The 144,179-nt window shown below is 43.1% G+C and overlaps 3 protein-coding genes and 1 non-coding gene across 7 annotated transcripts; 2 read left to right on the top strand and 2 right to left on the bottom strand.

The window, feature by feature from the left end:
* The first annotated feature begins 23,941 nt into the window (after nucleotides 1-23,941).
* Nucleotides 23,942-38,411, top strand: LOC139413585 (nuclear receptor subfamily 1 group D member 1-like). Its single transcript, XM_071161111.1, has 6 exons — nucleotides 23,942-25,966; nucleotides 33,542-33,847; nucleotides 33,948-34,181; nucleotides 35,697-36,250; nucleotides 36,370-36,766; nucleotides 36,873-38,411. The coding sequence occupies exons 1-6, from the start codon at nucleotides 25,951-25,953 to the stop codon at nucleotides 37,067-37,069; spliced, it is 1,704 nt and encodes a 567-aa protein (XP_071017212.1). The 5' UTR covers nucleotides 23,942-25,950; the 3' UTR covers nucleotides 37,070-38,411.
* Nucleotides 38,412-55,537: 17,126 nt separating this feature from the next.
* LOC139413584 (Fas apoptotic inhibitory molecule 2b) lies at nucleotides 55,538-62,230 on the top strand. 3 transcript variants are annotated; one of them, XM_071161109.1, is made up of 13 exons: nucleotides 55,678-55,915; nucleotides 56,974-57,012; nucleotides 57,484-57,538; nucleotides 57,819-57,886; nucleotides 58,121-58,185; nucleotides 58,297-58,350; nucleotides 59,930-59,983; nucleotides 60,302-60,341; nucleotides 60,495-60,532; nucleotides 61,000-61,087; nucleotides 61,210-61,305; nucleotides 61,624-61,677; nucleotides 61,915-62,230. In XM_071161109.1, exons 1-13 carry the CDS (start codon nucleotides 55,901-55,903, stop codon nucleotides 62,062-62,064), a joined length of 816 nt encoding a protein of 271 aa, XP_071017210.1. In that variant the 5' UTR covers nucleotides 55,678-55,900; the 3' UTR covers nucleotides 62,065-62,230. The 3 variants fall into 3 exon arrangements, with proteins under 3 accessions (XP_071017211.1, XP_071017210.1, XP_071017209.1); XM_071161108.1 differs by having other exon boundaries at nucleotides 56,971-57,012; XM_071161110.1 differs by lacking the exon at nucleotides 56,974-57,012 and having other exon boundaries at nucleotides 55,538-55,915.
* A 2,373-nt stretch (nucleotides 62,231-64,603) lies between these two features.
* LOC139413583 (RNA-binding motif, single-stranded-interacting protein 2-like) lies at nucleotides 64,604-124,453 on the bottom strand. Of its 2 annotated transcripts, none has more exons than XM_071161105.1 (14): nucleotides 124,252-124,453; nucleotides 103,932-104,098; nucleotides 99,971-100,029; nucleotides 99,482-99,573; nucleotides 92,485-92,642; nucleotides 86,922-87,001; nucleotides 77,424-77,533; nucleotides 71,548-71,591; nucleotides 71,181-71,274; nucleotides 70,832-70,882; nucleotides 70,395-70,505; nucleotides 70,070-70,150; nucleotides 69,813-69,900; nucleotides 64,604-68,707 (listed from the first exon to the last, which is right to left on the bottom strand). In XM_071161105.1, exons 1-13 carry the CDS (start codon nucleotides 124,321-124,323, stop codon nucleotides 69,820-69,822), a joined length of 1,200 nt encoding a protein of 399 aa, XP_071017206.1. In that variant the 5' UTR covers nucleotides 124,324-124,453; the 3' UTR covers nucleotides 64,604-68,707; nucleotides 69,813-69,819. The 2 variants fall into 2 exon arrangements, with proteins under 2 accessions (XP_071017206.1, XP_071017207.1); XM_071161106.1 differs by having other exon boundaries at nucleotides 68,546-68,728; nucleotides 124,252-124,392.
* On the bottom strand, nucleotides 101,197-101,279 carry trnal-cag (transfer RNA leucine (anticodon CAG)). The gene has a single exon. It is a non-coding gene; the product is annotated as a tRNA-Leu (tRNA).
* Nucleotides 124,454-144,179: the final 19,726 nt, after the last annotated feature.

The following is a 144,179-nucleotide window of genomic DNA, read 5'->3' as shown; positions in this document are numbered from 1 at the left end:
GGCCATGCAGTCATGGGTGAACAGGGAGTACAGGAGGGGACTGAGCATGCACCCCTGAGGGGCCCCTGTGTTGAGGATCAGCGTGGCACATGTGTTGTTACCTACCCTTACCACCTGGGGGCAGCCCGTCAGGAAGTCCAGGAACCAGTTGCAGAGGAGATGTTTAGTCCCAGGGTCCTTAGCTTAGTGATGAGCTTTGAGGGCACTATGGTGTTGAACGCTGGGCTGTAGTCAACAAATAGCAGTCTCATGTAGGTGTTCCTTTTGTCCAGGTGGGAAATGGCAGTGTGGAGTGCAATAGAGATTGCATCATCTGTGGATCTGTTGGAGCGGTATGCAAATTGGAGTGGGTCCAGGGCTTCTGGGATATTGGTGTTGATGTGAGTCATGACCAGCCTTTCAAAGCACTTCATGACTACAGACGTCAGACGGCAGTCATTTGGGGAGGTTACCTTGGTGTTCTTGGGCACGGAGACTGTGGTCTGCTTGAAACATGTTGGTATTACAGACTCGGTCGCAAACAAGTTGAAAATGTCAGTGAAGACACTTGCCAGTTGGTCAGCGCATGCTCTGAGTACACTTCCTGGTAATCCGTCTGGCCCTTCGGGCTTGTGAATGTTGACCTGTTTTAAGGTCTTACTCACATCTGCTACGGAGAGCGTGATCACACAGTTGTCAGGAACAGCTGGTGCTCGCATGCATGCTTCAGTGTTGGTTTCCTCGAAGCATGCATAGAAGTAAATTAGCTCATCTGGCAGGCTTGTGTCACTGGGTAGCTCACGGCTGTGCTTCCCTTTGCAGTCCGTAATAGTTTGCAAACCTTGCCACATCCGATGAGAGTCGGACCCGGTGTAGTAAGATTCAATCTTAGTCCTGTATTGACGCTTTGCCTGTTTGAGGTTCGTCGGAGGGCATAGCGGGATTTCTTATAAGCATCCGGGTTAGACTCCTGCTCCTTGAAAGCGGCAGCTCTACCCTTTAGCCCAGTGCAGATGTTGCCTGTAATCCATGGCTTCTGGTTGGAGTATGTACGTACGGTCACTGTGGGGACAACGTCATCAATGTACATATTGATGAAGCCAGTGACTGGTTGTACTCCTCAATGCCATTGGAAGTATCCTGGAACAATTTCCTGTCTGTGCTAGAAAAACGGTCCTGTAGCTTCATATGCAACATGCTGGTAGAAATTATGTAAAACAAATGTAAATTTTCCTGCATTAAAGTCACTGGCCACTTGGAGTGCCGCCTCTGGATGAGCATTTTCTTGTTTGCTTATGGCCTTATACAGCTTGGTGAGTGCGTTCTTAGTGCCAGCATCGGTTTGTGGTGGTAAATAGACAGCTACAAAACATAGATGAAAACTCTCTTGGTAAATAGTGTGGTCTACAGCTTATCATGAGATACTCTAACTCAGGCGAACAAAACCTTGAGACTTAATAATAGATTTCGTGCACCAGCTGTTATTGGCAAATAGACACAGACCGCCACCTCTTGTCTTACAGGAAGCAGCTGTTCTATTTTGCCGAGGCATAGAAATCCCAGCCAGCTATATGTTATCCATGTCGTCATTCAGCCACGACTCGGTGAAACATAAGCTATTACAGTTTTTAATGTCCCAATGGTTTGATAGTCTTGATCGGAGTTCATCCAGTTTATTATCCAATGATTGCACGTTGGCTAATAGGACTGATGGTAGAGACGGGTTACCCACTTGCCATCGGATTCTTACAGGGCACCTCAACCTACGACCTCAATATCTCCATCTCTTCTTCGTGCGAATGATGGGGATTTGGGCCTTGTCTGGTGTCACAAGTAATTCCTTCGTGACCAAATTGTTAAATAAAAAATCCTCTTCCAGTATAAGGTGAGTAATCGCTGTTCTCATATCCAGAAGCTCTTTTCGTTCATAAGAGACGATGACAGAAACATTATGTACAAAATAAGTTAAAATAATGTGAAAAAACACACACAATAGCACAATTGGTTAAGAGCCTGTAAACTGCAGCCATCTCCTCCGGCGCCATTATGTCTCCGTTAAGAAACAATATTTTTCAGTGGGAATTTCAGTACTTTAGTGTAACGTTTTCAACAGGTTTCCTCATGGTTATATTTAAAGTGATTTTGCATCATATGATGCTGCGTTTTGCTGACATGAAAACATTTTTTGACTATATCAACAATGGAATAATGAAACAAATTGTCACGAATATTACCGAAGGTGACTCCCCTTCTTGTTCGGGTGGCGCTCGGCGGTCGTCGTCGCCGGTCTACTAGCTGCCACCGATCCTTTGTTCTGTGTTCGTTTGTTTTTGTCTAATTGGTTTCACTTGTTTCTTGTTTGGTTATTAGGGTGGGGTTATATAAGTTAGTTCAGCCCGCTTCTGTTTGTGCGGGCTTGTTCGTATGTATGTGTTCGAGTGGTTTGTGTTTGCTTTTCGGGTTCTCGCTGTCCGTTATTTTTTCACATTATTTGTTCCTGTGATTTATTTCTGGACATTAAAGCGTGTTTTTCCCGCATCCTTTTGCTCTCTGCGCCTGACTCCACACCTATACACTCATTGAGCGTTGCAGAAGCCCGCACCAAAGATATGGCGTCAGCAGGAGCAGCGGCCACCCCTCTTCCCACGATGGAGGAGAGAGTCCTTCATCACACGTCCATCCTCCATCGCATCGGATCAGCGATGGATCAAATGATGGAGAGGATGGATCGTTGGGAGAGGAGTGGTCTCCCTACTACCCCACCTACCCCCCCACCAGCAACTCTACCATCTCCCCCAGCGGGATCTGGTTCCAGCGCTCTGCGCATTACGCCTCCGAGGGAGTACGATGGAGCAGCGGCGGGGTGCCAGGGATTCCTACTTCAACTGGACCTCTACCTGGCCACCGTTCGGCCGGCGCCCTCGGACGAGGAGAGCGTGAGTGTCCTCGTCACTTGCCTTTCGTGTAAAGTCCTTGAGTCGGCCAATGCTGTCTGGAACGGGCCCGACTCAGCGAGGGGCAACTACCCAGAGTTCACCCGCCGTTTCCGGGCCGTGTTCCATCACCCTCCGGAGGGCCGAGCGGCGGGTGAGAGGTTGTTCCATCTCAGGCAGGGGACGAGGAGCGCGCAGGACTTTGCGCTGGATTTCCGGACCTTGGCCGCTGGAGCAGGGTGGAACTACAGGGCCCTGATAGACCTTTACAGTTGTAGCCCTATAGAGGACGTCCGCAGGCTTGTCGGGACACTACGCTTGGCCTGGATGAACTGATAGACCTGTCGATCCGGTTAGACCATCTGCTAGCTGCTCGCGGACGTTCTGAAAGGGTCCTGTTAGTTCCACCTCCTGACCCTCCCGCTCCTATCCCGATGGAGCTAGGAGGGGCCGCGTCCAGGGAGATCGGAGGAGGGGGCTCCTCCTGTACCAGTTGTGGCCGGAGAGGGCACACTTCAGGTCGGTGCTGGAAGAGTTCATCTGGGAATCGAGAAGGCAGGCAGAACACTCCTCGGTCACCCCAGGTGAGTAAGCACCACACTCTCCCAGAGTTTCCTGTTGGTCACATGTTTTTATTAATTTGTTTCCTTAAATTTTTTCCCTCTCTCCAGCATAAGGCGCTAGTAGATTCAGGCGCAGCTGGGAACTTTATTGATCGCGGACTCGCTCAGAGATTGAGGATTCCGCTAGTAAAAGTAGACCCCCCTTTTCCTGTGCACTCTTTAGATAGTCGACCATTAGGGTCAGGGCTGGTCAGGGAAGCCACAATTCCTTTGGAGATGATTACGCAGGGGAATCATAAGGAGCGAATTAGTCTGTTCCTTATCGATTCACCTGCGTTTCCGGTGGTGCTGGGGGTTCCCTGGCTGGCTATTCACAATCTTACGATTTTGTGGAAACAGAGAACTCTCCAGGGGTGGTCTGATGAGTGTTCAGGCAGGTGTGTAGGGGTTTCCATCGGTGCGACAACGGTGGAAAGTCCAGACCAGGTTTCCACCGTGCGCATTCCCGCTGAGTATGCCGATTTGGCTATCGCTTCCAGTAAAAAGAAGGCGACCCAATTACCACCCCATCGGCAGGGGGATTGCGTGATAAACCTCCAGGTAAACGCTGCACTCCCCAGGAGTCATGTGTATCCTTTATCCCAGGAGGAGACGTTGGCTATGGAGACATATGTAACCGAAGCTCTGGGACAGGGGTACATTCGGCCCTCCATGTCACCCGTCTCCTCAAGTTTATTTTTTGTGAAGAAAAAGGACGGTGGTTTGCGTCTGTGTATTGATTATCGAGGTCTAAAATCCATCACGGTGGGTTTTAGTTACCCACTACCTATCATTGCTACGGCAGTGGAATCATTTCACAGAGCGCAGTTCTTCACGAAACTGGATCTCAGGAGTGCGTATAATCTGGTGCGTATTCGGGAGGGAGATGAGTGGAAAACTGCATTTAGCACTACATCTGGACATTATGAGTACCTCGTCATGCCATACGGGTTAAAGAATGCTCCAGCTATCTTTCAATCCTTCGTGGATGAGATTCTCAGAGACCTGCACGGACAGGGTGTGGTAGTGTATATTGACGATATTTTGATCTACTCCGCTACACGTACTGCGCATGTGTCTCTGGTGCGCAAGGTTCTGTGTGACCTGTATGTGAAGGCTGAGAAATGTGAGTTTTCCAAACGAGCCGTTTCCTTCTTGGGTTATCGCATTTCCAGCTCGGGGGTGGTAACATGCGACTTCTGGCATTATACCTAAAGCAGGCATTGTGAGTCGCTTTAAGAGAAAATCCATGCAGCCTTGTTTCGAACACTGGAGTGTGAGATGTAATATACTGCACACCTCGATTAGGTTTAATGATTTTGAATTTGAGTATCATTATTTCTATATAGCCTACACTTTCTGGTTCAGAACGTTTAACACGAGTGGGACGGTGTGGCTTTATCACAATGATCAAGAGAAGCTGCTAACCGATTTGACAGCTCCAGCGCATTTCCACCTCCGACACCGACAAAACATCAGCTATGTTGGTGTCGGCTAACGCCGGTTAATGCTTGATCTGATTGAATCCAGACCTAGAATTATTAGCAGCCGACTAATTCCATTCCAATGGATAAAGAACAGAAGCTCATAGGTTTGAATCTGACTGACACCGTGCCACAATAAAAAATGAATGTGTTTGCATGACTAATGCCTAAGCAAATGAATGTGTCCTATCTGTGCAAAACAGTTAACCTAAGCTAGAAGTGTTATTAAAACTCTTACTGAAACATGTTCTCAGGACATTATTTAGCTACCTTCAAATTACCAATAATTTCCGTTCTCAGGACACTCCCCGGAAAACTTTCAGAGAACCATAGTAAAACGTTCTCAGAACCTTCCTGCAACCTAAAAATATACAGGTGTGGAAGGACCACCAGAGGGCAGGCTGGGCTCATGGATAGTAGCCCAACAAGGCATGGGAGACAAGGTAACCAGAGGCAATTAAGCACAGCTGACGGTACTAATGACATACTCTCCTTCCCCTATAAGAGAGAGAATGGAACCAGCAGAAATGGGGGGAAACTATCTCTGGAAGATGGCCACCGAGAGAGAGGAGCTATCCAGAAAGAACCACTAAGACGGTGACAATCCCGTGACTTTTTGTTGTAGTTTAAAGATACTCCTATTATGTTCTTGTTTCATCTGGAGAAGAAGATGTATGTTTTTCCTTGGAAGATTTTCATTGATTATGTTGGAGTGTTTGTGTTGACCAAATGCCCTCAATAGAGAACTGTGTTCAATCAAGAAAACTTACTCCTGACTCGTTTATTCCACCTTCCCGCTTTAGAGTGACGCCCAATTACTTGGTCCGCGCACATTGGTGGAGAATGCGGGCATTAGGTGGACGAGTGACACAAGGATAAGTGAGTAAATCAAGATTCTTCCAGTAGACCCGGAGGAACCATTCAAGAACGATGGATAACGCCCTACTACAACAATTGATCACGGCACAGCAGACAACCATAGAACTCCTGCAACAACAGCCTCAGAGATTCCGGTGCGAGTCGAAGGACAAGATGTGGTAGCTATTCTCGACTCGGGAAGTATGGTTACGTTAGTAGAGGAGCGGATGGTGACCTCTGCAGCACTGCTACCAGACAAAGTAGCCGTGTCCTGTATCCATGGAGACACCCACTATTACCCCACTGTGAATCTGCCTATTCTCACTCCAAAAGGAAGGTGTACAGTCAGGGCAGGGAAAGTGCCCCAGCTGAAGGTGCCATTATTGATCGGGAGAGACTGTCCCCTATATAAGGAGCTTCGGCAGATGACGTTATGTCCTGGAAGAAGAGGGACAGGAAAGAAGAGAAAATCCAAGCCCGAGGTAGTAGTCCTACAAGGAGACGTAGCCGCGTCATCGTCCTCTGCAGCAGAGGAAGAAATAGCAACCCAACGTTTACGACAGATATTCCAGGAAACCACCGATGAAGACACATGTGAAGGGTTATACACAACGCAGGAAGAAAGGAGCAACCAGGCGCTAAGGGATATATTTGAAGCTCCATCCGAGGAGGGAACCTGGAAGGGATTCTCCTCGGTCACCCTTGATGGGGATGTGGAACATCCTCCACATCCCTCTACCGAGGTCGACCTGCCCCAGGAATTAAAGGGACAGTTCGGCACCTCGCAGCATAGAGACCCAGACCTAAGGGAGGCCATGAGGAAGGTGAAGGTGATTGACGGGAGGAACGTCGACGGATCAGGTGAGCCCCCTCTTCCTTACTATGCAATCAGGCGGGGTCTCTTATACTGGGTCGTACGACGAAGGGGGGAAAACCAGGAATTACTAATGGTGCCTAGGCCATACAGGGATACAGTTCTACAGTTAGCCCATTCCCACGTCCTAGGAGGACACCTGGCACGGGACAAGACTATTGACAGAATCATGCAGAGATTCTATTGGCCCCGGGTCACCCGGGATGTGGCCAGGTATTGTAGGACGTGTGATCAATGTCAACGTACAGCCCCACGGCCACACCTACGTAACCCTTTGATTCCTCTCCCCATCATAGAGACTCCCTTTGAACGCATAGCTATGGACCTCGTAGGACCCCTCCCAAAATCCGCCAGAGGACACGAGTACATCCTAGTGGTTATAGATTACGCTACCAAGTTCCCGGAGGCCATACCCCTGCGTAACATGTCGTCAAAGGGAATTGCCAAGGAGTTATTCCTGATGTTCTCTCGGGTGGGTCTCCCCAAGACTATCTTAACCGATCAAGGAACCCCGTTCATGTCCCGGTTGATGAAGGACTTGTGTCGGTTATATCAGGTTCAACAGATACGTACAAGCATATTCCACCCTCAAACAGACGGGTTGTGTGAACGCTTGAACAAAACGATTAAAAGCATGTTGAGAAGAGTGGTGTCCCGAGACGGGAAGAACTGGGACATGCTTCTCCCACACTTAATGTTTGCCCTGCGAGAAGTACCCCAGGCATCCACTGGATTCTCTCCGTTTGAATTGCTCTATGGCAGACCCTGTCGAGGAATCCTCGACTTAGCCAAGGAGACCTGGGAGACCCAACCATGCCCCTTTCGATCCACAATAGAGCACGTTACCCTGATGAGAGACCGCCTGTCAGCAGTGTGGCCCATAGTCAAGGAGCATATGGAGAAGGCCCAAAGGACCCAAGGCCGGGCCTATGATAAGTCCGCGACCCCCCGTGAGTTCACCGTGGGAGAGAAAGTGATGGTGCTTGTGCCCACGGCCGAACATCGCTTGCTGGCGCAGTGGAGGGGGCCCTACGAGGTAATGAAAAGGGTCTCACCGGTTAATTACCTCATCAAGCAACCTGACAGGAGGAAGAAGGTCCAACTCTATCACATAAACCTGCTGAAGACGTACCATGGACGAGAGGAGGAGGTGGCTTTGATGGCCCTGGAGGGCAAAGGAAAAGAGGAGGCTCTACCACAGGTGCGCCGTGGCCAAACTCTCCTACCGGAGCAGTCAAGACAGCTAGACAAGCTGATTATGAACTTCGGTCGAATATTCTCTCCATTCCCAGGACAAACAGATGTCCTGTTCCACCATATCCACACTGAACCCGGCAAGAAGGTGCATATCCGCCCTTACAGGATTCCTGAGGCTCGCCGAGTCATCGCTAAGAAAGAGGTGAGGGAAATGTTGAGGATGGGCGTGATCGAGCCCTCGACGAGTGAGTGGTCCAGTCCCATAGTCCTGGTCCCCAAATCCGATGGTAGTATGAGACTCTGCAACGACTTTAGGGGCGTGAATGCCATCTCTACATTCGATGCGTATCCCATGCCCCGCGTGGATGAACTCTTGGAGCGCTTAGGAAAGGCCAAGTTCATCACTACCCTGGATTTGACGAAGGGATATTGGCAAGTGCCGGTGGCTCCGGAGGATCGTCCAAAGACTGCCTTCGCCACCCCAGAGGGGCTTTTCCAGTATGTGAGGATGCCCTTCGGACTGCACGGTGCCGCTGCAACTTTCCAACGCCTCATGGATGCCATTCTACGGCCCCATCAAGAGTATGCAGCGGCGTACATAGACGATGTGGTCATCCACAGCGAGGACTGGGATAGTCACCTCCTGCGATTACGGGCGGTGCTCGTGAGTTTGGAAGCCACAGGGTTGACAGCCAATCCAAATAAATGCTGCCTGGGCCTGTCCGAAGCGGAATACCTGGGGTACACCGTGGGGAATGGGAAAATACGCCCACAGGCAGAGAAGACAAGGGCCATTCGTGACTGGCCTCGACCCCGGACCAAGCGAGACGTTCGGGCCTTCTTAGGGATAACAGGATATTATCGCCGTTTTATCCCGGGATATGCAACCATTGCCAACCCCCTCACAAACCTCATCAGGAAAAACCTGCCAAACCAGGTAGAGTGGAAAGACGAGACGGAAGAGGCCTTTCAATTGCTAAAAGATGGCCTGTGTTCTGATCCCGTTCTACAGGCTCCGGACTTCTCACAAGAGTTCATTGTGCAGGTCGACGCCTCGGATACAGGGCTTGGGGCCGTACTAGCTCAGGGTAAAGGTGAAGAAGAGAAGCCGATTCTCTTCATTAGTAGGAAGCTCAGCGATCGGGAACAGAGGTATGCGACCGTAGAGAAAGAGGCCTTAGCCATCAAGTGGGCCCTCGATTATCTCCGGTACTACCTACTGGGTCGGAGGTTTGCATTAGTTACTGACCATGCGCCCCTCACGTGGATGGCTGGTAAGAGAAACAATAACAACAGAATAGCCAGATGGTTTTTGTCTTTACAACCGTTCTCTTTCCATGTCATCCACAGGGCCGGATCGAGGAACGGGAATGCAGACGCGCTGTCCCGACGCGACCAAGACGGTGCGTCTGGCGCCCGACCCTCCGGTTCGGTCCTGGGGGGGAAGGTATGTGGAAGGACCACCAGAGGGCAGGCTGGGCTCATGGATAGTAGCCCAACAAGGCATGGGAGACAAGGTAACCAGAGGCAATTAAGCACAGCTGACGGTACTAATGACATACTCTCCTTCCCCTATAAGAGAGAGAATGGAACCAGCAGAAATGGGGGGAAACTATCTCTGGAAGATGGCCACCGAGAGAGAGGAGCTATCCAGAAAGAACCACTAAGACGGTGACAATCCCGTGACTTTTTGTTGTAGTTTAAAGATACTCCTATTATGTTCTTGTTTCATCTGGAGAAGAAGATGTATGTTTTTCCTTGGAAGATTTTCATTGATTATGTTGGAGTGTTTGTGTTGACCAAATGCCCTCAATAGAGAACTGTGTTCAATCAAGAAAACTTACTCCTGACTCGTTTATTCCACCTTCCCGCTTTAGAGTGACGCCCAATTACTTGGTCCGCTCACACAGGTTAAATGTTTTATTCCGTTTAAATAACATTCCATTTTACCGTTCAAGAAACGTATGGATTCGTTCCCAGAAACAAAAACGTATGTTCCCACAACTTCTAAGGAAGCAAATGTGCTTGCTGGGATTCCAGCATCTCAAATAAAGACTGAAACTAACTCTAGCAGACTGCTGGTAACTGATCAGCATATCAAATGAAGACTGTATCATTGTGCCGATGGACCTTATCTTCAATATATATGTAAGAAAGTGTCTCACCATACAATAGATGTGTGTGTGCGTGTGTGTGTGTTTGTGTGTGCGTGTGCGTGTGCGTGTGTGCGTGCATGCGTGAGCATATTACTGTCTGTGGAGCAGTAGCATCAGGGAGGTTAAAGGTTAGTAGTGTTTGTGTTTCAGTGTCAGTGAAGTGTGCGAAGAGCAGGGGGAGTAGATTTATGGGTTGAGTGTCTGTCTGTCTGTCTGCGTGTGTGTGTGTACATGCAGAAAGGGGATAGGAAATAGAGATTTAGCTATTATCTGCCTTTAATACCTAATTCTGTTGACTGCATACACACACCCACACACACTCAACCCATAAATCTACTCCCCCCTGTTCTTTGCACAATTCACTGACACACACACACAACTATTCATCAAATTTCCGTTTCCTTGATCAGGTTGGTTTCTGTCTAATTGTGTGATTGTGTTGTATTGCATTTTGCACTTCATGTGGACTCCAGCGAGATTAGCTGTTGCCAAAGAAACAAACAATAAATAAATAAATTAACCTAAGTGCATTATATACATCTGCTACAGGCTGTGAGAGAAAGAGAGGAACAAAAGGGGGATTTGGTCAGGATGGAACATGAGAAGAATAGGGGGAGGGACTGGATAATGTAAAGGAAATGTGAAAGGCATTACAGCTGTGTTTGTTCCAGGTAAAGGAAGACAGCAGAGAAATAAGAAGAAGAAGGCCGAAGCCGAGATAGAACTGGGAATAAGGCTGAAGCTGAGAGAGAACTGGAAATAAGGCTGAAGCTGAGATAGAACTGGAAATAAGGCTGAAGCTGAGATAGAACTGGAAATAAGGCCGAAGCTGAGAGAGAACTGGAAATAAGGCAGAAGCTGAGAGAGAACTGGAAATAAGGCTGAAGCTGAGATAGAACTGGAAATAAGGCTGAAGCTGAGATAGAACTGGAAATAAGGCTGAAGCTGAGATAGAACTGGAAATAAGGCCGAAGCTGAGAGAAAACTGGAAATAAGGCAGAAGCTGAGAGAGAACTGGAAATAAGGCTGAAGCTGAGAGAGAACTGGAAATAAGGAAAAGCTGAGATAGAACTGGAAAAAAGGCTGAAGCTGAGATAGAACTGGAAAAAGGCTGAAGCTGAGAGAGAACTGGAAATAAGGCTGAAGCTGAGAGGGAACTGGAAATAAGGACGAAGCTAAGAGAGAACAGGGAATACAACAGATGCTGAGAGAGAACTAAATAAGGCCCGAGGCTGAGAGAGAACAGGAAATAAGGCAAAAGCTGAGAGAGAACTGGAAATAAGGAAGAAGCTGAGAGAGAACTGGAAATAAGGAAGAAGTTGAGAGAGAACTGGACATATGGCCGAGGCTGAGAGAGAACTGAAAAAAGACAGAGGCTGAGAGAGACTGAAAATAAGGCCGAGGCTGAAAGAGAACTGGAAATAAGGCAAAAGCTGAGAGAGAACTGGAAATAAGGAAGAAGCTGAGAGAGAACTGGACATACGGCAGACGCTGAGAGAGAACTGGAAATAAGGAAGAAGCTGAGAGAGAACTGGACATATGGCAGACGCTGAGAGAGAACTGTAAATAAGGCAGAGGCTGAGAGAGAACTGGAAATAAGGCAGAGGCTGAGAGAGAACTGAAAAAAGACAGACGCTGAGAGAGAACTGGAAATAAGGAAGAAGCTGAGAGAGAACTGGAAATAAGGCAAAAGCTGAGAGAGAACTGGAAATAAGGAAGAAGCTGAGAGAGAACTGGAAATAAGGAAGAAGCTGAGAGAGAACTGGACATACGGCAGACGCTGAGAGAGAACTGGAAATAAGGCAGAGGCTGAGAGAGAACTGAAAAAAGACAGACGCTGAGAGAGAACTGGAAATAAGGAAGAAGCTGAGAGAGAACTGAAGCTGAGAGAGAACTGGAAATAAGGAAGAAGCTAAGGAAGAAGCTGAGAGAGAACTGGAAATAAGGCCGAGGCTGAGAGAGAACTGGAAATAAGGCAAAAGCTGAGAGAGAACTGGAAATAAGGAAGAAGCTGAGAGAGAAGAGAACTGGACATACGGCAGACGCTGAGAGAGAACTGGAAATAAGGCTGGAAATAAGGAAGAAGCGAGGCTAAGGAAGAAGCTGAGAGAGAACTGGAAAAAAAGACAGACTCTGAGAGAGAACTGGAAATAAGGAAGAAGCTGAGAGAGAACTGGAAATAAGGAAGAAGCTGAGAGAGAACTGGAAATAAGGAAGAAGCTGAGAGAGAACTGGACATACGGCAGACGCTGAGAGAGAACTGGCTGAGAGAGAACTGGAAATAAGGCTGAAGCTGAGAGAGAACTGGAAATAAGGCAGAAGATGAAAGAGAACTGTAAATAAGGCCAAATCTGAGAGAGAACAGATAATAAGGCCAAAGCTGAGAAAGAACTGGAGATAAGGCCGAAGCTGAGAGGGAACTGGAAATAAGGCCGAAGCTGAGAGGGAACTGGAAATAAGGCCGAAGCTAAGATAGAACTGGAAATAAGGCTGAAGCTGAGAGGGAACTGGAAATAAGGACGAAGCTAAGAGAGAACAGGGAATACAACAGATGCTGAGAGAGAACTAAATAAGGCCCGAGGCTGAGAGAGAACAGGAAATAAGGCAAAAGCTGAGAGAGAACTGGAAATAAGGAAGAAGCTGAGAGAGAACTGGAAATAAGGAAGAAGTTGAGAGAGAACTGGACATATGGCCGAGGCTGAGAGAGAACTGAAAAAAGACAGAGGCTGAGAGAGACTGAAAATAAGGCCGAGGCTGAAAGAGAACTGGAAATAAGGCAAAAGCTGAGAGAGAACTGGAAATAAGGAAGAAGCTGAGAGAGAACTGGACATACGGCAGACGCTGAGAGAGAACTGGAAATAAGGAAGAAGCTGAGAGAGAACTGGACATATGGCAGACGCTGAGAGAGAACTGTAAATAAGGCCGAGGCTGAGAGAGAACTGGAAATAAGGCAGAGGCTGAGAGAGAACTGAAAAAAGACAGACGCTGAGAGAGAACTGGAAATAAGGAAGAAAGACGCTGCAAAAGAGAGAACTGGAAATAAGGAGAACTGGAAATAAGGAAGAAGCTGAGAGAACTGGACATACGGAGACGCTGAGAGAGAACTGGAAATAAGGCAGAGGCTGAGAGAGACTAAGGAGAGAGAAGAAGCTGAGAGAGAAAACTGGAAATAAGGCAGACAGACGCTGAGAGAGAACTGGAAATAAGGAAGAAGCTGAGAGAGAACTGGAAATAAGGAAGAAGCTGAGAGAGAACTGGAAATAAGGAAGAAGCTGAGAGAGAACTGGAAATAAGGCCGAGGCTGAGAGAGAACTGGAAATAAGGCAAAAGCTGAGAGAGAACTGGAAATAAGGAAGAAGCTGAGAGAGAACTGGACATACGGCAGACGCTGAGAGAGAACTGCAAATAAGGCCATGGCTGAGAGAGAACTGAAAAAAGACAGACGCTGAGAGAGAACTGGAAATAAGGAAGAAGCTGAGAGAGAACTGGAAATAAGGAAGAAGCTGAGAGAGAACTGGAAATAAGGCCGAGGCTGAGAGAGAACTGAAAAAAAGACAGAGGCTGAGAGAGAACTGAAAATAAGGAAGAAGCTGCGAGAGAACTGGACATACGGCAGATGCTGAGAGAGAACTGGAAATAAGGAAGAAGCTGAGAGAGAACTGGACATACGGCAGACGCTGAGAGAGAACTGGAAATAAGGAAGAAGCTGAGAGAGAACTGGAAATAAGGAAGAAGCTGAGAGAGAACTGGAAATAAGGAAGAAGCTGAGAGAGAACTGGAAATAAGGCCGAGGCTGAGAGAGAACTGGAAATAAGGAAGAAGCTGAGAGAGAACTGGAAATAAGGAAGAAGCTGAGAGAGAACTGGAAATAAGGAAGAAGCTGAGAGAGAACTGGAAATAAGGCCGAGGCTGAGAGAGAACTGGAAATAAGGCCGAGGCTGAGGGAGAACAGAAAAAAGGTAGAGGCTGAGAGAGACCTGGAAAAAGGCAGAGGCTGAGAGAGAACTGGAAAAAGGCAGAGGCTGAGAGAGAACTGAAAAAAAGGCAGAGGCTGAGAGAGAACTGGAAATAAGGCCGAGGCTGAGAGAGAACTGGAAAAAGGCAGAGGCTGAGAGAGAACTGAAAAAAGGCAGAGGCTGAGAGAGAACTGAAAAAAAGGCAGAAGAAGGTAGAAAGAGGGGGAGCGCATGAGTGACTTTTTGGAGAACCTAAAATGGGGCCCCATTTGGACGTGAGCAGTGGAGAAACCACAGAAGGGTGTGAGCCCCAGGCTGGAAAGAGGGAGGGACGGGTAAGAGAGGGAGGGAGGGAGGGAGGGAGGGAGAGGGAGGGAGGGAGGGAGGGAGGGAGGGAGGGAGGGAGGGAGGGAGGGAGGGGGTGTAGACGGCAGGTTTTAATCAGCAGCAGGCTGTTGGTAATGAGATCACTATGCCGCTGCTCTCAGATTGATGTCATGTGAAGCACTGAGAGGCATGCTGAGGACAACAGACATGCGCGCACACACACACACACACACACACACACACCCCCCACACACACACACAAATAAACACATACACACACGAATCGAAAAACCCACGTCCACAGATATACAAACACTCTTGCATCAGTATATACACTCATGCGCGTGCACACACACATTCTAAATACACACACACTTTCACTAACCACTGTTAGCCTTTGTGTTCAACTCTTAGCGGGTATGTTAAGTGTTGGAAACAAGAACAAACACTAACAAATACAAACAAGCACACCCCCACACACAAATACACTTGAACTCCCTCACAGAGATACACACAGCCTCACACACACATACAAAGAACTCACTGTACCAGTGGCAGAGAGTCCGAGAGATTTGGTGAGACAAAAAGAGAGAGAGAGACTTCTACTTCACTTGCTTTGGCAATGTTAACATGTGTTTCCCATGCCAATAAAGCCCCTTGAATTGAATTGAATTGAGAGAGAGAGAGATAGAGAGAGAGAGAGAGAGAGAGAGAGAGAGAGAGAGAGAGAGAGAGACTTAATCAAGGATCGTGCCCTTTTTTCAATTCTTGCCTAAAATGACATACCCAAATCTAACTGCCTGTAGGTCAGGACCTGAAGCAAGGATATGCATATTATTGATACCATTTGAAAGGAAACACTTTGAAGTTCATGGAAATGTGAAATTAATGTAGGAAAATATAACACTTTAGATCTGGTAAAAGAAAATACAAACAAAAAACTACTATTTTTGTATTTTTTGTTCAATCTTCTTTGAAATGCAATAAAAAAGCCATACTTCCAGATAGGAATATAGGTTTAATTTAGATTTTGGCCACCAGATGGCAGCAGAATGTGTGTGCAAAGTTTCAGACTGATCCAGTGAAGGATTACATTACTGCACAACATTTTGTATCAAGTCTGTTAGGAGTTTTCTCAAATGTGCCGAATTGGTCAATTGATACATTTTCAAGTACATAACTATAGATAAAATAGAAAAATGCTATGGTAATAAAAAAAATACATTTACACACACCCAGGAATGTCATACATGATGGATCATTAGCTTATACTAACTTTCACACATCTAGATGGCCAGGCGGGGTGGGTGTGGAGCCAGAGACAGTAGTGGGGTCAAACTACATTTGAACATAAAAATGCATTTTATCAAACAAAAACTATGCTAAATTTTATCTCTGGGACATTCAGGGGGACAAATCAGAGCAAGATTACTGAATGTATAAGTACATTATTTACCTTCAGAGATTAATGTATCAAACCAGTTGCCGTGATAAAAGTTTTGTTCACTCTCCTCAAACAATAACATGGTATTGTTTCACTGTAATAGCTAACTGTTAACTGGACACTGCAGTTAGATTGACAACAATTTAAGCTTTCTGCCCATATATGACATGTCTATGTCCCGGAAAGTTGGCTGTTGTATACAACGTCATTCTAGTCACATTAGTGCACATTAGCAACAACCATCCCGGTTTAGGGACACCAGTCCCATAGCGAATAGAAAGAGAGAGAGAGAGTGTGAGAGAGAGAGAGAGAGAGAGAGAGAGAGAGAGAGAGAGAGACAGCGAGAGAGACAGCGAGAGAGACAGTGAGAGAGCGAGAGAGAGTAGCAGGGGAACAGTTGTCAGTTTTGGGTTATAAAGTTAAACACACATCCTGAGTGATGAAGGAGTTCATTCATTCTACAGCAGCCCAACACTTTGCAACTTGCACACCTACATGCACACACACAGAGAGAAATACTGCTGACGAACACACACATTTAGCTGCAGCCAAGATGCAGTGCAATTTAAACAGCAGAGAAAGGGGTGACCGAGAGAGTGAGTTTATTGATGGATTGAGATACATGACTTTGTGTTGTTTTACATCCAGTATGGGTCAGCATACGGCCAGCGGATTTACAATCTGTGTGTGTGTGTATGTGTGTGTGTGTGTGCGCGTGCGTGCGTGTGTGTGTGTGAGGAGGGAGTGCATATTCTTCTACATGTGTGTCCAATGAGAGGTGAATAGTTTTCCTATATAAACGCTGCTCAGAAATCAGCCATGATGTCACTGTGAACCTGTGCTGAACCCACCTCTGTCAACTACCATTACGGTCTTATTCCAACTCTCTTTCTCTCCATTCTCTGCTATCATTCTCCCTCTCCCCCTCACATCTCTCACTTGACTTGGTCCCTTTTCCTTACTCTCCCTTTGTCCCATACTCTCTACATGTACCTAGCTCCATTTTTCTTTTCAAGTCTCTCTGAAACTATGTTTCTTACATCCAACATTCACCCACCCGATACCCCATCCCTCCCTTACATATCACTCCTTATTTTTTTCTCTCTCTCTCTCTATCTCTCCCTCTCTCTCTCTCTCTGTAACTCCTCGAGATCATTTGGAACTTAATCAGAACAACCTGGCACATTTTGCCAGCGAGCTGCACTTATGGTAATTCAATGAGAGAGAGAGAGAGAGAGAGAGAGAGAAACAGAAAGAGAGCGAGAGAGAGAGAGAGAGAGAGAGAGAGAAGGAAATAGTGGGGATTGGCGGAGAGGGGACATGAGGAGGGTAGTGAGTGTGAGGGGAAAATAAGGGAGGGAGGGAGGGAGGGAGGGAGGGAGGGAGGGAGGGAGGGAGGGAGGGAGGGAGGGAGGGAGGGAGGGAGGGAGGGGCTGAATGGTTGAAAGGCAGTTTGATCCACATGTGGATATGATTGTCTAATTACAGCAGATCTGTGTGAGCACCACGGACTAGTTGGGGGGACGTGATTGGAGTAGACAGTACAAGAGAACAGAGATTGGTAGAGGCCTCATTAGAGGAAGGAAGTGATTGGTAGAGGCCTTGCTAGAGGAAGGAGGTGATTGGTGGGGGAAGTATTGGAGGGGGGATTGGGCACAAATAGAAATGTGTTGTTAGATGTAAAGAACAACAAAATATGCATATGTGCTGAATGACATCACTGCATATACAGTAGCATTGTCGGGTAGGTTACTTCTAAATGTAATCCGTTACTGTTACTATTGTAATTATTATTATTTGTATCCTTTATTTAACTAGGCAAGTCAGTTCTTATTTACAATGACGGCTTACCCCAGCCAAACCCTAACCCGGACGACTGTGCGCCGCCCTATGGGATTCCCAATCATGGCTGGTTGAGATGCAGCCTGGAATCGAACCAGGGTCTGAGGTGACCCCTCAAGCACTGAGATGCAGTGCCCCAGAAATCTGTGCCACTCGGGAGCCCAATAAGTAACGCAAAAATCCATTCTAAATTTTAAAGTAATCCAAGGAGTAATCATCCAGTTTTTAAAAAGTATCTGTAATCTGATTACAATTTTTTTAATTGCCGGTAATGTAATTGATTACAGTAATCTGATTACATGCAACTGATTACATTTAATCAGTTACTCAACAACCCTGTACAGTAGATATATAAAACACAATAACAATGTAACTAACTCTCATTGTGCATTTTCCACAAATAATAGAGAACTTTCTTCTCTAAATAAAGTGGTTTAACGGCAAACGCAAAACACTTTTTACAATAATTAGAATTTTTATATTTTCGACCCCAAACTCCTCATGCCTTTACCTCTTCCAAATCTCTGTCTCTCTCTCTCTTTTCACCACACCAAAACGAAGGTAAACAAATTAAATCGCTAGGGTTCAGTAGGAATGAAGTTGCTCAATCTCCTGTCGCCTCAGGCAAATCTGGCACCTTCACACAAGAGGCCCGCTGTCAACAGATTTTAACAGATCCTAAGCACCCAGAGTAGTCATCTCTGTCTGTCTGTCTGTCTGTCTGTCTGTCTGTCTGTCTGTCTGTCTGTCTGTCTGTCTGTCTGTCTGTCTGTTTGTCTCTACTGAGGGAAAGGAAACAACATTAAACACCATTAACACTCAAAAAACTTACTTTAGCATGTGTGTGAGAGAGAGAGAGAGAGAGAGAGAGAGAGAGAGAGAGAGAGAGAGAGAGAGAGAGAGAGAGAGAGAGAGAGAGAGAGAGAGAGAGAGAGCAAGATAAATAGTGAGAGTGCTGGTTTCTTGCATTTTGTTTTCATGCAAGCATATCTGCATTTGCATAGCCTCGCCTGATCTCATGAGTTTACATGGATGTTCGCTACACAGATATCACCAATCGGGTATTTACGAGGCTAGCATTTGCATGGGTCTCTTCAAATGTAAGTTTCTACATTTTCCATGTGTTTATATTGTGCATTTGTATGGCTGTCTTTTCCATGTCTGCATATGTGAAGTGCATGCCTGTGTGTGTGTGTGTGTGTGTGTGTGTGTGTGTGTGTGTGTGTGTGTGTGTGTGTGTGTGTGTGTGTAGGCAGGGATGGCATGCCGGGAGAGCTAGAGGCTCAGGGTGTTTTGCAGGTGTGTGTGTTGTTTTTCAGGTGTGTGTGTTGTTTTGTATGTGTGTGTGTTGTTTCGCAGGTGTGTGTGTTGTTTTGTATGTGTGTGTGTTGTTTCGCAGGTGTGTGTGTTGTTTTGAAGGTGTGTGCGTTGTTTTCCAGGTATGTGTGTTGTTTTGCAGGTGTGTGTGTTGTTTTGAAGGTATTGGTGTTGTTTTGAAGGTATGTGTGTTGTTTCGCAGGTGTGTGTGTTGTTTTGTATGTGTGTGTGTTGTTTCGCAGGTGTGTGTGTTGTTTTGAAGGTATGTGTGTTGTTTTGCAGGTGTGTGTGTTGTTTTGCAGGTGTGTGTGTTGGTTTGCAGGTGTGTGTGTTGTTTTGAAGGTATTGGTGTTGTTTTGAAGGTATGTGTGTTGTTTTGCAGGTGTGTGTGTTGGTTTGCAGGTGTGTGTGTTGTTTTGAAGGTATGTGTGTTGTTTTGCAGGTGTGTGTGTTGGTTTGCAGGTGTGTGTGTTGTTTTGAAGGTATTGGTGTTGTTTTGAAGGTATGTGTGTTGGTTTGCAGGTGTGTGCGTTGGTTTGCAGGTGTGTGCGTTGGCAGCAGTTTCTGTTGAGTTACAAAATACACAACCCTCTGAAATTATGAGCATACCCTGTCACAGCCTGTTCCGACAAACCCCATACCCAAAGCGTCTCCACAGCACAAACACACATATTCATGCATATATGTACACACACACACACACACACACACACACACACAGGCACTTGCACAGACAGAAAAAAACATGCACATATTAATAAAAACACCCCCAGACACAACACAGAGGCAACTAATCAATCAACATACTGATTAACACACACAAAACACTTACCACCATCTCTCTAAGAACAAAAACATCAATCAATGCATGGAAAACAGCAAACACACTAATACACACAAACACACAAAGTCGAGGAAATCACACTCAGACTCTACAAAGAAGAAACTAAGGCAACAGATTGAGAATAGTAGTACTGCACAGTAGTGCTTATTTCTTCTTTTTATATTCCAACAGGGACCTCTAGTATCAGAAAGATGAACTGCACAATTGAGTAGGAATTGCATCTGGCTTCCCAATGTGAATGGCTAGGGTTAGTTTCTACCATTCTCCCTGAAGTGTGCCCTTATTCACTCCCCCTCGTGGATTCAAAAGGAATGGACTGGTGTAAGAAAGATCATAACACATAGCATTTTTTCCATTGACAATAAACTCCCTCTACATTGCCCTACACCAATCCAACCCATCGAGCCCTACACCAATCCTATGCTTTAAATCTATGAAGGGGAGTAAACAACAATTGCACATGTCAGAGAGAAGAGCAGAGAATCAGTCCACCAGCGAGAGAAGAAGAGAGAGAGAGAGAGAGAGAGAGAGAGAGCAACATGTGTCCATGTACAGCTTTACAAGTAGTACTATATACTGAGTTTACATACTCTGTCCATGAATCATCACCCAGTTAATCAGAAAGTATCAAGTAAGTGACAATATTTTGTGAAAATACATCAGAAGAATTTCCACTCTAGTGCATCATGCCAACTAGGCCCAATAGTTGTTCCTGGCCAGGTAACTATAGGTCAAGAATATTTCTTGGCCTTATCTATAACTAGACCAAAGTAGTCCTGGGCATGTGACGGAAAACTCATGATGACCCTACAAATAAATTGCGATATGTATCCCTCACAATCATAGGCTGTAGTTGGTGAAACAGTAATGTATTGTAGCCTACTTACAGTGTCTGCACACTGAGCTATGAAATCAATGGCTAAAATTGGTTCAATCATTAATGCTGTGACATTCTTGTAAATCGTGATTAACGTTAATTAACATAAATTATTAACTGATTAAAAATAATTACCTTCAATTAATTTAACATTCAAAACATTTCTCGATTCAAATTAACTCTGAAAATCCTAATGAATTACACATCAATAGGCTCAGTTCAGAACTGCTACAATACATAGTGTAGCTTATTATAAAATGTTTTTAACAGTTGTGTTTTATTTAACAGACAATGTAGCCTATATCTTTATTGCTCATATTATATTCAAAATTATCATAAAGAGAGGTCCTATAAAACATTATGGATACCATTTCATTTTGGTCCAGTGTTTCATAATCTAGGTGTAAAACAACTGCGTCACATCATGACTTTTCGTCAAACTTCTATGATGTCCATCAACATGAATGTTATGCCACATACAGTACCAGTCAAAAGTTTAGACACACCTACTCATTCAAGGGTTTTTCTTTATTTGTATTATTTTCTACATTGTAGAATAATAGTGGAGACATCAAAACTATGAAATAACACGTAATAACCAAAAAGGTGTTAAACAAATCAAAATAGATTTTAGATTTGAGATTCTTCAAAATAGCCACCCTTTGCCTTGATGACAGCTTTGCACACTCTTGGCATTCTCTCAACCAGCTTCACCTGGAATGCTTTTCCAACAGTCTTGAAGGAGTTCCCATATATGCTGAGCACTTGTTGGCTGCTTTTCCTTCACTCTGCGGTTCAACTCATCCCAAACAATCTTAATTGGGTTGAGGTTGGGTGATTGTGGAGGCCAGGTCATCTGATGCAGCACTCCATCACTCTCCTTGGTCAAATAGCACTTACACAGCCTGGAGGTGTGTTGGGTCATTGTCCTGTTGAAAAACAAATTATAGTCCTACTAAGTGCAAACCAGATGGGATGGCGTATCTCTGCAGAATGCTGTGATAGTGTCATGTATTGTCATGTTGTGTGTTTCTGTCCTTTCCCTTCACCCTGTCTCCCTCTGCTGGTCGTTGTTAGGTTACCTTTTCTCCTCCTCTTTCCCCCAGCTGTGCCTTGTCTCCTCCTAACTACCCATTCACCCCGTTTCCCACCTGTTCCCTTTTTCCCTCTGATTAGGTCCCTATATCTCTCTCTGTTTTTGTTCCTGTCCTTGTCGGATTCTTGTTTGTTGTGTTTCATGCCTGAGCCAGACTATCGTCATGTTTGCTGTAACCTTGTCCTGTCCTGTCGGAATCTGCCGGTCTATCTGAGCCTACCACAGTTTGGTTATTAAAGAAGCTCTGTTTAAGTTAGTTCGCTTTTGGGTCCTCATTCACTCACCGTAACAGATAGCCATGCTGGTTAAGTGTGCCTTGAATTCTAAATAAATCATAGACAGTGTCACCAGCAAAGCACCCCCACACCATCACACCACCACCTCCATGCTTCACGGTGGGAACCACACATGCGGAGATCATCCGTTCACCTACTCTGCGTCTCATAAAGACACGGCGAATGGAACCAAAAATTGCACATTTGGACTCATCAGACCAAAAGACAGATGTCCACCAGTCCAAAGTCCATTGCTCGTGTTTCTTGGCCCAAGCAAGTCTCTTCTTCTAATTGGTGTCCTTTAGTAGTGGTTTCTTTGCAGCAATTCGACAATGAAGGCCTGATTCACGCCATCTCTTCTGAACAGTTGATGTTGAGATGTGTCTGTTACTTGAACTCTGTGAAGCATTTATTTGGGCTGCAATCTGAGGTGCAGTTAACTCTAATGAATTTATACTCTGCGGCAGAGGTAACTCTGGGTCTTTCTTTCCTGTGGCGGTCCTCATGAGAGCCAGTTTCATCATAGTGCTTGATGTTTTTTGCGACTGCACTTGAAGAAACGGTCAAAGTTTTTGAAATTTTCCAGATTGACTGACCTTCATGTCTTAAAGTAATGATGGACTGTTGTTTCTCATTGCTTATTTGAGCTGTTCTTGCTATAATATGGACTTAGTCTTTTACCTCAAGGCAAAGGGTGGCTACATTGAAGAATATCAAATATAAAATATATTTTGATTTGTTAAACACCTTTTGGTTACTACATGATTTCATATGTGTTATTTCATAGTTTTGATGTCTTCCCTATTATTCTACAATGTAAAAAATACTAACAAAATAAAGAAAAACCCTTGAATGAGTAGGTGTGTCCAAACTTTTGACTGGTACTATATATGTTGTACTTATGAATGTGTAATTTACCCATTCTGAACATGGGTTGAAAAAATAGTTTCTAAATTCTGTAAACTGTAGGAATTAAGTGTAATTCTGCGCAATACACAAAGGGGGCAGTTTCAAGATGAGTTAGTTATATGACCAATGACCAATATCTGAAACATGATAATGACGACTAACTTTACACACGTTTCTTGAATCGGAAACAACTGGTCTGAAGCTTGTGCCATATGATGCATAAATAAATCACCTACTGCCCTGCTAAACCATGACGGTTGACCAGAAGGAGTGAGCCGCGGCACAATGAATTCCACCAGCGAGTGGCGCTGCTTCATTACAAAAAACACGTGAGGACATGGATCTGACTGTCGTGTCAAAGGCTACCCGTGCCAGGGTAGAGAAGTCCACTAGAGAGAGCAGGACCATGTATCCATTTAAAGACGATGTACAAATACTATGACCCTACAAATAAAACCCGATAATTAATCCCTCGCAACTACGGTTGGTGAAACAGTCAATATATTGTGGCCTACTTACAGTAGCCTATACACACACTGAGCTATGAAATCAGTGGCTAAGTGTGATTACGTGTGTCATAATAACCAAGCAACTTTGGTCAAGTTTGTCATAACCAATCAACTCTGGTAAAGTGTTTCATAACCAATCAACTTTGTCACCACTTGTTTATTCAAAATCCTACAAACTTCTTTGATGTTCCATTAAAAATAATGTTATGCCACATTTATGTTGTGCTTAATAAAGTGTCAGTTACCGATTCTAAATATGAGTTGATATAAATAATTTTTGTATTTCTGTAAACTGAAGTACTTTCGTGTCATTCTGTGCGTAATTACACATTAATACTAGTCTAGAAAACCGCCTATAATAGTGAAAAAAATCCGAGGACTATTGCCGCGTTCAAAACAACTGGGAACTCGGAAATCTCCGACTTCAGTGCGTTAAAAACAAGCGGAAACTGGGGAAATAACGAGCTCCGACTGGAAAACTCGATTTTAACGGTCATCCAACTCGGGAACTCGGGCCTATTTATAGAGCTCCGACTTTCCGAACTGAAGATCACTGAAGTCATGAAAAACAACTGGGAAAACAACTGGGAACTCGGAAAAATACGAGGTCAAGTTTGAACCTTTGCGATGGTTTTAGTTAAGGGAGTTGATGCAAACGAGACACTTGCGAAATGCATACATTAAAAATGACATCGGCAATCTCCATCTTGCTAGGTACTATTTTGTATTTTATTAAAGCGGATAAAGTAGTAATGTGGGCAGTATAGTAGTTCCTGTGTTGCCTGGGATCAGGTTTTCGAGACTACAGTAATACCCAGAGGGCATATGACCAACAATGAGCAATGTCTGAAACATGATAATGACGAATGACTCTAGGCTATAAACTTTTCTTGAATCAGAAGCAACGTGGTCTAAAGCTTGTGCCATATGACGCATATATAATTCACATACTGCCCCTGCAAACCACAACGTTTGGCCAGCAGGAGTGAGCCGCGGCACAGTGAACTCCACCACGGAGTGGCGCTGCTTCATTACGGATAACACGTGAGGACGTTCTCTGGCTATAGGCTATTATAGGCCTACAATGGTTTAAAAGTGATGACGTCTAGCAGCCTATCAGCATTGACCAAATCTAACCAGCCGCCACAGAGAAAACATAACACAAACAACCCCTATTTGACCAGTTGTATAATAATGTTTTATAACCTAGTTGTATACATCTGCGTGACTCATCATAATTTATTTATTCAAAACCCGCTATATGATAAGAAAACTTGAGGCGCATGTACTGAGATGAGTCCCTCCAGCGGAGCTCAATGACCTAAATTCAGATCCATGTTTATGCGCAAAAAACTTGGATATCCGGGATGCCTACGATGTGCCTTTACAGAAAACTTTGCTATTTGATGTGTTTTTTCATAACTGATGTTGACCCACATTCTCATCATGCCAATTTCCGATGCTGAGATTCTAGCAAAAACAGAATCGCTTCTGAAGGCAGAACGTGTGGAGAGGAGGAAGGGTGGAGGGAGCGGTAGTCACGGTGAGCTCCGCCTACTTCAATGTGCTAGCCCCCTCCCTCCCCCTTCTTATCACAAGGCCTCTGACATTTGCATAGAATGTGTGTCAGTAGGACATCGTGTTCGGTGGCTCACATGCCGCGCGCACATGCAGCGGAGCTTTACCAGCATTCCAATGTCGAGTGAGTCTAACTGTCTCGCCTCCACTCTAGCTCTCCACCAATGAAAACGTGAGAACGAATAAAGAAAGGTGGAGTAAAAGAGGTGGATGAGGTATTCTAATAGAGCGTGACATAGGCATACAGAGAGAAAAAGAGAGAGAGAGAAAAAGAGAGAGAGACAGTGTAATCCCTAACATACAAAACCTACGACAGAGATTGAAAGGAACAAAAAAAACGGGGGCCAAAAAAAACTGGTCACATTTCTCAGACACCTGAAAACGTGCTGGTTAGTGTGGGCGAAGTGGATTGCCTATTAATGGATGGGTGTGCTTAAACTACTTCCACACTTATGTCTTTGGAGATGTTGATGGTGACTACACTGGCACTAGAGCTGAATGCTTGGAATTTATTTTCAAAGAACGTTTAGTTCAGCCTACTGTACATCACACGACCTACGGACACCAAGCGAATCAGGCTACGGGCAACAAAGGCACTGAACCTGTTCGCAATTACGCACATTGGAGACGATTTGTAACTATTTCGCCAAACCGAAACCTGTTTAGGTTTTGCTCAACTTTAAATCAGTTTTGATATCTTTCACGCTTGACGGGTTTGAAGGACCTGCGCACAGTCTCATTGCTTTTGTCATTGGGATTGGCTACCAACTCTATGCTTTCTTGGCGGTTCATGACTGTATAACCTATATCAACGAAACTCCTCATTGACGCAGAGACAAACCAACATTAAATAATTTGAATATCGTTTATAAATCAACCAAACACCGGAAAACATGGAAAACAGCCCTGGTGAGTTTCATTACGTTATTACCAATCTATGCTATTGTCAGTTGTAGGCTAAGGTATCAATATATTTGCCTATACTGTACTTGTAAATTAACACTACTGAGTAAATGTAATATGTACTATGTTGGCATTTTCCTTCACTGTGTTTGGTGCATAGGCTATACCTTGCGTGCGTAATGGTAATACGCAGGGCAGTTCCTGTGATTATCTTTTTAAAATGTTATTATTTCAGAATGAATGAGTTGATTGTTCATGTCATCATGTATTTCCAGCGGCTACACTGCATATCCATATAAATGGATACCTGAATGAAATGTAATTTATGAAGCTTGATCCATAAACCTGAAGGTTGCCAAGCCTTCATTGAGTTGTAGAGGTTCTCAAACCTCTCCTCGGGGACCCCCAGCCCTTCCATGTATTTGATCTATTCCAGAGCTAGCACACCTGATTCAAGCAATGATTTATATATACACTAGATGACTAATAGGGGGCGCTGTGTTGAAGCCATTTCGCCTCCATCTTGGCACACCCACACCGTTGTAAAAAGTATTTGGGAAGCTATAGAAATGTATGATGTATTATTTGTCAACATTCGTTTTTGTCACATGTATTATATTACAGACACTGTAATGCATACTTTTAAATTATATTATGTGAGCTAAACATGAAATAAAAAATAATATACAAATATTTTCCTTGAAGGTTAGGGTTTGGCCGGGGTAGGTGTTATTGTAAATAATAATTTGTTCTTTAACTGACTTGCCTAGTTAAATAAAGGTTAATTAAAATAAATAAAAATAAGTATATATTTTTAGAGATTACTAACCAATCATAAATACATGTAATTTTGTCCTTGAAGCATTTCATTGAAATACTGTACAATTCCATTCATTCCTATGGAGGACTGCTCTTACTGGGGAGTGCCAATATTAGTTATCCAGGGTTTATGTACAACATTGGAGTCATCTTGTCAACTAATCATCAAGCTTTTGCTGCATTTATAACCAAGTGGGAAGGTAGTATTTACCACATACAACTGGGACAAATCCACTTCAACGACCCTCCAATGCATTAATCTAATCAGGTTGCAGCAGTCTGTTTTTTTCATCCCTGGTGTCGTAGCAGACTGCTGCAACCCGATTGGCTGAATGCGAAACGCAACAACCGGGAGTATCATTAGCCACTTTAGCATGGTGGAGGAAAATGTTTTTATTTTCCGCCTTCTCACCATTAAATCGAGTGAAGGACGAAATCGACGCCTTTGCATCCTGAATGGAGAATGTTTTGTGTACGAACCGGTCCATACGTTCTGCATACGTTTCCTTTGGATGATAAAATGAAACGACTCAATATCGCCAACCGACGGCCTTTGGGCTTCAACTCATGTGCAGCACTGGTCCGACCTTACATGCTCTGTCGTGCTATAGCTGGGCTATCCTTCGTGTACCTGGTCAGTTTCTAATCATACAATATTATTTTATGGATATATTGTTACTTTACATAATTTGGAACAACTTTGATTATCTGTTGCGCAGATGCACTTTGTGCTTAAAGTTGCCTTGACTTGGAGAGTTTAGAATTGTTGGCGCAATCTAATCAAACCGGATGACGAGGGGAAAACAAAGCCATTCGAATCCTTTCATCAGCACTACTCCAGAAAGGTGTTCCCTTCTTTGACCTGAGATTGCGTGTTTACGGGTCTGTGACTCATAGACAGAACTGGTCACGCGCCCTGTCTAGCGACTCCCCTCTAGTTCAGCGCTGCTGCGCAACTTTTTGCTCTCTCAACACGTGTCAAGAACCTATCACGCCTATTCCATAGACATGTGAGCCAAAGCAATTTATTAATGAACTGGTCATGACTTGAAGGCCAACTTTTAAGCACAAACAAGCTATTTAAGCCAGATCCAAATGAAATAGATGGGGAATAGATCACAAAAACTGTTTTATCACTATCTTCCCTGATCGATTGCATATGCCAGCAGAGCTAGTCAAAACAATTTTACCAATACTATTTAATAAGATATTCAAAAATACAAGATATTGAATACAAAAGGTATTTATGCAAATATGAATTACACTAAGTTAAATTAAATATATGTTTGGGTGCCAACCATATCCTATTGGCTAATGGATCACTGGAATCAGTGGAATGATGCCCACAAGCCCACTCAATAATGGGTAGTGGTCAACCTTAATTTCAACAGATATGTTGACCAAGTTGGCCTCCATAGGACATACATTCATAGCAGTAAATTCATCTCTGGCAGGACACAATATGGGGGTGGTTCCCTAATAAAGGAAATCCCTGTACTAGGTGACTCAATTTACCACTCACTATTCTAAAGTGAAAGATATTCTAATAGCATTAATTAAATATTCAATACACAAGCATTGCATTTTGAGTCAGGTGATACTGATAATAGGAAGCAATTACCATAAACGTAATGTTATTAGCGTACACAGTGGAGGCTGGAATAACTCCAATGCCAAAGATACAGTATTTCCCCGAAGACAGCACGTAACGGGATTGTGGCATTGGTATGGAATTACCGCGCTCCCTATTTACAGCCATGTCCTCGAGTCTAATAAGTATCTGAGCCATTACATGCATGGCAACCGTCTGATAATGGTGGACATCATGCTCTTGATTTACCCGAGTGCCCACGGTGCATGCCTAGCGCGACATCACGTGCATTAACTTCGTGATTCCCACCCCGCCTTCACGAATTTATCAGTCTTTCTCGCGCGCTCCAGGTTTACTCACAGCCTTTCCGGGGGACTCCTGTTATGCCTTTGCAAGAGATTGGTCAGTGTGTCCGAACGTTTATCAGCCTATTAACTATGTTTGTGTTCATTTCTTTACGCCGATATATTTTCTTTGGGAAAGACAACTGAATACTATGACTTATTATACAGTATATCCAATATAGCGGACATTGTGATACATTTCTTATACATCGTATCAATAGCCAAAATGTCACGTGTTGAGGATAGCCTACATTGTAGCAATAGTCCACTCATTGATATCACAAATGACTCTGACAAATAAACCCAACTAGCGAACTCAAAACCTCGAACATTCTGTTTGAATGGTCGTCAAGTCTGTCTGTATAATATAGCTATAATATGTTTGCCTACTTGGTCAAAGTATCTATAGGCTTCTACTCCAAGATAATTGTTATATTGTCCTACTTCTGCCAATAATTGCAAAGACTATTCTGTTTATATGAGTAACTGGAAAATATATTATTATTACTCTACTTGTATTCAATGTATTTTGTTTTTAACCAATTTTACACCTCTCTGAATACCAGTCTTATTCACTGTAATTTATTTATAGAGTCACTCTTTCAGTAAACCACCAAACACTTACAAATGAAGGCCAATGAGATTATAGATTACACAAGGAGACAGTGTCTGGAGGGAACAAGGGAAGGAGGGAGTGAGTAAGGGTGTTAGGGGTCACTGAGAGAGGGAGGGCATTGGTGTGATTCACGTTGTCTGGCACTCCCCTCCAGCCCTGCCCACTATGAGATTAGCTCACACGAGTCTCCTCACCTGATTTAAGCCCTGGGCGTTTAGCTGACTTCCCTCTAAGCACTGGAGATAAAGCTGACCTCAACCTCAGTGACAGAGTATGGAGGTTCTACAACAGCAGTGGCTATGGTACCATTATATATGTGACTTTAGGAAAGGGGGGAAGGTGAGAAGCTGGTTATCGGATGGGAAGGGATGTGGGCTTTACCTTGAAAAAACTCAACTCATAGTCATTAGATTGTCATGTTATAAAGGACATAATTACAATATGGTTTATGAGCTATTTGGTCTTTATACAATTAGGGTTAGAGGTAAATAAAATAAAATTCATATTTGGTTTGAAAGATATGTATTTCTGTCCAAGCTGAGTGTTTTCCCACCTGACTCCTACCTCATGGTCAAGTGGTCCATGTGCCACCCCATTACAGGAGAGGGTAAGGAAGTTAGAAAAGGCGTTTCCTGATAGATATGCTATACATATGGTATACAAACATGCTACCTGGCTGATTCCCATCTAACGGTGGATGGGACTCCCATGAGAGGGGAAGGAACAGTTAGTTACTGTCTATTTACTATCATACTGCCCCACATATCACATATGACCTGTGTCACAGTGTAGTGCTCCAGGCCAAACTCAGGTTCCTGGTAAATTACTCTTTCTCTGCCATAGAGAAGGCCAGGGGTCAGGTTACCCTCACAGGGCTGACACCTGACAGTGGAAACCTAACTAACAACTCAGGACTATGTGAGAATCACTGGGAACAACTTAGTTGGGTGTGGAGCCTAAACTTCACATGGGGCTGTCAGGTAGCGTAGAGGAAGCCACATGCAAACAGTGAAGCCCCAGCAGAGTTTATCTCTGTCAGTCAGTGTTGACACGTGCTGGCAGAGGAATTACAATCAGGCACACTCAATTTAAGCTAAACAGACATTCCCAGCCAGATGCACGTGTCTCCTCCAGCAGAGAGAGAAAGAAGGGAAGGCAGGAGGCAGATCTACATGATGTTTCATAGATAATTAAAGGTCCCTGGGAAAAACGGGGTAAAGGATGCAAATATGAAATAAACTGACAGTCAAGATATTGGAGTCATATGCTAATGAATTTGCAAATTTGTCTGACCTGTATTGAAAACACAAGACATAAGTCTGATTGAAATTATATTCAATCAGGTGTGTAATCAGTCAGATAACTACAGTTGAAGTCAGAAGTTTACATACACCTTAGCCAAATACATTTAAACCCAGTTTTTCACAATTCCTGACATTTAATCCTAGTAATAATTCCCTGTTTTAGGTCTATTAGGATCACCACTTTATTTTAAGAATGTGAAATGTCAGAATAATAGTAGAGAGTGATTTATTTCAGCTTTTATTTCTTTCGTCACATTCCCAGTGGGTCAGAAGTTTACATACACTCAACTAGTATTTGATAGCATTGCCTTTAAATTGTTTAACTTGGGTCAAATGTTTCGGGTAGCCTTCCACAAGCTTCCCACAATAAGTTGGGTGAATTTTAGCCCATTCCTCCTGACAGAGCTGGTGTAACTGAATCAGGTTTGAAGGCCTCCTTGCTCGCACACACTTTTTCAGTTCTGCCCACAAATGTTCTATAGGCATGAGGTCAGGGCTTTGTGATGGCCACTCCAATACCTTGACTTTGTTGTCCTTAAGCCATATTGCCACAACTTTGGAAGTATGCTTGGGGTCATTGTCCATTTGGAAGACCCATTTGCAACCAAGCTTTAACTTCCTGACTTATGTCTTGAGATGTTGCTTCAATATATCCACATAATTTCCCTTCCTCATAATATTCTCTATTTTGTGAAGTGCACCAGTCCCTCCTACAGCAAAGCACCCCCACAACATGATGCTGCCACCCACGTGCTTCACGGTTGGGATGATGTTCTTCGGCATGCAAGCCTCCCCCTTTTTCCTCCAAACATAACGATGGTCATTATGGCCAAACAGTTCTATTTTTGTTTCATCAGACCAGAGGACATTTCTCCAAAAAGTATTATCTTTGTCCCCATGTGCAGATGCAAACCATAGTCTGGCATTTGTTTTCAGTTTATGTTGATAGAGGACTCGTTTTACTGTGGATATAGATACTTTTGTACATGTTTCCTCCAGCATCTTCACAAGGTCCTTTGCTGTTGTTCTGGGATTGATTTGCACTTTTCGCACCAAAGTACGTTCATCTCTAGGTGACAGAACGCGTCTCCTTCCTGAGCGGTATGACGGCTGCGTGGTCCCATGGTGTTTATACTTGCGTACTATTGTTTGTGCAGATGAATGTGGTACCTTAGTGCGTTTGGAAATTGCTCCCAAGGATGAACCAGACTTGTGGAGGTCTAGAATTTTTTTTCTGAGATCATGGCTGGTTTATATGGATTTTCCCATGATGTCAAGCAAAGAGGCACTGAGTTTGAAGGTAGGCCTTGAAATACATCCACAGGTACACCTCCAATTGACTCAAATTATTTAAATTAGCCTATCAGAAGCTTCTAAAGCAATGACATAATCTTCTGGAATTTTCCGAGCTGTTTAAAGGCACAGTTATCTTAGTGTATGTAAACTTCTGACCCACTGGAATTGTGATGCAGTGAATTATAAGTGAAATAATCTGTATGTAAACAATTGTTGGAAAAATGACTTGTGTCATGCACACAGTAAATGTCCAAACCGACTTGCCAAAACTATAGTTTGTTAACAAGAGATTTGTGGAGTGGTTGAAAAACAAGTTTTAATGACTTCAACCTAAGTGTATGTAAACTTCCGACTTCAACTGTAACTGCATGAATTGTAACTCACATAACAAGGTTCAAAGGAACTGATGTAACACCTATGCGCTTGCAGTTGGACATAGCCTATGTGTAAGAATGCTTTAATTTGCTTGTTCTGTCACTGAAAAAAATCATTCAATCTATGTGAGCACGGGTTTGTGATACATATAACTTCCCTTGACTGAGTAAAACACCAAGAAAACAGCTTTGTATGTCGCCCCCTCTGGGTTTCCGGAGGCTCAGTGGAATGCATGGCAGTATACACACAGTAGACTGCCCTGCATTCCCTCTGTACGTACAGTACTAAAGCCCTCTCTCTTTCAAACGTGAGCTCCCAGCTGCCTGTTATTGTACTGCGGCTGTTGTCTACACGGGACTGCGGAAAGCGCCTTGTGAGCCCTAACAGGAACTGTGTCAGGAGTCCATGTGAGTCGGCGGTCAGGTGGCTGGCGGTTTGAGCAAGCTTCGGGCGCGCCGCCAGGCGGAAAAGCAAGGCTTGCTTTTAGAGCGAGCAGGCAGCTGGCTCCAGGCTGGCTGGCTCAGCGTACACGTGAGGGGCTGTCGCTCTTCTCGTACACAGAGCACGATCTTTACAGGGAGGGAGGGAGAGGGAGGCAGTAATGAGACATTTCCGAGTTTACATCCCCAACTTGCTTTCGAACATTGAAGAATTTGAGTGAGAACTTTGAGTAACTTATATAGCCAAGACATATTTGTATCAAAACCTGGCCATTGTGGGAATTGTTTTATTATTTTGTTTTTGTATAAATTCAAGGTCCCACATCATCTAACACTGAATTAGACAAAGCTAGAATGATAATGCTTGTTTTGAAGTCTTATATGCACATTTTGGAAAAAGACTATTGACAAATATCAAGTCGGTCCCCAGTTAGATTTGACCTCTTCTCCAGACACATTCTTACCTTATTTGACCTTTTATCGGCTTCTTTGAGACTGTTATGTTGTCGACTAAACAGGCAGGAGGTGTGTTCATGTTTGGTAATCCATCCAAGTAAAGACAGGCACCTAATCAAAATAGCCTATTGCTCATCACTTATCTGTTAGTTTACCTACCTACATTGTGTGCCTGTCTGTGTGCGTGTGGAACTATTTCAACACAGATATGGATATTGATCTTGTGCATCTTTGCACAGATAGTTTGCTGGCAGCATAGCCTTCTGTCTGCTTCCTTGTGTCACGGTGACAGCAGTGACACTAACTGCCTCTCTCTCTTCTCGTCCTCTTTGCCCTCCAGGTGGTGTGATACTGTATGCTGGCTCATCTGGTAGTGCCAGCCCCAGCCCTGGCAGCCCCTCCAGCGGGTACCAGACCCAGTCCCCCCGGTCCTCCCATTCCCAATCCTCATCTCCTGAGCCTGTCTCCTTCCCCGAGATCGGCCCTCTGAAGAGAGAAAGAGGGGAGAACAGGGGAGGACCTTCACCCAAACTAGTCTTCCAGTTCCCTGAAGCCAATGCCTCTACAACCACTACATCCTCTGGCAATACCTACGCCCACCCTATGTTGGCCAAGAGGCCCTGCGGATTCACTGGCACCTTCACCAGTAAGTACCACTTCTACTGGCTTTCTGTTTTTATTTTTTCTTATTATATTTGTCTATTATAATGTCTAACCAATCATTCCTCTCTTTGTGTACCTCACAGAGACAGGAGGCATGGTGCTCCTGTGTAAGGTGTGTGGGGACATTGCGTCTGGCTTCCATTACGGCGTTCACGCCTGTGAAGGCTGCAAGGGTTTCTTCCGCCGCAGCATCCAGCAGAACATCCACTACAAGATGTGTGTGAAGAATGAAAGCTGCCTGATCATGCGCATGAACCGCAACCGGTGCCAGCACTGCCGTTTCAAGAAGTGTCTCTCCGTGGGCATGTCCAGAGATGGTAAGAGAACATTCCATCTATATCTGGCATCATTCTCCTTCTTCAGTCACACCTTCTTGATGCCCCATCCATTCTCTCTCTCCTTCATCTCTCCTTCTGTTCTTTCTTCCACTCCTTCTCCATCTCTGATTGATGACCGAAGCAGATGAGGAGTCCCAGTAGTCATCAGTCATGGGAAAAATAATTGCAAATACAGTTTATTTTTGTCAATTCATTATACCATCTGTGTCAGATTGAAAGTGTTTGCACATCTAAAGTCTATAACATTCAGGCTTGTAGCCTAGTGGTTAGAGCATTGGACTAGTAACTGAAAGGTTGCAAGATCGAATCCCCGAGCTGACAAGGTCAAAATCTGTCATTCTGCCCCTGAACAAAGCAGTTAACCCACTGTTCCTAGGCTGTCATTGAAATTAAGAATTTGTTCTTAACTGACTTGCCTAGTTAAATAAATGTAATAGTCCATGTTCTAATACTGGTAAACTATTCAAATATTGTTAGATGATAATACAGTTGGTACAGTTAGATGCTCAGCTCCATCCCTCTCCTGTATGGCATCATTTCCCTACAGGCCACCGTATACTCCTGAGATCTCTCTAAACTAGGTGATAATAAATCATCTACTTTTCTGGAGCAAACATTTTGAGGTGACCTATAAAAGGAAAACGCTAGTGAGGAGGAAAATTACCCACCATTGCGCCAATTACTGAAAAGGCTCTATTATCACAGCATAGGTGTAGCTTTTTTTTATACCTTTGGTATTTGAATATTTAATGTATACAAGGCATTCATTTAAAACTACATTTTTGATGTCACTCATCTAACCCATTTTCCCTTTTTTTCAACCCTTCACTCTAATTCTCATTCCCTTACTCCCTAACTCTCATTCAATCATCCTCTTACTCCTTTACCCTCTCAGTCCTTTACCTTCTCACTCTCCTTTACGATCACATCTCCTCTCCCTCCTCTGTCACTCGGTCAATGACAATGTTTACTCCAGCTGACCCAGTAACCTATTTTCATAGAGAAAGGAACGAGTGCTTAACAGAAACATAGCGAGGGGCGAGGTAGAAAGAGGAAGAGAGTGATCAGGATAGAGGGAGCAGGAGGGAAAGAGATTGGGGGAAGGGGTGTAGCATACAGTAGCAGACTATAAATAGCTTTGGCAGAGGAGGTGTGCTATAGAGAGGGGGATGGGAAGTTTGGAGAGATAAAGAGGGGGATGAAGGAGTCAAATGAGGAGAGGAAAGGGGGTGGTATACCATGTCATTTGATGGTGGATTGAAACAGACTGGTTATATAGAGAGGAGAGAAATCTCCCCCAGCTCTCTGTACCCTGTAGGATTAGTCAGTAATCATGCCATACAGTGATTGCACTCACAATCAGTGTCAGGGAGTAAAAGATTGAATTAGATAGATAAGTATCAGGCCACTGCTATACTAGCTCTAGTAACTGCCATCGGGAAAGTGATCAATTCGTTAGCTAACTTATTTTCCCCTTGTCCTCCTTCTCCTCAGCTGTGCGTTTTGGGCGTATCCCCAAGCGTGAGAAGCAGAGGCTATTGGACGAGATGCAGAGCTACATGAACAGCCTCAATGAATCAGCATCCATGGAGATTGACTCCTCACCTTCTTCCTCTGAGGCCCCAGCCAGTCCAGAATCTGGAGATTCCATTTCCTCTGCCTACCACAACATCTTCGCCCAAGAGGATGTGAAGCCAGTAATCAAGATGGCCGTCAACATCAACAACAACAATGTCCGTAACAATCCAGCACATGAGTCTGGCTACTCTCACCCGGCACACCAAACCCACTCCCATTCCAACCCCTCTCAGGGGTACCAGTCACACCCCACACAAAGCTACCAGACCCCCTCGCGCTGCCCACGCAACAACAATGTTGACAACGCCCAGTATACCTACCAACCATCATCCAATCAGAGTCAATGCCCATTGTCCAATGGAAGCCAGCCAGCTCAGACCTTCCAAGCCAATCAAAACAGCTTTCCAGCTGGCAAGTCTCAAAACCAGACTACCTGCCCCTGGAAGTTGAGTGGAGGTGCCAAAGTTCTGGTGAGTCTCATTAAAATACTTCCTTAGTAAAACTATTTCCTTAGTATTACTATATGTACAATACACACATGATTGTAGGAGTGTCATAGAGCCATTCTAACCCTCTCCCTCTCTCTCAGGCGTGTCCCTTGAACGCATGTCCCGTGGCCCCCCGTGACCGTTCCAGCCAGCAGATATGGGAGGCCTTCTCCCAGTGCTTCACCCCAGCCGTCAAGGAGGTGGTGGAGTTTGCCAAGAGCATCCCAGGGTTCCAGAGTCTCAGCCAGCATGACCAGGTCATGCTGCTTAAGGCTGGCACCTTCCAGGTGCTGATGGTCAGATTCTGCTCGCTGTTCGACCCCAAGGAGAAGACGGTGACCTTCCTGAACGGCCAAACATACCCCCTGATGTCCCTGCGGGCGCTGGGCATGGGCACTCTGCTGGACGCCATGTTTGAGTTTAGTGAGAAGCTGGGAGCTCTAGGTCTAGAGCCCGATGAGATGGCCCTCTTCATGGCTGTGGTGCTAGTGTCTGCTGGTAAGAGACTCATAAGAGACACACTTTAAAAATCTCTTTAAAAATCACATATGTTTTGTTTTGCTTTTTCACGATGCATCTAACCCTCTCTCCTCTCGTCTCGCAGACCGTTCAGGTATGGCTGACGTTGTTGCAGTGGAGCAGCTTCAGGAGAGTCTGATCAAAGCCCTGCGCTCGCTCATCACCCGCCGTCGCCCTGACGACAGCACCCTCTTCCCCAAGCTGCTGCTGCGCCTGCCCGACCTGCGCACCCTCAACAACCTGCACTCTGACAAACTGCTGGCCTTCAGCATCGACCTCTAAGGGCCTGGAGAAACCACAGCCCACAGGGACACCCACTGACTACCGGACCCCCGAAAGGGGCAGTCCTCTTGGGAAACACCCTCATGATCCCTTCACTCCAGCCATAAGCCACCAGCCAGTCACCATCAGGCTCTCTTCAATGAGCTGTGTGTGCTGGAGCTGGGACTGGGACAGAAGCAGGGTTGGACAAGGTGAATGAGTGGACTGAGAGGCATCTCAAAGGAAGATGGAGGAAAAGAGGAGGGTGGAGACTCTTGAACTATGACCTCATGAACAATACTCAGAGCTGGTAAAACCTCTAAAAGACTCATAGACTTATAGTCTGCTGAACAAGTCGGTGTGCTGTGAGTTAAATGGCAAAGCACCATCTTAGACCAACTCAGCTCCCAAAGTTGAGGGACGAGGGTCTAAAAATCCTCCATTACCCATAACTCCCGGTGACAGTGATTGAAGACCAAAATTATTTTCCATTCCTCCTCTCTGATTCCACGCTTCACTATGTCCTTCTGTCTGTAACAGACAGACGGGCAAACCAGCAAGAAGGAAGGACACCCTCTTCACGTGAGAAAGGGAAATACACACAAACTATATATTTTCTTCCTACACATTCACCCTACACAGGCTGTTCAATGAATAACAAAGCACTTTCCATACATCAACACACATCTGAAATCAACCCATATAATAGAGCAATAGCAATGTATAAAACACACTATTAGATCCCTAACTGACTGTGTTATACACTGTTATAATGACCTAAGCTATTTTCAAAATCACGTCATCAATCTTTTTGGAAATCAAATATTTGGGATTTGATGAGAAAATGTATTATTTCCATTTGTAAGAATTGAGAGTAGGATGGATTGTATTTGTATGCTGTAATCAGGGAGATACTATTTGAACATTTTAGACCATATTTGTCGGGTTATGTTTTAAGGTATTCTATTGTTGTACATATTAGATATAATATTTGTGACTGGTTCCTACTCCATTTGTTTGAGTTGATTGCTGTATGATGTTAGCACCATTGAAGACAAAACAACGGTGCCATGTTCAAGAGGTGCCCGATTGTTTGGGTGATGCAAGGTGTGCATCTACTGTATGTGTCCATTGGTCTTCCCTGGAGCATTACAAACCCCACCCCTCATTCTTACTGCAACAAGAGAGCAACCGATGGAACCATGTGCACAAACCATGTAAAAAAGTGTTTGATTTGAACCTATATTATTGAAATATAACTATTGTTAATTGATCCATGCATCACCTCGTGTATATTTTGTAAATGTTTCATGTTTAAACTTCTTCCATAGAGAACCAATATTAAATGACATTATATACTGTACTTTATCTGTACGACTCTTCTTAACTCTGACTTTTTTTGTGTCACCGACTTACATAAAAGCCATTATTACCATTAACTCTACCAAACATGTCCTATATAAGCACAAAACCTACAGATGAACACACTCATCCTCACAGAGCAGATATAACAATGAACCATGCAGAGACAGAATGCTTAGGATGCTAACCGTGTCAAAATATATTTGATAGAATATAATGTGGGTAAATGTGTCAAGTGTTTCTGAACGTGACTCGGAGTAGATGAAGTCATCTGACCCAGCCCAGCGCTACTTGCCGCAGAGCCAGATACATACAGAGAAACGTTAAAACAACGGGACGTGTCCACAGTGTAACTGACGTCCATCTGTGCTTTTCTGGAGATTAACAAAAGAGAACAGCGATTATGATTAGTGAAGGGCGAGAGAATCTGTGTGTGTGTGCATGTGCAATGCATGTGTGTGTGTGCATGTGTGTATGTGTCCTGATATTAAAAAGATGATGATCAGTGAAAGATACAGTGAGCATTCAGAGCTCATCTAACATTTGAGGACCCACAAGATACAGTGCCTTGCAAAAGTATTCATCCCCATTGGCGTGTTTCCTATTTTGTTGCATTACAACCTGAAATTTAAATTGATTTTTATTTGGATTTCATGTAATGGACATACACAAAATAGTCCAAATTGGTGAAGTGAAATGTAAAAAATTACTTGTAAACGGAAAAGTGGTGCGTGCATATGTATTCACCCCATTTGCTATGAAGCCCCTAAATAAGATCTGGTGAAACCAATTACCTTCAGAAGTCACACAATTTGTTAAATAAAGTCCACCTGTGGGCAATCTAAGTGTCACATGATTTGTCACATGATCTCAGTATATATATACACCTGTTCTGAAAGACCCCAGAGTTTGCAACACCACTAAGCATGGGGCACCACCAAGCAAGTGGCACCATGAAGACCAAGAAGCTCTCCAAACAGGTCAGGGACAAAGTTGTGCAGAAGTACAGATCAGGGTTGGGTTATAAATCCAAAACTTTGAACATCCCACAGAGCACCATTATATCCATTAATAAAAATGGAAAGACTTGGGGACCACAACAAACCTGCCAAGAGAGGGCCGCCCACCAAAACTCATGGACCAGGCAAGGAGGGCATTAATCAGAGGCAACAAAGAGACCAAAGATAACCATGAAGGAGCTGCAAAGCTCCACAGCGGAGATTGGAATATCTGTCCATAGGACCACTTTAAGCCGTACACTCCACAGAGCTGGGCTTTATGGAAGAGTGGCCAGAAAAAAGCCATTAATTAAAGAAAGAATAAGCAAACACGTTTGGTCTTCGCTAAAACACATTTTGGAGACTCCCCAAACATATGAAAGAAGGTACAGATGGTCAGATGATACTAAAATTGAGCTTTTTCGTCCATCAAGGAAAACGCTATGTCTGGCGCAAACCCAACACCTCTCATCACGCCGAGAACAGGTGGTGGCAGCAATCCACTCCTCAGTAAAAGGCACATGACAGCCTGCTTGAAGTTTGTCAAAAGGCACCTAAAGACTCTCAAACCATGAGAAACAAGATTCTCTGGTCTGATGAAACCAAGATTTAACTCTTTCGCCTGAATGCCAAACGTCACGTCTGGAGGAAACCTGGCACCATTCCTACGGTGAAGCATGGTGGTGGCAGCATCATGCTGTGGGAATGTTTTTCAACGGCAGGGACTGAGAGACTAGTCAGGATCGGGGAAAAATTAATGGAGCAAAGTATAGAGAGATCCTTGATGAAATCCTGCTCCAGAGCACTCAGGACCTCAGACTGGGTTGAAGGTTCCCCTTCCAACAGGACAATCACCCTAAGCACACAGCCAAGACAATGCAGGAGTGGCTTCCGGACATGTCTCTGAATGTCCTTGAGTGGCCCAGCCAGAGTCCGGACTTGTACCCGATCGAACATCCCTGGAGAGACCTGAAAATATCTGTGCAGCAACAGTCCCCATCCAACCTGACAGAGCTTGGGAGGATGTGCAGAGAAGAATGGGAGAAACTCCCCAAATACAGCTGTGCCAAGCTTGTAGAGTCATACCCAAGATGACTCGAGGCTATAATCACTACCAAAGGTGCTTCAATTAAGTACTGAGTAAAGGGTCTGAATACTTATGTAAATGTGATATTTCAGGTGTTTTATTTTTTATACATTTCTTAAAACCTGTTTTTGCTTTCACATTATGTGTGTAGGTTGATGAGAAAAAACAAACAATTTAATCAATTTCAGAATAGCCTGTAACCTAACAAAATGTGGAAAAAGTCAAGGGGTCTGAATAGTTTCCGAAGGCACTGTATATATACACTGAACAAAAATATAAACGCAACATGTAAAATGTTGGTCCCATGTTTCATGAACTGAAATAAAATATCCCAGAACTGTTCCATACAAAAATCATATTTCTCTCAAATTGTGTGCACAAATGTGTTTACATACCTGTTAGTGAGCATTTCTCCTTAGCCAAGATAAACCATCCACCTGACAGGTGTGGCATTTCAAGAATCTGATTAAATAGCATGATCATTACACAGGTGCACATTGTGCTGGAGACAAAAGGCCACACTAAAATGTGAAGTTTTGTCACACAACACAATGCCACATATGTCTCAAGTTTTGAAGGAGTGTGCAATTGGCATGCTGACTGCAGGAATGTCCATCTAATCTATTGCCAGATAATTCAACGTTCACTTCTCTATCATAAGCCACCTCCAACTTTGAATTTGGCATTTGGTAGTTTGTCCAACCGGCCTCACAACCACATGTGTGTATGGCATCGTGTGGGCAAGCGGTTGCTGATGTCAATGTTGTGAACAGTGTGCCCCATAGTGGCGGTGGGGTTATGGTATGGGCAGAAATAAGCTACGGACAACGAACACAATTGCATTTTATCAATGGCAATTTGAATGCACAGAGACACTGTGACGAGATCCTGAGGCCCATTATCGTGCCATTCATCCGCCACCATCACCTCATGTTTCAGCATGATAATGCAGAGCCCCATGTCGCAAGGATCTGCACACAATTCCTGGAGGGGGAAAATGCCCCAGTTCTTCCATGGCCTGCATATGCACTAGACCTGTCACCCATTGAGCCTGTTTGGGATGCTCTGGATTGATGTGTACGACAGCGAGTTCCCACTCCCGCCAATATCCAGCAACTTCGCACAACCATTGAAGAGGAGTGGGACAACATTCAGCAGTCCACAATCAACAGCCAAATCAACTCTATGCCAATGAGTGTCGCGCTGCATTAGGCAAATGGTGGTCACACCAGATACTGACTGGTTTTCTGATCCATGTCCCTACTTTTTATTGTTAATGTATCTGTGACCAACATACATATCTGATATTCTTCAATGTAGCCACCCTTTGCCTTGATGACAGTTTTGCACACTCTTGGCATCCTCTCAACCAGCTTCACCTGGAATGCTTTTCCTACAGTCTTGAAGGAGTTCCCACATATGCTGAGCACTTGTTGGCTGCTTTTCCTTCACTCTGCGGTCCAACCCATCCCAAACCATCTAAATTCAAATCAAATCAAATGTTATTGGTCACATACACATGGTTAGCAGATGTTATTGAGAGTGTAGCGAAATGCTTGTGTTTCAAGTTCTGAAAGTGCAGCAACATCTAACATGTAATCTAACAGTTCCACAACAACTACCTAATAATCCCAAATCTAAGTAAAAGAATGGAGCAAGAGTATATAAACATAAATACATGGACGAGCAATGACAGAACAGCATAGACAAGATGCAATAGATGGTATAAAATACAGCATATACATATGAGATGAGTGATGCAAGATATGTAAATATTATTAAAGTGGCATTATTAAAGTGACTAGTGATCCATTTATTAAAGTGGCCAATGATTTCAAGTCTGTATGTAGGCAGCAGCCTTTCTGTGTTAGTGATGACTGTTTAACAGTCTGATGGCCTTGAGATAGAAGCTATTTTTAGTCTCCAGGGTCCCAGCTTTGATGCCCCTGTACTGACCTCGCCTTCTGGATGGTAGCGGGGTGAACAGGCAGTGGCTCGGGTGGTTGTTGTCCTTGATGATCTTTTTGGCCTTCCTGTGACATCGGGTGCTGTAGGTGTCCAAGAGAGCAGATAGTTTGCCCCCGGTGATGCATTGTGCAGACCACACCACCCTCTGGAGAGCCTTGCGGTTGTGGGTGGTGCAGTTGCCGTACCAGGCGGTGATACAGCCTGACAGGATGCTCTCAATTGTGCATCTGTAGAAGTTTGTGAAGGTTTTAGGTGACAAGCCAAATTTCACCACAGTGTCTGTGTTGGTGAACCATTTCAGTTTGTCTGCGATGTGTACCCCCGAGAAACTTTAAACTTTCCACCTTCTCTACTGCTGCCCCTTTGATGTGGATAGGTCGGTGCTCCCTCTGCTGTTTCCTGAAGTGCACGATCATTTCCTTTGTTTTGTTAACATTGAGTGAGAGGTTGATTTCCTGACACCACACTCCGAGTGCCCTCACCTCCTCCCTGTAGGCTGTCCAGTCGTTGGTAATCAAGCCCACTACTGTTGTGTCGTCTGCAAATTTGATGATTGAGTTGGAGGCGTGCATGGCCTCGCAGTCATGGGTGATCAGGGAGTACAGGAGGGGGCTGAGTAGTGACCCTTGTGGGGCTCCAGTGTTGAGGATCAGCGAAGTAGAGGTGTCGTTTCCTACCTTCATCACCTGGTCATTAAGTCCAGGACCCAATTGCACAGGGCGGGGTTGAGAACCAGGGACTCAAGCTTAAATATGAGCTTGGAGGGTACTATGGTGTTGAATGCTGAGCTATAGTCAATGAACAGCATTCTTACATAGGTATTCCTCTTGTCCAGATGTGATAGGGCAGAGTGCAGTGTGATGACGAATGCATCGTCTGTGGACCAATTGGGGCGGTAAGAAAATGTAAGTGGGTCTAGGGTGACAGGTATGGTGAAGGTGATATGATCCTTGACTAGTCTCTCAAAGCACTTCATGATGACAGAAGTGAGTGCTATGAGGCGATAGTAATTTACTTAATTTACCTTTGCCTTCTTGGGTACAGGAACAACAGTGGCCATCTTGTAGCATGTGGGGACAGCAGATTGGGATAGGGAGAGATTTAATATGTCCGTAAACACACCAGCCAGCTGGTCTGCGCATGCTCTGGGGACGCGGCTAGGGATGCCGTCTGGGCCGGCAGCCTTGCGAGGTTTAACACGTTTAAATGTCTTACTCACACCGGCCACGGAGAATGAGAGGTCAGGTGATTGTGGAGGCCAGGTCATCTGATCACCCATGACTGCTCTCCTTCTTGGTCAAATAACACTTACACAGCCTAGAGGTTATTGTCCTGTTGAAAAACAATAGATAGTCCATCTAAGCGAAAACCAGAAGGGATGGCGTATCGCTTGAGAATGTTGTCGTAGCCATGCTGGTTAAGTGTGCCTTGAATTCTAAATAAATCACAGACAGTGTCACCAGCTAAACACCATCACACATCCCCCTCCATGCTTCACGGTGGGAAACATACATGCGGAGATCATTCATTCACCTACTCTGCATCTCACGAAGACACGGCAGTTGGAACCAAAACTCTCAAATTTGGACTCATCAGACCAAAGGACAAATTTACACCGGTCTAATGTCCATTGCTCGTGTTTCTTGGCCCAAGCAAGTCTCTTCTTATTATTGGTGTCTTTTAGTAGTGGTTTCTTTGCAGCAAATAGACCATGAAGGCCTTATACACTCACTCCTGATACACTCTCCTCTGAACAGTTGATGTTGAGATGTGTCTGTTACTTGAACTCTGTGAAGCATTTATTTGGGCTGCAATCTGAGGTGCAGTTAATTCTAATGAACTTATACTCTGCGGCAGAGGTAACTCTGGGTCTTCCTTTCCTGTGGCGGTCCTCATGAGAGCTAGTTTCATCATAGCACTTGATTGTTTTGCGACTGCACTTGAAGAAACTTTCAAAGTCCTTATAATGTTCCGGATTGACTGACCTTCATGTCTTAAAGTAATGATGGACTGTCATTTCTCTTTGCTTATTTGAGCTGTTCTTGCCATAATATGGACTTGGTCTTTTACCAAATAGGGCTATCTTCCATATACCACGCCTACCTTGTCACGACACAACTGATTGGCTCAAACACATTAAGAAGGAAAGAAATTCCACAAATTAACTTTTAACAAGGCACACCTAATTGAAACACATTCCAGGTGTCTACCTCATGAAGCTGGTTGAGAGAATGCCAAGAGTGTGCAAAGCTGTCATCAAGGCAATGGGTGGCTACTTTGAAGAATATCAAATATAACATATATTTTGATTTGGTATACACTTTTTTGGTTACTACAGGATTCCATACAGTGGGGCAAAAAAGTATTTAGTCAGCCACCAATTGTGCAAGTTCTCCCACTTAAAAAGATGAGAGAGGCCTGTAATTTTCATCATAGGTACACTTCAACTATGACAGACAAAATGAGAAAAAAAATCCAGAAAATCACATTGTAGGATTTTTAATGAATTTATTTGCAAATTATGGTGGAAAATAAGTATTTGGTCACCTACAAACAAGCAAGATTTCTGGCTCTCACAGACCTGTAACCTCTTCTTTAAGAGGCTCCTCTGTCCTCCACTCGTTACCTGTATTAATGGCACCTGTTTGAACTTGTTATCAGTATAAAAGACACCTGTCCACAACCTCAAACAGTCACACTCCAAACTCCACTATGGCCAATACCAAAAAGCTGTCAAAGGACACCAGAAACAAAATTGTAGACCTGCACCAGGCTGGGAAGACTGAATCTGCAATAGGTAAGCAGCTTGGTTAGAAGAAATTAACTGTGGGAGCAATTATTAGGAAATGGAAGACATACAAGACCACTGATAATCTCCCTCGATCTGAGGCTCCACGCAAGATCTCACCCCGTGGGGTCAAAATGATCACAAGAACGGTGAGCAAAAATCCTAGAACCACACGGGGGGACCTAGTGAATGACCTCCAGAGAGCTGAGACCAAAGTAACAAAGCCTACCATCAGTAACACACTACGCCACCAGGGACTCAAATCCTGCAGTGCCAGACGTGTCTCCCTGCTTAAGCTAGTACATGTTCAGGCCCGTCTGAAGTTTGCTAGAGAGCATTTGGATGATCCAGAAGAAGATTGGGAGAATGTCATATGGTCAGATGAAACCAAAATATAACTTTTTGGTAAAAACTCAACTCGTCGTGTTTGGAGGACAAATAATGCTGAGTTGCATCCAAAGAACACCATACCTACTGTGAAGCATGGGGGTGGAAACATCATGCTTTGGGGCTGTTTTTCTGCAAAGGGACCAGGACGACTGATCCGTGTAAAGGAAAGAATGAATGGGGCCATGTATCGTGAGATTTTGAGTGAAAACCTCCTTCCATCAGCAAGGGCATTGAAGATGAAACGTGGCTGGGTCTTTCAGCATGACAATGATCCCAAACACACTGCCCAGGCAACGAAGGAGTGGCTTCGTAAGAAGCATTTCAAGGTCCTGGAGTGGCCTACCCAGTCTCCAGATCTCAACCCCATAGAAAATCTTTGGAGGGAGTTGAAAGTCTGTGTTGCCCAGCAACAGCCCCAAAACATCACTGCTCTAGAGGAGATCTACATGGAGGAATGGGCCAAAATACCAGCAACAGTGTGTGAAAACCTTGTGAAGACTTACAGAAAACGTTTGACCTCTGTCATTGCCAACAAAGGGTATATAACAAAGTATTGAGATAAACTTTTGTTATTGACCAAATACTTATTTTCCACCATAATTTGCAAATAAATTCATTTAAAATCCTACAATGTGATTTTCTGGATTTTTTCCCCTCATTTTGTCTGTCATAGTTGAAGTGTACCTACGATGAAAATTACAGGCCTCTCTCATCTTTTTAAGTGGGAGAACTTGCACAATTGGTTGCTGACTAAATACTTTTTTGCCCCACTGTATGTGTTATTTCATAGTTTTGATGTCATTCTACAATGTAGAAAGTAGTCAAAATAAAGATAGACCCTTGAATGAGTAGGTGTGTCTAAACTTTTGAACAGTGCTGTGTATATACTTGCCTTGATCTTTCTTACTCACCCACCATTGTAAAACATATTTTGGAAGCTATAAAAAATGAATTTATTAATGTCTACATTTGTGTTTGACAAGTTTAATATATGATTATATTACATATACCTTAATGCAAAGGTTAATTGATATTATGTGACCTAAACATTTAAAAAAATATATATAAAAGCATTTTTCTTCAAGTATAATTATTTAGAAAGTACTAATGTTACTGTCTTCACTACAACTACAAAAATACTTAAATATATATATGATTTTGTTTGAATTGAAATGTGATTAATTCCTATGGAGGACTGCTTCTTCTGGGGAGTGCCAATGTGGCCAACACAACAGTGGCTTCAAACCTCTTATTGGCCAATACATAGCTTTCGCATTCCAGGGTTTATGTAAGTCATTGATCCCGTCCCTTACAAATAATGTAGTGCTTTCACATCAGACAGATATGAATTAAAGTACTTTATGGCAGTTTTATTTTTGAAAATGTTTGCATTGAATTACCAGCCAGCTGTCAGTGAAGCTACATATTCACTCTGGCACCAGATTGATGGCTTCTTTACCTGATTGTACCCTAAAATACTGCACTTTGTCAAGCAAGGAAGCCAAAACCTCACAAATGTTTTTCAGCTAGAGAGAGCAGATTTGAAAGGTATAAATAGCGCCAAGCTTTGGGAACAGAATGTACAGTGTAGAACACTGCACTGTCTAGAACACACGGCACGAAAAGAGGTCTTCATGCGCCACCTAGTGGATGATTACAGCTGAAGAGATAGCAAGTGCGTCACAGACTACATAACATATGAATGATGTAATTCTAGAACTGAAGTTTATCAAGTAAGAAAAACAATACTGTGAATGACTAAACTACGAAAAGTCAATCATGCATCAATTATGAACCAATATAGTCGGTTCCACTCTATGGTAAATATTCCCTGCAGTTGCTATTCATATTTTATGAATCCCCCTTTATCTGCTCTTTGCAGCAGCGCCTCTTCAACCTCAGGAGGCTGAAGAAATTCGGCTTGTCACCAAAAGCACTCACAAACTTCTACAGATGCACAATCGAGAGCATCCTGGCGGGCTGTATCACCGCCTGGTACGGCAACTGCTCCGCCCACAACCGTAAGGCTCTCCAGAGGGTAGTGAGGTCTGCAAAACGCATCACCGGGGGCAAACTACCTGCCCTCCAGGACACCTACACCACCCAATGTTACAGGAAGGCCATAAAGATCATCAAGGACAACAACCACCCGAGCCACTGCCTGTTCACCCCGCTATCATCCAGAAGGCGAGGTCAGTACAGGTGCATCAAAGCTGGGACCGAAAGACTGAAAAACAGCTTCTATCTCAAGGCCATCAGACTGTTAAACAGCCACCACTAACATTGAGTGGCTGCTGCCAACACACTGACTCAACTCCAGCCACTTTAATAATGGGAATTGATGGGAAATTATGTAAAATATATCACTAGCCACTTTAAACAATGCTACCTAATATAATGTTTACATACCCTACATTATTCATCTCATATGTATCTAACAATTTTTTCAGAATGGCACAAATTCCCCGATATCAGGGTACTCATGTCAACATGTTTGCTTTCAAAGCATATTTGATCCCAAATTATAAGGGGGAGAGATACCTATACTGTACTCTATATCATCTACTGCATCCTTATGTAATACATGTATCACTAGCCACTTTAACTATGCCACTTTGTTTACATACTCATCTCATATGTATATACTGTACTCAATACCATCTACTGTATCTTGCCTATGCTGCTCTGTACCATCACTCATCCATATATCTTTATGTACATATTCTTTATCCCCTTACACTGTGTATAAGACAGTAGTTTTGGAATTGTTAGTTAGATTACTTGTTGGTTATTACTGCATTGTCGGAACTAGAAGCACAAGCATTTAGCTACACTCGCATTAACATCTGCTAACCATGTGTATGTGACAAATACAATTTGGTTTGATTTGATTTGATTTGCACAGTAAAAGAGAAACAAGCAGTTGACATAACAACAGAGGGACTCAGACAGACAGACAGACAGACAGACAGACAGACAGACAGACAGACAGACAGACAGACAGACAGACAGACAGACAGACAGACAGACAGACAGACAGATAAAGTTGGACAACTACACTAAATATGGCCCAGCAATGTCATGCAAGTCATCATCATCTGCACATATATCACTTCATTATTAATGCTAAATTGTAATTATTTTGCATGGCCTATTTAAATACATTTGCACACACTGTACATAGATTTTTCCATTTTTATTTTGTTATTTACTGTACGTTTGTTTCTGTGTAACTCTGTGTTGTTGTTTTTGTTGCACTGCTCCCAATTCACAGTTGTTGATCACTGTACCTGTACACAGCCAATCTGTAAATAGCACACCCAGAGAATACCATTTCCCATCAGGGTTTTGTGTATTCTTACAGTAATGTAAAGAACCATACAGCAGAGTATGACACCATAACCATAGATATAGAACGTTTTACATCTATGACCATAACTTTACAGATGGTACACTGTCACCATCTAGCGGTCGTAATGAGCATGCCACAGCAAGCTGCTGACCCGATTGGAGTAGGATTGCTGCTGGGTGCTGATCTAAAGTCCGTTTAGTCCCCCTCCCCCTTAATGATTAAAAGGGCAATCCGCAGATGCTAAATCCATCTTTGGATTTGTAAATTCATTACATACACATTGATTAGAGTAGAGGAATATTACTTATTAATAAATAATGCCTCATGTTTTATGACAATTTTTGTAAACATTGTAAATGTATAAAACTATCATTTTGTCCGTGCATTAATAGCTCTGTCTACAATTTTAAGAGTGGTTACATTTCTCCAGGTCCATCCGTCAGCTTTTTACCAAAACAGAGGTGGGGTAAACGTTTTGGTATTGTTTCAACTGCAGAAAGCCCCTTTAAGGTAACGTGGACATAATATGTATTATGGCCGTGTGAGATAACTAACCCTAACCCTATAAAAAAGTGTGTATCAATTTTACCAGTGAGACATCAGCGATGATTTATTTTCAAAAAAACAAAAGGTTAGGGTTATGGTTAGTGTTCCCAGATGGCCATATCTCCATGTTACAACGTGTGTTTATGGAAGACAGACAGAGACAGAGGGACCACCTGTACCAATTAGGTACAGTGCCTTGCGAAAGTATTCGGCCCCCTTGAACTTTGCGACCTTTTGCCACATTTCAGGTTTCAAACATAAAGATATAAAACTGTATTTTTTTGTGAAGAATCAACAACAAGTGGGACACAAACATGAAGTGGAACGACATTTATTGGATATTTCAAACTTTTTTAACAAATCAAAAACTGAAAAATTGGGCGTGCAAAATTATTCAGCCCAGTTACTTTCAGTGCAGAAAACTCTCTCCAGAAGTTCAGTGAGGATCTCTGAATGATCCAATGTTGACCTAAATGACTAATGATGATAAATACAATCCACCTGTGTGTAATCAAGTCTCCATATAAATGCACCTGCACTGTGATAGTCTCAGAGGTCCGTTAAAAGCGCAGAGAGCATCATGAAGAACAAGGAACACACCAGGCAGGTCCGAGATACTGTTGTGAAGAAGTTTAAAGCCGGATTTGGATACAAAAAGATTTCCCAAGCTTTAAACATCCCAAGGAGCACTGTGCAAGCGATAATATTGAAATGGAAGGAGTATCAGACCACTGCAAATCTACCAAGACCTGGCCGTCCCTCTAAACTTTCAGCTCATACAAGGAGAAGACTGATCAGAGATGCAGCCAAGAGGCCCATGATCACTCTGGATTAACTGCAGAGATCTACAGCTGAGGTGGGAGACTCTGTCCATAGGACAACAATCAGTCGTATATTGCACAAATCTGGCCTTTATGGAAGAGTGGCAAGAAGAAAGCCATTTCTTAAAGATATCCATAAAAAGTGTCGTTTAAAGTTTGCCACAAGCCACCTGGGAGACACACCAAACATGTGGAAGAAGGTGCTCTGGTCAGATGAAACCAAAATTGAACTTTTTGGCAACAATGCAAAACGTTATGTTTGGCGTAAAAGCAACACAGCTGAACACACCATCCCCACTGTCAAACATGGTGGTGGCAGCATCATGGTTTGGGCCTGCTTTTCTTCAGCAGGGACAGGGAAGATGGTTAAAATTGATGGGAAGATGGATGGAGCCAAATACAGGACCATTCTGGAAGAAAACCTGATGGAGACCTGAGACTGGGACGGAGATTTGTCTTCCAACAAGACAATGATCCAAAACATAAAGCAAAATCTACAATGGAATGGTTCAAAAATAAACATATCCAGGTGTTAGAATGGCCAAGTCAAAGTCCAGACCTGAATCCAATCGAGGATCTGTGGAAAGAACTGAAAACGGCTGTTCACAAATGCTCTCCATCCAACCTCACTGAGCTCGAGCTGTTTTGCAAGGAGGAATGGGAAAACATTTCAGTCTCTCGATGTGCAAAACTGATAGAGACATACCCCAAGCGACTTACAGCTGTAATCGCAGCAAAAGGTGGCGCTACAAAGTATTAACTTAAGGGGGATGAATAATTTTGCACGCCCAATTTTTCAGTTTTTGATTTGTTAAAAAAGTTTGAAATATCCAATAAATCGTTCCACTTCATGATTGTGTCCCACTTGTTGTTGATTCTTCACAAAAAAATACAGTTTTATATCTTTATGTTTGAAACCTGAAATGTGGCAAAAGGTCGCAAAGTTCAAGGGGGCCGAATACTTTCGCAAGGCACTGTATCTAGCCTTTTCCAAACACCAGTGTGTAACGGGTCTGTTTTGGCTGCCAGAGCCAGTCTACCTCTGAAAATAACATATAAGGTCCTTGGACCTGAACTAGTAATGGTGGGATCCTTAAGAGTACATCTTGGGCTAGTTCTCACTATGTCTAGGGGTTTTGACATAATGTTCCTTGACCTGTCTGAATGTGTGCATATAAGGTGTAAGTAAGTAAGCATAAGTGAAGATAGTTACATTCTCTGCCAATTGTCCAAGGGGTTGGTTTTTAGTCGGGTCAAAATTTCAGACAAAATGTGGGTCTCTGTGTGTGGCAATCAATACTTGTTCGCTCATCAGCTAAGGCAGTGCACAAGAAGTACATGCACCCGATACATGCATACAGTGCTTTCGGAAACTATTCAGACCCCTAGACCTTTTCCACATTTTGTTACGTTACAGCCTAATTCTAAAATGGATGAAATCTTTTTTTTGCCATCATCAATCTGCACGCAATATCCCATAATGACAAAGCAAAAACAGGTTTTCAGAAATGTTTGCAAACTTACTAAAAATTAAAAAAACTGAAAAATCACATTTACATAAGTATTCAGACCTTTTACTACTTTGTTGAAGCACCTTTGGCAGCGATTACAGCCTGGAGTCTTCTTGGGTATGACACCACAAGCTTGGCACACCTGTATTTGAGGAGTTTCTCCCATTCTTCTCTGCAGATCCTCTCAAGCTCTGTCAGGTTGGATGGGGAGCGTCGCTGCACAGCTATTTTCAGGTCTCTCCAGAGATGTTCGATCACGTTCAAGTCTGGGCCACTCAAGGACATTCAGAGATCTGTCCTGAAGCCACTCTTGCGTTGTCTTGGCTGTGTGCTTAGGTTTGTTGTCCTGTTGGAAGGTGAACCTTTGCTCCAGGATTTCTCTGTACTTGGCTCCCTTCATCTTATACTCAATCTGAACTAGACTCCCAGTCCCTGCCACTAAAAAACATCCCCACAACATGATGCTGCCACCACCATGCTTCATCGTAGGGATGGTGCCAGGTTTCCTCCAGACGTGATCATGTCATTCAGGCCAAAGAGTTGAATCTTGGTTTCTTCAGACCAGAGAATATTTTTGCTTCTCATGGTCTGAGAGTCCTTTATATGCCTTTCGGCAAACTCCAAGCGGGCTGTCATGTGCCCTTTACTGAAGAGTGGCTTCCGTCTGGCCACTCTACCATAAAAGCCTGATTGGTGGAGTGCAGCAGAGATGGTTGTCCATCTGGAAGGTTCTCCCATCTCCATAGAGGAACATTTAAGCTCTGTCAGAATGACCATCGGGTTCTTGGTCACCTCCCTGACCAAGGCCCTACTCCCCCGATTGGTCAGTTTGGCTGGGAGGCCAGCTCTAGGAAGAGTCTTGGAGGTTCCAAACTTCTTCCATTTGAGAATGGTGGAGTCCGCTGTGTTCTTGGGGACCTTCAATGCTGCAGACATTTTTTGGTACCCTTCCCCAGATCTGTGCCTTGACACAATCAATCAATCACAATCAATGTCTCAGAGCTCTGCGGACAATTCCTTCGACCTCATGGCTTGGTTTTTTCTCTGACATGCACTGTCAACTGTGGGACCTTATATAGACAGGTGTGTGCCTTTCCAAATCATGTCCAGTCAATTGAATTTACCACAGGTGGACTCCAATCAAGTTGTAGAAACATCTCAAGGATGATCAATGGAAACAAGATGCACCTGAGCTCAGTTTCGAGTCTCATAAGGTATTTCTGTTGATTCAAAAAATAAAACAAACCTGTTTATGCTTTGTTGTTTTGGAGTATTGTGTGTAGATTGATGAGAAAATCATTTAATACATTTTAGAATAAGGCTGTAACGTAGCAAAATGTGGAAAAGGGGAATGGGTCTGAATACTTTCCGAAGGCACTGTACTAACGGAAGTCTTGCAGGTATTTACATGATTTTGGACATGTGCCAGGAAATCCCAAAGCCAGTATCAAAAAGCACTCAAAAGCACTCAAAAAAGTTGGGTAACATTTTTGACAAGCTGAAGGACCAACCTCACAAACAACCAGTATGTTCAAATGTAATATTATTCAACATTCTGGCTTGTAAGAAAACTTTCCAAGTTTTTGCAGTGCTTTGTTTCAGACTGTATACCAAGAATTGGTATCACAGTCTGATTTTTACACAAAAGTGAACAGGGTTTTGGCTACATGTGTCTAAAAAGAGAGCTTAAATACCAGGGTGAGCTCTTTCCAGGCTCTGTAGTCAGCAACCCTAAGCAGTTCATAGATGTTCAATTGTTGGTGATTAAAATAATTGTAAAAAATAAACAAAAAGGCATGCATTAACATGATATCATATAACATAACATAATATCATATAACATAACATAACATAATATCATATAACATAACATAATATCATATAACATAACATAATATCATATAACATAACATAACATAATATCATATAACATAACATAATATCATATAACATAACATAATATCATATAACATAACATAACATAATATCATATAACATAACATAATATCATATAACATAACATAATATCATATAACATAACATAACATAATATCATATAACATAACATAATATCATATAACATAACATAACATAGTATCATATAACATAACATAATATCATATAACATAACATAACATAATATCATATAACATAACATAATATCATATAACATAACATAACATAGTATCATATAACATAACATAATATCATATAACATAACATAATATCATATAACATAACATAACATAAGCTAATCAAGCCCCCTCTCAATCTGCAATCACCTGCCGATCATTCTCAAGCCTACTGGCACTCTCAGCACCTGACCTGGTTTCTGCTGCCCTCTATAGGCATGGGATGTGGAAGTGGAAATGTACTGCCTAAACTTTAGGCTGTGCCCTTCACACTTACTAACAGGACAGTCCAATCAGGAATCCAATCACTGTTTTCCATCAGGGATATCCAGGTTGTGCTGGCAGTCCTGTTCCAGACAGTGCTACTAGAGTAGAGTAGAGTAGAGTAGAGTAGAGTAGAGTAGAGTAGAGTAGAGTAGAGTAGAGTAGAGCATCTATTCTTTCAAACCACTCCCTCTGGCTCTGTTAAATCTTATTATGATCATGTGTGTGGGTCAACTTATTTGACTTCATAAACAATTGTTATGTTGTGTGTGTCATGGATATGTTTGAATACTTCAGCATTTGTAAATAGGCTGGTGGTATGGCTCTTATGATTGATCAAGAAATAAAGCACAGTGATGGCAACCAAGGACTAGGATAGATAACCACAGACAGGCATAACTGTGAGAAACAAAAGCCTTGTCTGATTTTCTAGTTTCAGTCAAGCTATGTCATACCTGAGCCACAAGGAAAGCAGATAGGAGTTTCTCACAATAACCATACTGTTGTTGACTTATGCTTTCCATGTAGATACTGTGTGATAGCAGTGGAATAGGGAGACTAGAGGTTAGATAAGACAATAGGTTCTAGAAAAGGATCTTAATGAATGTTACAGCTCAAGATCAAAGGTTGTTGTGGTATGACTGTTTCAGGTAAATCCCATTATGATTCTATGTGTGGGTCGTCTCAGGAACATAATGTCCTTAACCTCTATCTCATTAATCCTACCTGGTTGTTACTAAACTAGTCTTACACAAAGACATGATGGCACTGTTTCACAAGAGCTGTGTTTTTCCTATCTATTTATTGTATTATTTGAAATTCATTCAGAAAAGACATGGTTGATTAGATAATAAGTTATATGAAATAATGTTTCTAATGGCTCTTGAGGACTATCATTCACGGAATTGTGGAATTGGTTGGGGACTGCTGGTCTAGATAGAGGAATCAGGGGGAGGAGAGGGCCAGACAGACAGAGAGACAAAGAGGTGGATATTATTGATGGTTTTCTAAAAGGTTTATAAAGTGTATTATTAAAATCGATATGGATGATGTGTGGGATGGGTTTGACTGGCAGAGGCCCCCTTCCTACTACTGTAATTCTGCTATGGGGGTCAGTATGCTACATAACACACATGTAATTCAGATATGTCCCCCCCCCCCCCCCGTTACTTCAAAATATCAACCACCCCTTTCTGAGTTAAGGCAGTGGTGCATTCCTGCACGTCCCAATGCTGGAACCTTACCTGGATGTTGCTCGAACGGCCTCATTAGAGCAGAGATATGGGGGGAAATGCGATCAGGGTTGGAAAGGGATTAACCTCCTAATAGTGCTCTATATAGGGCTTGGTTGGTTGTAATCTGCACAGTGGAGACAGATTCAGCACAGCCACTGTAAGAACAACTTCAATCTCTCTCTTCTACTGTACCACAACTGAGGGAAACCTAGAAGAAAATAACAGAAACAAGACGGAAGGGACACAAAAAGAAAAGGACACAGAGGGAGCTTCATCATATAGAAGGAAATCTACTACTGATGTTGACAAGCCTGAATGACATCATAAGAACAAGGACAACAACAACACCGTAAACAACAGAAAGTCAACACTAAAGGGATTCAAAAAAAGACGCAAACATGACCAAGGGAAAGGTAAAGATGTCTTTCTCTCTTACCAGATTAGTGCTTCAAAGCTGAGGTGAGCAGAAATTGGTTGCTGTTCTGAATTTCCAATTCCAGACATTATTTGTGGTTTTCTCTCTGTGATATACTGTGAATATCATCGAAAATATAATCTAAAAAACGGAGAAAGAGAGATGGACAAATATTTATCTTTCTATAATGTTATACTCATTCACTGTACACGCGTTCCCCTGCTCAGACGTTACATGGATCAACCAATGGTTGTGTGCCACGTCATCGACTGTGCCGCCAGGCACCAGATTGCTATAACATAATATGTGGTTAAGTTATATGTTAAATACCTATCCAGTCATTGTAAGATCTGGCATGCGTCAGCAACGCCTGGGCAGAGGAACGCACCATCTATTGATGTGTTCATAACCAACTGGGAATTTAACAAATACGACTGGGAAAAATCCACTTGAATGACCCTCCAACTGGTAATTACTAGTGGGAAACTCGTCTATCATCTTGAGCTCTCACTTCTCCCACATGCTGACCTCTGACATCACCAACTAAGGAAAGGACTGCGATAACATCATTTTCAGCAGTTAAATGCAACGACAAAACATTATTTATAGAAAGCAATCTATTAATATGGTTTTTGAAAATTATATATTTTTTTACAAGCATGACAACTGTACTTTTAGTTTATGGTTTACGCAGCTTGTAGCCAATCAACATTTGTGAACGAGTTTACAGCATGTGAATGCATCCAACTGGTATTTGTGACATCAAAATTTGTAAATTCCCACCTCCCACTTGGTTACGAATGCAGCATAAGTCGGCAAAACTAAGATGGCTGCCTACTAAGAGTATCCTAATCCTTATCCTATCCTAAACACTGATGAAACATGGAGGCTTGTTTACACTGATACAGGCCTCTACATGTAGCCTATCTGGATTTTCAGTGGATCATGAGGAGTTGAATGCATGAATAGAATCATAGAATACAAAATAGCATGTTCATAAATTGTTTGTTAAACTTCAACTGTTATACTTCACCTGGCCATTTTGTTTTATAGCAGCAAAAGGAAGTTGAGTTGAAAGAAGTTGAGTTGAATGAAGTGAGTTTTATACTATAAGAGTGCAGGGCCGGCTCTAGCCTTTTGCGGGCCCCATTGAGATTTGGTTGGATGCCCCCCCCACCTCTTGCGAAAAGTTTTTTTTTATATGGACACAAAACATGACTCAAGAGAACATTAGTCCATTTAAAGCCATGGTTCATCGCTATGTCATTCAGTGACTGACATAACAAGAGGAAACCTGCTTATGCACTACTAAATATCAAATTTACATTTTGTGTATTTTACTATTCAAACTTTCATCCATAGCCTAAGTGTTTTCCATAAATGTTATTCAATTGTGGGGCCCCTAGCGATCGGGGGCTCTACATGCACAACGTGATCCGTGTTAAGGGCGAGCCGGCCCTGTAAGGGTGAAGTGTTTTCTGAAGTTTTGTTAAAGTGTATTTCAGTTTGATACTACTTCTAACGACTGGTATCTCTGACCATTTGTGTCTCTCACCATATATTCAGGTGTCTCCAAAGACAGGCAAAGAGTACCCACCCAGCTATGAAGAGGCTACTGCAGGTAATATCAAAACGTCTTTGTATCTATAATAGTCAGTTACACAGGAATATCTCATCCCCTTTAACAATGGGCTCCTTTATGGCTACATTATGTAGTGCTCTTCTTCTACATCCGGTTGCACACACACACACACACACACACACACACACCTTACTATAGAACAAAGATAGATGGGCAGCAATGAACATTACAGCGTGTGATGTACCCAGAGGATAGAGGTGAATCCTTACACACATCTGCTGTTTTAACAAGATGTTTAACCCTCTTCCCTCCCTGTCAGACTATGAGGAGATGCAGACCCAGTTCTCCTGGGACGACCAGGCCGTCAGGAGGATCTTCATCAGAAAGGTACTGAAACAGGGAGGGACAACCTGGACTTATAAGAAATACTCGTCCAATTAGAAACACTCATTTTTTCCACTGTGTGCCCAAATAAATACGATCCAGATAATAATATTACTGTAACTGAGCTACACTGACTTCTTTAAACATGTCCCCCATGCATGATCCAGCATGCAGTATAGTATACTGAGGGTGAATCTTGGCCATCCCCTCTTATTCCTCCTCTCTGTATTGTTAAAGGTCTATGCCATCCTGATGATCCAACTCTTTGTGACTGTGGCCATTGTTGCTCTCTTCACATTCTGGTATGTATCATATCCATTACATTGTAAATATATCCAAAATGAGTGTGTGTGTATGTGTCTGTGTGTGTGTGTGTACTCAACATAGTGTAACACTCTCTCATCTCTCCACAGTGCACCAGTGAGGTTTTACATTCAGGCACACCCCCACCTGTACATGTGCTCCTAGTAAGTGACAACAAACATCTTGATTGACATGCCCTCACTTTTCATCCGACGGTTACTCCCAAACCAGCCCCAAGCCCCTTGCCCCTATCAACTCTCTCGCAGGGCCCTCTGTTGTCACGTGTTGCTGGCGGATCTCATAGGGTGACTTCAAGAGTGGCAAGGGGATCAAATAAACCCATCAACTTCGGAACACACTCGAGACTTGAATGATGCAATTCATGTTCCACATTTAAATAATAAGACAAGCCCGAAATACAAATGAGAAAGTTCCCCCTGTCGTTTTACAAGATATACACCTCAGTAGCAGTTAAATATTTAATTTGGGTGGTATTTCATATGTTACATGTACCAAGCCTCAACATCTGACAAACAAATACAGGTGACTCAGAATTAGGCACGCCTCTCCATTATTTTGTGTTAAATTGATCAAACTCCAAAATAGTGCGATGCGTTATGCTATACCACTTTGTTCTGAAACCGGCAGCATAGCTGACTCGGTCGAAGTGGCTATAGGAGGGTCTAATTGGGTTGTTCCACCAAGTCAGTATCTTCTGAGAAGTGTAACTTGGTCAACAACATTTTTTAAACCTAATTTTAACATTCTGTCATAAAAAGCATGTTTAACTTAATAAAAAAACAAAATGTTCCCATCTCATAAGGGTTAAATAAAAAAAATACTATAATAAGTGCCTATTAAGTGTCAAATAAAATAACAGGGGTGAAGACTTCATAAATCAGCCATGAATCCCCTTGTGACAGAGGGAATGGGAGGTTGTTGTGTGGTAATTGAATGCAAGATTCACCATTTTTAAATGTATTGTTAAAACATTTCTATCCTGTCTATCTCTGCATAACAGGGTTGACATGTTAAGCTCGACCCGCTCAGTTTTTCACCACAACACACCACCAAATGGGTAAAAAGAGATGAACCAGCTCACATGTTTTTACACTATTTGACTATTAGATGTTGCTTTTGAAAAAAATAATGAAAAGGGAATAGTTTCACCATATTAAAACGGGAGTTCAGCTCAAGTAACAGGGTGGATCTTAAAATGAGGGACAGACGTAAAGGATTCACTAACCACATTAAATAATAATCTTCAGAAATGACTTTGTCAAATAAACAAAATAACTAGAGCTTTACAATTGTGTTGAAAAATTAAATGAAGCGGGTAAACATTTTCCTTGAAGTCACAGAGGGACATGATGTCAAAATGACCTATTTTGGTACTTCAGCAAGTTTATATTCATATAAAATCTGACTGATTTAATTCCCCATGTTGTCTATATTAAAGGGCACTTAATTTAATATAATAGGCTTTCAAAATTCTAATTCAATATTAGTACACAATTTCAACTTAAAATATCAGAGGGATGCAAAAGACACTAATTCTGTGGAATGAGCCAGTTAGCCCCTAAACCCTTCATAATTTTCACTCCCTCAGTTTTGGGACACTTGTGCATATTTCGGAGGCGTGCGTGAACGTGCAAATAACAGGGTGAGGGGAAGGGGGTGATTTGGGATTCAGCCATGTAATTGTGCTAATAATGAACTGGTTTCTTTTTTGGCTTTCGACAGCATGATGTTCTTGGCCACCTACATCGCACTGAACTGCTGTGGTGAACAAATCAGGTAATAGTCTCCCTCCTATGAAAATGACAATCTGGGCAGTACGCAGCACTTACGTCACATCTGGGCTGTCACGTCAAAAACCAGATGGGACATTCAATCAATCAAATAGTTAAATGTAGTTTTAATATGCATGAACACCAACACTTTACACATGTATTAAGCAGATATAACACGTTAATACGGTATTTCTAACATCCTTCATAGATTAGGGTTGTGATCATCCACAGTAAATGGTAGTCATACAATGATGGTAGAATGATAACATGCAATATGAAAGAGTGAATTTACCATCCTGAATTCTCTTCATCTCTATAACAGGAGGCAGTTTCCCTGGAACCTCATTCTGCTGTCTCTCTTTGTGAGTATAATGAGGAATAAATATTAGAGCAATTCAAGAGAATAGCATGTACCCAATAGTCTCCCTGCCCGTCCGTCTGTCTGTGTACCTCATTGACTCTGCTCTATACCTATCTTGGCTCTGTCTGCATGCCTTCCTCTCTCCTGCTCTCAGACTCTCAGCCTGGCCTGCATGATGGGCTTTGTGTCCAGGTAAATGACTAACTTGTGTGTTTCATGTGTGGGTAGGGTTGGTTGGGGGACTCAGATGTTGCCATCGGTGGGGCTAGGAGTTTTTCCTGGCCAGGTCACAGGAACCGGTCAAACTCCTGTCTCAATTATAAACATATGTTGAAATAAATGATGAAGATAAGATGAAGATAAGAATGAACACATCTATCAACATCCACATGGATGGGAAGGATGACTACATTTCACATTTTAGTCATTTAGCAGAAACTTTTATCCAGACTAACTTAGTTAGTGCATTCATCTATAGATAGCTACATCTAGGTGAGACAACCACAGATCACAGTCATAGTAGTTACATTTTTCCTCGTGAAAGTAGTTATCAGCAAAGTCAGTGCAATTAGGAAAAGACAAGCAAGTGTTATTGCTTTATTTCTTTATAACTAATTGATGGATTAATCAATGTCTGTCTTTACTCTCTCTCTCTCCAGCTTCTACAACACCAAGTCTGTGGTCCTGTGTCTGGGCATCACTGCTGTGGTGTGTATGTCTGTCACCATCTTCAGCTTCCAGACCAAGGTGAGAAAAATGAACCCATCTTCATAACATTGTTTTATGAGCCATGGCACAATCCAATTGATTGATCATGAGTGCATTTTAACAAAACACCATTATTCTCTCTCCCTCGTTTCCTACTGTAGATTGACTTCACCTCTTACCAGGGAGTCCTGTTTGTCCTGACCATGGTCATGCTGTACTGTTGCATCATACTCTCCATCGTCATCCCTTTTGGATATGTAAGTAGCCTGTCTTGTCTGCTTAGCTTCCATCAGCTTCCATTGACACTGTACATAAGCAGAACTAGATATTGATGGTGTAATGGCTGTGCGTATCTTTCCAGACCGCAATAAGAATAGTTGTGACAGTGAGTTTATATATAGAGTGACGGTAAGGCTTTTGGCCCTCGCTCACCCTATTCGGGTGGGTAGCATACTAGCATGAATAAGAAGGATTAGCTGAAGGGTAATCTCATAGATGATCTGGAAGAGCCCGTGTCTTTCCTAAATTAGTGGCCTGTATCTTAGCGCTGTTCGATAACATTCTTACCCCCCCAGGTTCCCTGGTTACAAGCCATCTACGCTGTGATAGGAGCTATCCTCTTCACTCTGGTGAGTGGCAGATATTCAACACACATTCATCATTGGCAAGACCCAGAGTTTTTTCTGGTCAAGGTCACGTGGTCAGGACAAACTCCTGGCCCTAATCATTGGGTTACAGCCTGTAGCAAAATGGTGTACGTGACAATAAAACCCTTTTTTATCTATCTCTCTCTCTCTCTCTCTCTCTCTCTCTCTCTCTCTCTCTCTCTCTCTCTCTCTCTCTCTCTCTCTCTCTCTCTCTCTCAGTTCCTGGCGTTTGACACCCAGCTGCTGATAGGCAACAAGCGCTACACTATGAGTCCAGAGGAGTACGTCTTTGCCACCCTGAACCTCTACCTGGACATTATATACCTGTTCAGCTTCCTACTTTCGTGTTTTGGAGGGAGCCGCGACTAATTCTTCTATCTATTTGTCTACCCTTCTGTCTCTCAATCTGTCTGTTTCTCATTTACATTCAGCCCAATCTCCCTCAACCTTACGTTCTAAGAGCTCATTTCATTTCCGTCTTCTTCTCAAACGACCCTGGCTCTTCTGTGGTCAATAAAAGAGTCTCATGTCGTGACAGACTGTTTACCATTCAATTGAGTAGCTGGGGAGCGAAAGCAAATAAAGATAAACAGCATTAAGGCTCTCTTTTCAATCTGTATCGCTGAAGTGTGACAGATTGCGCAATATACATGTTTAAGTAATTTTCAATTGAGCTGACATATGCAACATTTACTGTGAATGCAGTCTATGCCAAAGCTGAACTTCCGCAATACGGATTGAATAGAGCCCTAGGCTAATATTAACTAGGACAGGGTTCCCAAACTGACGGTCCGCTGGGGATTTTATTTGGCCCCCCCAAGTTTACTGAGCAAATGTTATTTTTATTTTTGACATAGGCTGTAAAAACACCAACATTTTAATTTTGGAAAACTTTTCCAAAGTATTCCCACATATAATAGAGCGATACACTGAGTATACCAAACATTAACAACACCTTCAGAACAGCCTCGATTTGTCAGGGCATTGACTCTACAAGGTGTCAAAATCATTCCAAAAGGGATGCTGGCCCATGTTAACTCCATTGCTTCCCACAGTTGTGTCAAGTTGTCTGGATGTGCTTTGGTTGGTGGATCATTCTTGATACACACAGGAAACTGTTGAGTGTGAAAAACCCAGCAGAGTTGCAATTCTTGACACAAACCGGTGTGCCTGGCACCTGCTACCATATCCCGATCAAAGGCATTTAAATCTTTTGTCTTTCCCATTCACCCTCTGAATGGCACACATACACAATCAATCTCTCAACTGTCTCAAGGCAAAAAAATCCTTCTTTAACCCGTCTCCCCTTCAGACACTGATTGAAGTGGATTTAACAAGTGATATCAATAAGAGATCATAGCTTTCACCTGGATTCACCTAATCAGTCTATGTCGGGGAAAGTACAGGTGTTCCTAATGTTTTGTACACTCAATGTATATTTGATAATATACTAATTTTACTGAAACAAGGTTTGAAATGATTATGTTTAGTCAAATATAGCTGTTTGGGCTTCTTGCGTTCAATTTGCAGTCTGCAAATGATTTGTAATTATGTTCTGGTACCCTAAGGGCTAGATGATCTCCGATTCGCACAAGCCGACACCCGTATCGTGGTTGTTTTGGCGTGTCGGAGGTAAAACTGCGTTAAGCTGTCAAATCAACAAGCGGCTCTAGAGATAACTTACCGCGGACACTACCATTGGACTCAACGAAACCACCAGCTGCGTTAGTTCATGCAGCCGCATTACAAGTTCAAACACTCAAATGCGTGATATTCTATTGTCTGCACCTCGATTAAACTGATAGGCTATAAATCCCGCCCATTCAAATGAACATGAAAACATGCATTAGTCTACACTTCCTAACTTCTAACAAGATATGGAATAATAAGGGAGTGGTGGTTTGTGACACACAAGAGCAGCTGCTCACTCATTTGTCCGCTCATACGACAGATACACCTCCAACACCGCCAGAACATCTGCCACGTGGATCTCTTCCAAAGCAGGTTAACACTCGACCTGATTGAATTGAGGCCTAAGACAGTATGGTACTTTAACTTATTGATCTCTCTAGTCTTCAGGAAAACAGATTTACACTTCCTGTCTGTCGTCAATTCAGCCCAAAGAAAATAAAACAAGTTACCACTGACACGGTCTCTTTCAAAGCATGCAATCTTTCTGTAAATATATCTCCTTCCTGTTTTCCTAAACTACATGTATCATGTGGATTCAGGAAGTCTTTGGAACTCAGCAGGGTTGAGTTAAAAACATTTAATTGTAGTTTTGATACGACAGAGTATCTTCAAATATGTTCGCTAGAGTTGATTCTATTGTCAGTTATTTTATCAATCTACATAGGTGATGCTATATATATATTCCTACGGTTCCTGGTATGGCAAGATAAAGTTTGAGACTACAATGTGGTTAGAGTGGTTTCTATAAGGACGTGAAGGCTCTGCATCTTGTAGGAGTAGCTTTTAGCTACACAGATACATACCCAGATACATACAGATACATACAGATACATACAGATACATACAGAATCACTTTAAATCAAAAGGGAAGAAGTGAAATGAACGATCATATTAGATCAGAATATTGGTTTATCAGTTACAAGTTCTATTGTGACTTAACTGAGAGGGCAATGTATGGCATTTTGAATGCAGTAGCATTATTACAATGTCAAGGCTTGGTCAATACAATTATGTTTGGGTATTACTATGATAACCTAAAGAGGAAGGAGCTTGCACCTTTTTCATGGGTATCAAACACTTTGCTTACCACATGAAACATTTATATTGAACAAACACAATACAATTTGTTCAACACTAAAATAAACTTGGTATTTATGTAATTGACTTGTGTCTTTTTCCCCCATTGTATTCTTGGAACTGTTTTTGAATACAACCATTAAAAACAAGATTTTTTTTATTAAAAAAGAAAATTGACATATTCATATTCAAAGAGTAAAACCAAGACAGAAAGGAAACAAAACATATATTTCCAATGAATAAAAACAAGGGTTACTTGAGCATCTCTGTCACAGGAAGACGAAGTAGCCAAGTGACTAACCAGCTTACTAGCAAACTAACCAAATAACGAAACCTCTCTCCTTTAACAAACTGTACAAAATGTGTTCTTGTATAAATAAGGAAAATGTTTACAAGCAGTGAGCGAGATGAGGCAGTATGTTCAAAATGTCAGATTTCTCACACAAAGTTGGTGAATTACCGAAGAGATTCCAAAACAACTATCAAATAGCGTGTTATCTCTGAGTACAACTTTCACAAAATGTGTCTAAAATATAATAAAAAATGTGCTCATGTTAACTATACTTGAATCCAATTTACTACTTTTAAGTAAGACAATTTTGAACATACAATTTGGCTCCCATCTATCCACTGCTTGGACATCCCATTTTAGCAGCAAAACATTTTGAAACTATGACATTAGCCATTGAAGCTACATGATCTGGACAACAAGCGAAGACAAAGACAAGAGAATGCTAGGTATTAGGGTTTTCATGTACATAAACATGGATTGAAAATAAGTGCAAGTTCAACATTTGTTGCACATCCTGTTCTTAGTATTTTTCCGAAGTATTATAAGATACCTGTCAAAGATACGCAGCAAGGAATATACAATAGCCTAAAGCGTGCTCGCTCAGACAATGATTTACAGTTAATTATGGAGAGTGTAACTTAAAGTGATCGTTCACTCCAAAATCAATATTTGGATCTACAGAACAGATAGAGTCATCTTGACAATAGACTGCTTTTAGGTCTGAAGATGACTAACAAATATGTATTTTGGATGACTTTAACAGCATTCATCATAATGACATAATGGATTACCTGACTAGTACTACATTCTCACAACATTCTCAAATGTTCCTTCATGAGGTGCACTGTAGCTTAAAACCTGCAAGTGATCACTTTTGTATTTTCTGGACAGATCACAAGACACACAAAACACGCAACAGAAGTGGAAACAGGAAATAACTATGGTTTTGACAACAGCTCAACCAAAAAGAGCACATACAAAAGTCCTAGTACTTACAGAAAGAGATAAATGCTCAGCTCTCATCATTGACACTAAAAAAGCAAAGTAGGCCCCTGCCCCTGTTCTCTGTATTAAAGACACCATACACTGGTCTTTCTTTGGGTGTACCAAACTGAAACGAGCATATGTCGATAAAACAAAGCACACATATCTATGACTCTCTATTCAACACTCAACACATTCAGAACTTAAGTGAAACATATTGCTTGTTTACCATCTACCAGGGTACTGCCACTTTGAGAGGTTGTTACTACAGCATCATTCTAGTTACGTATGCCAATAGAGACGAGAGCAGCATTTGTCTCCAAGATAGAAAGTCTGACTTTCCTGACAGTTGGATGGCTTCATCATCTTTGGTGTTGCAGACATAAATAATCATAAAAAAAACATTTGGTAGGTGGAGAGAGGTTCAGAGATGCACAATGAAGAAGAAACAGTAACTTTGATGTCATCCATCCTGAACAATGACGAAAACCCGAGATCAAGTGTGATGGGGGGATGTTTACTAGGGTAACACTAGGTTTTAACAAGGTATGTTAAACGCAGTCCTTTATAATATCATGGCAACATAACATCTGATATTGATGGCATCTGTATGATCTTTTCTTGGCCATACCCTCAACCATGATTGAAAGGAATTGCCATCAATGAGGAGAAACAGGGTTCCCCTTCTGAAGTATGTTACAGTTAAGGCTTAGAAACACTGGTCAGAATTCCTAACAAAACCCACCAATTTCACAAATGTTTGTCTTTGTTGAAACTAGAATGAATTCATCCAATGTTAAGTTAACTTCTGTGGAACAGTTTGTTATGGGACAGTTAGTTTTGAATGGCACTTTCATGTTATGTTATGTGTTTTCTGGGTAGCATCATCATTCTCTCTGACAGATACAATAGAATGTGTTTACCCTAGACATGTACATCTCCACTGGACTGATCTGGGAAGGTGGGCAAGGTGGCATGGTTGTCATTGAGTTTAATTTAGTGTCTCTAGGATAGATGTGGACGCGTTTTAGTTAAAAACAATTTCACACGGGCCTGAAAAATGATATCATAGTGAGCAACACAGTGCTCTGGAACGGAAATCAACTTGAAGAAACACAAAATCATCTCTTTGTTTGTATGGACCATGTGGAAATGCACGGACACAATCAAAAAATCCTATGAATCACTTACAAAAGAAAAAAAGCTTACATCTAAACTCTTGGAAAGATCTTTCCCTACTTATAAAATCTAGATTACTGTAAAGAAATTAATATAAAATATGTTTTAGAACAACAACAAAAGGTATGATAGCTCAGAAGGGTTCAAGTGAAAGCCCAAAAAGAGAAAACATACTTAACTTTTGTCAGGAATTAAAACTCAGGAGACAACAGCAGCATAGATAAATACTTGCAGCTCCCTTTCTCAACAACAAAGGTCTGGACTCTTTTTAGACCTACTTTTAACTCCCCTCGTTGTTTTGCTTTTTAAATCAAAACAATTGCACTCTTTTGTACACATATTTCATCCTAATCCAACTGCTCAATTCTAAGGCATGTCCAATTATTTGTCTGTCTACTTTGTACAAAAGGTAAAATTCACTATGGACATCTGAACAGCTACCAGAACAAAACCGCTTAAAACCACTTCTTATGGACACTGTTGGGACATGAACTCTCGCACCCAACACATAAACCAGGTCAACTATTTTGTAGAATATTTATTATATTATCTGTGAATTCAAGCATAATTGCAGTGAATAAATGTAGGTAATAATTTCAAAAGAGTTTGCATTTTATGTACTGTCTTATTTTTCCTTTGAATATAGAGAGAGGACCTTGTTATTGTATAGTATAGTAATAGTAATAATTTATTCAATGTTGAAAATAATATTGTAACTTTCAGACAATCCAATTTGTCTCAAGTTTTTTTTTAAATAGAAGGTGAAATTTGGATGTGTCATATTGCATTATAACCAAAAAAACAATAGTACATTTTTTGTTTTTACAATAATATCAGATTTTTTTTTACTTTTTTATATAATTTAGCTCCTATGAATTATTTTACAAGTGATAATATGTTTATTGCCAGTGTTTGGCTTTTACCGGACTTGTTAAATAAAGAATTTAATTAAATAAAATCTACACAATACGCAAGTGACATGTTTGAATATTTCCAAATATCAAAAAATAGAACTATGATGTACATATAAATAAGAATGATCATGATTGTCCTCTGCTCATAACACATTCTGAATGTTTATGAAGGGAATGCATTATAAAGTTTAAGTTTGATGTTATTTTAAATAATTTATAAATAATTAATGTAACCATCTGCCAGTGAGTTAACTGAACTTAGCCTTACTGGATCAGTTTAAGGGAGAAGTAGCTTTAAACGGTGTGTTTCGCATTTTCCATTCTTAAAAGTAGCCTACACTAGAAATATTATACCAACTAAATGTTTTTTTTTACTTTTTAAAATCTGTACAAAACATTGTCCAACTGCTGTGAATAGAATGTCAAAAAACAGACATAAAACAATTAAAATACATTTTTGCATATTTTACCCAAAAATTAAAGACACATTGTGTTGTTACTCTTTTCCTTGTATCACTCTGAAACTCCAGAATGCTTTTTTAAAAATACAAATTTGCTATATTACATGCACAAAAATAATGCTCTGTCTTTATCCCTTTCCTAATTTGTTTCTTTGTTCAACTTTTTTTCTTTTTTCAGTTATTAAAAGACATCAAAGCTTCCATTGCAACCTTTGGTTGATCGATCCTTGAAGAAGAGAGAGGAAAAGTCCCAACGAAATAAGTGTTGTCTTCTTTTTCAAAGCACACACGTGTTGCTTTTGTCATCCGTGTTCAAGTCCGAGGCTTGGTGGTGTTGTGTGGAGCTCTGCTATCCTCCTGTAGCGAAGCAACTCTCTGGGGTTCAGTCTGCAACATGGCCTCCTGATCACCAGCTGCAAAACACACACCTACCTCTGTCACACTACTCCCTTTACATAATACTGTCGATGTAACATACAAAATGTAACAATTCTCCATATCATACTGTATTTGTGTAAATCATAATATTTACAGAATGCTGATCAATAATAAATAAATACATGTTTTTTTTGAAGGTGGTCAATATCTGACAAGCTTTTGTTTTAAGTGAACCATGTTAACATTAATTGGCACCAACATGTAATGTTCTGACATGGACCTAGTAGGCAAGGACAACATATAAGTAGTACTGTACACTGTAGTACTGTACAGTGTCTCCCAACCCCTCCTGTCTCAGCCTCCAGTAATTATGCTGCAGTAGTTTATGTGTCGGGGGGCTAGGGTCAGTCTGTTATATCTGGAGTATTTATCCTGTCTTATCCGGTGTCTTATGTGAATTTAAGTATGCTCCCTCTAATTCTCTCTCTTTCTCTCTCTCTCTCTCTCTTTCTCTTCTCTCGAGGTCCTGAGCCCTAGGACCAAGCCTCAGGACTACCTGGCATGATGACTCCTTGCTGTCCCCAGTCCACCTGGTCATGCTGCTGCTCCAGTTTCAATTGTTCTGCCTGAGGCTATGGAACCCTGACCTGTTCACCAGACGTTCTACCTTGTCCCAGACCTGCTGTTTTCGACTCTCTCTCTCTACCGCACCTGCTGTCTCTAACTCTGAATGATCGGCTATGAAAGCCAACTGACATTTACTCCTGACGTGCTGACCTGTTGTACGCTCTACAACCACTGTGATGATTATTATTTGACCCTGCTGATCATCTATGAACGTTTGAACATCTTGGCCATGTACTGTTGTAATCTCCACCCGTCACAGCCAGAAGAGGACTGGCCACCCCTCAGAGCCTGGTTCCTCTCTAGGGTTCTTCCTAGGTTCCTGCCTTTCTAGGGAGTTATTCCTAGCCACCGTGCTTCTACATCTGCATTGCTTGCTGCTTGGGGTTTCAGGCTGGGTTTCTATACAGCACTTTGTGACATCAGCTGATGTAAGAAGGGCTTTATAAATACATTTGATTGATTGATTGAACTAAGTTAGCAGATATACGCACAGGGAGGGGTTAATAACCCTACCTTAGCTTCACTTGGTGTGCTGGTATGAGTAGTTTGTGTGTTCTGCAGGTGTCTCCATAGCAACCTGTTGCTGTTGTCCTCCGTTCTCCTGCAAGAAAAGGAAGAAAATGGAGTGGAACAGTAATAACAGGTCCCTGAGTTAAAAACTGCTTAAGTAAATGCATGGTTTTGAACTCGTTTGTAAAATAAGCCCCCTTTTGTCATCCCCTTAACTTGTTCTGCATAGTTAATTCTTATGGTGTTGGTTGGAGTCTCACCTCTACAGGGACACTGGAGGGAGGCACTGGTTGGTACTGGGGGATGTATGTCCCCTGCATAGTTGTGTTGGCAGGCATAAACTGTGACAGGATGAGAGGAGAATAAATCATCAGTCATTATTTCTGTGTAGAGATCCAACTGAGACACAGGCAACTGCTTTCTTCACTTTCAACTTCAATTCAGTACAACTTGATTCAGTTCAATGTGTTTTAGTTTTAGTCTTGAGATGAGACTAGGGGACCAACGGGGGGGGGGGGGGGGGGGTAGAGTGGGTAGTTGAAGGGGTGGAGTGGGAGGTGGAGTGGGTATCTGTAGGGTACTAACCGTGCCCGTGCCGCCCAGGGATAGGTGGCTGAGCTGCTGGGTCATGGTGCCCATCATGGAGGTGGGCTGGATGGACATAGCATGGTCCATGGTCGGAGTCAGGACTGTGCCCTGAGAGAGAGGTGGAGGAAGAGAGAGGGAAGGAGAGAGAGTGGTTGTGTGAGACAGAGAGAAGTGGAGGGAGAGAGATGGGGAAAAGAGAGAGGGGGGTTCCAACAAAGAGAAGGACAAATAGCCAATAAATCAGAGACATGATTATAGAGAGAGAGAGAGAGAGAGAGAGAGAGAGAGAGACAGGAATATAAAGACACAGAATGACAAAGAAAAAAGGAGAGATAGAGCGATAGATGAGCAGAACTGCAAGCTAACCAGATATAAAGAGAATAGTAAGGAGGAAGCTGCAGCAGCAGAGGTAGATCACACTATTTAATACTCACTGCAGGCTGCATGAGGTACGACTGGTGGTGCATCCAGGAGGGACTATGTAGCTGGAAAGAGGGATGAGGAAAATACAGGATCTTTACACACAAGCACAGAATGAGTGGAGATGAAATCTGAATATGGATAGAAAAACAAAAATGACATAGCTCCTACGCCTACAGAGATATCCTCCATGCGTTTGTGAATGGTGGTTTGGTGGTGGTGGTGGTAGCGATGTGTGTGTGTGTGTGTGTGTGTGTGTGTGTGTGTGTGTGTGTGTGTGTGTGTGTGTGTGTGTGTGTGTGTGCGTGTGTGTGTGTGTGTGTGTGTGTGTGTGTGTGCATGTGTGTGTGTTCAGTGTTTGACCTGGAAGGATGAGATGGGTGAATGCATGTAGGGAGAGAGGGACGTCTGGGCGATCATCCGGTTTGGGGTCAGACCGTAGGGTGACGAATAGAACCTGCACAACACACACAAATCAAGATGTATGCATGTCAAATTATATTATAGAATTTACATTAATAAGCATTTATAATCACATGTGCATGAAAGTAATTATCAAGTGATGCCAGATGATAGAACTACAAAATGTTACATTGAAGTAGATGATTGCAATAAAATAAAGTAGTGTTGCAATGTCTTCTGTGTCTACCAGGAGTCAATAGTTCACCACAAACACATGACTTGTTTTTGTTGGTGGGCTGACTTTCTGTTTTTGTCTCTCTATACTCACCCATTCTGTAAGGCTGTGGGGTCATATGCTAGCGTCATCCCTCCCTGGGAAAACAACACAAATAAGTCAGAATAAAGACGTAAAGGAAACAATCACATATAAAATCAATTATGTTTTTAAATCATCACTGTATTTCTAATAAATCAAAGCAAATCAAATGCTATTTGTCACACGCGCCGAATACAACCTTACGGTGAAATGCTTACTTACAAGCCCTTAACCAACAATACAGTTCAAGAAATAGAACTAAGAAAATATTTACCAAATAAACTAAAGTGAAAAAAATATATTAAAAAAATAAGCAAAAGTAACACAAGAAAATTATACAACATTAACAAGGCTATATACAGGGGGTACTGGTACCGAGGCAATGTGCGGGGATACAGCTTAGTTGAGGTCATTTGTAAAGTGACTATGCATAGGGGGGTCAATATAAATAGTCCGGGTGGCCATTTGATTAATTATTCAGCAGTCTTATGGCTTTGGGGTAGAAGCTGTTAAGGAGCCTTTTGACCCTGGTCTTGGTGCTCCGGTAGTGCTTGGGTGACCGGAGTCTTTGACCATTTTTTGGGCCTTCCTCTGACACCGCCTAGTATACAAGTCCTGGATGTCAGGAAGCTTAGCCCCAGTGATGTACTGGGCCTTACAGGCTGACTACACCGCTCGAGTTGCGTGTGCGAGTGTTGCAAAATAAATTTAGAAATCTAGATTTTTCAATTATTGCACCCACACTGCTCGCACGCGCCAACGAGCGTCTGCGTTGCCAAGGGCTAAAATAGAAGTCAGTTCTATTTCTGACGCAGATCGCGTTGCAAGTCCTGCCTCTCCCATCTCCTCATTGGTTTATAGAAGGAGATATGCCATCTCCTCATTGGTTATACCCACGTGGGTGACTGAAAGGCGAACGAGGTCAGTGGTGGTAATGCACCTAATTTATGAAAGTTGCCAATCGCAATATAAAGAGAAGAAAAAGCCTGGAAAGAGGAAAGATGACTAGAAACAATTAGGCTGACCATTTATGTGTGGATTAATTGTCAGAGTAGAGGACCTTGTGCATTTCAGGTAAAATAACAACTAAATGTTTATATCCCAGGAAAAATTAACTAGCAACAGCAAGCTAGCTAAACAGGACAAATTAGCTAGCAAGCTAGCTAGCTAAATGTCCATAAATGTTTAATGCTTTTCGACCTGTCCCCAAATTAATGTAATTGGTTCAGAGTTTGTTTTGATATTTTAACCTGTGTGTCGTGATCGCGTTTGGTGTGGGGGGACAAAATAAATATATGCATGATGGCGCTCGCGCACAGCTGGTTTGGCTTCCGTGTTAAGCACTGCCCTCTGTAGTGCCATATGGTCAGGTGCCGAGCAGTTGCCATACCAGGCGGTGATGCAACCGGTCAGGATGCTCTCTTTTTAAGGATCTGGGGACAAATGCCAAATCTTTTCAGTCTCCTGAGGGGGGAAAGGTGTTGTCGTGCCCTCTTCACAACTATCTTGGTGATGTGGACACCAAGAAACCTGAAACTCTCGACCCGCTCCACTTCAGCCCCGTCAATGTTAATGGGGGCATGTTCGGCCCTCCTTTTCCTATAGTCCACGATCAGCTCCTTTGTCTTGCTAACACTGCCAGGTCTCTAACCTCCTCCCTATAGGCTAACTCATCGTTGTCGGTGAGGCCTACCACTGTTGTGTCGTCTGCAAACTTAATGATGGTGTTGGAGTCGTTCTTGTCCACGCAGTCATGTGTGCACAGGGAGTACATGAGGGGTTCTAAGCATGCACCCCTAAGGGGCCCCAGTGTTGAGGATCAGCGGGGCAGATGTGTTGTTGCCTACCCTTACCACCTGGGGACGGCCCTTCAGAAAGTCCAGGATCCAGTTCCAGAGGGAGGTGTTTAGTTTAGGTCCATAGCTTAGTGATAAGCTTTGTGGGCACTATGGTGTTGAATGCTGAGCTCTAGTCAATGAATAGCATTCTCACATTGCTGCTCCTTTTGTCCAGGTGGGAAAGGGCAGTGTGGAGTGAGATTGAGATTGTGTCATCTGTGGATCTGTTGGCGGTATCCGAATTGGAGTGGGTCTAGGGTTTCCGGCATGATGGTATTGATGTGAGCCATGACCAGCCTTTCAAAGCACTTCATAGCTCCTGAAGTGAGTGCTACGGGGCGGTAATCATTTAGGCAGGATACCTTCACTTTCTTGGGCACAGGGACTATGGTGGTCTGTTTGAAACATGTACAGTAGGTATTACAGACTCGATCAAGGATAGGTTGAAAATGTCAGTGAAGACACTTCCCAGTTGGTCCACGCATGCTTGGAGTATATGTCCTGGTAATCTGTCTGGACCCGCAGCTTTGTGAATGTTGACCTGTTTAAAGGTCTTGCTCACATCGGCTACAGAGAGCGTGATCACACAGTCGTCTGGAACAGCTGATGCTCTCATGCATGCTTCAGTGTTGCTTGCCTCGAAGCAAGCATAAAAGGCATTTAAGATCGTCTGGTAAGTTCACTGGGCCACTCGCAGCTGGGTTTCAATTTGTAGTCCGTAATATTTTTCAAGCCCTGCCACATCCGACAAGCATCAGAGCCGGTGCAGTAGGATTCAATCTTAGTCCTGTATTGATACTTTGCCTGTTTGATTGCTTGTCTGAGGGCATAGCAAGATTTCTTATAAGCGTTTGGATTCGTGTATCGCTCCTTGAAAGCGGCAGCTCTAGCCTTTAGCTCGGTGCGGATGTTGCCTGTAATTCATGGCTTCTGGTTGGGAAATGTACGTATGGTTACTGTAGGGACAACGTCATTGATGCACATATTGATGAAGCCGGTGACTAAGGTGGTACAGTAAGCTCCTAAATGCCATTGGATGACTCTTTTTAACCTTTCGCTGCCCGCACCCGTCCGCCCGACTAGCATCCCTACTCTGGACAGTTCAAACCTAGAATATGTGGACAACTACAAATACCTAGGTGTCTGGCTAGACTGTAAACTCTCCTTCCAGACTCATATCAAACATCTCCAATCCAAAATCAAATCTAGAATCGGCTTCCTATTTCGCAACAAAGCCTCCTTCACTCACACTGCCAAACTTGCCCTCGTAAAACTGACTATCCTACCGATCCTCGACTTCGGCGATGTCATCTACAAAATAGCTTCCAATTTCTCTACTCAGCAAATTGGATGCAGTCTATCACAGTGCCATCCGTTTTGTTACTAAAGCACCTTATACCACCCACCACTGCGACCTGTATGCTCTAGTCGGCTGGCCCTCGCTACATATTCGTCGCCAGACCCACTGGCTCCAGGTCATCTACAAATCTATGCTAGGTAAAGCTCCGCCTTATCTCAGCTCACTGGTCACAATAACAACACCCACCCGTAGCACGCGCTCAGGCAGGTATATCTCACTGGTCATCCCCAAAGCCAGCACCTCCTTTGGCCGCCTTTCCTTCCAGTTCTCTGCTGCCAGTGACTGGAACGAATTGCAAAAATCGCTGATGCTGGAGACTTACATTTGCCTCTGTCACGAATCCCGCTTCCTGAGTCTGTGTTTGCCTGTGTTTCTGTCCTGGAGTGTGTCTCCGGTGTCCTGGAATGCACCCTGTCTGGTTGCCGGGCGAATTAGCTTGTTGGGAGATCGATGTTCACCCGCACCTGTATCCCATCAGTAATCTGCACACCTGTCCTGATGATCACCTCTCCCCTTCAAAAGCTCTGACCTGACATCCATTCCCTGCCGGATCGTTAGCCATGAACAGTATGTTGTGCCATAGTATCAGCCTCAAGTTGGATAGAATTAGTTTTGTTGTCTTTTACGTATTGCTTGCCTTAAACTTACCTCCGTTTGTTCTTTCTTCAGTTACTCTCCCGGATCATTTACCCCATTCCCGCCTGGTCGTCGGAGGATTCCGCTACCCCATTGGATCCACCTATTTACTCCCATCAACTCACCACCGCTGCCCGCTACGCCACCTGGATATATCTACCCATTCACATTCACTTGTAAATAAATACTCACCTTCTTCCTACTCTCCTTGTCCTGGTCTGCTTCTGGGTTCGATTTTGAAAGAACCTGACAGCCTCACTAACTTTAAACATCAGCTATCTGAGCAGCTAACCGATCGCTGCAGCTGTACATAGTCCATCTGTAAATAGACCACCCAATCTACCTACCTCATCCCCAGATTGTTTTATTTACTTTGCTGCTCTTTTGCACACCAGTATCACTACTTACACACCATCATCTGCCCATCATCTGCTCAACTATCACTCCAGTGTTAATCTGCTAAATTGTAATTACTTTGCTACTATGGCCTATTTATTGCCATACCTTCTCATGCCATTTGCACACACTGTATATAGACCATTTGTTCTATTGTTGACTGTACGCTTGTTTATTCCATGTAACTCTGTGTTGTTTCTGCTGCACTGCTTTGCTTTAACTTGGCCAGGTCGCAGTTGTACATGAGAGCTTGTTCTCAACTAGCTTACCTGGTTAAATAAAGGTTAAATAAAGGTGAAATAAAGGTGAAATATTTTTTAAATGAATCCCGGAACATATTCCAATCTGTGGTAGCAAAACAGTCCTGTAGCATAGCATCCATGTCATCTGACCGCTTACGTATTGAGAGAGTCACTGGTACTTCCTGCTTTAGTAGGGCGAGGATGAGCCATGTTATTGCCTTAGTGATGTGGACACCAAGGAACTTGAAGCTCTCGACCCACTCCACTACAGCCCCATCGATGTGGATGGGGGCGTGTTCTCCCCTCCGTTCCCTGTAGTCCACGATCAGCTCCTTTGTCTTGCTGACATTGAGAGAGAGGTTGTTGTCCTGGCACCACACTGCCAGGTCTCTGACCTCCTCCCTATAGGCTGCCTCATCGTCGTCGGTGATCAGACCTTCCACTGTTGTGTCTTCAGCAAACTTGATAATGGTGTTGGAGTCATGCGTGCCCATGCAGTTGTGGTTGAACGGGGAGTACAGGGGGGTACTAAGCACACACCCCTGAGGGGCCCAGTTTTGATGGTCAGCGTGGTGGATGTGTTGTTACCTACCCTCACCGCCTGGGGAGGTTACCCTCACGCCGCTTGTTACCTACCCTCACGCCGCTTCAGTCCTAAGGTCCTGAGCTTGGTGTTGAGCTTGCAGGGGTCTATGGTGTTGAATGCTGAGCTGTAGTCAATAAACAGCATTCCTTTTGTCCAGGTGGGTGAGGGCAGTGTGGAGTGCAATAGAGATTGAGTCATCTGTGGCTCTGTTGGGGCAATTGGAGTTGTCTAGGGTGTCTGGGATGATGGTATTTCAAAGCATTTCGTGGCTATAGATGTGAGTGCTACGGGGCGAGAGTCATTTAAGGAAGGTTACCTTGGAATTCTTGGGCACAGGGACTATGGTGGTCTGCTTGAAACCAGTTGCTATTAAAGACTGGATCAGGGATAGGTTGAAAATGTCAGTAAAGACCAGCTGGTCAGAGCTGATCCGCTAATAGGATGGTCTAGAACCCATCCTCTTACCCAGATGAAAATTCATTGGTATATTATAATCTGATCACATTGCAAAGTCATGATGTGGGCAAAAAGTTCCATCCCACCTGAACAGGTTGAAATTCCAGGCATTTTTTAAAACAGCTCTTACACAAAAAGGGCATTTTCATTTTCACAACTTCAGAGTGTAATTTCGACCACAAAAAAGGTTTTTAACTGCACTGCCCCTTTATGAATGTTTAGGGTTAGACACACAATCCATGTGAGATCAGATTCCAGCTCTATATTGCTTTGACAATGACCTCTTGTTTAAAGTTTTTTTGGAACTAACATGCAGTCTCTAACTCTAAAAAATAAATACATGAAATCCTCCACCCGTGTAATCAGCCACTCACAATCTCTCCATCCCTGGCCCAGGGCCTGCCATTCTGAAGGTACTTCCCCTGGTTCTGCCTCTTTTTCTGTCCCCCGTCTGCAAACTTGCACAATAATGGTTCAGGGGGCACTGTGGGGAGAGAAACAGATGAAATCAGAGGGTGAATTCAATGGGAGGCTAGGAATAATAATCCACTGGAAGAGTTGAGAGGTAAAGTCAGGAGCCTGGGATCAGAGACCAAGGACTTGTTCAGACAAAAATCCTAGCCCCTAACCTCTTAGTTTCCTTAGACAGATGGATGGCTTCCACCAACATAACAATGCTCCAGCTTATATGTCTTTAGAAGTTCCAGCATCAGTTGGGACAGAGAGGTGTTGGAAATGGGACGTGCGTCACCGGTGACATCACTGCCGTATCTGCTTTTTGCCCTAGCTAAACGGTAGATTCTAAGTGGGATCCTTGGTACGTCCATACCCTAACCTTATCCCTCACACTAACCCTAACCTTAACCACAACCATAACCTAACCCTTTAAATGTTTTACTTCAATGGGGTGATGTCACAATCCCACTTATACTTTTCCCTAGCTAACCATGAGCAAAATTCCTGCCCGTATTTTAAGCCCCACCTACGATTTGTTGGGAGAGTTGTCTGTCTGAAGAGGACGTTCATCGGAAAAAAAATGCTTTTCCTTTTTCGAAATGTCCAAGAGATTTAGACATCCTCCCCAGACCTAGTGCTCCTAGGTCCGGGTTTCCAAGACTACTAACCTCTAGATACGTGTGGAGATCTGCAAGGATTTAATAGGTTTAAGCAATATCGTGTTAGCTCTACCTTTAACTCTGATATACACTTTAAAAATAACACCCACAAATCTAGAAGTTTCAACTACTTATTATTATGTAACTGGTTCCACAGACTTTTTTTCCTTTACTCAACTTTTCTGTGTTACCTGAACTTAACATTTTTAGTTGGTCCAAATATGAGAAAACGTAGGCAAAAATTCTGTCAATTTCAAATTATGTGTTTGCTCAATTTGTCTTGTACTGTATGTTCATTCAATTAGGATGCTCTCATCTTATCTATGAACATAGACAGGGCTCCAACTCATCTAGCTCCACAATGAGATATGGTGCAGGCCAGAACGCGGGCTGTTAGCCAGCCTGCCAGCTTAGTGGAGTCTGCCACTAGCACAGGTCAGTGTAGCCAGCTCAGCTATCCCCATTGAGACCGTGTCTGTGCCTCGATCTAGGTTGGGCAAAACTAAACATGGCGGTGTTGACTTTAGCAATCTCACTGGAATAAAGACCTCCTCCATTCCTGTCATTATTGAAAGAGATTGTGATATCTCACATTTCAAAATAGGGCTACTTAATGTTAGATCCCTCACATCCAAAGCAGTTATAGTCAATTAACTAATCACTGATCACAATCTTGATGTGATTGGCCTGACTGAAACATGGCTCAAGTCTGATGAATTTACTGTGTTAAATGAGGCCTCTCCTCCTGGTTACACTAGTGACCATATCCCCCGCACATCCCGCAAAGGCGGAGGTGTTGCTAACATTTACAAAACCAAAGCTAGAGCTTCTACTCATGACATCTATGCAGCCTACTAAATCACTATTTATAGGTACTGTTTACAGGCCTCCTGGGCCATATACAGCGTTCCTCAATGAGTTCCCTGAATTTCTATCAGATCTTGTAGACACGGCAGATATTACAATTTTTGGGGACTTTAATATTCACATGGAAAAGTCCACAGACCCACTCCAAAAGGCTTTCGGACCTACTCACTGCCACAGTCATACTCTGGACCTAGTTTAGTCCCGCAGAATAAATATTGTGGATCTTCATGTTTTTCCTCATAATCCTGGACAATTGGACCACCATTTTATTATGTTTGCAATCGCAACAAATAATCTGCTCAGACCCCAACCAAGGATCATCAAAAGTCATGCTATAAATTCTCGGACAACCCAAAGATTTTGTAGATGCCCTTCAAGCTTCCAGAAAATTGGAAAGGAAATGGTGCTACACCAAACTGGAAATCTTCCGATTAGCTTGGAAAGGCAGGCCCGTGCAGTATCGAAGAGCCCTCACTGCTGCTCGATCATCCTATTTTTCCAACCTAATTAAGTAGAATAAGAACAATCCTACATTTTTTTGATACTGTCGCAAAGCTAACTAAAAAGCAGCATTCCCCAAGAGAGGATGGTTTTCACTTCAGCAGTGATAAATTCATGAACTTCTTTGACAAAAAGATCATGATCATTAGAAAGCAAATTATGGACTCCTCTTTAAATTTGCGTATTTCTCCAAAGTTCAGTTGTCCTGAGTCTGCACAACACTGCCAGGACCTAGGCTCAAGGGAGACACTCAAGTTGTTTAATACTTTATCTCTTGACACAATGATGAAAATAGTCATGGCCTCTAAACCTTCAATCTGCATACTGGACCCTATTCCAACTAAACTACTGAAAGAGCTGTGCTTGGCCCTCCTATGTTGAACATAATAAACAGCTCCCTATCCACCGGATGTGTACCAAACTCAATAAAAGTGGCAGTAATAAAGCCTCTCTTGAAAAAGCCAAATGTTGACCCAGAACATATAAAAACTATCGGCCTGCACAGCAACTCACTGCCTTCCTGAAGACTAACAATTTATTGTTATTTTATTTTAATTTTATTTACCTGGTATTTTACCAGGTAAATTGACTGAGAACATGAAACTGCACTCGTGAAGATGGTAAATGACCTTTAATGGCGTCAGACCAAGGCTCTCATTTGGAGAGATTAGAAACTATTATTCTACATGAACAAGTTCTGGCCTGGTTTAAATCTTATCTGTCAGAAAGATATCAGTTTGTCTCTGTGGATGGTTTGTCCACTGACAAATCAAATGTAAATTTCAATGTTCCTCAAGGTTTTAGGAGGTCTATTGTTTTCACTATATATTTTACCTCTTGGCAGAGGTGTGGACTCAAGTCACATGACTTGGACTCGAGTCAGACTCGAGTCCCAAATATGATGACTTGCAACTCGACTTTAACACCAATGACTCATGACTTAACTTGGACTTGAGCCTTTTGACTCGAACTGACTTGAAACCCTCCCCAAGCCCAAATATTAAAAATTATGCTATTAAAAAAAGTTTGCAGCGCATCAACTCTTCACCTCTTAAAGCTCCCCTGAATTATTTCAACATTTTGATAAAAATCGCGCAACATTTCAACGTCCTGCTACTCATGCCAGGAATATAGTATATGCATATGATTAGTATGTGTGGATAGAAAACACTCTGAAGTTTCTAAAACTGGTTAAATAATGTATGTGACTATAACAGAACGTGAACAGCAAGCGAAATCCCAAGAAAAACCTGGTCACAAAAACCACAGAAAAGTATTAATCCGCCAGTCTCTGAATTGTTTATTGCAAGCAAAAATATATAGCCGGGAGCTTGCAGTTCCTACAACTTCCACACGATGTCGCCAAAAACGTCATTTTCGTTGACAAAAATCCTTTGTGTAATGACAAATAGATCCTTCATTTCGTCCAGCATACAGGAAGAGACTTTTGGAAGAGAGAGAAAGGACAACGTTTTCTTGAGTAGCTGCTATTGAATACAGATCGCCCAGTGATCAATTTGATCGATTATTAACGTTTACAAATACCTAAAGTTGGGTTACAAAAGTAGTTTGAAGTGTTTTGTCAAAGAATATAGGCAACTTATATAATTTTAAAAAATGACGTTGCGTTTTGGAACGGAGCTTTTTCCTGAACCAGACAGGCTATACAAATGGATATTTTGGGCATACATGGACGGATTTAATCGGGAAAAAGACCCAATTGTGATGTTTATGGAACATATAGGAGTGCCAACAAAGAATATCATCAAAGGTAATGAATGTTTTATATTTTATTTCTGCGTTTTGTGTAGCGCCGGCTACGCTAATTCTTTTGTTTATGTCCCCTTCAGGTATTTTGGGGTGTTGCATGCTATCAGATAATAGCTTCTCATGCTTTTGCCTAAAAGCATTTTAAAAATCTGACATGTTGGCTAGATTCACAACGAGTGTAGCTTTAATTTGGTACCCTGCATGTGTGTTTTAATGAAAGTTTGAGTTTTATCGAATACTATTAGCATTTGGCATTGCGCACTTCCATTTCCTGTTGCCTAGGTGGGACGCTAGCGTCTCACATGTCTCTAAGAGGTTTTAAGGAGAAGTGTATCTATATTTACATGTCTAACAATTGTATTTTCATCGACATTTATAATGAGTATTTCTGTGAATTCATGTGGCTCTCTGCAATATCACTTTTGGAACTACTGTTTTGGAACTACTGAACTTAACGCGCCAATTTAAAATAAGATTTTTGGATATAAATATGAACTTTACAAAACAAAACATACATGTATTGTGTAACATGAAGTCCTTTGAGTGTCATCTGATCATCAAAGGTTAATGATGAATTTTATCTCTATTTGTGCTTTTTGTGACTCCTCTCTTTGGCTGGAAAAATGGCTGGGTTTTTCTGTGAGTTGGTGGTAACCTAACATAATCGTTTCTGGAGCTTTCGCTGTAAAGCATTTTTGAAATCAGACGCTGTGGCTGGATTAACGAGAATTTTATCTTTAAAATGGTGCCTAATACTTTTGAGAAATTTGATGTATGAGATTTCTGTTGATTTGTATTTGGCGCCCTGCAATTTCATTGGCTGTTGGCGAGGGGTTCCGCTAGCCCTAGACAGGTTCAAAGAAATTCATGTTAGCAGGCAATATTAAATTAGGGAAATTGTGTCACTTCTCTTGCGTTCATTGCACGCAGAGTCAGGGTATATGCAACAATTTGGGCCGCCTGGCTCGTTGCGAACTAATTTGCCAGAATTCTACGAAATTATGACATAACATTGAAGGTTGTGAAATGTAACAGGAATATTTAGACTTATGGATGCCACCCGTTAGATAAAATATGGAACGTTTTATTTTCGAAATGATAGTTTCCGGATTTGACCATATTAATGACCTAAGGCTCGTATTTCTGTGTGTTATTATGTTATAATTAAGTCTATGATTTGATATTTGATAGTCTGATTGAGCGGTGGTAGGCAGCAGCAGGCTCATAAACATTCATTCAAACAGCACTTTCGTGCGTTTGCCAGCAGCTCTTCGCAATGCTTCATTCATTGCGCTGTTTATGACTTCAAGCCTATCAACTCCCGAGATTAGGCTGGTGTAACCGAGGTGGAATGGCTAGTTAGTTAGCGGGGTGCGCACTACTAGCGTTTCAAATGTCAATCGCTCTGAGGCTTTGAGTAGTTGTTCCGCTTGCTCTGAAAGGGCCGCGGCTTTCGTGGAGCGATGGGTAGCAATGCTTCGAGGGTGGCTGTTGTAGATGTGTTCCTGGTTCAAGCCCAGGTAGGGGCGAGGAGAGGGACGGAAGCTATACTGTTACACTGGCAATACTAAAGTGCCTATAAAAACATCCAATAGTCAAAGGTATATGAAATACAAATGGTATAGAGAGAAATAGTCCTATAATAACCTCAACCTAAAACTTTTTACCTGGGAATATTGAAGACTCATGCTAAAAGGAACCACCAGCTTTCATAAGTTCTCATGTTCTGAGCAAGGGACTTAGACGTTAGCTTTTTTACATGGCACATATTGCACTTTTACTTTCTTCTCCGACACTTTGTTTTTGCATTATTTAAACCAAATTGAACATGTTTCATTATTTATTTGAGGCTAAATGGATTTGATTGATGTATTATATTAAGTTAAAATAAAAGTGTTCATTCAGTATTGTTGTAATTGTCATTATTACAAATAAATAAAAACATTATCAAACATTAAAAATTATCATATTACTGCAGTGCTAGCCTCTCAACACTGGCTTCCTGTTAAGGCTAGGGCTGATTTCAAGGTTTTACTGTTAAACTTTGCAGTATTACATGGGCTTACTCCTACCTATCTTTCCGATTTGGTCCTGCCGTACATACCTACATGTACGCTACGGTCACAAGACACAGGCCACCTTATTGTCCCTAGAATTTCTAAGCAAACAGCTGGAGGCAGGGCTTTCTCCTATAGAGCTCCATTTCTATGGAATGATCTGCCTATTCATGTGAGAGACGCAGACTCTGTCTCGACCTTTAAGTCTTTATCCTATATCTATCCTACCCTTCCTTTCTAAGGTCTTTGAAAGCCAAGTCAACAAACAGATTACCGACCATTTCGAATCTCAACATACCTTCTCTGCTATGCAATCTGGTTTCAGAGCTGGTCATGGGTGCACCTCAGCCACGCTCAAGGTCCTAAACGATATCTTAACCGCCATCGATAAGAAACATTACTGTGCAGCCGTATTCATTGATCTGGCCAAGGCTTTTGACTCCGTCAATCACCACATCCTCATCGGCAGACTCGACAGCCTTGGTTTCTCAAATGATTGCCTCGCCTGGTTCACCAACTACTTCTCTGATAGAGTTCAGTGTGTCAAATCGGAGGGTCTGCTGTCCGGACCTGTGGCAGTCTCTATAAGGGTGCCACAGGGTTCAATTCTTGGACCGACTCTCTTCTCTGTATACATCAATGATGTCGCTCTTGCTGCTGGTGAGTCTCTGATCCACCTCTACGCAGACGACACTATTCTGTATACTTCTGGCCCTTCTTTGGACACTGTGTTAACAACCCTCCAGGCAAGCTTCAATGCCATACAACTCTCCTTCCGTGGCCTCCAATTGCTCTTAAATACAAGTAAAAGTAAATGCATGCTCTTCAATCGATCGCTGCCTGCACCTGCCCGTCTGTCCAACATCACTACTCTGGACGGCTCTGACTTAGAATACGTGGACAACTACAAATACCTAGGTGTCTGGTTAGACTGTAAACTCTCCTTCCAGACCCACATCAAACATCTCCAATCCAAAGTTAAATCTACAATTGGCTTCCTATTTCGCAACAAAGCATCCTTCACTCATGCTGCCAAACATACCCTTGTAAAACTGACCATCCTACCAATCCTCGACTTCGGCGATGTCATTTACAAAATACCCTCCAATACCCTACTCAACAAATTGGATGCAGTCTATCACAGTGCCATCCATTTTGTCACCAAAGCCCCATACACTACTCACCATTGCAACCTGTACGCTCTCGTTGGCTGGTCCTCGCTTCATACTCGTCGCCAAACCCTCCAAGTCATCTACAAGACCCTGCTAGGTAAAGTCCCCCCTTATCTCAGCTTGCTGGTCACCATAGCATCCCTCACCTGTAGCACGCGCTCCAGTATGTATATCTCTCTGCTCACCCCCAAAACCAATTCTTTCTTTGGCCGCCTCTCCTTCCAGTTCTCTGCTGCCAATGACTGGAACGAACTACAAAAATCTCTGAAACTGGAAACACTTATCTCCCTCACTAGCTTTAAGCACCAGCTGTCAGAGCAGCTCACAGATTGTTGCACCTGTACATAGCCCACCTATAATTTAGCCCAAACAACTACCTCTTTCCCTACTGTATTTATTTTATTTTATTTATTTATTTATTTTGCTCCTTGGCACCCCATCATTTTTATTTCTACTTTGCACATTCTTCCACTGCAAATCTACCATTCCAGTGTTTTACTTGCTATATTGTATTTACTTTGCCACCGTGGCCTTTTTTTGCCTTTACCTCCCTTATCTCACCTCATTTGCTCACATCGTATATAGACTTGTTTCTACTGTATTACTGACTGTATGTTTGTTTTACTCCATGTGTAACTCTGTGTCGTTGTATGTGTCGAACTGCTTTGCTTTATCTTGGCCAGGTCGCAATTGTAAATGAGAACTTGTTCTCAACTTGCCTACCTGGTTAAATAAAGGTGAAATAAAATTAAATAAAATTGAAGACTCATCTCTTCAGTAGGTCCTATGATTGAGTGTAATCTGGTCCAGGGATGTGAAGGTGAACAGAAAGGCACTGGAGCGACGAACCACCCTTGCTGTCTCTGCCTGGCCGGTTCCCCTCTCTCCACAGGGATTCTCTGCCTCTATCCCTATTACTGGCTTACTGGTGCTCTTCCATGCCGTCCCTAGGAAGTGTGCGTCACTTGAGTGGGTTGAGTCTCTGACGTGATCTTCCTGTCCGGGTTGGCGCCCCCCTCGGGTGCGTGCCGTGGGGGAGATCTTTGTGGGCTATACTCTGCCTTGTCTCAGGGTAGTAAGTTGGTGGTTGAATATATCCTTCTAGTGTTGTGGGGGCTGTGCTTTGGCAAAGTAGGTGGGGTTATATCCTGCCTGGTTGGCCCTGTTGGCGGACGGGGCAACCGTGTCTCCCGACCCCTCCTGTCTCAGCCTCCAGTAATTATGCTGCAGTAGTTTATGTGTCGGGGGGCTAGGATCAGTCTGTTATATCTGGAGTATTTATCCTGTCTTATCCAGTGTCCTGTGTGAATTTAAGTATGCTCCCTCTAATTCTCTCTCTCTCTCTCTCTCTTTCTCTTCTCTCGAGGACCTGAGGCCTAGGACCATTCCTCAGACTACCTGGCCTGATGACTCCTTGCTGTCCCCAGTCCACCTGGTCGTGCTGCTGCTCCAGTTTCAACTGTTCTGCCTGTGGCTATGGAACCCTGAACTGTTCACCGGACGTGCTACCTTGTCCCGGACCACCTGTTTTCGACTCTCTCTCTCTACCGCACCTGCTGTCTCTAACTCTGAATGATTGGCTATGAAAAGCCAACTGACATGTACTCCTGAGGTGCTGACCTGTTGCACCCTCTACAACCACTGTGATGATTATTATTTGACCCTGCTGATCATCTATGAACGTTTGAACAACTTGGCCATGTACTGTTATAATCTCCACCAGGCACAGCCAGAAGAGGACTGGCCACCCCTCATAGCCTGGTTCCTCTCTAGGTTTCTTCCTAGGTTCCTGCCTTTCTAGGGAGTTTTTCCTAGCCACCGTGCTTCTACATCTGCATTGCTTGCTGTTTGGAGTTTTAGGCTGGGTTTCTGTATAGCACTTTGTGATCTCAGCTGATGTAAAAAAAGGCTATATAAATACATTTGATTGATTGATTGATTGATTGAGGAGGGGGGAATGATTTTCAATTGAGAAAGGAGTGAGCTAGAAACGATCATTTTTGACATCTTACCTAAATAAAAGACTGTGTGTCAACGTGTATAAAACATGTAAGTTGAAAACATTGTATGTTATAAGCACTGTCTGTGTGTAACTAGGTCCACAGTCATATTTGTAAACAAAAAAAATACAGTGGAACTAGTTACTTAATAATATTTAGTTGAAACAACTAGATTTTTTTTTATAGTGTAGGCTAGATTGAAGTTTTGCCATATTGCTTATATCGGTCCAATCCTCTCAGATCTCCACACATTTGTAGGGCGTAGGGGATAGCGATTGTTTCTGGACACAGCTCTTGATTTGCAACCTGAAGTGAATGACTGAGGTGGTATCATAACATCTGGGCGAGGTGGAGAACACATAGATGAGACAGGTAGAGAGATCTGCTCACCTGGAACTCCTGGTGGAGTCTTAATGAATTTGCCATTAAAATGTTGAATAATGGTTTCACACTTCTCTGTGGACTCCATCCTGAAACAAAGTCAAACATTCAAGTCCATTAGACTCCAGTGTGACCCTTGTTGTTGCTGATATAGCATGTAGGGAAGAGAAGGGTAAATTGAACACATTTGTACATTGAGTATCACTCAGCCAGGGGAAATATAGTATTCCTTCTAACAAATACACTGAGTGTACAAAACATTAGGAGCATTAGGACCCATGTCAACCAAACAGTTTGCCAAAAAGCACCTGGAAGCAACTGGATGATCATCAAGACTCTTGGAAGAATGTTCTATGGACAGTTGAGGCAAAAGTATAACATTCAGGACGACATGGGTCCCATTATGACTGGCGAAAACCAAACACTGCATTCCACGGTAAGAACCTCATACCAACGGTCAAGCATGGCCATGGTAGTGTGATGGTTAGCTTCTTCAGGAGATCAATAATCAGAGCAATGAATGAATGAGAAATCTCTTGCATGTCATCACAAGCCTGACATTTTTAAAGAGACAGTGTACAATTGTCAATGTAATGCATCTCCTTCGGAAAATTATGCTTTTACACAATGTAGAAACCTAATATTCCACAAATGACTTATTAATTTCAATGACAGGTATTTGTATCAACATTTTAGCTTTTAGAATAAATTAATGTCTTTACAGTGTCAGATATTAGTTTCTAGTGCATACCATGTGCTTCAAAAGTAGCTAGAATTCATATAGGACCAATATAGGTTGTATCTCAATGCCATGTGGTGCTCCTAACTTTTTATAGTTGGGAGGAACAGTGTTACCAATGAAAAATGCTAATTTATAGCCTTGGCTAAAAGGATGCACTTCATTCTGTTTAGGACCTCATATTGAAGCTTATAGAGACCCAATCTTAAAATGATTTACTTTGGTTTAGATACAAGCATCATGAGACCTCTAACACAATAGATTCATTTGACTTGGTGAAAATCTGTTTTTTGGACCTAACCATTTTTTCATGTGGTTTCTTCCTTCACTGACTCCATGAAATAATGACCTCTTACAAAATATTTGGTCAAATGATTCATTTTGGTTATGGTTTCCTAGATACAAGGGTGGCTAAACTTACCCCTTAGGTTCAACTTACCCCTCTCTGCTAATCAGTGGTGTAGGAGTGCCTGGAGAAGTGGGTATATTCTTATTTGGCAAAAAAAATTGTACTGTGCTGTCACACCCTGACCATAGTTTACTTTGTATGTTTCTATGTTTTGGTTGGTCAGGGTGTGATCTGAGTGGGCATTCTATGTTACATGTCTAGTTTGTCCAGTTCTATGTTCGGCCTGATATGGTTCTCAATCAGAGGCAGGTGTTCGTCATTGTCTCTGATTGGGAACCATATTTAGGTAGCCTGGGTTTCACTGTGTGTTTGTGGGTGATTGTTCCTGTCTATGTGTTTTCACCAGATAGGGCTGTTTAGGTTTTCGTTACGTTCATTACGTTCTTTATTTTGTAGTGTTTGTATTGATTCGTGTTTTACGTTTGGTTATTAAAACATGGATCGCAATCTACACGCTGCATTTTGATCCGACTCTCCTTCTCATACAGAAAACCGTTACAGAATCACCCACCACCAACGGACCAAGCAGCGTGTCAACAGGCAGCAACAGCAGCGTAAAGAGGAATGGACATGGGAGGACGTTTTGGATGGCAAGGGCTGTTACACTTGGGAGGAGATACTGGCTGGAAGAGATCGCCTCCCATGGGAACAGGTGGAGGCACTTAGGAGAGCAGAGGCAGCCGGAGAGAGGAGCCGGCGATATGAGGGAACACGGCTGGCAAGGAAGCCCGAGAGGCAGCCCCAAAAATGTCTTGGGGGGGGGGGGGCTAACAGGGAGTATGGCTACGCCAGGTAGGAGATCTGCGCAAACTCCCTGTGCTTACCGGGGGGCTAGAGAGACCGGACAGGCACCGTGTTATGCAGTGGTGCGCACAGTGTCTCCAGTGCGGGTGCATAGCCCGGTGCGGTATATTCCAGCTCCGCGTGTCGGCTGGGCTAGATTGAGCGTCGAGCCTAATGCCATGAAGCCGGCTCTACGCAGCTGGTCCCCAGTGCGTCTCCTTGGGCCGGCTTACATGGCACCAGCCTTGCGCTCGGTGTCTCCGGTTCGCCTGCATAGCCCACTGCGGGCTATTCCACCTCGCCGCACTGGCAGGGCAACCGTGAGCATTCAACCAGGTAAGGTTGGGCAGGCTCGGTGCTCAAGAGCTCCAGTGCGCCTGCACGGTCCGGTCTTTCCAGTACCACCTCCACACCCCAGCCCTCCGGTAGCAGCTCCCCGCACCAGGCTTCCTGTGCGTGTCCTCGGCCCAGTACCACCAGTGCCAGCACCACGCATCAGGCCTACAGTGCGCCTCGCCTGTCCAGCGCTGCCAGAGCCTTCCTCCTCTTCAGCGCTGTCGGAGTCTCCCGCCTGTTTAGCGCTGTCAGAGCTTTCCGCCTCTACAGCGCTGCCGGAGTCTCCCGCCTGTTCGGAGCTGCCAGTCTGCAAGGAGCTGCCAGTCTGCAAGGAGCTGCCAGTCTGCAAGGAGCTGCCAGTCTGCATAGAGCTGCCAGTCTGCATAGAGCTGCCAGTCTGCATAGAGCTGCCAGTCTGCAAGGAGCTGCCAGTCTGCAAGGAGCTGCCAGTCTGCAGGGAGCTGCCAGTCTGCAAGGAGCCGCCAGAGCTGCCAGTCTGCAGGATGCCGCCAAAGCTGCCAGTCTGCAAGGAGCCGCCAGAGCTGCCAGTCTGCAAGGAGCCGCCAGAGCTGCCAGTCTGCAAGGAGCCGCCAGAGCCGCCAGTCAGCATGGCGCAGCCAGGGCCGCCAGTCAGCATGGAGCAGCCAGGGCCGCCAGTCAGCATGGAGCAGCCAGGGCCGCCAGTCAGCATGGAGCAGCCAGGGCCGCCAGTCAGCATGGAGCAGCCAGAGCAGCCAGTCAGCATGGAGCAGCCAGTCAGCATGGAGCAGCCAGAGCTGCCAGTCAGCATGGAGCAGCCAGAGCTGTCAGTCAGCATGGAGCAGCCAGTCAGCATGGAGCAGCCAGAGCTGCCAGTCAGCATGGGGCAGCCAGTCAGCATGGAGCAGCCAGAGCTGCCAGTCGACCAGACTCTTCCAGATCTGCCAGTCGACCAGACTCTTCCAGATCTGCCAGTCGACCAGACTCTTCCAGATCTGCCAGTCGACCAGACTCTTCCAGATCTGCCAGTCGACCAGACTCTTCCAGATCTGCCAGTCGACCAGACTCTTCCAGATCTGCCAGTCGACCAGACTCTTCCAGATTCTCCAGTCAGCCAGGATCTGCTAGATCCAACTACCTGCCTGGGCTTCCTCTCAGTGCTGAGCTTCCTCTCAGTGCTGAGCTACCCATCAGTCCCGAGCTACCTCTGTCCCGAGCTGCCCCTCTGTCCCGAGCGGTCATTAAGGAGGGTAACCTATCTAGGGACGCTAAGGAGGTGGACTAAAACTATTATGGAGTGGGGTCCACGTCCAGCGCCAGAGCCGCCACCGCGGACAGATGCCCACCCAGACCCTCCCCTATAGGTTCAGGTTTTGCGGCCGGAGTCCGCACCTTGGGGGGGGGGGGGGGGGGTACTGTCACACCCTGACCATAGTTTACTTTGTATGTTTCTATGTTTTGGTTGGTCAGGGTGTGATCTGAGTGGGCATTCTATGTTACATGTCTAGTTTGTCCAGTTCTATGTTCGGCCTGATATGGTTCTCAATCAGAGGCAGGTGTTCGTCATTGTCTCTGATTGGGAACCATATTTAGGTAGCCTGGGTTTCACTGTGTGTTTGTGGGTGATTGTTCCTGTCTATGTGTTTTCACCAGATAGGGCTGTTTAGGTTTTCGTTACGTTCTTTATTTTGTAGTGTTTGTATTGATTCGTGTTTTACGTTTGGTTATTAAAACATGGATCGCAATCTACACGCTGCATTTTGGTCCGACTCTCCTTCTCATACAGAAAACCGTTACATGTGCAAGGTTAATATTAGGCCTACCATTGAAATAGATGAATGAGCCTGTCAACTGAGTCAGAAATTCACAGGTTTCTGATTTGTCCTTAATAATTTTTTTTCGCTGTCTATATTACCATCCAACCTTTTTATTCCAGTAAATAACATGTTGGATAAAAAGAATTGCACAACAGGCCGGACTGAAACAGCAAATTCGTCTGTAAACTCACCAAATGTCGACAAAAACAAAATACGCTAGACAATGTGTGTCGTTTTGTGTCTGTAAAATTAATTATGCGAGAAATGGTGGTGGACACGCTTTTAGGAGCAAACATTGATATAGCAACTATCATATTGAAGTAAACTTGGAGTCACGCGATGACATGTGTGGTACTCCCATTTAGACTCGGGAAAGTATGCAGTTTATTAGGATACAGATGAAGTAAGTTACGATGAATTATTCAGTACATGATCGGAATTTAACCGCAAAATAAATGTTCATGTGTACTACGTCATCACATATAGGCTTTTACCCACAAGTCAGTTTGATGGAAGCACATCTCTGGTGGGAAAATTCACATTTTATGCTGATGTTAGAATATTCGCATTAAACTCTTTTGGCAATTGGATTGAAACCTAGATAAATTCACAGTTTGTTTTTTAGAAAAACAACAAAATTGCACAACAATGCTTAAACCACATCAGGACACCACTTTTGAGATCTGAGAAAAATCTAAGAAATGTGGATTTTTGAGTGTAGTTACCCTTTAATTAAAGTGTGTAGGCACCTAGCACTGGTGTTTGGTGGGCGGTGTTTCTGTAGCTCACATTAGATGGAGTTTGTAGAACAAATGGCCACTGGATTGATGCAAATAATCATATCATTCTGCCAGGTAGACTACTTTGTAGCTAGTTAACATTTAATAGCGAAGGTTTTTGGGAAAGCCTTTCTATCTACCAGAAGATGTTTAGGCCTATCATTAGCATCAGCATAATTTTCACTCTCCTCTTCTATTGGTTGTCAAATCAACTTTCTGTCATTGTCTAGCAGCCAAAAGCATTATCCTAGTCATATTAGCAACCCATAATAGTTGTTGCATCTTTAAATCTCTCCTCTTTCAAATTTTCTAATGAATATTTCCATCTCTGTCCATGAAACCGTTCGCATGTGCATTTTAGAACAGTGTTTTCCCACAAATTGCTTTTTGGAATATTCGCGTGTTGGAACATGCATGCGTACTGTAGGCCTAACGCCATGTGCACATTGCTGTGCTTAGAATAAGAAGAAATAATAGTTTATCAAAATGTTAAGCTAAACATTCTGATCTGCTCCATAGGTATTTTTCATTGAAACAACGTATACCTCCACTACACTACTTTGATATGCATAAGAAGTGAGTATACGCAATGCCCAATAAGAAAAGTGGGTACATGCCATATTCCTGCATATACCCTCCACTACACCACTGCTACTATTGTAACATGTAGTTTTAGCTGCTAGTTTAACACGTTGCCAAAGATGCTACTGGTGTAGCATGTAGTGTGTACCTGGCGAAGCCAACGCCACGGCTGATCCCGTTGGCATCGCGGAGGATGCGTGTGGAGATGACCTGGCCGAAGGACTTGAGCATGCTCTCCAGCTCCTGCTCGTCCATGGACACAGGCAGGTTGGAGATGTACAGGTTGGTGGGGTCCTGCTCCTGTTGCTGCATAAGGAAAACAGACAGACAGGGTAAATCAGACTCACAGTGTGTAATCACAAACAAAGAGGTTTTACATTCACTGTTTAAATTCTGTTAAATATATTTGTGACGTCATGGTCATGAAAGATATACGATATAACAAATTAGTATTGTCAGTGGTTTATGACTGGATGTGGGTTGTATGTGAGTGCTTTTGTGAGTACAAGAGCACTTTTCACCTCTTAAAAACACATTCAGCTACTAGGAAATGTAAGCATTATAATGCAGGAAAAGTATGTGGAAATGTGGAAGGACTGAAAAAGAGCCCAGACCAGAAGAATGAATAAAAGAGGAATGAGAGAAGATTCCGATTCCAGAGCTCAAAAGTGAAACCTTGTGAGACCATGTAGAAACATACAGGAAACCAGGCGTGAAGTTTAGAGTTAGCACAACAACAGGAGCTTGGCAACCGGGTGAGTAGGGGCTGGGCCAAATGCAGGGAGAGGAGAGGAGGAGGGATGGAAGAGGGAGCTTCAACAAACAGGGGAGAGGAGAAAGGCAAGTAATATTCAGGAGGAAGGGCATGAAAAGGGGGAGAATTGAATGATGGGGAGGAGTGGGTTTGTTCATATGAGTTGTGCTTCTATCTGACAACCTGCTGTAACTGAAGGAGGTAAAGGAGAAAACTAGAGGGGGTGGGAGAGACTAGCGGGAATGAGGAGCATTGAAAAGCAAAGAAAATAGAGGGCGGTACAGTGGGAGAGCAGATAGAGGGAGGAACTACAAAAGTGTCTGACTGTACACAGTCTTTTCTCCCTGTCTCATGCAATAGTCTCTCTGTCTCTCCTGATACAGTCTTTCCCACAGTCTCTCTTTCCCTCTCACAAACGTTTTTACGCAACATTTGAGAGAGCATGAGGAAACAACAACTTGTTATGATATGTGATAGTAAATATCAGGTTACCAGGTTCATGCCCCAGGGAGTAATAGAGAGGATATGAGCTAAGGTTTACAGTGTTTAAAGCTAGCATTTCAGTCAAGTCTAAATTACAGATCCACATACACCTCGTCACCACCAGTCAAAAACACCATCCACACAAGTGACACCACCCCGTATGATTGCACTACATCCCGCTGTTCCCTCCATTTCCATCTCCCTCCTTTAGGACAGAAACTGAGCCAAAATATAGGTTCATTCAACAGACCAGTAAGTCCACACTTATCTCTGTTGATTCATAAGCAAAGAGTCAGCTTGATCCTAAGTCAAATAGACAGGAGAGCCGAAGAACACAGGTAGCTGCCTACTGGAGCTTCAGTTTGAGGTCTAAAGTATTGCGCTACATAGGGAATCGGGTGCATTTGGGACGCAGCCTCAGCTTGCACAGTTCAGCAGTTGAGCTGGGTGTTGTACCATGCTTGTCACTTTGTTGATCTGACAATGAGGAATTCCTGGGTGGATTTATGGTACGGAAGCATGTCAACACACAGCATCCTGAAACACTTCTCAATGTCACGTTGTGTTGTCCTCACAATAAATAGAAATCTCCTTAAATTAACCAGGATTCAACGTGAGGGAAAGTCTCATTTCTGGGATTTAAACCACATTGGTGGTTAAGGAGACACTTCCTTGTTACACAACTCAGTGGCACTGTGACCAGTCATATAATATAGATAAGACTGACTGATCTATCTAATCCCGTTCTGCATGCGGGGACAACATCTCTTCAACGGTTCCTCTGATGCTGATATTCAAATTATGTCTGGACCACACCCAAGCACACCACATGTGAAATGGAATCTCTTCATTGCTCTTTCTCTCCTTTTATCCAACTCTCCCTCTCTATTTTTTCTCTCTCCCCTGGTGACACACAACCCCGGAGTCTTGCTCAGTATGCATCTATGGTGACGAGCTGGTGGTGAGTGTGAGCTGACGTCTGTACGCAGAAAGGAAGGCTCTCTAGAAATCAAAGAGCTGTTGATTTATATCACTTTCCCTTATTTCCCTGTCCCTCCCCACCAAGCCCAAAGACAGCCCATAAACAGTCACATAAACTGCCCCATAGCCAGCCCATAGATAGCCCACAAGCCAGCCACTAAACAGCCTCATAGTCACCCCCGTAGGCAGCCGTATAGAAAGCCCATAGCCAGCCCAATTTCCTGCCCCATAGCCACCCCATAGACAGCCACACAGCCAGCCCCATAGCCAGCCCCATAGACAGCCCCAAAGCTAGCCCCATAGACACTCCTCTGTAGAGACGACTGACTGGCTGGGAGTTATGATAACGCTCAGCATGGCCCACACTGTTAAAGAATCAACACACTGGAAACATTGTCACGTTCTGACGTTAGTTCCTTTGTTTTGTCTTTGTTTTAGTATGGTCAGGGTGTGAGCTGGGGTGGGCAGTCTATGTTATTTTTTCTATGATTTGGGATTTTTGTGTTTGGCCTGGTATGGTTCTCAACCAGAGGCAGCTGTCAATCGTTGTCCCTGATTGAGAACCATACTTAGGTAGCCTGGTTTCACCTTTGAGTTGTGGGTGATTATTTTTTCCGTTTCAATGTTTGCATCATTTGGGACTGTTTCCGTTTTCATTTTGATTCTCTTGTTCTTTTGTATTTTGTATTCATTTTCCATTAAATGACATTATGGATACATACCATGCTGCATTTTGGATTATCTGGATTTCTGCATAAATTGGTCATAACAATCTTCATCTAAGTCACAACAACAAACACAGTCTGCTTAAACTAATAACTCACAAATTATTGTATATTTCTTGTCTATATTGAATACATCATTTAAACATTCACAGTGTAGGTTGGAAAAAGTATGTGAACTAGGCTAATGATTTCTACAAAAGCTAATTGGAGTCAGGTGTCAGCTAACCTGGAGTATAATCATTGAGACGAGATTGGAGATGTTGGTTTTAGAGCTGCCCTGCCCTATAAAAAACACACAGCATTTGAGTTTGCTATTCACAAGAAGCATTACCTGATGTGAACCATGCCTCAAACAAAAGAGATCTCAGAAGATGCAAGATTAAGAATTGTTGACTTGCATAAAGCTGGAAAGAGTTAAAACAGTATCTCTAAAAGCCTTGATGTTCATCAGTTCACGGTAAGACAAACTGTCTATAAATGGAGAACGTTTAGCACTGTTGCTACTCTCCCTAGGGGTGGCTGTCCTGCAAAGATGACTTCAAGAGCACAGCGCAGAATGCTCAATGAGGTTAAGAAGAATCTTAGAGTGTCAGCTAAAGACTTAAAGAAATCTCTGGAACATGCTAATATCTCTGTTGACGAGTCTACACTACGTAAAACACTAAACAGGAATGGTGTTCATGGGTGGACACCACGGAAGAAGCCACTGCTGTCCTAAAAAAACATTGCTGCACGTCTGAACTTCGCAAAAGAGCATCTGGATGTTCCACAGCGCTACTGGCAAAATATTCTGTGGATAGAAGAAACTAAAGTTGAGTTGTTTGGAAGGATTCCATGTGCTATGTAATCGTCTATGTCTCTACCATTATTCAACACTATGTGTTGATAAAGTATGGGTATAGCTTTAAAACACTGAAGTGCATTATGGGTAAGGTAGTAAGTTAACTTTCGGGTTTTGAATGAAATATTGTGTGATGAGGATGTAGCCATACGTACTATGAGCAATGCTCTTTTTGCTCCGATAGCCCACTATTTTATTTTGTCATTCAGACCTCAAATGATGTACAAGTTTTAATAAAAGTGAACTATTTCAGTGGAATTCCAGACTAACTCGTCATTAGCAGTGGATAAGATCCCAAATGTGGGAATTTCCCCAGAGCATCTGTAAATTGCCCTGGCCCCGGAGCTAGCAAGTGAAGGCTCCCCTGAGCCGTCCAGACTACGGTCTGGAGGCGAGGAAGGAAAGGCAACATACGTGTGGAGAAAGAAAGGCACAGCACACCAAGATTAAAACCTCATCCCAACTGTAAAGTATGGTGAAGGGAGCATCATGGTTTGGAACTGCTTTCCTGCCTCAAGGCCTGGACAGCTTGCTATTATCAATGGAAAAATTAATTCCCAAGTTTATCAAGACATTTTGCAGGAGAATGTAAAGCTATCTGTCCGCCAATTGAAGCTCAACAGAAGTTGGGTGATGCAACAGGACAACGACCCAAAACACAAAAGTAAGTCAACGACAGAATAGCTTCAACAGAAGAAAATACGCCTTCTGGAGTGGCCTAGTAAGAGTCCTGACCTCAACCCGATTGAGATGCTGTGGCATGACCTCAAGAGAGCGTTTCACACCAAACATCCCAAGAATATTGCTGAACGGAAACAGTTTAGTAAAGAGGAATGGTCCTAAATTCCTCCTGACTGTTGTGCAGGTCTGATTCACAACTACAGAAAAGGTTTTGTTGAGGGTATTGCTGCCAAAGTAGAGTCAACAAGTTATTAAAACCAAGGGTCCACATACTTTTTACACCGTGCACTGTGCATGTTTACACGGTGTGTTCAATAAAGACATGCAAACATATAATTGTTTGTGTGTTATTAGTTTAAGCAGACAGTGTTTGTCTATTGTTGTGATTTAGATGAAGATCAGATCAAATTTTAGAACCAATTTATGCAAGTCCAGGTAATTCCAAAGGGTCACATACTTTCTCTTGCCACTGTATACTGTTTATGTAAGTTAGGCTATTGTGTTCTAACTTCTATTACAGTGAGTGTTTGGATACAATATCTGGGTAGCAGGAGGAGTGATTAGATGGACCCTGATTTTCAGTTGCAAGGCTCGTCTTAATTCTGAAGTTAGTGTATTAATTCCTGTGCTGCTCCATCTTCGCTCTGTAGTAGTGAAGTGACTTGGACCCTGTTGCAGGGCCGGGTTGGAGTGATTGTAGTCCTATAGTGTCAGCCCCAGGCCCAGATACAAACCCAGGCAGGCACAGGCCAGCTCATTGTCCCCGTCCCATTGACGGCGGGTGCGGTGGCACCCTTCCCGGGCCCCTCTCAATGGGGGGCCTGAGAGGCACAGAGGGATAAGCTTAATGGGCCCACAACAGTCCCTTTGACTGCAAACACCCACACAAAGAGCTCAGGACAAGGCCCACAGCAGGAGCCGCTTAGCAGGACACACATATTGCTAGCCACACAAAGGAGGAGGGAAAGAGGGAGAGAGAGATGGGTGAAAAGGAGCGAGGGGAGATGTGAGAATAGAGGTGAAGAGGAGAGGAAGGGTCAAGAGAGGGAAGAGGAGAAACAACCAGCTCCATTCCATCTGATAGACTTCCTGTTCTCCTCAGATGCTGTGACCTCTTTACCCTCCCACCCAGCCAACTGCCAGCTAACTAAGATCTTGAGAAGGTGCCAAGAGAACACTTATCACCATTCAGGCCATAACAACATTCAGTATAAGAGCTCACCTTTGTAACCACTGGGAATGTTAGAGGGAGTGTGTTTGCATGAACAGTGTCTCTCCTTTTTGTAGTTCAATATAGATGTCAACTTGGCAGAACTAACTGTCAATTCACCATCAAATCAAATAAATTATTTGAAAGTTCAGGTTCGCTGAACACTCCCACATAAAAAAGAATGCTACAGTTTATTATAGAATTCTACAGTACTTACTACAGAATTCTATAGTAAACTGTAGTATACTGTAGAATAGTATACTACACACTGTAGTATCCCTCGATCATGTGTAGTACAATGTTGTAGTATACTGTAGGATACTATAGTAAATACTATAGTACTATCCGCAAAAAAACCCAGTAGTCAATACTACAGTAATGTCTGCAAAAACACTACCCTTTTTAAACTATAGTAAATACTAACGTATTTAATTTGCATATACCCTGCCCATTCCCCTATATTGAAATTTGTGCCACCAATAAGTGAAAAAGTATAGATTATATATGATGTTCCCTACAAGTTCTAGAAAAGAGCAGAAGCGCTGAGCTATCCGTTCAGACCCCAGTCCTACCTACATACAGGTTATGGAAAAGAGCAGAAGGTCTGAGCTATCCGTTCAGACCCCAGTCCTACCTACATACAGGTTATGGAAAAGAGCAGAAGGTCTGAGCTATCCGTTCAGACCACAGTCCTACCTACATACAGGTTCTAGAAAAGAGCAGAAGGTCTGAGCTATCCGTTCAGACCCCAGTCCTACCTACATACAGGTTATGGAAAAGAGCAGAAGGTCTGAGCTATCCGTTCAGACCCCAGTCCTACCTACATACAGGTTATAGAAAAGAGCAGAAGGTCTGTACTATCCATTCAGACCACAGTCCTACCTACATACAGGTTATGGAAAATCTGCTCTTTTAGTATTTCTCCAGTAGGTTTCCTGAAGGAGAAAGACTCCACTTCTATGTCACAGAAAATAAAACAAAAACACTTTAGTAAATACTACAGTAATGTCCGCAAAAACACTACAGTAAATACTAAAGTATGCTACAGTCTGCAAAAACACTACAGTAAATACTACAGTATGCTACAGTCTGCAAAAACACTACAGTAAATACTACAGTATACTACAATCCACAAAACAGTACATTAATTACTATAGTATATACTACAGTTTTCTTATAGTGTTCTTTATACTATAGCTAACTGTAAATACTACAGTATACTACAGTAAATACACTACAATGAATACTACAGTAAAGTCTGCAAAAACACGACAGTGAATACTATATACATATATATACAATAGCATTTTTTCATATGAGTTTGGCAATGAAATTAAGAAATTGAGGATGTAAGGAGTCACATTGAAGTTGTGATTGAACTCCTAATAGAAACGTTTATAACAGATCATGTGTGACTGTGAATATATAAAGTGTGTGTGTGGAGTTGATGTAAATGAGTGTGTGTCTTACCTTGGCCATCTGAGCCTGGGCACCACTGGACTTCAGGGAGGTCACTGCTTTCTGGGCCGCTGTCGGACTGTCAAAGTCCACAAAGCCATAGCCTACACAACACATATACACACACATTTTTATATTTGTACAAAATGTTCATGATTGATAAGTAAGATTGTAATTCAAAATGGCTGTTAGATTAACTACAGGTGTTTAAAGTCTAAAGACAATCTGTAAAATGTCTAAAGTTTAGTGGATTTATAGATTTATACAGTATATTAGTAGACCTGTAACCAGACTAATACTTTAACATTATATTATATAGCCTAATACCATTGAATATTGTATAATGCAGTTGTGATCAAGTTTGAGTCCATAAATCCATGAGCTTGTTTAAGGAGACACAGTCAACAACACAACACTAGACACTAATACTATCTTTCCAGGTTAAATGTAGGTGGCATCTGTGCCATGAACCAAACAACCTGTTGAACTCTGAACTCTCACCTTTGCACTTGTTGGTGGTTTTGTCCAGGATGGCCTTGGTGGAAACAATCTTCCCATACCTTCAAAACAAAAACACATAAACATGACATCATCAGACCATATGAGGAGGGGGTGACTATCGGACATTTTGTGTAACCTCCCTAACATTTAGACACAAACACTTCCTAATGCTGGGTAATTATGCATGTGCACACACACACAGACACACACAGACACACACACACAAATCAGACCAATAGGCAAGCAGTAAGTCATTTTGAAACGTATAAAAGCCTTCGTTGTTTTTCAAGTAGTAAAATCCAGGTGAAGACTAACAAATTGGTATTTACTTTTATCCAGGATTGCAACTTTCACTGGGGATGGGGGGGGGGGGGGGGGGGGGGGGGACATGTCCACATTCTGAAATTGCATTTTTGTCCCCCCCAGTTTAATCATTGAATGTGATACAAAATAAGGCAACGGTGTGCTTTAGGACCATGCAGATGCCTCCGAGTGGTCGGGTAGGCTGACAGGATTCAGCCGACAGGATAAAAAAACAACTTCTAAAACCAAAGTTGCACCCCTGCTTTTATCAATACAGAAGCAAATAACTTATACTGTCCATCAAGTGTTGCTGAATTTCACTCTCACAGGTTATAGGTCAAATGATACAAAGTATCGTATCAACATGCTCACAATGCACGCCACTCTGATTATGGCACGCCACTCTGATGATGATACAAATGTAAAAACAGCCAGGGCTCATGGGACATGAAACAAACAAACAAATGTAACAACTTTGCTTGCTCCCAAACCTAGAGGCACAACTTCAGTTTTGCTGTTCAATGTATTATATGGGTGAATATTTTTCTAAGCGCACTGGTGCTACCAAATAAAAATTTGAGGTCACACAACAAATATTTATGAACACAGCAAATATTTATGAACGCAGAAAATATTTATGAACATAGGCCTATTCGACCAAAATGGTGGCACTTTAGAGAACTGACTGTCTAATGTGACACAGACTGTCCTGTATAGCAGAAAAATATAGCAAAACATAATAGAGTAAATTAAGGTGTTGGCTTGACAGTCGCTGAACCCAGGTTTGAATCCCGGTCGTGGCTACCCCCCAAATTTCCTACAATATAAACAAAGAGCAGTAGAATAGGACATTTAAATGACTGCTTAGTAGTATGCAGTGTAACTTTACAGTACAATGGTATAGGATAGTGAAATAAAATGGATGTCAGAAGTGGGATTCAAACCTACGCCTCCAGTGGAGACTGCGGCCTGAACGCATCGCCTTAGACCGCTCGGCCATCCTGACTTCTGCTAGTCAGAGAGAGAGAGGTCCTGCCCTCCACTGTCTCTGTGTAATGCAGTCAGCGAGGGCGGCTGGTGTTCCACTGGCTGGCCCTAACAGAGTACTGGGGTGGAGTGTAAAGTGTAACTGGATCCTTCACCTCTTCCTGTCCCCTCTCTCTCTTGCTCTCGACTGTCCTCTGCTCCCATACTCTCTTTCCACCTCTGGGTCCTAAAGCCTGGCCTTTAGCCACACATGAAGTTGCCCCTAAACTCTGACACAGAGTCAGATCTTCTTTCATTCCTCTGTTGGTTAAAACCTCTGACTCCCCATCCCGCATGAGGGAGCGTAATCATCGACTGACACTAATTAGCATAACGCAACGGACATAAATATTCCTAGAAAATATTCCTATTCATGAAAATCACAAGTGAAATATATTGAGACACAGCTTAGCCTTTTGTTAATCACCCTGTCATCTCAGATTTTCAAAATATGCTTTACAGCCAAAGCTAGACAAGCATCTGTGTAAGTTTATCGATAGCCTAGCATAGCATTTTGTCCAGCTAGCAGCAGGTAACTTGGTCACAGAAATCAGAAAAGCAACTAAATTAAATCGTTTACCTTTGATGAGCTTCGGATGTTTTCACTCACGAGACTCCCAGTTAGATAGCCAATGTTCCTTTTTTCCCAAAATATTATTTTTGTAGGTGAAATAGCTCCGTTTGGTCTTCACGTTTGGCTGAGAAATCGCCCGGAAATTGCAGTCACGAAAACGCAGAAAAATATTCAAAATTAGCTCCATAATATCGACAGAAACATGACAAACGTTGTTTATAATCAATCCTCAAGGTGTTTATCTATTCTATAATATATCCCCGGGACAATTGGTTTTTCAGTAGGACCGATTGGAATAATGGCTACCTCTGTATTTTACGCGAGAATCACTCTGGGAGCCATCAGGTGACCAGTTGCGTAATGTAGCCGCTTACGGGTATTCTTCAACATAAATGCGTAAAACTATGTCACAATGCTGTAGACACCTTGGGGAATATGGAGAAAAAGTAATCTGGTTGATAGCCCATTCACTGCTCAATAGGGACGCATTGGAACGCAGCGCTTTCGCCTGCAATATCAGTTCTGTTATACTCACAGACAATATTTTTACAGTTTTTGAAACTTTAGAGTGTTTTCTATCCTAAGCTGTCAATTATATGAATATTCTAGCATCTTGTCCTGACAAAATATCCCGTTTACTACAGGAACGTTATTTTTCCAAAAATGAAAATACTGCCCCCTAGTCACAAAAGGTTTTAAGGTTACAATTGGAAGTTAGGTAATCGGATTTTAGATTTGTTAATAGGAGGACATTTCTACTTTCAGCCATATGACCACGGCCATACATAAACACTCAATGCCCACTAACTTTTTGGTGGGGATGTGCCCTCTTTTGTAATTGAGAGAGAAATATTGTGTGTTGTCATTAACAAAGTCATGCATCCTGTTGAACAGTTCAAAGGTTGTGTGGCAGTAACTCTCTGACCTTGCTCCTACCTCAACTTCATCAACAGTTGTTGTAAAGTGTGTGTGTGTGTGTGTGTGTGTGTGTGTGTGTGTGTGTGTGTGTGTCGTAGGGAGGGGAGGATGGGGTAGAAGGTCTTAACTCTGACCCACTTACAGGCCTGTGGCATTCTTTACCCAGCATGCCATGCTATTCTTTTCCCAGTCAATTGCATTTCACCTCCAAGGTTCGCTTCTCCGCCAATGCCCCCCACCTCCCCTACTCCAACACATATTACACAAACCCACCCCTCCCTCTCCAACTTGATGTCAATCTCCAGGCTTTACCCTGTAAAGTCCGAGTTTTCTGTTTTAAATAGCGATTAAGAATTCCTAGTCCTCTCTAGGTCACTCACTCTACACTCCTTCACTTATCCAAACATAATTAGAATGCATCCAAACTGTATGCTATTAACAGAGGCTATGTCTGCATACCAATTATCTCTCCTTCTTACCAAAGTGTGCAATTGTCACTTCCCTTCACTGATTTGATAAGAAATATGGTGGAAACTCTTAACTAGCCCATGGCTCCACCAATCCAATGCTTTAAGATTTGTTGGAAGTAGTGAACAAGTGCACGCTTCAGGAGAAAGGAGATATTATTGGGACACACTCAGTGTGTGTCCACATTGTTGTTTCTGTTTCACGCTCCCACACTCCCCAGCACCTAAGCCCCTACCTCCTATTATCCTCCTGGTGTGGTTTTTCTGGTGCCTGGGCTGGATGTTACACTATTTGTTAGTGAAAGCAAGCCTGCCTTTTTTGACTGTATGTGTTGTGTTTTGTGTGTGCGTGTGTGTGTGTGGGGGGGGGGGGGTTGCAGGTTGTATAGCCAACCATAATGCAGCAAAGTCAACCAGTTCTGATCTGAGGGTAGGCTCTTATATAGGTAGCCTGACAGTAATAACTGTAGTCACTTTGTGGCAAAGTAGCACCTATTGAAGAGCTCCAGGTAGAATTCACCTGTGGGCACAGATCTAGGATTTGTTTATCCCGCTCCCATCCCGCTCCTAACCACCAGGATGAAAATACTAAACTGATCTTAAATCAGCATCTAGAGGCAACTTCACCCTACCCGTGTAAAAGAAAGTGGGCAAGTAGGAGAAGAAGACCTACGGCTGGCATAGCTTAACCAGGTCCTGGTCTGTAGTCCCGGGGTGAAGACCGCGGATGTACAGGTTAGTTTTACTCAGCTGATCCACTCCCCCGACACTGCTGTTGCTGCTGCTGTTGGTGTTTGGACTGGGGGGTGCCATCTGGTGGCTGGAGGACACATATGACTGCTGTAGAGAGAGAGAGAGAGATTATGTATCAGGGGTATTCAAATTCAAGCCTGGAAATCCGGACTACTGTGTCCTATGTCTAAATCAGTCCTTGATTAGAAGAAAGATTGAAAATCAGCATTGGAACTGGCTACGAGGTCCTGATTTGAATTTGTCTGTTACGTATCATAGATTGGGAAGGGCTGTGTCATGAAGGCACTAAAGCTCCCTTGGGTCTTCTGGTAGACCACGGAGATGATAAACGATTTAGTCATGATTTTGGAATGTAAAAATATTATAAAATGTAAAGTGTGAGTTGGAAGATTCTTCTCTTTCTAGCCAGTTAAGAACATGTGTGGGAGTGTATTCAGTTCAGGTACCTTACATTTTCATAAATTATTCACAGCGTTCTTTGAATTGTTACAGCTGTTACCTTTCAAAAGGACTAAAACTCAAACCACGGTTTTTAGCGAACACAGCTTCAAAATGGAGGCACAAGAGACAGGCGATTGTGTGAGAGAAGCGTAAAACGATATCACACAGCCCTCATGTCAACACTCACCAATACTGCATTCTGAAGTGAACGTGGGGCCTCTTTGCTGTCTAGGTCATATTGGGAAAATGGGCCTCTTTTCTGCTTACTCCATACTGGGCAACTGCTCCTTTTTTCACTATCAAAACTTTCAAAACCGCAGAAGATTCCTCTGCTTTGCACAGCGAAACCCAATGATTCAAAGAACATACACCAACATTAATGTTTCCCTTTTGTTCTTTGTGAGAAGTCATGAGCTGTCTTTTCTCCCATACCACACTCTCTGTATAAAGGGAGCACTTCAAAACACGATACAAATATCTGGTCGGGCTTACAGTCTTTTATCTCTACTCCAAAACCACAGGTTTAACTCGGTTGTTCAGACATTTCCCTCTCACTCCTCTCTCTCTCAGTCAATTGTCTCCTCAACAATACAGCGTAGCTAACTGTTGCTCGACTCCCTGGGGGAAAAAAGTAAACAATTCAAACAATGAGGTCAGCTCAGTCCACAACAGGTCCAAGGTCTGTACGTTCATAAGCACCGCGGTTACATATGTCACAGCAAAGGGGAAATGAGGAGACGAGAGCTCCCAATGATCATTAACAAAATACTATTTGAGAAGAGTTCCCTGTCAGCTGAGCCTGGCACAGAACAGCAGCATTCTCTGACCTGCTGTTTATAACAAGCTGCTTAATGCATTTATAACAGCTCTATTGCAGCCTATGAAAACTCTCCCTATAGCACTTCAGCATTCTGGATGGTGCTACAATAGCCTATGGGGAGGATCAGTTATTCAACACACTGTGAGTCGCTAAACACAAACATGGAGCATTGCGGAACAGGCAAAACAGAAGTTTCCCATGAATGAGTCTGGAATAGTTGGACTCAAAAGAAAATGTTTTTGCTTCACTTGAATCCAGTAATTTTTATTTCACAACTGTTGACTGAAATAGTTTCTTTTTTCTGACAGTAATAATGGTTTGAGTACATTTGGAATGAGTGTTCTTTCATTCATTTGGAGATTCATTGAAGTTGCTTCCCAGAAATATAATAATTTCCAAAACAATTATATTGATGCAATAGCATAATTTTAGTGTATCAACATTACACAATGCTTTTAACAGTCTTGCATAAACACTCCTACGACAGCAAAATAACACCAGTGGTATAGAAGCTGAGAGTGTTTGTCATTGTGAAGGAGTGTGTGTGTGTGTGTGTGTGTATCAATTTTAGTGTTTTAATGCCATTTTTCCAAAATCTACCAGCCACGTGTCATCGTCTGACTTATGAAACATTCCCCAAAGCTCCTCAACCCTGCCATCCTCTCTCCAGTAGCTTATTCCAGGGTGTTGTGTAGAATCCTGCCTACAGTATAGCTCTCTTATAGAGGCCCTCTCCTCTCCTGTTCCCGGCCTGTCTCTCCTGAAGGGGTTCTAATCAAACCAAGCCCAGTGGATGAGCTGCACCAAGGGGACAAAGGGGGAGGTTGAGACGCAGATGGGCGAGTCAAGAGCAAGGGATGAATCTCGCTAATTGAACCCTATTAACGGAGGCACAGTGTCCCCCTTTGTGTCCCCTAAAACACCCCCCTGACCCCTCCATATATGAGCCACCACTGGTACCCCGACAGACCCCCCCCCCCCCCCCCCCCCCCCTGCAGCTCAGGCTGCCAGGCTAATTTCTCCAAGGCTTTATCTCCTCTTTCTTCGATGCTGATTCAGCCTGAAAATATTCTCCCTGTTTGCTCATGTTAGATGACATAGAGGCATGCCCTGGTCAAATTAAAACACAATAAGACAGGGGGGAGTTGTATTCCTCTCTCTCTCTCGCTCACATGCACAGGTACACACACGCACACACTGGCAAACCCATGTTGGTGTTAATGGTATGCATGGCAAGCAAATACATTTCTCACTCTTTTTTTTCTAATGAATAGATTAATACTGATCATTACATGCTTGTATGTACTCTAGAAATGACTGAATATGTTGGGGTGTGTGTGTATATGCTAAGTGAGAAAGAAACAAATTCAGGAATGATGTGCCCATTCAAACATCTTTATAGGAACTTGAAATCTCACAGGGTAAGAGTAACACATGATTACTACAGTACCCTTTAATTCAGCAGACTAGGGCTACACACACAGCTGCTGTGGAAGATCAGAGCAATCTCATTCCTCTCTGTTTGCCAAAATGAGGGATTATGAGTCCAGCAAGAAAGGTATGTGGGATGGACTGGAGCAGCTTCCGTCATACCAAACCTAGTTGCTACTGAGCCTGCAACTTCTGCTTGTCATGAATACTGTAAATACCCACACAGGTGCTTTCTTACATTTACACAGTCTAGAGTATGGGTCCCTCAGACTAAATCATAGTAGTTACCTTATCCTGTGACCCCTCTAGTTTTCAGAGCATACACAAACAAAACGCACACACACAATCTTTATGCGGTGCACACTGCACATAACACCAGAAGAATTATCACTGAATTATCGCAGTGAATTATTGTAATGTTTGTGTATGAATTAATTATGGGATGGGTTGCGAACTGCCGATTTGACACAAAAATAAAATGTGATTCATTCATTAATTCACACACACAGGACAACACCATAAGTAAGCCTCAACTTTTTTTCCTTCAACAGTCTCTCCGCTACCAACCTGACAATTTCTACTAAGACTAGGCTACCCAATCTGCATTAGGCCTACACTGAAATGCTTCCAGCCTCCCTATCAATACATTAGACAACCTTTAATAAATGCATATATTCCCCACTTCCTCCATGATGGGCAGAAAAAGGGCCAGTGAAATAAGCCACTGCTTTTCACTGACCATTTAATTGGCGTGCCAGGACCACCCTGTTGTTAATTAGTTTCAGGAAATCCTAGCACACAAGCCCATTCTCCCTTAAATCTAACTCTCTACTTACTGTCTGTCTGTATGTCTTGTTTCTTGTCTGTCTGTTTCTATCTCTGTCTCCTGTTGGGCTTGTCATCAGGGGGTATGACTAGTTTCCTGTATCCTATAGCTGGATCATTTGCTCCCACCTCCAAAAGGAGAGTCCACTGACTGACCGTCTGTCTGTCTGATTGACCAACTGAGTGACACACAGATTTGTTAACTGTCTGACTGAGGCAGCCTCCAGTTGGGTCCGGATTAAATTATGTTCAAAATACGAAATTTGTTTAGTTGAGGGATTAGATAAACTAGAAATACTATTTCAGATCCAATGAAATTGCCTACATTTGAGTACATTTAGACCAAATACTTATAGTCAAATGCTTAACACTTTTGCTATGTTAAACCCAATCAGTCAATTTGATATTCAAATTAAACCATTCTACCTATTTAAATATATAACTTGTCTGAAAACAATCCATCTATTCAACTACTGTGCTCTCCGATCCACCTTATGAAATACTTGTTTTTCCCTCTCCTGTTCTCCAGCCAACACACTGATACAACCACAAAGCAAACAGCTTGGTTGATTACAGTAAAAGGAAGTAATTATTGCCAACCTGGCTGTATTTTTGCCTCAGGTGACAGGCAAGTATTACTCTGAACATTGGCTGAACGTTCCTGTGCTGTGGTTTATAGTCGGCAGGCTGGTACAGAGTACAGAGGCAGACAGGACATATTTTTTCTGCTTGCTCCTGATCTTATCATGCAGTCATTTTCATCAGCCAGCCAGCCAGCCACTCTACATTTCTACCAGGTGACGGAGGACACCAGGCTCCAGTCCAGACTCGTCCATGAAATCTCTCTCTCTCTCTCAATTCAAAGGGGCTTTATCTATCTCTCTCCATCTCTTTATGTTTAATTCCTCTCTCTATATCTCTCCATCTCTTTATCTTCACATCCTCTTTATCTCTCACCTACTGTTCTCACCTTCTTCTTTCTCTTTCCTCTCTCTCTTGCATCCCTCTCTCTCTCTTTCATTTATTTCTTTGACTTTCTGTCCCACATACATGCCTAATGTTCATGTACGCATACTGATGTCAGAATATACACACGCAGAGTTTTAGCTGCATGTGGCAGGTGGCAGAAGCTTGGGGAACCAGATCCTGCTTTTAAAACTGTGGCCCATAGCAGCTTATGAGATCTAACAATATGTGAGGCAGTCAGTGCCTGGGATCACTGCAGTGCTTGGCATCATATTTCAGATAGTTGTGCTTTCTCCAAGGACTCTCTCTCTCTTTCTCTCTCTGTCTCTCTCTCTCTCTTCCTTGGACTACTCATGCGGTTGGCAATGGAGGGAGAGACCATTTTCAAAGACTGTCGCATTAAACAATGACAGAGAGCTAGATAAACATACAGTGGGAGCAGAGCCAATGGGACAAAGGAGACTGCACCGGCCAAGTTGATCCAGTTTCAAGCCACTACACCAGCAGAGTTTATCTTACTCACTGCCTTACTGCACATATCCCACCCATCCCCTACACCAGTAGAACTTACTGCACCTATCCCACCTATCCACTACATCAGTAGAGCTTACTGCACCTGTCCCACCCATCCACTACACCAGTAGAACTTACTGCACCTATCCCACCCATCCACTACATCAGTAGGACTTACTGCGCCTATCCCACCCATCCCCTACACCAGTGGAACTTACTGTACCTATCCCACACATCCACTACACCAGTAGAACTTACTGCACTTATCCCACCTATCCCACCTATCCACTACACTAGTAGAACTTACTGCACCTATCCCACCTATCCACTACACCAGTCAAACATACTGCACCTATCCCACCTATCCACTACACCAGTAGAACTTACTGCACCTATCCCACCTATCCACTACACCAGTCAAACGTACTGCACCCATCACACCTATCCACTACACCAGTAGAACTTACTGCACCTATCCCACCCATCCACTACACCAGTAGAATTTACTGCACCTATCCCACCCATCAACTACACCAGTAGAACTTACTGCACCTATCCCACCTATCCACTACACCAGTCAAACTTACTGCACCTATCACACCTATCCACTACACCAGTAGAACGTATTGCACTTAGCCCACCCATTTACTACACCAGCCCAGCTTACAATGAATAAAGGTGTAGTGTCTGATAATGTCCACTGGTAGTTGGTGTAGCTGTAAATAGCAGTGTATCCATGTTTGAGAAGACCCCCGGGGGACAAAAGGTTTGTACATGTTTCTTTACGTGAATTCATACAGGGCAAACAAAGGAGACAATCTAACACAGCCCAGATATACCAAGTCTGTAACAAAGTACAGACACCCAACAGAAGATTTACTGGCAGAGATACTAAATATAGATGTTAACAGGACTGGAGGGGAAAACAGAAGGAAATAGATAGAGAGGTGTCATTTTAGGCATACATTTCTGCTGAAACAGAATGAAAATGTTTCTTTCTAAAGTACAATGTATCAGAAAAGTATAGAACCAGGCATCTATGTTACATTTCTGCATGTTGAAATAGGAAGTATTTGATATCAGGGAGAAGACATTAAATGCATGTTTATAACAATGTAATTGTATTTATATTAAACTCAAAAACCTTCAAAAATCAAACAGTATCTTAAAATGACATCCAAAGAGGGAATGTTTACTTGAATTACAGTGCATTCGGAAAGTATTCAGACCCCTTCACTTTTTCCACATTTTGTTATGTTTCAGCCTTATTCTAAATGTTTTTGTTTGTTTGTATTTTCTCATCAATTCTACATACAATTCTCATCAACCTACACACAATAACCCATAATGACAATTCAAAAACAGGTTTTTAGAAATATCACATTTACATAAGTAGTCAGACCCTATACTCAGTACATTGTTGAAACACCTTTGGCAGCGATTACAGCCTTGAGTCTTGTTAGATATGACGCTACAAGCTTGGTGCACTTGTATTTGAGGAGTTTCTCCCATTCTTCTCTGCAGATCCTCTCAAGTTCAGTCAGGTTGGATGGGGAGCGTCGCTGCACAGCTATTTTCAGGTCTCTCCAGAGATGTTCGATCTGGTTCAAGTCCGTGTTCTGGTTGGGCCACTCAAGGACATTCAGAGACTTGTCCCAAAGCCATTCTTGCGTTGTCTTGGCTGTGTGCTTAGGGTTGCTGTCCTGTTGGAAGGTGAACCTTCGCCTCAGTCTGAGGTCATGAGAGCTCTGGAGCAGGTTTTCATCAAGGATCTCTCTGTACTTTATTCCGTTCATCTTTCCCTCGACCTTGACTAGTCATCCCCACAGCATGATGCTGCCACCACCATGCTTCACCTTGGGGCTGGTGCCAGGATTCCCCCCAGATGTGACGCTTGGCATTCAGGCCAAAGAGTTCCATCTTGTTTCTCATGGTCTGAGTCCTTTAGGTGCCTTTCAGCAAACTCCAAGCAAGGTGTCATGTGCCATTTACTGAGTAGTGGCTTCCGTCTGGCCACTCTACTGTAAAGGCTTGATTGGTGGAGTGCTGCAGAGATGGTTGTCCATCTCGAAGATTCTCCCATCTCCACAGAAGAACTCTAGAGCTCTGTCAGAGTGACCATCTGGTTCTTGGTCACCTCCATGACCAAGGCCCTTCAGCCCCCAATTGCTCAGTTTGGCCATGTAGCCAGCTCTAGGAAGAGTCTTGGTGGTTCCAAATTTCTTCCATTTAAGAATGATGGAGGCCACTGTGTTCTTGGGGACCTTCAATGCTGCAGAATTGTTTTGTTACCCTTCCCAGATCTGTGCCTCGACACAATTGTCACGCCCTGGCCTTAGTGTTTTGTGTTTTCTTTATTATTTTGGTCAGGCCAGGGTGTGACATGGGTGAATTATGTGTTTGTCCTGTCTAGGGTTTTTTTGTAGATTGATGGGGTTGTGTTTAGTAAAGTAGTCTAGGTAAGTCTATGGTTGTCTAGAGTGGTTCTCAATCAGAGGCAGGTGTTTATCATTGTCTCTGATTGGGAACCATATTTAGGAAGCCATATTCTTTGAGTATTTTGTGGGTGATTGTTCCTGTCTCTGTGTTTGTTGCACCAGATAGGGCTGTTTCGGTTTTTCACGTTTCTTGTGTTTTGTATATTGTTCGCATTTATCATCTTCATTAAAGAGGTATAAAGATAACCACGCTGCATTTTGGTCCTCCTCTCTTTCACCAGAAGAAAACCGTAACAACAATCCTGTCTCTGAACTCTATGGACAATTCCTTGGACCTCATGGCTTGGTTTTTGCTCTGACATGCACTGTCAACTGTGGAACCTTAAATAGACAGGTGTGTGCCTTTCCAAATCAAGTCCAATCAAGTAAATGTACCATAGGTGGACTCCAATCAAGTTGAGGAAACATCTCAAGGATGATCAATGGAAACAGGATGCACCTGAGCTCAATTTCTAGTCTCATCACAAAGGGTCTGAATACCTATGTAAATAAGGTATTTCTGTATTTATTTTTAATAAATCTGCACACATTTCTAAACACCTGTTTTCGCTTAGTCATTATGGGGTTTTGTGTGTAGGTCGAAGGCTGTAACGTAAAACAAAATGTAGAAAAAGGGAAGGGGTCTAAATAGTTTCCGAATGCACTGTATAACTAAGCTTAAATATTATTTTGATTATTTGGTTAGGCTACATTTGCCAAGAATCTATGTGCATGTGTAACAGAATCACTTTGGTCCCTATCCTTGCCCCAACCTGGGCTCGAACCAGGGACCCTCTGCCAACATCGACAACAGTCACTCAAGGAGCATCGTTACCTATCACTGGCTGAGCACGCCCCCATCGTCATCAACGAAGCCGCTGTGGAGATGGTCAAAAATGTTAAGTTCCTCGGCGTACACATCTCCTAGGAGCTAAAATGGTCAAACCAGACGGAGTCCGTGGTGAAGAAGGCACGACAGCGACTCTTCAACTTCAGGATGTTGAAGAAATTTGATCTGTCCCCGAGGGCCTTCACAGTGTTCTACGGAGCACCATCGAGAGCATACCATCGGGCTGCATCACAGCCTGGTATGGCATATCCACCGCCTCTGACTGCAAGGCACTACAGAGGGTGGTACGCTCAGCCGAAAGTACCATTGGATGCCTACTGCCTGCCCTCCAGGACACCTACTACAACAGCAGGTGTCGCAGGAAGGCCAAGAAAATCATCAGGGACCTCAGCCACCCGAGCCACGGCCTGTTATCTCTGCTTCCATAACCCCTGCGCTCCCCCATTAGACCCCCCCCCCAACAGACATCTACCCTGCCCCCAATGGACATTTATCATGCTGAATAGCCACCACTACTTCCTTCTCCGCAACAACCCCAGCAGCTGGGCAGAGCCCAACTGAGTGATCCGGGTCAACAGCATCAATGTAACAGTTTGTCTTCCATCCCTCTCCTTGCCCCAACCTAGGCTCGGACCAGGGACCCTCTGAATACATCAACAACACTCTCCCACGAAGCATCATTACCTATCGCTCCACAAAAGCAGCGGCCCCTTGCAGAGAAAGGGAAACAACTACTTCAAGGTCTCAGAGGGAGTGACGTCACCGATTGAAACGCTACTAGTGTGCACCACTAACTACCTAGCCATTCACACCAGTTACACTTGCAGTAAAATAAAATACTTTATGGATGAAGGCAAACTGGTCAGGACAAGAGACACAACAGTGAGCATTTCAGACATTTCAGACACCTTCTGAGCAGTTCAGACATACGAACAAACACCTGTTGTTGTGTTGAGCATATTGTTTTAGATTCCAACATTTCTACCCAACTCAGATCTCTCTGCATCAAAGAAAGAAACTTGAAAGCCAAAACAGAACTGGAAATAAGTGCCCTGGTTTGCATTAGGGCTAGTATCCTTTAATGTTGATGATATTTCAAAGGTTTTGGTGGTTTGAAAGTGAAAGTATGAAATAGATGAATTCAAAGGAAAGGCATGCAGGGCCTCACATCCACCAGGCCTCCTGAGGGGATCTTAGGATGAAACACACAGATCTTTCCCTCAAAATACTTCTGCTAAAGTTTATTTTCACGTTGAGTTCTAATACTTAGTCATATATATATATATATATATATATTTTTTTTTACTTAGTCACTTGAAATGAGACCGTAAATAAATAACCTTAATAATTTCTCCATGTGTATATATTGAAAGGTGTCTTTTTTACAAAGACAAGGCACCATGACTTCTGTATACTTTATTTTATCACAGGTTTTAGCACTTAACACCAGTATACACAGTATTAACACCTTGAAAATGACAACTTCCATTCTATCATCATTCGGTCACATTAATTGAGTACGACATTTGGTTGTGAAATACACAAATGTGCACATACAAAAGAGCAGAATAAAGATGTTCGATCCTTGGTTTTGGAATAACCTGCATCCTCGTTTTGTATTTTCCACCAGGAAATTCAGGACAGGACCAAAACAAATTGACCATTCATTATATTTATTTGGGAAAATAATTTAGGTAGTAGGCAGGGGAGGAGGAGCGGATGCATCTGGAGGCACCACAGTAACCAAACCCCTGGTGCCATCTGGTTGGTTAATCACCTCACACACACAAGCTCTTTTTTCACCCCTCAGCTCAGAACGCCCTTTATTTTGTCTTTGTCTTTTATATATGCCGGACGCTCAGGTATACAGGAACGTCAGACAGGTAGAGAGGTAGAGAAAGGGAGAAGGGAGAGAGAGAGAGAGAGAAAGGGAGAAGGGAGAGAGAGGGTGAGATAGAGAAGCAAAAGAGAGAGCTGGAAAGAAAGTGAGAGAGTGAGGGAGAAGGATGGGAAAGTAGAGAGGAACAGAGGGAGGGTGGGTGATATGTAAGAAATCTCTCCACATGAGATCTTGACATCTTAGTGAACTCCAGGTCCACGACACAGTGTGTGGGTGTGTGTGACAGCATTCTTCCTACCTCTGTATTAATGAAGAACAGAGGGAACAGAAATCTGTCTGCTGAGAATATGTAGTAATGCAGTGTCAACTCTCTCTCTCTCTCTCTCTCTCTCTCTCTCTCTCTCTCTCTCTCTCTCTCTCTGTCTGTCTGTCTGTCTGTCTGTCTGTCTGTCTGTCTGTCTGTCTGTCTGTCTGTCTGTCTGTCTGTCTGTCTGTCTGTCTGTCTGACTCGCGCTATCAATATTAAATTAAATTCCATTCAAAGGGCTTTGTTGGCATGGGAAACTTATGTTTACATTGTCAAAGCAAACGAAATAGACAATAAACAATAGGGATAAAAACAAGGGAAACACTCTCTCTCTCTACTCCATTATTTTTCAAATCTCAACATCAATGAACTCAAACTGTCACTGAAAAGATCATTTTGAAGTGCTCATGGCTTGTTGTCATCATTATACTCCATCTCTCAATAAATGGATCATAATATATTTGACATACATAATGGTTCACACTGGTTCAATTACCTTGGTCCCCCCCCATTTCTAACACTGCCCATTGGCTTTCCAGTATCATGACAGTGCTATGGGTTCCTGACAAAAAGAAACAATAACAATGTCCAGAAGGGGAAACTCAATCACTTCATCTCTCAATCACAATACACTTACTCCAGTAACAAAATTATGCCAATTGTATGATAACTGAACATGTTAATTATTTCAGTTTTAGTGCAATGAAATAGAAGACACGATTGTCTATAAATGAAAGACAAACTGTCAAAACATGACCATGCACTGCTAAAGTTAACATCACCACCGTCTGTTGTATTCATTCTGTCCTGCATATTTCTCTCTCTCTCTCTCTCTCTCTCTCTCTCTCTCTCTCTCTCTCTCTCTCTCTCTCTCTCTCTCTCTCTCTCTCTCTCTCTCTCTCTCTCTCTCTCTCTCTCTCTCTCTCTCTCTCTCTCTCTCTCTCAGGCTTTCATAGAGGAAAGGTAAACACAACAGCCACAGACAGGCCTGCACAATAGAGTAGAGAGGCTTGGAGGGGATGTCAAAAACTACTCAAATACCTTTTGGTAAGCAAGCAACACAGGCAAATGAATGACAGACAGGCCACATTTTACACTGCAAATATATTCATATAAAATCAGTAATTCAATAATGTGAGTTTTCCCTGTTGTGTTTTTACTAGGGATGCACTTTAAATCGGTGAACATATCGGAATCGGCAGATATTAGCTAAAAATGCCAACATCGGTATCGGCCCGATGTGGCAGGGCTTGAAAACTATTACGGACTACAAAGGGAAACCCAGACGTGAGCTGCCCAGTGAAGCCAGCCTACCAGACGAGCTAAATGCGTTTTATGTTCACTTCAAGGCAAGCAACACTGAAGCATGCACGAGAGCACCAGCTGTTCTGGATGACTGTGTGATAACTCTCTCAGTAGCCGATGTGAACAAAACCTTTAAACAGGTCAACATTCACAAAGCCGCTGGGCCAGACGGATTTCCAGGAAGTGTACTCAAAGCATGCGTGGACAAACTGTCAAGTGTCTTCACTGACATTTTCAACCTGTCCCTGACCGAGTCCGTAATACCCACATGTTTCAAGCAGACCACCATAGTCCCTGTGCCCAAGGAAGCAAAGGTAACATGCCTAAATGGTTACCGCCCTGTGGCACTCACGTCAGTAGCAATGAAGGGCTATGAAATGCTGGTCATGGCTCACATCAACAGCAGCCTCCCGGACACCCTAGACCCATTCCAATTCGCATATCGCCCCAATAGATCCACAGATGACGCAATCTCAATTGCACTCCGCACTGCCCTTTCTCCCCTGGACAAAAGGAACACCTATGTGAGAATGCTGTTCATTGACTACAGCTCAGCGTTCAACACCATAGTGCCCACGAAGCTCATCACTAAGCTAAGGACTCTGGGACTAAACACCTCCCTCTGCAACTGGATCCTGGCTGACAAGCCGCCCCCAGGTGGTGAGAGTAGGCAACAACATGTCTGCCACACTGATCCTTAACACTGGGGCCCCTCAGGGGGTGTACTTATTCCCCTCCTGTACTCCCTGTTCACCCACGACCATGTGGCCAAACAGAACTCCAACACCATCATTAAGTGTGCTGACGACACAACAGTGGTAAGCCTGATCACCGAAAACGATGAGATGGTCTATTGGGAGGAGGTCAGAGAACTGGCAGTGTGGTGCCAGGACAACAACCTCTTCCTCAATGTGAGCAAGACAAAGGAGCTGATCGTGGACTACAGGAAAAGGCGGACCGAACAGGCCCGCCTTTTAACAAGTTCCTTGGTGTCCACATAACTAACAAACTATCATGGTTCAAACATACCAAGACAGTCATGAAGAGGGCATGACAAAACCTTAGGAGACTGAAAAGATTTGGCATGGGCCCCCAGATCCTCAAAAGGTTCTACAGCTGCAGCATCGAGAGTATCCTGACCGGTTGCATCACCTCCTGGTATGGCAACTGCTCGGCATCTGACAGTAAGGCGTTACAGAGGGTAGTGCGAACAGCCCAGTACATCACTGGGGCCAAGCTTGCTGCAATCCAGAACTTACAATTGAAGTCGGAAGTTTACATACACTTAGGCTGGAGTCATTAAAACTAGTTTTTCAACCACTCCACAAATTTCTTGTTAACAAACTATAGTTCAGCAAGTCGGTTAGGATATCTACTTTGTGCATGATACAAGTAACTTTTCCAACAATTGTTCGCAGAAAGATTACTTAACTTATAATTCACTGTATCTCAATTCCGGTGGGTCAGAAGTTTATATACACTAAGTTGACTGTGCCTTTAAACAGCTTGGAAAAATCCAGAAAATTATGTCATGGCTTTAGAAGCTTCTGATAGGCTAATTGATATAATTTGAGTCATTTGGAGGTGTACCTGTGGATGTGTTTCAAGGCCTATCTTCAAACTCAGTGCCTCTTTGCTTGACATCATGCGAAAATCGAAAGAAATCAGCAAAGACCTCAGAAAAAAATTGTAGACCTCCAAAAGTCTGGTTCATCCTTGGGAGTAATTGAAGCTACCACGTTCATCTGTACAAACAATAGTACGCAAGTATAAACACCATGGGACCATGCAGCCGTCATACCGCCCAGGAAGAAGACGTGAAAAGTGTGAAAAGTGCAAATCAATCCCAGAACAACATTAAGAGACCTTGTGAAGATGCTGGAGGAAACAGGTACAAAAGTATCTATAGCCATAGTGAAACGAGTCCTATATTGAGGAAACCTGAAAGGCCGCTAAGCAAGGAAGAAGCTACTGCTCCAAAACCGCAATAAAAAAGCCAGACTACGGTTTGCAATTGCACATGAGGACAAAGATAATACTTTTTGGAGAAATGTCCTCTGGTCTGATGAAACAAAAATTGTACTGTTTGGCGATAATGACCATAGTTATGTTTGGAGGAAAAAGGGGGAGGCTTGCAAGCCGAAGAACACCATCCCAACCGTAAAGGACGGGGGTGGCAGCATCATGTTGTGGGGGTGCTTTGCTGCAGGAGGGACTGGTGCACTTCACAAAATAGATGGCATCATGAGGTAGGAAAATTATGTGGATATATTGAAGCAGCATCTCAAGACATCAGTCAGGAAGTTAAAGCTTGGTCGCAAATGGGTCTTCCAAATGGACAATGACCCCAAGCATACTTCCAAAGTTGTGGCAAAATGGCTTAAAGACAACAAAGTCAAGGTATTGGAGTGGCCATCACAAACCCCTGACCTCAAACCTATAGAACATTTGTGGGCAGAACTGAAAAGGCGTGTGCGAGCAAGAAGGCCTACAAACCTGACTTAGTTACACCAGCTCTGTCAGGAGGAATGGGCCAAAATTCACCCAACTTATTGTGGAAAGCTTTGGAAGGCTACCCGAAATGTTTAACCCAAGTTAAACCATTTAATTAAAGGCAATGCTACCAAATACTAATTGAGTGTATGTAAACTTCTGACCGACTGGGAATGTGATGAAAGAAATAAAAGCTGAAATAAATCATTCTCTCTACATTTATTCTGACATTTCAGTCTTAAAATAAAGTGGTGATCCTAACTGACCTAATACAGGGAATTTTTACTAGGATTAAATGTCAAGAATTGTGAAAAACTGAGTTTAAATGTACTTGGCTAAGGTGTATGTAAACTTCCGACTTCAACTGTATATAATAGGCGGTGTCAGAGGAAAGCCCATAACATTGTCAGAGACTCCAGTCAGCCAAGTTATAGACTGTTTTCTCTGCTACCCCACGGCAAGAGGTACTGGAGCGCCAAGTACACTGCTGCTACTCTCTGTTTGTTTGTTACCTATGCATAGTCACTTCGCCCCCACCTACATGTACAGATTACCTCAACTAGCCTGTACCCCTGCACACTGACTCGGTACCGGTGCTCCCTCTATATAGCCTCGATATTGTTATTCTTATTGTGTTACTTATTAGTATTACTTTTTATTTAAGCCTACTAGGTAAATATGTTCTTCTTCTTGAACTGCACTGCTGCTTAAGGGCTTGTAAGTAAGCATTTCACAGTAAAGTCTACACTTGTTGTATTCAGTGCATGTGGCAAATAAAGTTTGATTTGATTTGATGTCTAGTTTAACGCCAATGTGCAAAACCGATGTCAAAGCTACCATGCATACCTATATAACATAATGACGCCACGTAAAATGTTTCCCTACACGTGCAACACAGCATTCCTAACCTAGCCCACAATGTCTGCTGTGTAGATCGAGCAGTCATTTGAAAGAGTAAGAACATTTCAGCGAGACAACTCAAAGGAAAAATCCAATAATAGAATTCATTGCCCTTGACAATCAACCATTCTCTGTAGTGGATGATGTTGGCTTTTGTCGACTGGTCGAGCACCAGTACACACTACCAAGTGCACTATTTTTCAGATGTTGCCCTACCGGAGTTACATAGTAATAGAGTCACTGCTATTAGCTTCACGACATGCATACTTTGGAACGCCGTTGGGTCGTTGCGTGTCCAAAAAGATACACATCAAATAACACGATTTGATGTTTCAAATAACACTATTCGACCCATTAAATAAGCGTTTAATTTGACACGTTAAATAAAGTTTTATTATAGAATGTTGTGTGTTCTGAATTTGCACCTGCAAGCCAAGCGCCACCACTTCTATCAGTAGCACTGTCAAAGCTGTACAAAAACGTCTGCAAACAAGCCAACACCAGCCACAAACGATGCGTTTACAATACTGTGTTGGTAATAAAGCATTATTTGTTTGACCGCAACTTCTGGGGTAGCTAGCTAGCTTTAGCTTGGTACCTAGCTAGCACCAATACAACCAGACTGAAAACAATGGCCAGTAGAAACTGCAGTCATTTGCATTATTCTTAGCAATGATTTAGGAATCCTTGTGAGTAAGTATTAGCTAGGTAGCCACTTGTTGTTTGCCTACTGAAATTAAACTTCAGTTCATGAAAATAAATAGTTAGCCAGCTACTTAACCCTGTTGCCCAAAGCTAACGTTATAAGCAGCCAGCTAGCTTCATCTGGCTACTGGGGCTCGACCGAACCGGGAAATGTGTTTTGAAGCTAGCCACAATAAGGAATAGGCACAATAGTGGAATTTGCGGTTTGCCTTCATAATAAAAGTAACTATTTGAAAGTGATGCAGAAGGTTACAATTGGTGGAATCATGCCATATTTAGACTGGATAATGTTAAACAAGGTCGGAATGTGAGGCAATGAAATGGGATATCAGTCTACTCGGTGACACCCACAGAACACAACTTTGAAGAGTTTATGCAAATATTAGCATTGTTGCTCTTATCGCGGGACTGTGACTGTGTGAAACCACCTCTCCAGTAAGCCTGTTGTCTGCATTGACATTCCTATTGCACTGTACAGCTTTACCTAAGGATTGGGGATCAATGAAATGGGGTACCAGTCTACTCATTACCCAATATATTTTTTCCCATTGTCCTCCTCAGAGTTATCAGACTCCAAAACATCCACGCAGTATTGTTTTTCCTCGGGAATAGTGTTCACTAGAAATAGGTTGACAATAAATGTATTCACAGTTGTTTCAGAGTCCCGCAATAAGAGCTACAATGCTAATGCTCTTTGGGTGTCACTGAGTAGACTGATACCCCATGCCATTGATCCACAATCCATAGGTAACTCTGTACAGTGAAATAAGTACGCCCCCAATTCAATTCTAAAGTATAATACATCCAGTGAGATTTCAACAGATTGTTGTCAAATTAACAAATTATTGTCCTTTGTTGTATTCATTTGATTCACTGTCAATGACATACTTTTATTTTGAAGGCTAACCGCAAAGTCCACTCTTGTGGCTAATCCTTATTGTGGCTAGCTTCACATAGATGGGTCCACCCACCATTAATCAAATAAGAACAGTCTTATAAATTAGGGTTATTTTTGATGATGACACTTGGCTTTATAGTTAGCTAGCTATAGCTATAGCTACTGAAACAGATTATGTCGTGTTGCTATGTTTTGGGGGAAGAACATTGTTTGCATCCATGAGCCAGCTGGCTTTTAAAAAATTATCAGCACTGTATGTGTGCGAGACAATTTTACCAGCATCATAGCATACGTATCGATGAATCGTTGTGACATATGAAATACGAGTGATAGTGTAATCAATGTGTAATTTTTTTATGAACGTGTTAAATTATTATGTGACGTGCAGTCATATTCAGGTCCTGATTGGTCAACAAGCTTATTTGACACGACAAATAGTGTTATTTGAAACATCAAATAGTGTTATTTGAAACATCAAATAGTGTTATTTGAAACATCAAATAGTGTTATTTGAAACATCAAATAGTGTTATTTGAAACATCAAATAGTGTTATTTGACGTGTATTTTCTTTGACACGCAAAGACGCAAACGGCGTTCCAAAGAAATCCTGGTTGAGAATGAAACGACTGAAAAAATGAATAATGAAACAACACAGCAAGTAAGTGAAAGAAAAAGCTTTTGATTATGTTTTACTGGTAATGGGGACATACGGAAATGCCAACAAAATAAAGTTTTGGTCAGTGTGGTATATGTGTGTAACCTTTAATTAACTAGACAAGAGCAAAGAACAAATTCTTATTTACAATGCCGGCCTACCGCTGCCAAATCCAGACGAAGCTGGGCCAATTGTGCGCCGCCCTATGGGACTCTCAATCACGGCCGGATGTGATACAGCCTGGATTCGAACCAGTGACGCCTCTTGCACTGAGATGCAGTGCCTTAGGCCGCTGCGTCCATGTGTGTGTGTTAACTATTTAACTGTACTAGAACGCTTAAAAGGCCGCAAAAAATGTTTATATCGATTACCAGTATCGTTTTTTTTGTTGGCAAGGAAAATATTGGATATCATTATCGGCCAAAAATGTCATATCGGTGCATCACTAGTTTTTACAGTAAAAAGACTATGTGTAAAAGCATGCAGCAGACACATAACCAACCCTGAAATGTGCAGAATTTGAAAAGCTGAGGAGATACAGTGGGGTCCGACATGCTTGACACCCTTGATAAAGATGAGCAATAACTGAAATAATTTAAATACTCAGCTATATTGCATGCTCAAAATAATACAATAAAACAATTTGTATCAAAGATCATACCCCCAAGACATGCTAAACTCTCACCATTACCAATAACAGGGAGATTAGCGTGTTTTGGGAGTATGATCCTCTGTAACTTTCTCACTCTCAATGATTTACTATTCATTCAGGATAATCCGTAATCATGGTAACATCCACATTAATGTAGATGTGTTTAGAAACATATTCTATTCTTATTTACAATAAAAGTAACTCCAAAATGACACAATACATTATTTACCATTAATTATTTACCATTAATCTTTTTTTAGAAAGAAGAATATTAGTTGTTAAACAAAATCTTGTTCTCTGTGCAATTTTATTAGTATAAAATAATATAATTTCCAAATTTGTTTTGCATACAATAAAGCTCAGTATTTGAATGATTTATTTCAGTAAGTCATTAATGCTCATCTTTATCAAGGTTGTCAATCATTTCAGACCCCACTGTACATCTTAATAGTAATTTAGTTAAGTTAAATAAAACACCTTACAATATCAAGTTCCATTTGAAATCATGTCAAGACATTAATATTAGATTAATTGCATAGCTCTAATGTAGGCATAGGCTATATTGATATTCCAGAGAGAGACTAAAATGGTGTAAATTATGGTGACCTGTCACTTCATCAGAACAACTATTAAAAAACATCATTGCATTTCTCTCTCGCCTATTTGTAACGAAACGATTCTGACTACAGCATAATTTCTCAAATATTTTAGGTGTTGCATTAATAGAACCCGATTCATTTGGCTTTGATCTTGTATTGTGTTTCATTTGAACGCAACATTTATGCTAGTAGGGCTATTTGACCAAGAAGGAGAGTGATGAAGTGCTGCATCAGATGACCTGGCCTCCACAATCACTTGACCTCAACCCAATTGAGATGGTTAGGGATGAGTTGGACCTCAGAGTAAAGGAAAAGCAGCCAACAAGTGATCAGCATATGTGGGAACTCCTTCAAGTTGGAAAAGCATTCCAGGTGAACCTGGTTGAGAGAATGCCAAGAGTGTGCAAAGCTGTAAAGGAAAAGGGTGGCTACTTTGAAGAATCTCAAATATATTTTGATTTGTTTAACACTTTTTTGGTTACTACATGATTCCATATGTGTTATTTCATAGTGTTGATGTCTTCACTACTTTTCTACAATGTACAAAATAGTAAAAATAAAGATAAACCCTTGAATGAGTAGGTGTGTCCAAACTTTTGACTGGTGCTGTATGTTGTAATTTGAAAATAAAAGAGAGCCGCACACCCTAGGAGCTGCACACTCCAAGGGTTCGACAGGCAAGCTGTCTTCATCATATGTTATAATAACATTGTAATATCTAGTTAGGCTATAAAACATATTTTCACTCTTGCATTCGTGGTACAATGTATATATTTTATATTACAACGGTTCATAATGTCAAAACCCTGACATGATTTGTAACGTTTCAGTTGCAGATTGATTATTGTTGGCTACAACGACTCAGCATTATAAATGTAATATAACTGTCGTTTTGCTATTCATAATATGGGAAAAGTAATCATCGTCACAATGGTGGGGTTTTTCAAGGGGTGGGGCATCTGTGCCTTTCGTTAAAAAAAAAGAAAAATACTTTGCCAAACTAACGCGGCTGCGTAGACAATGGATACTTGATTTTACACTATTGATATCACTGTTCATTGACAACCATGCTGAAAATGAGACTGAAATCAGTTAAGGCTACACTGAATAACACATTCTCCTTCTCCCTCTTCTGCTCCCCGCCCCCACCTATTCGGGTTCACATTTATGCACATTCGCTCAACACTGTCCCAATACGGCACAGTTACTCATAAAAGTTTGTATCCACTATTGACTTTTTCTGACTGAACATAATCACATCGACATCCTTTCTCTCTACGGTGTAACTCCCATATATGAAATTAAAAAACATATTAAGGATGCATAGATGCCCAGACCATCGAATAGCCGTTTTTACACATACCACTGTGCGGGTGCAGAATAATGAGCAGCAATTTTCTCTACAAAGACTTAAGTTTATTTTGTAGACTTTGTTTTTCAAGGACACTGTATAAGCTACTGTCATGCTCTACATAGGTTTCTGTTGCGACTGATACGGGGGCGTAATGCCCTACTGGGTGATCGAGAGCGCAAGAAAAACAGAAAATCCTGAAAGGGTTTACCTTTTTGCTGTTTCTGCTGTTATAGCCGATGTATGGATTGAAGTCTGCCCTTGGCGGAACGGAGAGTAGCATTTTCTCGGCTCTATGTCCAGTGCTGCGAGTACAGCCCAGGCTGCCAGCTGACGTCAGCAGCTCGGGAAGCTTGGGAGCGATGCAAGTCCCGCTGCCGCCAATGCTGCTGCCGCGGCCAAGCGGTGCTTTTTCACACGTCTGGGTCCTAGCGCGCCAATTCCAACCGAGCCTATGGAACGGTTACTGATAAACGAAACATAAGATGGAACGGTTACTGAATGAACGAAACATAACGACTGTAGGGCTATGTTGGGGAAGCTACTCTGAAAATATAGTTTAGGGCTAAGTACAAGGTGCATAGGCGCAGGATGGAGGGGTGCTGATGGTGCTGCAGCACCCCCTGATAAATCAGAGAAAAAAAGTATAATATATATATTTTAAACCCCACCAAATTAGTGCACTAGGCCTTTATTACTCCTGTATGAACAGTGCAAAATACTGGTCAGCAGAGCAGAGAAGAATAAAACAGCACCACCACCCCTAAACATCTTCCCGCAGCCGTTTGCCAGGGCAATTCAGAAAGCTGATTGAGGACCTTATTACTGATGAATATGTTTTTTTATGACTGTGTTCTTCTTCCTGCTTGCATTTTGTATTTATCTTTTGATGTGTCTATTTTCTGTAATTTATGTAATTCAGGGCTCATCTGTAAAAGAGACATTGGTCTCAGTATAACACCCCTTTTAAAATAAAGGTTAAATAAAATACAAAAAATATGCTTGCATGTGTGTATGAGTGCATGCATAGCCTAGTGTGTGTGAGCGAGCGAGCGAGAGTGTGTCACTGTGTCTGTGTCTCAGAGATGTAGGCTAAGTCTGTCTGCCTGACTGCTGTTGGGTTGGAGCGTACCACTGACTGGCTGCAGATGGGGACTCACAACACAAGTGACATTGTTGCACTCAGACCCCGGTCTGGCACAGCTAGTCGTTTTGACGATGCTAACATTGTTTGGACAGCAACAGGCCCGTCGCTAAGCAACCCACTCCTATCCCAGGGTTTCGACTCGTAAATCCAAACCTCTAAGGTGCCCAAGTATTGTCTGTGTTTCTATAGTGTATATGTGTATGTGTGAGAGTTTATGAAAGTGTGCGCACAAGTGAGAGATACATTTGTATTATTTTGTATTTTATAAGGATTCTGGGAAACAACGCAGAACAAATAAAATACATACAATGCATAATATACATAATATAATTCAATGCAAAATACAAATACAAAATATATAGAAATGTCTATCTCTTCACAGTACTCGTCGTGCCATAAGGTGTTCTTTTATTTGTTTTTTTAATCTAGTTTAATTGCTAGCTTTAGTTTCCTGGGGTGGCAGAGTTCCATTTAGTCATGGCTTTATTTAATACTGTGTTTCCCAGCCTTTGTTCTGGACCTGGGGACTGTGAAGAGACCTCTGGCTGCATGTCTTGTGTGGTACTGATGAGTATCCGAACTGTGTGCTAAATGCTTGAACAGGCAGTTCGGTACCTTTAATCCATCAACACCTCGCACAAAGACCAATAGTGATGCAGTCAATCTCTTCTCAACTTTGAGCCAGAAGAGACTGACAGGTCTACTACTGACATTTGCTCTCCGTGTACATCTAAGTGCAATACCTGCTGCTCTGTTCTGGATCAACTGCAATTTTCCTATGTCCTTCTTTGCCACACATGACCACACGACTAGGCAGTAGTCCAGGTGCGACAAAACGAGGGCCTGTAGAACCTGCCTGGTGGATTTAGATGTGAAGAAAGTTGAGCAGCACCTTATCATGCACTGACTTCTTCCTAATTTAGCAACCATTGAGTCTATATGTTTTGACCATGACAGCTTGCTATCTAGGGTTACACCCAGCAGTCTCCCCAGCTTGCTCAATCGCCACATTATTCATGAATAGATCTAGATGACGTTTAGGGTTGAGTGAGTGATATTTCCCAAAAACAATGTTTTTAGTTTGAGATATTTAGCACCAGCCTACTGCTAGTTACCCATTGTAAAACTGACGGGAGCTCTATGTTAAGGGTGCCAGTTATTTATTTTACTGTCATAGCTGATTTGTATCAGTTGAGTCGCATCAGCGTACAGTGCATTGCAGTGCATGTCTTTCATTATTTGGTCCGTTATACATGACATGAAGGCTCAGGGTTTGTTGTTTGATGTCATGCCTAAGTTTGCTAATCTTGTCAACAAAAAAGGGATTCATGTGGTTGGCAATATCAAAGGGGTTTGTTATGAACAATAGTGATGTGCGGGTTGACTCATAACCCACAGTTCCCACGGTTATATCTGCGGGCCAGACGGGTTTAGGGTCATTAAATAAAGAAAAACAATACCTTCAAAAATCCAGAAATGTATCATTCTTGTGCAATTCATATAGGCCACATTGATGCATAAGCCTAAGCTTTAGGGCTTAACTGTATGTGCGCAAATAACCAACACAGCCAATCGCCAAACAATGCTTTTGGGAATGGGCATTGGGAATCCACAGAGGCAAAATGGAAATTGTCGAATTTGAATTAAAAAATACAAAAGTTGCAAAAGCAGAGTTAACAATAAAGAGAAGGGAGAGCCAGAAAAGTAATGTTTGGAAAATATTTGGTGAAGTGATAAAAGCAGCTCTGGCTATGTTATGTTTGATTTGTATTTTACCTTTATTTAACTAGTCAAGTCAGTAAAGAACAAATGCTTATTTACAATGACGGCCTACACCGGCCAAACCGTGTGCCGCTGTCACGCCCTGACCTTAGAGAGCCTTTTTATTTCTCTATTTGGTTAGGTCAGGGTGTGATTTGGGTGGGCATTCTATGTTTTCTGTTTCTTTGTTTTTGGCCCGAGTGTGGTTCCCAATCAGAGGCAGCTGTCTATCGTTGTCTCTGAGTGGGGATCATACTTAGGCAGCCTTTTTTCCCACATTTAGGTTGGGGGATCTTGTCTTTGTTTGTTGAATGTGCACTCCGAAGCTTTACGTTCGTTGTGTTGTTTATTGCTTTTTTGGTGGAACATTTAATAAAGAAAATGTACGCCTACCACACTGCACCTTGGTCCGGTCATTCTACCACTAACGACGGACATAACAGAAGATCCCACCAAAAACGGACCAAGCAGGGTGGCCAGGAGGAGTGGACATGGGAGGACATCCTGGACGGCAAAGGATCCTGGACGTGGGAGGAGATCCTGGCCTGGAAGGGATCGCCTCCCATGGGAACAGGTGGAAACAGCGAGCGAGGAATTGGTGATGAGACCAGGAGTCACGGCAACGAGGAAAGCCCGAGAGGCAGCTCCAAAACAAGTTTTTTTTGGGTGGTGGGGGGCACACAGGGAGATTGGCGGAGTCAGGGTTTAGACCTGAGCCAACTCCCGGTGCTTACCGTGGGGAGAGTGTGACGGGTCAGGCACCGTGTTATGCGGTAATGCACACTGTGTCTCCAGTGCGCATTCACAGCCCGGTCGCTCTATGCCAGCTCCTCTCATTTGCCGTGCTAGAGTGTGCATTCAGCCAGGACCGATTGTGTCGGCTCAGTGCTCCTGGTCTCCGGTGCGTCTCTTCGGCCCAGGATATCCTGCGCTGGCTCTGCGCACTGTGTCTCCGGTGCGCCTTCACAGCCCAGTGCTTCCTGTGCCAGCACCCCGCATTTGCCAGGCGAAACTAAGCATCCAGCCAGGATGGTTTGTGCCAGCTCTACACTCGAGAGCTCCAGTGCGCCTCCATGGCCCAGTGTATCCGGTGCCTGCTCCACGCACCAGGCTTCCAGTGCATCTCCCCAGTCCGGTGAGACCTGTTCCGGTTCCACGTGCCAGGCCTCCAGTGTGTCTCCTCAGCCTGGTAAGCCCAGTGGCAACTCCACGCATCAGGATTCTAGTACGTCTCTTCAGTCCGGTGAGACCTGTTCTGGCTCCATGTACGAAGCCTCCAGTGATGATCCATGGCACAAAGCCTCCAGTGATGATCCATGGCCCGAAGCCTCCAGTGATGATCCATGGCACGAAGCCTCCAGTGATGATCCATGTCACGAAGCCTCCAGTGATGATCCATGGCATGAAGTCTACAATGATGATCCATGGCCCAGAGCCTGCAGTGATGATCCATGGCACAAAGCCTCCAGTGATGATCCATGGCCCGGAGCCTGCAGGGATGAACCATGGCACGAAGCATGCAGTGATGATCCAGGGAAAGGAGCCTCCAGCGATGGTCCCCAGTCTGGAGCCTGCAGCGACGGTCCCCAGTCCGGAGTCTCCAGCGACGGTCCCCAGTCCAGAGCCTCCAGCGACGGTCCTCTATGTTTTCTGTTTCTTTGTTTTTGGCCGAGTGTGGTTCCCAATCAGAGGCAGCTGTCTATCGTTGTCTGATTGGGGATCATACTTAGGCAGCCCTTTTCCCCACATTTAGGTTGTGGGATCTTGTCTTTGTTTGTTGAATGTGTTGCACTCCGAAGCTTTACGTTCGTTGGGTTCGTTTATTGTCTTTTTGGTGGAACATTTAATAAAGAAAATGTACACCCACCACGCTGCACCTTGGTCCGGTCATTCTACCACTAACGACGGACATAACAGCTGCCCTATGGTACTCCCAATTACAACCGGTTGTGATACAGCCTGGAATCAAACCTGGGTCTGTAGTGATGCCTCTAGCACTGAGATGCAGTGCCTTAGACCACTGCGCCAGTCGGGAGCCCTTGTGAGGTGCTGTACCAATTTGACAGTCACAAGACGGGACTTCAAATAAGCCCATGGCATGTCAAGGGAACTGTAGCCTACTGTCTAGATGGATTAAATGGAAACTGAAATCTGGACACTGACTGTAGGTCTATAACCTCTCACATAGCCTTAATAATAACTCCTGCAGAATTAAGCATTTCTGATACATTATGTATCTTTGTTCCATGGTATAGTTTCTTATTTTTGTTAAGTTACATGATTTCTCAATTTACTGTATGTTTGCCAATCTGCTGTGTTCTCAGACTTATTTGCTATTCCCTTTGCCTCATCACTCTCAGCCATACAGTTTTTCAATTCATCGTCTATCAATGGGGATTTGGCAGTTCTAACAGTCAGTTTCTTGATGGGTGCAAAAGGCACATGATAGCCTGCTTGGGGTTTGACAAAAGGCACATAAAGACTCTCTGTCACGCCCTGACCTGAGTTATCTCTGTTTTTGTTATTATTTTGATTAGGTCAGGGTGTGATGAGGGTGGGTAGGCTTGTTTTTCATTGTCTAGGGTTTTTGTATGTCTAGGTATTTTGTACGTCTAGGTAATTGTATGTCTATGGTGGCCTGAATTGGTTCCCAATCAGAGGCAGCTGTTTATCGTTGACTCTGATTGGGGATGCTATTTAGGTTAACATTTTCCCTTTTGGTTTTGTGGGTTCTTGTATATGTGTAGTTGCCTGTCAGCAATCGTTTTGTATAGCTTCACGTTCGTTTTGTTATTTTGTTAGTTTGTTCAGTGTTCTTTCTTCATTAAAACCTCTCTGGGATAGGAGGGATGGTAGCGTCCCACTAGGCCAATAGCCATGGAAAATCCAGAAATCACACATGTAAGATACCAAATTAAAGCTACACTCATTGTGAATCCAGCCAACATGTCAGATTTCAAAAAAGGCTTTTCGGCGAAAGCATAAGATGCTTTATGATGATAGCACAACAGTAACAATGAGAGAGTAGCATATTTCAACTCTGCAGGCGCGATACAAAAAGCAGAAATAAAATATAAATCATGCCTTACCTTTGACAAGCTTCTTTTTTTGGCACTCCAATATGTCCCATAAACATCACAAACGGTCCTTTAGTTCGATTAATTCCGTCCATATATATCCAAAATGTCCATTTATTTGGCGCGTTTGATCCAGAAAAACACTGGTTCCAACTTGACCAACGTCATTACAAAATACCTCAAAAGTTACCTGTAAATTTTGCGAAAAACATTTCAAACTACTTTTGTAATACAACTTTAGGTATTTTTAAACACAAATAATCGATAACATTGAAGACGGGATGATCTGTGTTCAATACAGGAAGACAACAAACTCAAGCATGCTTTCTGGTCTTGCGCAACTATCAAGCAGTACACATGACGACTTGTTCAAGATGGCCGTACTCCTTCATTACACAAAGGAATAACCTCAACCAATTTCTAAAGACTGGTGACATCCAGTGGAAACCGTAGGAACTGCAAAAAAGTGCCTTAGAAATCTGGTTTCCCAATGAAGTCTCATTGAATAGACAGTGACCTCAAAAAAACAATCTGAATGGTTTGTCCTCTGGGTTTTACCTGCTACATAGGTTCTGTTATACTCACAGACATGATTCAAACAGTTTTAGAAACTTCAGAGTGTTTTCTATCCAAATCTACTAATAATATGCATATCTTATCTTCTGGGGATGAGTAGCAGGAAGTTGAATTTGGACATGTTATTTATCCAAAAGTGAAAATGCTGCCCCCTATCCCGAAGAAGTTTTAAAAGAAGAATGTATGCATATCACGCTGCGCCTTTGTCTCCTCATTGCAACGAATGTGACACTCTCAGACCATGAGAAACAAGATTCACTTCCTACGTGAATAGGCTTAAGGTGAGGCAGAGGAACATGTACAGTTGTGGCCAAATGTTTTGAGAATGACACAAATATTAATTTTCGCCAAGTCTGCTCCCTCAGTTTGTATGATGGCAATTTGCATATACTCAAGAATGTTATGAAGAGTGATCAGATGAATTGCAATTAATTGCAAAGTCCCTCTTTGCCATGCAAATGAACTGAATCACGAAAAACATTTCCACTGGATTTCAGCCCTGCCACAAAAGGATCAACTGACATCATGTCAGTGATTCTCTCGTTAGCACAGGTGTGAGTGTTGACGAGGACAAAGCTGGAGATCACTCTGTCAAGCTGATTGAGTTCGAATAACAGACTGGAAGCTTCAAAAGGAGGGTGGTGCTTGGAATCATTGTTCTTCCTCTGTCAACCATGGTTACCTAAAGGAAACACGTGTCGTCTTCATTGCTTTGCACACAAGGGCTTCAGAGGCAAGGATGTTGCTGCCAGTAAGATTGCACCTAAATCAAACATTTATCGGATCATCAAGAACTTCAAGGAGAGCGGTTCAATTGTTGTGAAGAAGGCTTCAGGGCGCCCAAAAAAGTCCAGCAATCGCCAGGACCGTCTCCTAAAGTTGATTCAGCTACGGGATCGGGGCACCACCAGCACAGAGCTTGCTCAGGAATGGCAGCATCTGCACGCACAGTGAGGCAGATACTTTTGGAGGATGGCCTGGTGTGAAGAAGGGCAGCAAAGAAGCCACTTCTCTCCAGGAAAATCATCAGGGACAAACTGATATTCTGCTAAAAGTACCGGGATTGGACTGCTGAGGACTGGGGTAAAGTCATTTTCTCTGATGAATCCCCTTTCCGATTGTTTGGGGCATCCAGAAAAAAGCTTGTCTGTAGAAGACAAGGTGGGCCCTACCATCAGTCCTGTGTCATGCCAACAGTAAAGCATCCTGAGACCATTCATGTGTGGGGTTGCTTCTCAGCCAAGGGAGTGGGCTCACTCACAATTTTGCCTAAGAACACAGCCATGAACAAAGAATGGTACCAACACATCCCCCGAGAGCAACTTCTCCCAACCATCCAGGAACTGTTTGGTGATGAACAATGCCGTTTCCAGCATGATGGAGCACCTTGCCATAAGGCAAAAGTGATAACTAAGTGGCTTGGGGAACAAAACATCGATATATTGGGTCCATGGCCAGGAAACTCCCCAGACCTTCCATTCAGAACTTGTGGTCAATCCTCAAGAGGCGGGTGAACAAAAAAACCCCCACAAATTCTGACAAACTCCAAGCATTGATTATGCAGGAATGGGCTGCCATCAGTCAGGATGTGGCCCAGAAGTTAATTGACAGCATGCTAGGGCGGATTTCAGAGGTCTTGAAAAAGAAGGGTCAACACTGAAAATATTGACTCTTTGCCTCAACTTCATGTAATTGTCAATAAAAGCCTCTGACACTTATACAATTATTGTAATTATATGTCAGTATTCCATAGTAACATCTGACAAAAATATCTAAAGACACTGAAGCAGCAGACTTTGTGGAAATTAATATTTGTGTCATTCTCAAAACTTTTGGCCACGACTGTAGCCATATTACTTCAACATCAACTGACATGAGATCTTCTCTTAGTCTTACAGGAGTATGACTCAAGACTTATATAGCAACACCTCCACAATTTGCAGTTCTATCTTACCTGTATATGCTATAACCATGTATTGCTATTACTGCATCATCAAAGGAATTATCTAAGTGTGTTTCAGAGTAGTTTGAGACTATTTGCATGTGTGTATGCGTTTGTGTGTGGGTATGGCATGAATTCTTACTGTTTTATCACCCTCCTAAACACAGTTTAGAATAGCCTCATCACTTGAAGGAGTGAACTCTGGGTCTCACCAGTCAGGACAGTGTAACGTCTGTTTGAAGAAGAGGACCAAGGTGCAGCGTGGTACGTGCACGTGGTACGTGTTCAACATTGAATAACAAAACAACAAAGAGAACGAACGAAACCGAACCAGTTCTGTCTGGTGCAGACACAAAAACAGAAAACAACTACCCACAAACACAGGTGGGAAAAGGCTATGGTTCTCAGTCAGAGACAATGGTAGACAGCTGCCTCACCCGGCCAAACACACAGAAATAGAAAACATAGAACAAAACATAGAATGGCCACCCCAACTCACACCCTGACCAAACCAAAATAGAGACATAAAAAGGATCTCTAAGGTCAGGGCGTGACAGAACCCCCCCCCCCAACCCCCCACCCCCCAAAGGTGCAGACTCCGGCCGCAAAACCTAAACCTATAGGGGAGAGTCTGGATGGGCATCTATCCGTAGTGGCGGCTCTGGTGCAGGACGTGGACCCCACTCCACCTTAGGCTTGGCCCACTTAGGTGGCGCCTCTGGAGTGGGGACCCTCGCCGCCGACCCCGGACTGGGGACCCTCGCAGCGGGCTCCGGACAGGAGGGCGACTCTGGCAGCTCCGGACAGGAGGGAGACTCTGGCAGCTCCGGACAGGAGGGAGACTCTGGCAGCTCCGGACAGGAGGGAGACTCTGGCAGCTCCGGACAGGAGGGAGACTCTGGCAGCTCCGGACAGGAGGGAGTCTCTGGCAGCTCCGGACAGGAGGGAGTCTCTGGCAGCTCCGGACAGGAGGGAGACTCTGGCAGCTCCGGACAGGAGGGAGACTCTGGCAGCTCCGGACAGGAGGGAGACTCTGGCAGCTCCGGACAGGAGGGAGACTCTGGCAGCTCCGGACAGGAGGGAGTCTCTGGCAGCTCCGGACAGGAGGGAGTCTCTGGCAGCTCCGGACAGGAGGGAGTCTCTGGCAGCTCCGGACAGGAGGGAGGCTCTGGCAGGTCCGGACAGGAGGGAGGCTCTGGCCGCTCCGGACAGGAGGGCGGCTCTGGCCGCTCCGGACAGGAGGGAGACTCTGGCCGCTCCGGACAGGAGGGAGACTCTGGCCGCTCCGGACAGGAGGGAGACTCTGGCCGCTCCGGACAGGAGGGAGACTCTGGCCGCTCCGGACAGGAGGGAGACTCTGGCCGCTCCGGACAGGAGGGAGGCTCTGGCCGCTCCGGACAGGAGGGAGGCTCTGGCCGCTCCGGACAGGAGGGAGGCTCTGGCCGCTCCGGACAGGAGGGAGGCTCTGGCCGCTCCGGACAGGAGACGGGCACAGAACTAACCAGGCTGGGGGGACACACAGGAGACCTGGTTCTGGGAACAGGCACAGGACTCACCATATTGGGGAGACATACAAGCGGCCTCCTCCTTGGCCGAGACACCGGACACACTAGGCCGTGGAGGCGCACTGCGGTCTCGAGCGCAGAGCTGGCCCCACCCGTTCTGGCTGGATGCCAGCTTCCACCCAGCAAATGCGGGACGCTGGCACCGAGCACACCGGCCTGTGAATACTCGGCCGAGACACAATGGGCATCACCCCATAGCACGGGGCCTGACCAATTCCATGCTCGCCACGGTAAGCACTGGGAGCGGGTTCAGCTCTCCAACCTGACTCTGCCACATTCCCCGTGTGCCCCCCAAAGAGGGGGCTGCCTCTCGGGCTTCCTTGCGAGCCGTGTTCCCTCACACTGCTGGTTCCCTTCTCCTGCTGCCTCCGCTCTCCTGGCTGCCTCCAACTGTTCCCATGGGAAGCGATCCCTTCCAGCCAGGATCTCCTCCCATGTGTAGGATCCCTTGCCATCCAGAATGTCCTCCCATGTCCAGTCCTCTCTTCCACGCTGCTTGGTCCTTTTGTGGTGGGTTGTTCTGTAACGACTGTTTGAAGAAGAGGACCTAGGTGCAGCGTGGTACGTGTTCATGATTTTTAATAAAACTGAACACTGAATAAGAAAACAACAAAGAGAACGAACGAAACCAAACCAGTTCTGTCTGGTGCAGACACAAAAACAGAAAACAACTACCCACAAACAGAGGTGGGAAAAGGCTACCTAAGTATGGTTCTCAATCAGAGACAACGATAGACAGCTGCCTCTGATTGAGAACCACACCCGGCCAAACACACAGAAATAGAAAACATAGAACAAAACATAGAATGCCCACCCCAACTTACGCCCTGACCAAACCAAAATAGAGACATAAAAAGGATCTCTCAAGTCAGGGCGTGACAGACAGGAAACCTAAAGTTGTTTCCAGGTCAGGATCTGGGTCAAACCAGTGATACATCTAACTAAGATCATATCTTATGTGCCAGCTAACAGCCATGAACTATCTTTATTTATTCAAACTTATTCATTTGAATAACCTCTTTTTCTTATTATGTGACTTCACAATTTAGAAAGGGATTATTTTATAAATGATTTACACTTTATCGCTTCTGACAACAATTCAACTCAAGCAGGATAAAAACCTCCACCACCCCCTCCTTGCATGCAGGGAGAACCCCATATCCCCCATACATCTATACGCCAAGCTCAAAGCAACACTTTTGTGGGAATGAACAGTGTGCACCAACCTTAAAGTGGGCGGATGTGGGAGGAAAGGAGGGAAGGAGCGTGTGGCGTCGCTGTGAATGGCAGTAGTACAGGGTTCATGTGTGTCTGTGTGTGAGGGGGTGGGAAGGGGTTAGGGGGTTGAGTCATTGAGACTGTCATCAAGATCAGAATGTGGACAGAGCAATAGGAGAAAGAGCAGAGAAGCGGTCATAACACAGGCACCTTGACTACAGAGTGAGAGAAAGAGGGAAGCCAAAAGAGAGGATAAAGGGACAGAGAAAACGGGGGAAATTATGGAGAAAAGGTGGAGAGGGAAGAAACTGGTAGAGAAGCAGAAAAAAAGAGCCACATTTTAATTGATCAGAAATTGAGTCTAGACACAGATGCACAGAGAGAATTTCATAGACTGAGACAGCGTGTGTATTGGTGACTCCAGATGAAAGTGATCGTCTCCAGAACAGACCACACACATAAACACAGACAACATAAGTCAGTCAGTTCTGTTCCTAAGGGCTGGAATGTGTTTGTCAGAGTGTGTGAAAGAGGAGGATTGGGGCTTTGTAGAGGGTTAAAGGGAAGGTGGGTAATTGGTGCACAAGCCCCCCTTAGCCATTAACAGATGAAAGACAATACTCATATGGGCATTGTTGATTATATGGTTGTGTGTGTGTGTGTGTGTGTGTGTGTGTGTGTGTGTGTGTGTGAGTATGTGTGTGTGTTTTTTTGTGTGTGCTTGCGTGTGTGTGTGTTTGTGTGTCTGTGTATATGGGAGATGAGTTTGTGAGTAGTGTCTCAATAACAGAACACAGTATCTTGTTGCTCATTTAGGCACCAAATATATGTTTAGGAGGACCTAAAAAAATGGTTGTTCTCAGAATACATGATAGTGATTTATATGTCGAATGAAGACAGAGATGGCATTATGTCTGCACCAGCACTGGGAAATCACTCTAAACACAACCAACCAGTCTTGACTGGAACCACCAGTCTTCCACAAGCAGTGTTTTACAGCTTTAAGAATGCTTTGTGTATGGAAGGAACTACAGTTGAAGTCGGAAGTTTACATGCACTTAGGTTGGAGTCATTAAAACTCGTTTTTTAACCACTCCACAAATTTCTTGTTAACGAACTATAGTTTTGGCAAGTTGGTTAGGACATCTACTTAGTGCATGGCACAAGTCATTTTTCCAACAATTGTTTGCAGACTGATTATTTCACTTATAATTCACTGTATCACAATTACAGTGGGTCAGAAGTTTACATACACTAAGTTGACTGTAAAATTCCAGAAAATTAAGTAATGTCTTTAAGAAGCTTCTGATAGGCTAATTGACATCATTTTAGTCAATTGGAGGTATACCTGTGGATGTATTTCAAGGCCTACTTTCAAACTCAGTGCCTCTTTGCTTGACATCATGGTAAAATCAAAAGAAATCAGCCAAGACCTCAGAAGAAAACTGTAGACCTCCACAAGTCTGGTTCATCCTTGGGAGCAATTTCCAAACGTCTGAAGGTACCACGTGCATCTGTACAAACAATAGTACGCAAGTACAGTGGGGCAAAAAAGTATTTAGTCAGCCATCAATTGTGCAAGTTCTCCCACTTAAAAAGATGAGAGAATCCTGTAATTTTCATCATAGGTACACTTCAACTATGACAGACAAAATTAGAAATTATTACCAGAAAATCACATTGTAGGATTTTTTTATGAATTTATTTGCAAATGATGGTGGAAAATAAGTATTTGGTCAATAACAAGAGTTTATCTCAATACTTTGTTATATTACCCTTTGTTGGCAATGACAGTTTTCACACACTGTTGCTGGTATTTTGGCCCATTCCTCCATGCAGATCTCCTCTAGAGCAGTGATGTTTTGGGGCTGTTGCTGGGCTACACGGACTTTCAACTCCTTCCAAAGATTTTCTATGGGGTTGAGATCTGGAGACTGGCTAGGCCACTCCAGCACCATGAAATGCTTCTTACGAAGCCACTCCTTCGTTGCCCGGGCGGTGTGTTTGGGATCATTGTCATGCTGAAAGACCCAGCCACGTTTCATCTTCAATGCCCTTGCTGGTGGAAGGAGGTTTTCACTAAAAATCTCACGATACATGGCCCCATTCATTCTTTCCTTTACACGGATCAGTCGTCCTGGTCCCTTTGCAGAAAAACAGCCCCAAAGCATGATGTTTCCACCCCCATGCTTCACAGTAGGTATGGTGTTCTTTGGATGCAACTCAGCATTCTTTGTCCTCCAAACACGACGAGTTGAGTTTTTACCAAAAAGTTATATTTTGGTTTCATCTGACCATATGACATTCTACCAATCTTCTTCTGGATCATCCAAATGCTCTCTAGCAAACTTCAGACGGGCCTGGACATGTACTGTACTTAAGCACGGGGACACGTCTGGCACTGCAGGATTTGAGTCCCTGGCGGCGTAGTGTGTTACTGATGGTAGGCTTTGTTACTTTGGTCCCAGCTCTCTGCAGGTCATTCACTAGGTCCCCCCGTGTGGTTCTGGGATTTTTGCTCACCGTTCTTGTGATCATTTTGACCCCACTGGGTGAGATCTTGCGTGGAGCCCCAGATCGAGGGAGATTATCAATGGTCTTGTATGTCTTCCATTTCCTAATAATTGCTCCCACAGTTGATTTCTTCAAACCAAGCTGCTTACCTATTGCAGATTCAGTCTTCCCAACCTGGTGCAGGTCTGCAATTTTGTTTCTGGTGTCCTTTGACAGATCTTTGGTCTTGGCCATAGTGGAGTTTGGAGTGTGACTGTTTGAGGTTGTGGACAGGTGTCTTTTATACTGATAACAAGTTCAAACAGGTGCCAGTAATACAGGTAACGAGTGGAGGACAGAGGAGCCTCTTAAAGAAGAAGTTACAGGTCTGTGAGAGCCAGAAATCTTGCTTGTTTGTAGGTGACCAAATACTTATTTTCCACCATAATTTGCAAATTAATTAATTAAAAATCCTACAATGTGATTTTCTGGATTTTTTTTCTCATTTTGTCTGTCATAGCTGAAGTGCACCTATGATGAAAATTACAGGCCTCTCTCATATTTTTAAGTGGGAGAACTTGCACAATTGGTGGCTGACTAAATACTTTTTTGCCCCACTGTATAAACACCATGGGACAACGCAGCCGTCATACTGCTCAGGAAGGAGACCCATTCTGTCTCCTAGAGATTAATGTACTTTGGTGCGAAAAGTACAAATCAATCCAAGAGCAATAGCAAATGACCTTGTGAAGATGATGGAAGAAACAGGTACAAATGTATCTATATCCACAGTAAAAACGAGTCCTATATCGAGATAACCTGAAAGGCCGCTCAGCAAGGAAGAAGCCACTGCTCCAAGAACGGCATAAAAAATCCAGACTACGGTTTGCAACTGCACATGGGGACAAAGATTGTACTTTTTGGAGAAATGTCCTCTGGTCTGATGAAACAAAAATAGAACTGTTTGGCCATAATGACCATCGTTATGTTTGGAGGAAAAGGGGGAGGCTTGCAAGCCGAAGAACACCATCCCAACCGTGAAGCACGGGGGTGGCAGCATCATGTTGTGGGGGTGCTTTGCTGCAGGAGGGACTGGTGTACTTCACAAAATAGATGGCATCATGAGGCAGAAAAATTATGTGGATATATTGAAGCAACATCTCAAGACATCAGTCAGGAAGTTAAAGCTTGGTCACAAATGGGTCTTCCAAATGAACAATGACCCCAAGCATACTTCAAAAGTTATGGCAAAATGGCTTGACAACAAAGTCAAGCTATTGGAATGGCCATCACAAAGCCCTGACCTCAATCCTATAGAACATTTGTGGGCAGAACTGAAAAAGTGTGCCTTTAAACAATTTAAAGGTAATACTACCAAATACTAATTGAGTGTACGTAAACTTCGGACCCACTGGGAATGTGATGAAAGAAAAAAATCTGAAATAAATAATTTGCTCTGTCACGCCCTGGCCATAGAGAGGCTTTTTATTCTCTATGTTGGTTAGGCCAGGGTGTGACTAGGGTGGGCATTCTATGTTCTTTTTTCTATGTTTTTGTATTTCTTTGTTTTTGTCCGGGTATGGTCCTCAATCAGGGACAGCTGTCTGTCGTTGTCTCTGATTGAGCTCTTGCCCACATGGTTTTTGTGGGTAGTTGCTTACTGTTTTTGTGTCTGCACCAGACAGAACTGTTTCGGTTGTTCCCTTTGTTTTGTCATTCAGTGTTCTGTTCTATTAAATAATGATGAGCACGTACCACGCTGCACCTTGGTCCTCACCTTTTTCCACCAACAGACGTTACAGAACTACCCACCAACAACGGACCAAAAAGCGTGGTAAAAAGGAGGAATGGACATGGGAGGACATTCTGGACGGGAAGGGATCCTACACATGGGAGGATTTCCTGGCTGGAAGGGATCGGACACACTAGGCCGTGGAGGCGCACTGGCGGTCTCCAGCGCAGAGCTGGCCCCACCCGTTCTGGCTGGATGCCAGCTTCCACCCAGCAAATGCGGGACACTGGCACCGAGCACACCAACCTGTGAATACTCGGCCGAGACACAGTGCGCATCACCCCATAGCACGAGGCCTGACCAATCCCATGCTCGCCACGGTAAGCACGGGGAGTGGGCTCAGGTCTCCAACCTGACTCTGCCACACTCCCCGTGTGCACCCCCCATTTTTTGGGGAGGGGCAGCCTCTCGGGCTTCCTTGCCAGCCGTGTTCCCTCATACCGCTGGTTCCCTTCTCCTGCTGCCTCCGCTCTCCTGGCTGCCTCCACCTGTTCCCATGGGAGGCGATCCCTTCCAGGCAGGATCTCCTCCCATGTGTAGGATCCCTTGCCATCCAGAATGTCCTCCCATGTCCAGTCCTCTCTTCCATGCTGCTTGGTCCTTTGGTGGTGGGTTGTTCTGTAACGACTGTTTGAAGAAGAGGACCTAGGTGCAGCGTGGTACGTGTTCATGATTTTTAATAAAACTGAACACTGAATAAGAAAACAACAAAGAGAACGAACGAAACCAAACCAGTTCTGTCTAGTGCAGACACAAAAAACAGAAAACAACTACCCACAAACAGAGGTGGGAAAAGGCTACTTAAGTATGGTTCTCAATCAGAGACAACGATAGACAACTGCCTCTGATTGAGAACCACACCCTGCCAAACACACAGAAATAGAAAACATAGAACAAAACATAGAATGCCCAATCCAACTCACGCCCTGACCAAACCAAAATAGAGACATAAAAAGGATCTCTCAAGTCAGGGCGTGACAGACAGGGAACCTAAAGTTGTTTCCAGGTCAGGATCTGGGTCAAACCAGTGATACATCTAACTAAGATCATATCTTATGTGCCAGCTAACAGCCATGAACTATCTTTATTTATTCAAACTTATTCATTTGAATAACCTCCTTACTTATTATGTGACTTCACGATTTAGAAAGGGATTATTTTTTAAATAATTTACACTTTATCGCTTCTGACAACAATTCAACTCAAGCAGGATAAAAACCTCCACCACCCCCTCCTTGCATGCAGGGAGAACCCCATATCCCCCATACATCGATACGCCAAGCTCACACTCTTGTGGGAATGAACAATGTGCACCAACCTTAAAGTGGGTGGATGTGGGAGGAAAGGAGGGAAGGAGCGTGTGGCGTCGCTGTGAATGGCAGTAGTACAGGGTTCAGGGGGTTCATGTGTGTCTGTGTGTGAGGGGGTGGGAAGGGGTTAGGGGGTTGAGTCATTGAGACTGTCATCAAGATCAGAATGTGGACAGAGCAATAGGAGAAAGAGCAGAGAAGCGGTCATAACACAGGCACCTTGGCTACAGAGTGAGAGAAAGAGGGAAGCCAAAAGAGAGGATAAAAGGACAGAGAAAACGGGGGAAATTATGGAGAAAAGGTGGAGAGGGAAGAAACTGGTAGAGAAGCAGAAAAAAAGAGCCACATTTTAATTGATCAGAAATTGAGTCTAGACACAGATGCACAGAGAGAATTTCATAGACTGAGACAGCGTGTGTATTGGTGACTCCAGATGAAAGTGATCGTCTCCAGAAGAGACCACACACATAAACAGAGACAACATCAGTCAGTCAGTTCTGTACCTGAGGGCTGGAATGTGTTTGTCAGAGTGCGTGAAAGAGGAGGATTGGGGCTTTGTAGAGGGTTAATTGGTGCACAAGCCCCCCTTAGTCATTAGCAGAGGAAAAACAATACTCATATGGTCATTGTTGATTATGTGTGTGTGTGTGTGTGTGTGTGTGTGTGTGTGTGTGTGTGTGTGTGTGTGTGTGTGTGTGTGTGTGTGTGTGTGTGTGTGTGCGCGTGCTTGCGTGCATGCGTGTGTGCGTGTGTATATGGGAGACGAGTTTGTGAGTAGTGTCTCAATAACAGAACACAATATCTTGTTGCTCATTTAGGCACCAAAGATATGTTTTCGAGGACCAAAAAAAATGGTTGTTCTCAGAAGACATAATAGTGATTTATATGTCGAATGAAGACAAAGATGGCATTATGTCTGCACCAGCACTGGGAAATCACTCTAAACACAACCAACCAGTCTTGACTAGGACCACCAGTCTTCCACAAGCAGTGTTTCACAGCTTTAAGAATGCTTTGTGTATGGTGTGGAAGGAACTACAGTTGAAGTCAGAAGTTTACATGCACTTAGGATGGAGTCATTAAAACTCGTTTTTCAACCACTCCACAAATTTCTTGTTAACGAACTATAGTTTTGGCAAGTTGGTTAGGACATCTACTTAGTGCATGGCACAAGTCATTTTTCCAACAACTGTTTGCAGACTGATTATTTCACTTATAATTCACTGTATCACAATTACAGTGGGTCAGAAGATTACATACACTAAGTTGACTGTGCCTTTAAATAGCTTGAAAAATTCCAGAAAATTAAGTAATGTCTTTAGAAACTTCTGATAGGCTAATTGACATCATTTGAGTCAATTGGAGGGGTACCTGTGGATGTATTTCAAGGCCTACCTTCAAACTCAGTGCCTCTTTGCTTGACATCATGGGAAAATCAAAAGAAATCAGCCAAGACCTCAGAAGAAAACTGTAGACCTCCACAAGTCTGGTTCATCCTTGGGAGCAATTTCCAAATGCCTGAAGGTACCACGTGCATCTGTACAAACTATAGTACGCAAGTATAGGCACCATGGGACAACGAGGTCGTCATACTGCTCAGGAAGGAGACGCATTCTGTCTCCTAGTGTCACCCGTCCTACTAGCCACCACCGATCCCTTTTTCGTTTGTCTGTTGGTTTTGTCTTATTAGTTTCACCTGTGTGTATTTTAGTTTAATTAACGTCCTTATATGTAGTAGGTTGTCCCGCCCTTGTTTTGTGCGGGATTGTTTGTATTCATGTATTTGGTGTAATACGTGTGTGTTATTTCTCCGGTCTATTTTTGATACTGTGTTGGATTATTTCACCCTGTATGTTGGGTTGACCGTGTTTTTGTGCGCCGGAGAATAAACTGTTGAATCACTGAAACCTGCTCTCTGCGCCTGATTCCACCCACCTTGATAATACGTGACACCTAGAGATGACTGTACTTTGGTGCGAAAAGTGCAAATCAATCCAAGAGCAACAGCAAAGGACCTTGTGAAGATGCTGGAAGAAACAGGTACAAAAGTATCTGTATCCACAGTAAAACGAGTCCTATATCGAGATAACCTGAAAGGCTGCTCAGCAAGGAAGAAGCCACTGCTCCAAGAACGGCATAAAAAAGCCAGACTACGGTTTGCATCTGCACAAGGGGACAAAGATTGTACTTTTTGGAGAAATGTCCTCTGGTCTGATGAAACAAAAATAGAACTGTTTGGCCATAATGACCATCGTTATGTTTGGTGGAAAAAGGGGGAGGCTTGCAAGCCGAAGAACACCATCCCAACCGTGAAGCACGGGGGTGGTAGCATCATGTTGTGGGGGTGCTTTGCTGCAGGAGGGACTGGTGCACTTCACAAAATAGATGGCATCGTGAAGCAGAAAAGTTATGTGGATATATTGAAGCAACATCTCAAGACATCAGTCAGGAAGTTAAAGCTTGGCGCAAATGGGACTTCCAAATGAACAATGACCCCAAGCATACTTCAAAAGTTATGGCAAAATGGCTTAAGGACAACAAAGTCAAGCTATTGGAATGGCCATCACAAAGCCCTGACCTCAATCCCATAGAAAAGTTGTGGGCAGAACTGAAAAAGTGTGCCTTTAAACAATTTAATGGCAATACTACCAAATACTAATTGAGTGTACGTAAACTTCTGACCCACTGTGAATGTGATGAAAGAAAAAAATCTGAAATAAATAATTCTCTCTGTCACGCCCTGGCCATAGAGAGGCTTTTTTATTCTCTATTTTGGTTAGGCCAAGGTGTGACTAGGGTGGGCATTCTATGTTCTTTTTTCTATGTTTTTGTATTTCTTTGTTTTTGGCCGGGTATGGTTCTCATCCAGGGACAGCTGTCTGTCATTGTCTCTGATTGAGAACCATACTTAGGTAGCTCTTGCCCACATGGGTTTTGTGGGTAGTTGCTTACTGTTTTTGTGTCTGCACCAGACAGAACTGTTTCGGTTGTTCCCTTTGTTTTGTCATTCAGAGTTCTGTTCTATTAAATAATGATGAACACGTACCACGCGGCACCTTGGTCCTCAACTTCTTCCACCAACAGCCATTACACTCTCTACTATTATTCTGACATTTCACATTCTTAAAATAATGTTGTGATCCTAAATGACCTAAAACAGGGCATTCCTACTAGTATTAAATGTCAGGAATTGTGAAAAACTGAGTATAAATGTGTTTGGCTAAGGTGTATGTAAACGTCCGACTTCAACTGTATTTA

The sequence above is a fragment of the Oncorhynchus clarkii genome, chromosome 7 (genome assembly GCF_045791955.1).
Source record: "Oncorhynchus clarkii lewisi isolate Uvic-CL-2024 chromosome 7, UVic_Ocla_1.0, whole genome shotgun sequence".
Lineage (NCBI taxonomy): Eukaryota > Metazoa > Chordata > Actinopteri > Salmoniformes > Salmonidae > Oncorhynchus > Oncorhynchus clarkii.
This window is presented reverse-complemented; position numbering and strand designations above follow the sequence as displayed.

Bases quoted from the DNA above. Each gene is read 5' to 3' on its own strand.
- LOC139413585 (XM_071161111.1), top strand. The intron at 33,848-33,947 runs GTAAGTACCACT...TGTACCTCACAG, and splicing joins ATTCACTGGCACCTTCACCA to AGACAGGAGGCATGGTGCTC. The intron at 34,182-35,696 runs GTAAGAGAACAT...CCTTCTCCTCAG, and splicing joins CGTGGGCATGTCCAGAGATG to CTGTGCGTTTTGGGCGTATC.
- LOC139413584 (XM_071161108.1), top strand. The intron at 57,539-57,818 runs GTAATATCAAAA...CCTCCCTGTCAG, and splicing joins CTATGAAGAGGCTACTGCAG to ACTATGAGGAGATGCAGACC. The intron at 60,533-60,999 runs GTAAATGACTAA...CTCTCTCTCCAG, and splicing joins ATGATGGGCTTTGTGTCCAG to CTTCTACAACACCAAGTCTG.
- LOC139413583 (XM_071161105.1), bottom strand. From the start codon at position 124,323: ATGCTACTCTCCGTTCCGCCAAGGGCAGACTTCAATCCATACATCGGC. The intron at 99,574-99,970 runs GTGAGAGTTCAG...TGTGTTGTGTAG, and splicing joins AACCACCAACAAGTGCAAAG to GCTATGGCTTTGTGGACTTT. The intron at 71,592-77,423 runs GTGAGTGGCTGA...TTGTTTTCCCAG, and splicing joins GGGCCAGGGATGGAGAGATT to GGAGGGATGACGCTAGCATA.